General features: G+C 37.4%; 6 protein-coding genes and 3 long non-coding RNA genes across 9 annotated transcripts; 5 read left to right on the top strand and 4 right to left on the bottom strand.

Moving 5' to 3' along the window:
• Positions 1 to 27,835: 27,835 nt before the first annotated feature.
• LOC141649558 (uncharacterized) lies at positions 27,836 to 29,239 on the top strand. Its single transcript, XM_074458244.1, has 3 exons — positions 27,836 to 28,142; positions 28,251 to 28,606; positions 28,670 to 29,239. The coding sequence occupies exons 1-3, from the start codon at positions 27,836 to 27,838 to the stop codon at positions 29,237 to 29,239; spliced, it is 1,233 nt and encodes a 410-aa protein (XP_074314345.1).
• A 48,778-nt stretch (positions 29,240 to 78,017) lies between these two features.
• LOC141646244 (uncharacterized) lies at positions 78,018 to 80,229 on the top strand. The gene is made up of 3 exons (XR_012545456.1): positions 78,018 to 78,270; positions 79,204 to 79,256; positions 79,889 to 80,229. It is a non-coding gene; the product is annotated as an uncharacterized LOC141646244 (long non-coding RNA).
• Positions 80,230 to 81,667: 1,438 nt separating this feature from the next.
• LOC141649557 (protein FAR1-RELATED SEQUENCE 5-like) lies at positions 81,668 to 82,643 on the bottom strand. Its single transcript, XM_074458243.1, has 2 exons — positions 82,251 to 82,643; positions 81,668 to 82,132 (listed from the first exon to the last, which is right to left on the bottom strand). The coding sequence occupies exons 1-2, from the start codon at positions 82,641 to 82,643 to the stop codon at positions 81,668 to 81,670; spliced, it is 858 nt and encodes a 285-aa protein (XP_074314344.1).
• Positions 82,644 to 89,914: 7,271 nt separating this feature from the next.
• LOC141649556 (UDP-glycosyltransferase 91D2-like) lies at positions 89,915 to 91,905 on the top strand. Its single transcript, XM_074458242.1, has 2 exons — positions 89,915 to 89,955; positions 91,566 to 91,905. Exons 1-2 carry the CDS (start codon positions 89,915 to 89,917, stop codon positions 91,903 to 91,905), a joined length of 381 nt encoding a protein of 126 aa, XP_074314343.1.
• An 8,910-nt stretch (positions 91,906 to 100,815) lies between these two features.
• LOC141649554 (uncharacterized) lies at positions 100,816 to 102,486 on the bottom strand. The gene has a single exon (XM_074458241.1). The coding sequence runs from the start codon at positions 102,484 to 102,486 to the stop codon at positions 100,816 to 100,818; it is 1,671 nt and encodes a 556-aa protein (XP_074314342.1).
• A 557-nt stretch (positions 102,487 to 103,043) lies between these two features.
• On the bottom strand, positions 103,044 to 103,745 carry LOC141649553 (secreted RxLR effector protein 161-like). Its single transcript, XM_074458240.1, has one exon. The coding sequence runs from the start codon at positions 103,743 to 103,745 to the stop codon at positions 103,044 to 103,046; it is 702 nt and encodes a 233-aa protein (XP_074314341.1).
• A 14,394-nt stretch (positions 103,746 to 118,139) lies between these two features.
• LOC141646243 (uncharacterized) lies at positions 118,140 to 118,631 on the top strand. The gene is made up of 3 exons (XR_012545455.1): positions 118,140 to 118,227; positions 118,303 to 118,374; positions 118,537 to 118,631. It is a non-coding gene; the product is annotated as an uncharacterized LOC141646243 (long non-coding RNA).
• Positions 118,632 to 119,175: 544 nt separating this feature from the next.
• Positions 119,176 to 120,564, top strand: LOC141646242 (uncharacterized). Its single transcript, XR_012545454.1, has 3 exons — positions 119,176 to 119,260; positions 119,635 to 119,700; positions 120,429 to 120,564. It is a non-coding gene; the product is annotated as an uncharacterized LOC141646242 (long non-coding RNA).
• Positions 120,565 to 124,425: 3,861 nt separating this feature from the next.
• On the bottom strand, positions 124,426 to 124,827 carry LOC141649552 (protein FAR1-RELATED SEQUENCE 5-like). Its single transcript, XM_074458239.1, has one exon. It carries the CDS (start codon positions 124,825 to 124,827, stop codon positions 124,426 to 124,428), a length of 402 nt encoding a protein of 133 aa, XP_074314340.1.
• Positions 124,828 to 144,179: the final 19,352 nt, after the last annotated feature.

Raw genomic sequence — 144,179 nt, 5'->3', positions numbered from 1 at the left:
GAAAAAGATAAGGAGGAATGACAAAAGGGTGAAAGGGTACGATCTTGAAAAGAAAAGAAAGAAAAGCTTGAAAAGCAGCGAGGGACGCTCGTCCCGAAGGCAGGACGCTCGTCCTCAGGCTACTGTTTGGCGCTGATATGAAATACGAGCGGATTATGCAGGAAGACGCTCGTCCAGAAAAGGACGCCCGTCTTATCAGTTGGACGCTTGTCCTGTAAGACACCTGAAGAAAAATTTCGAGCTTGGCTAGAATCCGAGCGTATTCTGAAGAAGACGCTCGTCTCACTTCAGCCGCTCGTCCCAAGCTCAGTACGCTCGTCTTTTCTCCTTCCCAGCTGAAGCAGGATCCCTGGAATGAAATACGAGCGGATTTTTATTAAGACGCTCGGACCAAATGAAGCAAGACGCCCGTCCCGACCATAAAGACGCTCGGATTCCTTCTCTTACCTCGACTAATCCGCCCGAGCCCGACCCTAATTCGCTCGTCCCACCCCTCTTTTCTATAAAATGCCCCCACCATCCCTCATTTACTCATCTTATCTAAACATAATCCACTCATCTTCATCTCCAAACACTCCCTTCACAACAAAAACCAACCAAACCCTAACTTTCCCAAATCAAAAATGATGAACCTTAAGGGAAAAGCCAAGAAGCTTGTTGAAGCCGCTACCAAGAAACGCAAGGGCTCATCTTCTTAATCCCCTCAAGAAATGATGGTACCAAGAAGCTTCCATCCCGTGATAAGAGGAGGGGTGGAGCAACTTGAGTACTTTCCGGAGGTACTCTTCACATCCGATGACCACCGCGCCAAGTTCGTCAAGTTGCTAGGTAAGCATTACGAACCGACTCAGTTTATTGATACTAGGGTGTTAGAAATCCTAGGTATAAGGTACCAAACCGAAATGTTCTTTGACGGCTTGGGGATTGGGAAATTATTCCATGCCCATGAAGAGACGTACCTTAGCCTTACCTTGGAATTTTTGAGTAGCCTTCGTATTGTTTCGAACACAAGGAACAATGTTGGTATGGAGTTTCGGTTGTGCAACCTTGACCATAGCCTATCGCTTGACCAATTTGCTGAAACTTTTGGTCTTGTTTTACCAACAAACAACATCAACAAACCCTCCGACTTTGATGTGGACCTAGTATGGAAGGCTATTTCCGGAGAGATTTCATTCACCAAAAACAATGCTACACCTTTGCTATTCAACACCTGGTGATTCGGATCACCGAACATTTTGTAGCCGGCACCATTAATGGGAGATATGAGCAAGATAGGTGCACTCTCCTTGACTTGACATTCCTTAAGTCCTATCTAAATGTCCGGGGGACAAGGAGGTACAACTTCAATACCCCCCTTGAGATGCTTACGAGATTCTATGATTTCTCTCAAGGGAACTCCAAACTTAAAACCTTCGTGATGGAGGTCTAATTACTATCTTGGCAAACTACCTTTGTCCCGGGTTCAACACCCATTGGACTTATACACCTCTTGAGGGTAGTACTTTGATTGATGAGGACGTCGTCTTCAACCACCACCGGTGGTGTGACTACACTCAAAATGGGAGTGTAGAATGGTTCACGAAAGGGTGTTCCTCTATTGTTCTTTTGGGGTGGAATAAACCCGGTACCGACCCAAGGTTGAGCCCGTATTCGCCTAGGCCGAGCTGCCTTCTCGACATCCAAATCCACGCCAACCCCCCTAAAAGAGAAGAAGTACCCCGCCAACCTCCACAACCTCGTGGGATACCGGCAAGGCCCATTGTCCCGCCATCCTATGTTCCTATCCCACCATACCCTACTCCTCATACGCCATTCGCACCACAAATCCCCAATGCTCCGGATATGCATGACTTGATAAACCTTATGAAGAAGGTTGATCTCGGAGTACACGATGGGCGGGTCAATAATTACATGGCCCTTTATCCTCACTATCAAATGGCACAACAAGGGTATATCGACCCTAATGGCCCTCGACCATCTTGGGCTCAACCACATCTTTTGTTCCCTAATCAAGGGAACCAAGCCGGGAACTTTGATGGTCAAGGTGGAGGATACTCTGGTCAAGGAGGAGGGTATGACCAAGGAGGAAGTTCTAGTAGGTATGGCTACCACCAAGATGATGATGACGAGTGAGAGATGCCTACCTCACCACCTCCATTTGTATGATACTCTTCTCTCCCTCTCTGTTTTGTATAGTGCATTGCATTTAGTTTAGCCTTCACTTGCATTTGTATTATATTTCATATTGCATTTACATTTGTTAGTTCATATAGTATAATTTGCATTGTATTATATTCCATATGATTCATGTAAAATAACTGCATATAGATTAGAATACATAGTCACTAATGACCAATCCTATTCTTTTCTACACTAGAAATAGTGTTTAAATTGGTTTGGGGAGGTTTGATCATAGGTAACTTAAGCACTAAGCGTGCATCATATAATATAGTTTAGATTGCATTCATTTTTTATATATGTCATATAGAATTGCATTTAGTTAGAGCATGCATTCATTCATATCATTGCATTTATTCAAAAATTCAAAAAAAAAACATGTATTTCCTTTTTATTCCTACTCATAAAAATAAAGTGGGGGGGGGGGGATGGGAACTTATATTCCAAAAATGATAAAAAATTAATTTTTTTTGAAAAATACAAAAACATGTTCATTTCCTTTGTAGTGTAGTCTTGTATATATTGTGTTTGTTCATCCTTTTTCACATTGATCGACTATGCCACATCCGAGACATGAGGATATTGAAGATCGCATGGTATGATCTTTCCAATCTCCTTTTTCCTCTTTATGTTAATGACTATGTGGCTTTATTTTGATTGATGCGGTATAAACAATGTGAATTTAGGATTGCATTTAGTTTATATGTCATACTAGTTGGTAGAAGCATATGCATTAGGATGTATAAATGTTAGTTGCATCATGGCATGTAGTTGCATTTAGGAAAATTTTGTGAAAATGTCTATTTGGGAAGCTTGACAAGTGTATATAGGCCCTAATAGATGTTTTTCCTTCTTAAGACTTTGCTTGTTAGAATACTTGTAAAACACCCTAGGATGTGTCATGCTAGTATCCTTTGACCCATGGATTAAGACCTAGTCAAGAGTACCTTGTGGTGTGATAACTCCTTGGCTACCGTTTATTCCAAGGTGACTCTTGAAACCATGCAACCATCCATCATCCATATTCTACCACATTTTGTCATCAAAGGGAATGGGCACAAAAATTGTTCAAAATTTGAGTTCAAGAAATGACATGAAAAGTTGAAAAAGTATGCAAATTGCATCAAATGAAAAGAGGAGCAAAAATAGACTCCTAAAGCTTCAAATATAAGCACCCTCACTACAAATGGAGTGACTTTGAAATGTTCAAAAAGAAATGCAAAGAAAAGTTAAAATTGTCAAGTATTGAAATGCCAAACATCAGAAAGAAATGGCAAAAGAAAGTGTTCTCAAGTGTTATATGCCACAAGAAATTGGGGGGAAAAACAACAACAAAAGCAAACTCCCATGTGAAACTCAAGTTCTATTGATCCCTTTTCCATCGTATCCACTTTTGTGCATAGTAGAGAGGGGACGACCCTTCTTCTTGTCTAGGCAAGAAGGGGAATTCCGCGATCCTCCAGTGTTTCTAACACGATAGGGAGTCTATTCTTGACAAAAGCATTTAACGATTGAGGACAAAGGTACCCTAGCTTGACACAGCTTGGAGGTGATTTATTGGTATCCTTTTAGGCTTAGTAGTTTGAAGAAACCATATCTATGAAGGAGTGTGTACCCTTGAATTGCTTCCCCTTTAGATAATTTCCGCCACTTAGATGAGGAAAGTGGCTATTCTTTTGTAGATACATCCATTACTTGATTTTGTGTGCTTTAATGCTTGGATGTATCGCCATTTTGGCAAGCCCCACCTTGCCTTGCAAGAAGGCATCCTACCTCATGGTTGTCTTGTTGTGAGTTGAAGGAGCGGAGTGAGACCTGCTAACTGTCTCATATCGGTTGTATTAATAGGATAGGTTAAATAAAGGTCTAGTTTTAGTCACCTCTTTACTCGGGACGAGTAAAGGTTCGGTTTGGGGATATTTGATGTGACTCATATTTGCGCACATTTAGTCCCTAATTGAGCCCATTTTGCATACTAATATAACATTCCATAGCCATTTTGTCCGTCAAATGCTTTATATTTTGCTTTCTAGTGCATTTCATATGTTTTGTAAGAAATGAGACAATTAGGCGGAAATTCCCGTCTCTTGTGCTTATTTGGAAGGACATTGACGATCTTGGTAGAACGAGTGTAGAAGAAGAGGCAAGAACTAAAGACCAATGTTGCAAGAATAAGAAGTATGCGAGAGGAAGCATTCTGAACAACAATCCGGGCGTCCAAAGTAGGAAGCCGCTCGTCCAAGTACCCCAGAATCCGAGCGTCCCGACTTTCGGCCGCTCGTCCAACCTGCCTACAATCCGCTCGTCCCACCCCTGCATACGAGCGTCCCTCGGAGTCTTCATCAAAGATGCACATCTCTCCGAAATACTTGCATTTCCCTACTTAGAACTTAGAATTGTTAATTACTAATTTAGCCTTAGTTAACCTAATGAGGCACTACTATAAATACCCCATTTTGATGACAATCAAAGGGGGGCTTCCACATTAGAAAATCCTCTTAAAATAGATTAGGAGTAGATTAGAATAGATTACTCTTTAATCTTTCCACAAATCACACATTAATCTCTCCTTAATTATTGTTCAAGTTTGTTACTTTTGGGTAATTGAAGATTATTGGGTTATTGAAGGATTGACAACCCTTTATCAATCAATCAAGTTCTCTTCTTTTATTCTTTGCTTTATTATTTGGATCATATCGAGCTTGGTATAATTCCTTTACTCTTTACTCTTTATTGTTTATTTCCTTAAGCTCTTATCATGTTTATACTTGTTGTAATGATTGACACCATTAATGACATGTTTTCCATGATAATGAGTGAGTAGTTTCCTTTAGCTAGGATTAATGGGTAATTAAGGGAAACAAACATGGGGATTAATCATGCCTAATTTAATATGTTTTCATAATTAATTTGCTTGCTTGTTGTGATGTCAACCTATGCACATGTTATGTTTGATGAAATGCTAAGCCTATGAATCCTTGCAATTATAACCATCTCTTATCTATTCAACTTGACTTATAAGACATAAACCAACTCGAGTCTTGTTAGACCATGCATAGAAGTGATTAGGGGGAAAGTAAGTCGACTTGTAGGTGTTGTAAAATCTAATAGATTCGGCTCCGGGACCCAACTCTTCCTAAGAACCGTAAGACATAAACCAACTCGGTTCCTCTACAACATTAATTTCTTGCAACTTTGTGAACATGTTTGTATGGTTAACTCCCATGAATCCCCCTTGAACCCATGATATCCTAGCACTTTTAATCATTTGTTTAAATCCTTCCTTTTATTGCTTGTTTTACTTTATTGCTTGCATTAGTTTAGAACACAACTACAAATCCAAACAAATTATGACACTAGCATATATTGAGATAGATAGACTTAGAACCCAAAGCACACCGTTCCATGGATCGACCTCGACTTACCACTAACTAGTTGTTTGTTGAGTATTATAAATGTGTTTGATTGGATGTGTGACGACCAACTCTTGTCCGTCACCGACACATGCGACCGATCTGCACCTTAGCTGCAATTAACTGACATTCATTGATGACCCGACGATCCTAGTTTTCTCTCTCTCTTATTAATTCCTCTTATACTTAATCCTCTTTCCTTAATCTTGATTAGTTTAGTTCAAACAATTAAAACCCCACCTTGTGACCTCAGATAGACTAGAATTGACAAGTAGATAGTGACCGCCTTCCTGTGAAGATCGACCCTACTTACCACTGACTTCTGTTAGTGTACTTAGGTATTTATTTTTGTTACTGTAACGATGGTAGCAAATTTTGGTGCCATTGCCGAGAAGGCAACTACTTTATTTGCTTGTTTATTTTTGTCTGTCTTTAGTCTCAAGGGATTTATCCCTTGAGGTCGTTCTCATCTTTTTCTTTAGTGCTGATTTGATAGGTCCTACAGGACCTACCTAGATAGTTCTAGGTAAAATATCGTCAAAGGGAAGGCTTGAGTACCATTGACCTTCCACCTATGTTCCATTCTATGGCGTAGCAGGTTGTTTACTGTGGGAGATGTGGTGCTGCTGGGCACAATGCAGCTATTTGCTTTGCGAGAAATGACGAGGTCTATGCGTTCAAGCATCATAGACAAGCTAGTCAACCTTTTGCAATTGCGCCGCCACATCCACCTTATCAACGAGGCTATCACAAGCCTCCATTTGTTTGGCCACCGCAACAATAAGCTCCTCCTTCAGACAGACTAGAATTGACAAGTAGATAGAGACTGCCTCCCTGTGGAGATCGACCCTACTTACCACTGACTTCTATTAGTAGTACTTAGGTATTTATTTTTGGTACTGTAACGACGGTATCAAATTTTGGCGCCGTTGCGGGGGAGATTGCTGAACTGAAATCTTTGGTGAAGGCGCTTACACTCCAATTGCAGGAGCATGATAGATTTAATTACGCTCAAATTAATGAGCTCGAGTTTGAAATAGCTCAGTTAGCTGCTGAGACGAACTTTAGGCACGCAGAGAGTGGTCTTTCCCATGAAGGACCCGAGTTGCCTATCGATAATGATGATTTATATGACTCGGAGTATGACGGTATATCTGAAAACGAAGCTTCACTCGATGATTTTCGCACTGTACATTAACAAATGCTCGGTCGAACTGATTATAGTATTCGATCGAGTGATATGCCCGAGGAAGTGTTCGATCGAACAGAAAATACCACTCGATCGAACAACCATTATGAGGAAGACCTCGATCGAGCAATTCTTGATGTTCGATCGAGTAATATTCAGGAGGAAACCTCTCGATCGAGTTCTATCTTTGTTCGATCGAGTACTTTGGCTATGAAGAGAAATGAACCGTCATCTTGGTTCGTTTTGGATGACAATTTTGACGAAGACAATGGATACGGTGAATCCCTCATTTTCAAAGCCGAGCTGGATGCCTTGGAGGCTGCGATTTACGGGATAGAACCCACAAAGGAGGGAGATGAGAAGGAAGCTGAGTCAGTAATTGTTCCTAGCATGAAAGAGGTAATTTATTCTTTTGTCGATCACTCCGCCGTTAGGAGCGACCAACCTGAGGTAATTAACGATAATTATATTATTATTGGTATAAATAGTACACTACCTCATTTGACTTGTGCTTTATATTTTAATGCTCCACCCCTTCCCAGTTGGATAAATAATTTGATAATATTTCACCGTATTTGTCATCGAAAATTTGTTAGGCTGAGACGGTATTTTAGATTTCTTTCATATGCTCCTTCTTTATTTTGGTGCTACTTATGCTCTTGTGTAGCACATGCGCAGATTTATGATCTAATGCTAAGGGCTTTGAGTTACTTTGATCATGACTAACTGGAGCAGTTGAAGAAAGAAAAAAGGTCGAGCTGGGACTTTTCTGAAACTAGCGCTATCGGGAGGCAACCCGGAGTTTTTAATTTTTAGTTGCTTTTCAAACATTTTAGCTGTGTGTGTAATAATTGGTTTTTAAACCATAGACTGGGATAGTTTAGCTTGTTTTGTTAGTTTTGCGGGCTGTTTATTGCGTCTTAACAGGAGTCTATTGTGGATGGCTCGATCGAGTACTTTATCTACTCGATCGAACTACTTTGCTGCTGATTTTACTCGATCGAATACATCTTCCTCTCGATCGAGGGCCTGTCAAAGAGAATCTTTCGATCAGGAGCCCTACTTCCTCGATCTAACTGCTTAGGTGCCCAGTTCCCTCGATCGACCATTGTTCCATTTCGATCGAGTATTTTTGACTTGGATTCATTTCCAATGACGCTGTTCTGCAGCTGTTTGCGACCTCCCATGTTGCTGGCTGGTTTGGGGAGGTCCCTACTTCGCGTATTTTTGTGAGTTTTCCACATCTCCACTCTCTCCTTTTTTAGTTTGCATTTCCTTTCCCTTATTTTGGGTACAATGAGGGCATTGTACAGTTTGGTTTGGGGAGGTCATGCATCCATATCTGTGTCTGCATATTGTTTTTATTGCATTTCTGTTATCACGTTTAATTTCCGTATGCATTGTAGTTTATTAAAAAAAATCACGTTTAGTTTAGCATGTAGGTCGAGTCGGAACGGTAGATTTCAATGATGAAATTGCACTGCAATTGTCTTTTGCTTAAGCCTTGCATAAACTATTATTCTTTTAGCATTGTCTTATTGCATATCTGCGAGTTAATGTTGAAATTTAGCTGAACAAATAGACTTGACCTGAAAATTTTGGCAAGCTACTTATAATTTCTAAGATTTAGAGCCGTATAAACTGGTGTCATTTGTGACCGGTTTCATGTAGAATTGTTAGTAGTACTCCTTGCATAACATGTTCATTAATTTGCACGTATATGAAATTCAATTGCTTTTTGCCTGCATACATTCGGGTTAGTGGTTGGTGTCACATGCAGGGAGGTGCTTATATTTCCTTTTTCTTTCATCTTTACCCATTTAACTCTACATTAGCCAAATTTGCCCGTTGACCCTTAGCTACACCCAAATTTAGCCTGCCTTGTCAAGCTAGTTTAGATTGTTTTGTGGTATATATTTCATTGTGCCAAGTTTGGCTTGTATCTAATGATTTGGAGTTGGTAATTTATGGAGGAAGTAGGATGATACTTATGAAAAAAAAAAGAAGTTGAAAAATTTGAAAAAAGAATTGAAAAAAAAAGTAGAAAAAGAAAAGAAAAAGCCGTGAAGAAAAAAAAAGAGGAAAAAAAAAGGTTTGTTCGATGAGATGGTTTCACTCCTATGCTTTATCTATTGAGGAGTATGTTTAGTTCGGTTTGGTGAGTTTTTGTGCCAAATTCAAGGGCACTTGTGCTTAATTCTATAATTGAGTAAGAATCGGATGTTGTTATTTGGTTTTGTTTAGGTACTAGCTTGGCCGCCTATACCTCCACATTCCCATAAATGTTTCGCCTTTTCTTACCTATAACCTCACTTTCCCATAACTTTTGTAAGCCCTCGGCTGTGACGGACCTTGTTTGGTTGGAATGTATGTGTGGTAGTTAGAATTGTCTATCATTTTAGTTGCATGCATGTTTATGTCGGTCGTAGTTTAGGTGAGCGACTATTTTCTTCTTCTCTTACAACTCATATGCTTACCCTTTGCTTCATGAGAGAAGAGTGACCCGAGAGAGTCCATTATTAAAGGTCTTGCAAGGTCGACAGTTCAGCTTTATTATAAACATCTTATAACTCGTTTGCATTTGATTGTTTCGCTATAAGTGTTAGTTCGCTTGCATTAAATTGGTTTGAGTGGGCATTTGTAGCTAGCTCTGAGATTTCATATCCGTTCCTTAGTTTGCATTTAGTTTACTCGAGGACGAGTAAAGGTTCGGTTTGGGGAGATTTGATACGTGCATTTTATATAGTCTTTTTAGGCTTCTTTATGCACGTATTTCTATGCTATCCTCGTAGTTTTATGCTACGAAATGCCCCGAATATTCTACTTTGGTTTATTTTGCTTTATTTGCAGGAATGGACCTGAAATTGATGGAATCAAGCCTTTTATCGTCCGTTTAGCATGCATTTGGAGGATGAGTAGATTTGGAGCGGAAATACTGCTGTTATGGGATGCGTAAAGTCATTTCGGAAGCTAAATCACCAAGTCAAAGCTGAAATCAACGAAATAAGTAGCTGGTTGAGTCCAAGTCATTCGATCGAAAGCTTTTGTGGTCGATTGAGTAGTTTTGGATAGAAGAAGTCTTCGATCGAGTAATATTTATTTTCGATCGAAATGCGCATAATTGGAGTTCCTCGATCGAGTAGGTTTTCTACTCGATCGAGAGGTTTTGCCAGGAATCTGTTCGATCGAGTGATTCTAAATTGCTCGATCGAGTGGTTTTCTATTGGGCTCGGGCTTTTTCAGTCTTATTTCGTTTTTAGGTCAAATAATTTGTCTTTCCTATAAATAGGAAAGACGACAGACACTTTTAGAGGACCTGATACATTAATCTTTTCCCTTTTCTCTCTGTTGAACGCTGCCTTTCTTCCGGATATTATTTAGTAATTCTTTCTCTATTCTCTCTTTATTTTGCAATGTTATTTACTTCTTCATCTTCTGCTTTTATTATGTCTAGCTAATTTCCATGCTAGGATTTAGGGGAGTCAGTGAACTAATTTTAATTGCTAATTAGGTTACAAATCCTTTACTATCGTTATGTCTATATTGTTAATCATTGCCGTTAATTGTGACTAGCTATTTGAATCGATGCATTTAGCTTAATTAATTTTGGTAAACCTTAACCTAGACCGGAAGGTTGGAAGGGGTGAGACCCGCAGTGAACAATATGATGCTTTAGTGAGGGTGAAAGCTAAGCTAATAGTATTTTAGGGCGAATTGAGACCGGAAGGAGATATTCGTTGCCCCTTAGACCGACACATGCAACCGATCTGCACCTTAGCTGCAATTAACTGACATTCATTGATGACCTGACGATCCTAGTTTTCTCTCTCTCTTATTAATTCCTCTTATTTTTAATCCTCTTTCCTCAATCTTGATTAGTTTAGTTCAAACAATTAAAACCCCACCTTGTGACCTCAGACAGCCTAGAATTGACAAGTAGATAGTGACCGCCTCCCTGTGGAGATCGACCCTCTTTACCACTAACTTCTGTTAGTAGTACTTAGGTATTTATTTTTGGTACTGTAATGACGGTATCACCCGACAGAGTGTCCCATACAGTCTGCCTATGTGATCGACTAGTCATTCCTTATGACCCTATGGCACTTGAACTTGCCATCAATCGCATTACACTCTAGTCACTTGGAGACGTCACCTCATATAAGTGACTAGGGGCCAATACTATGTTAATCCAGTTCACTTAAATAAGGTTCAATATTGTCTCGACAACCTATTTGGAAAACAAAGTATTATAAGAAAAAAGTTTTGAATAAAACTCAAACGATGAATGTATTATCACATATGTAAAATTGATACTATTTCAATTACTACATAATCTATAATTCATACTTAATATTGTATACATCCATACATCTCAATTCAATTGAAATGGCATGACTTATCTTGCTAAGCCTATGCGAAGGCTTTGGTTAGTAAGTCTTAGCAACACATTGCATTTTCCCTAACCTTACTATGTACTTTTTCCCTTTGTTATGTATAATCTTTATTATAAAACTTTTAAGTACGTGTCTAAATACAATCTAGACATAGGCTTTTGAGCCTTGAATAGCTCCCACTGATCTCACAGTGAGTAGGGATAGGACCTTCGGTTATTGGAACGAACTACCACAGTTCCTCCAATTCATAAAATCGAATCCTTATATCATCCCTTCCTTCTTGTATATCTCATTACTGCAAGTGTACTTAATTTCCGTTGTGTATATCTCATTTGTTCAACTGCCTAGGATGTTTCTAGCAGATATCCTCCTTAAATAATATAGCTAAGACGGTTCTCTAACCATCCTTATGTGTTTAGAATATGGTATTTGTGTAACTCCGTGCATACAAATCCATTAATTATTTCTACACACTTATCCTCTCTTATCTATCACTATAGATTTGGATACTAAAGATATCTTGCATCTCTTCCTAGTCTCCCAATCACTTCTTCATGGAAGAGAGTATTGGCCCGTCATTCTCAATGAATAATATGTTATCTACATATGAGATATAGAAGACATATCATTAGTGCTTCTTGAGTACTAATGGATAGACTATGTGACTATATAGTGACTTTCACTTAAATTCAATTTATAAACTTTCGTCATACTCTAAGTATACAAATTATAAGAATGGCGATACATCTTAGCTTAATGAATTAATCCCGCAGCGAAAGCAAGTGGATTTAATTTCTACATGTTCAATACCTTTGAACTTGTCTAGACTCTTATCAATATAAGAATATTCATTTAACGCCAATATCCTCTTAGAACTATCTTTATAGGTTTGGATACATTAGAGATGTATTACTCCTCTCCTAAATCTTTCATCATTCATAATGATCAATATGTCCCTTACATATAAGACTGTTAACACCACATTACTCCCACTAAACTCCATGTATAAACAGAACTACTCGACAATTCGAGACATGTTTATCACATGATCAAAACATACAATTTAACTCCTTAACTTCTACTTAAAATTTATTCTTAAGTTTGTATTCTACCTTAGGATAGTCGCGATTTACAAAACTCATGCAAGATGATTTTAAAATCCAACCCTTTGCCACCAACCAACCAAGCTAAATAAACATTTTCATGTTTATGCTTGCTTCGGAATTTTGCGGAGTTGAAACTAGATAAAGCATCTTAATAAGTTACAGGTTTGTTATTTTCAAAAATAAAATGATTCTTGTCTACTTAGATTTCGAAGAAATATTGCTGATTTTGACCAAGAAGGAACATCTTCCCACGTCTTATTCTCAATTTGTGGCTGTTGAACATTTTCTCCCACTCTGTCTATAAGAAATGATCGTCTTTTATCTAATACACAGCATCACGAGCCACAAACCCTTTGTTCTCGTGATCATGTAGGAAGAGAGACCACATGTTCACTATCGAAACAAGCTATAATTTAAGTACCATGCCTAACCATATTACATATGAAATGTAGATGATTGCTTTAATTATGTTTTGTTTTAGTGGAATAAATAAATACTAGACAAATTGTGATAGAAACTACTTCCAACTTTATAGTAAAGATTCAATCATATCGTATAAGATTCTTTGTCACTTTCTAATATTATGAAGGTGAAGTTGTGATATCATTTCACAGTCTTTTTGGTGTATATAAAAGTCTTCACTTTATTGTTCCCTATTTTAACAAAGTACTAATACTTTGGTTTTATAATCTCTAGGTTTTGATACTTTTAAAAATTTATTGAACTTGTTCAAATAATCTCTCTTCTTACCTCATTAAGTGGATACCAAGTATCTACCTAGTTCGTTGGTAGAAGAGATGAAGAACTAATAACCTTTTCTGATTGAAATTTGTATTCGACCATACACTTCAAAGTGTAAATAGGGCGAATATCTTGCTCTATTCATAATCCTTCTCTAGAAAGAAGTCATGAATTAATCTTGCTTTGAATACAAGATCCGTACGCACCAAGAGATTCCCAATCAAATGGTTTGAGACACTAGTCAAAACTAGTTTCTAAAATGCAATTTTCAATCAAGAATTTAGAAATGATTGGGGTCACCAACTTGAGTCTTATATATATATATATATATATATATATATATATATATATATATGACATTTATTTATAGTTTGAATATAATTACCTTGATTTGTATGGTTTCACCATAAACTTAATCGTAGTATATAAGGGCACAACGCTTGTTTTAATTGCACAATAATGAAATCCTTTGCGTTATTCTACAAAAACTTGAATTATATTCTTATTTAGACTTAGTGTACATAATATCACAATTATTGAGGTACAATTCTAAATACAAAACTAAAATAAATACACTATAACACTTATATGGATGAAATGGCAACTAACCTAGTTCCATTCATGTAAATTTCTGAATTTATTCTTGCTAGTCGTCATACGGTTATTCAATGTTAGGATTCTAAGGATTTACAAAACCCTTGGATTGTGTTATGAACACATCCTCCTCTAAATACCCATTTAGAAAGGTGGTTTGGACATCCTTTTGCCATTTTTTTAATCATGAAATGTGGCAATTTTTAACATGATTAACAGACTAGTATCAAATACTCATGATGTGATAATTCACAAGAATGAAATGTCAATGTCATTGATATTCAAGAAGGAATATGTTGGAGTCACACGACCAACTTTCTTGATCTTTACTTATTTGGGGTTTGTATCTATTTTAGTGTCTAACACTTTCTCTTTCGAGCCTAGTTCTATCATTAACAATTAAGATAGGTACTTACTTCTTATTGCTCCCACTTGCTTCATGAATTTCTACTTGATGAAGACTTATATTCATATAAATTCCTAGTTTAATCCTTCATAAGGATGAACTCTTATTGTGGTATTTGGTCAATAAAAATTTCTAGCAAATCTATTTACCAATTTAACATTGTCATGTTCTTAACAACTTAAGTACTTAATGACAAGTGTTTATGTTGAGCAATAAGACTTTTTGAACCATGGATGCATAGAAGATATTATCAAAACATATTTTTTGACTAATCTTTACCTCTATTCATATTTCTTCACAAGAAATCATACATAGGTATGTTAGGAATCTAAGATGCTAATCTTATATGACATAGGACAACTTCTATGGAGTTCTATGGAATAGAACGATTCCTATGGAGCTAGTCTATTACCTATGATACAGTTCATTTGAGGATTTAGAAAGAGATTCTATTTGTCGTTAGTAATAGTGGTTTAGCGGAGACTCGTGTTACAATCAAATTGATATCATATATTAATAGGAGAAATAATAAAGAACAACATAAAACAACGAAATAGAGGGAAACGAAACATTCATCGCTAATATATTCAAACATTTTAGCATGTTTTAGCATTTATATAATGACTTCCACTCAATTATATAAATTATTCCGAGATCCAAATCCATATTAACTCTGGCACGGGAAACCGATACATCCCTCACTAATATAACTCGGTGGGTTAACTCTTTAACCGATTCTACAATTACACTACGCCAAATCGGACCATCAATAAGGAGCGTATCACAACGGTTTAATGCATTTTATAAAGACACTTAGATTACCATTTTCAAAATATTGGCGAAAACCTAGACCGCGCTAATAAGAATAACGGTTTCCGTCGAAAATCGTTCTTATTATAATGTGACAACGGTTGTTTAACAAGCCGTTATCGAAAACGTTTAACGGTTTCCATAAACTCGTTATATAATCACCCTTATCAACGGTTGTTAGACAACGTTACTAGTTTAAGAAAACGGCATTTCGAAATCCGTTACTAAATTAACACCAGCAACGGTTTTTGGTACCCGTTGTTATGTTATAGCTACGGGTTTCTTATAACCGTTATCATTTGCTATTATGATATAGCGGTTCCTCTGTACCCGTTGTCATTTATCATTTACGAGTGAAAAATAACCGCTATATACTTTTTTTAATGTAAAATATTCAACCGATGCATGTATGATAAATAATGAACCGTTGCATGCATTGTTTTGTTTGACCATTATCTATTATTCGTCCATTATTATATCCACACATGCATACATATTTTTCTATAAATATCACATCTAATGTGATCAATTAACCATATTCACCAATTCAAAGTTCAATTAATCATAACCTATAATTTAATTTAAAATATTACACTTCGATCACTATGTCGTCGTCGTCTTCTACACCCGCGGAATCACAATCAAATACGCGCTATGTCCATCCTATTACGTGTATTATACACAACCTTCCAATCAAATATGATGACAATGGTAAGGCTTTTTCGAGAAGTTTTACTTGGATGAGAGATATGCTTCGTCAAGGTGGTTATACGAACGTTAAAAAGGTCCACCCAGCTTGGACTAACGTTCATGGTTTTCTTGGTTACGCAATGATCGAGTTTGATGGTTTTGGGAAGAAGTTGGAATCTTTTCGTCAAGCGAGAAAACTCCACGCAAGATACGAGGATCATGATGCTGGGAAGAAAAATTATTATACGGATGATGTGTTACAAGCGCAATATTTATGGATTGCAACCGATTGTGACATTAATCTATTAAAAACATATCGGCACTATATTGACACTGTGCCTCGTTCATTGGAGGCAGAACAAGTGCCTCTTAATAATCCACAGATTGAATTCCCAATATTTATCGCAATCGCAGGGGAATTACAAGATGATTATGTTAATTAATTATTATTATTATTCTAATTAATGGTTTTAAAACCGCACGTCTTTTAATTTCTTGTTATGTATGTGTTTTTCTTGAATAATATATGCGTGGTAGTGTATTTTTTTTTCTAATTATTTATTGCAAGTTAACTAGGTTTAAAATATTTGTTAATAAGTCAACTTTTACATTAAATTAATTACCAACGGTTTTGAAAAAACTTATAAATGTGACTATAAATGTTAAAGCATCCTTTACTAACATTCATTAATGAAATCATAAAATTTAATCCCCATTACACAAATTTAAAACAACATGGCATTGAACCCTAATTTTATCAACAACGAAGAATGGGTTACACAAACGATTGAAGATGATGGGAAGGTTCTCACCGGGCTTACCGTCGATCAACCCCCATTAATCAAAGCATCTCTTGAACATCAACAGAATTATTGGATTCAGAGGCGTGAAGCAGTCCGGCTTGTCAACAAAGCCTCATCATCATCATCATCATCATCTTCATACCCTCGTCGGCCTGTTACTCGCAACTTGGCTGCAGCCAGAGATATGTTGAGTTGTACTCTTCCAACCTTATCTCTACATGCAAGTCGTGTCCTTGCATATATTCAATCTGTTATTGCAAAATATGAAGCCAATGACCCGGAAGTTAGCGGTATACCAGAGTGGCGTGATTGGTGGTAGATTGAGAAGCGCTTTTTACGCTTAACCGGGGTTGTTCCGGCTTATTATACATCTTTTGATTTCTGATAAATGCTGTAATGTAGTTGGTTTAAAATTAAATGAAATGATCATTTTGAAAGTGTTGAGTTATGCTTGTTTGATTTGCTTCTATTTTTTGAATTCCATAGATCACTCAGTAATCAAGATCCAGATCCAAAGTGTTGAGTTAACCTGCAACCGTTGTCAATTGGTTTATCAACAACGGTTCACCTACAACCGTTGTAAATTGGTTCATTAACAACGGTTAACCTACAACTACAACTATTGTAAATTTGTTCATTAACAATGGTTCACCTACAACCGTTGTCAATCGTGACATTCTAACTTCAACGTGCACCGTTAATTAATTGTTTGACCATACGACTCTATATAATAAGAAAATAAATAAATAAATGTAAGATATGACGATACGACTCATTATATTAAAAAATAATTAATTGTTTGACCATACGGTTTTTTTTAAGCCGTGTGCCAATGGCTAATATTTCTCATTATTCTTGATTTGACCAATGCACAGACGGTTCAGTTATTTTTTATTGAACCAAGGTACAAATATTGTGAGTTCATGGGTGCAGAGGGATCATAAGTTGTCAGAAGAAGCAGAAAATAAAAGATTAAGGTTAAAGGAACAATGTATGTTTATTAATTGCTCATTGAGTTGTATTTAGGAAACTAATTGAGGAAAGAAGTTACATTGGGTTGTGTATAATTTAGTCTTGAATTTCCATTTTCCCCCACTTGCTATCCCAGTTGCCTAATTGTGGAAAGAAGTTTGTACTAACTTAATACGGATTACCAAATATGGAAGATGCTTTTTTTTTGGCGGGAAAAACTTGACACAATGAAAAATAAATGACAACGGTTAGGCAACAACCGATGTAATATAATGAAAACAATTACGGGTTTATAGTCAGCCGTGATCATATTGCAAAATAAAGAATACATTTTTGCTTAACCCGTGTTTATTAGTTTCAATCAAACATTCAAACAACACACATGCAAACCTTCTCCTCGCTCACTTAAAACTCTCCAACACTGAGTTTCCCTAGAACCACTACTCTTCTCCGTCGCCGTTGTCTTTGCAGTCGTCGTCGCCGTTGCCATCCCCATTGGCTCTGCCGTCCCGTCCGTCATCGCTATACCGGGGCAGGCTTCTCCTCTTTGACGAAGTAATAATAAACCCTACTCCTTTGTCTCATTAACTTAATGTCTTTATTTTCTTAGTTGTGATATTATCCCTAATTATCTTAGGTTTATTATGTGTTAAACAACACCTATTATTTTAAGTATATTGTGTGTTAAACAAATCTATATTTTTAGGTATACTGTGTGATCATTTATTTGAGACGGTGCTCCTGCTATGTCGAATTCATGCTTAAAGTTAGTAGTTTGTTAATTTCTGGTTTAGATATGGGTGGAAAGCGGAAAAGAAATGATGGAAAAAGGTCAAACGAAGAAGATTCAAGTGATGAGAATAATTTGGAATCGGATATTGGGTGAAGGACCCATATGGTTTCTCTGGAAGTAATAGATAGAGGGATACCTAATAAAATTGAATGGGATAAATCACTGGAGCTACCAGATGGTATCTTTGCTTCAAAATTTGCGACTTGGATTCGTTGTTGTGTAAGAGAGTATGTGCCTCTCGGTTTACTGCGTATCGATCAGTTGAGTAAAGACAAGGAGGAAAAGCTATGAGGGAGAATAAAGTATGTATATACAATAATAAATGCAGTGACATGAAATTATCTTAGTATTCGATATGTGCTATTAGCCGAAATTAACCAAATATGCTCACCATATATGCAGGCAGCTTACACTGTCCCCCAAGAATATGATGGTTAACTAAAAAAATATAGGGGATCCCTTCAGAGCATGGAAGTTAAAGGTTGCTCAGAACCACTTGTTCGACAAGAAGACCGGGGCGATAAACAAGAAACCACCAACGAAGAAGTATCGGCATGTCAGCCAGCAAGATTGGTATGACTTTATTGCTTATAGGCAGTCTGACAAGTTTAAGGTAATTTATCTGTGACTCATTGGGATCACTTTATTAGTAATCACTTAGTAAGTAATGAAATATGCTTACGTTACTCGATACAATTCATTTTATGAAGACTATGAGTAGGCAGAACCAAGAGAACATTTCAAATAAAGAGAGCGTCTTTCATGGCTCCAGAGGTGGTTATAGATTGATTAAGAAGAAGCTTGGAACTGTCAATCATCACGACACTTGGGTGGCCGGTCATACTCCTAAGAATGGAAAGTTAGAAACTTCATATGATAAGGCCATCAAAGAGAAAATTGTAAGTTTGAATAAATATGTCACTCCTACCACTGGTGGTCGGTTATATAATTGTGAGTTTAAATAAAATTTAGTTGCATAATGGTTTTTTGTGTATGTAAAGGATCTGTGAGAAGGAGGTACATGAAGAAAAATGGAAGCCTGAAGGACGCGATGACATTCTTGCTAGGGCAATCGGCAAAGCAGAACATCCAGGTCGTGTGAGAGGGGTATCGACGCATGTTGGTATCACTAAGTATTTTGGGAAAAATACTCGAAGGACAATGAGTGGTGATGATAGGGTATATAAATATTGTATTTTATTCAACATAGTATATATATATATATATAATATGCTGAAATTATACTAATTTTAATCATATTCATTTCCACTACACAGCTACAAACAATGGCTAGGTTGATACTCAGAATGGTGGAAACGGGAGATAAGCCATCTGAAGAAGAGTTGGTTATGGTTCGGCAAGTCATAAAGGAAGCAGGGGAGAAGAAGAAAAAGGTGGGCATGCGAAGTGAGAAAGACATGACAAAGGATCAAGATGGTGTAGTTGTAGAGGAAGCCATGAAGGCAGAGGAGAAGGAGGTGGAGGTTGGAGCCGAAGACACGTTCTTATCATCTCCAATTCCGGCTTTTGACGAGGTATTAGCTACTACGACTAGTTTATAATTGCTGTATATATACTAATTAACTAAATTTATTATTTAAAGTAGTGCATATATATATACTAATTAATTAAAAATGTGAAGGTCGTTTGAAAGAAGCCTTGTGTTCTTTACTACAAAATCCCTACAGTGGCATCAGGCAGAATTGTTGTTGCTAGGGGAGTTGAGGTTGAAGGCAATCAAGGCATTGCCCTCCGTGAGGGATGGAGGGAAGTGGAAGTGACCGAGTTATATCTAGAGAAGTATGGTACTCTAATAGTACCATGTAGTGAAAATTGGGTTTTGCAAGATGTCGTGGGTTCTATTGTGCAATGGCCTGAAGCATTCATTACTGTTGACATCTCCGGGGTAGTTAAGCTAAAGCGAACGCATTTTATATAATGAAGGCCTTTAAATTTATTAGGGTAACCTTATGTAACATATAGTAAGTATTTAAATTTTTACATTTTCAGGAGTTACACGAAGCCATTATGGCTGAAATTAGGACTACTACGTCAACACCCAAAATCACTGATTCGACTGCCTCTCCACCCCAAATTCAAGAGGTAGTAATAATTTGAAAAATAGATTGTGAGTTTTTCCTTTTTTTTTTTTGGTTATTTAAATTATATATGACATCTCGTGTATATATATATTTTTTTTCTAAATTGTAGACCGGGGTTAAATCTACTCTTGCTGCACACAACGTTGGTGTTCCTCTTAAACCTAGATATCAGATTGATGATTATAAGCAAAAATTGAATACTCCAACGTTCTAAGCTTTTCACCAGCTGGCTGAAAGGAAGCTAGCTGTCTGGGAAGTACTCATGATTGATATCGGATAGGATGTTATGGGTTTCGGTACAACTATTTATATGGATGGGGAATCACTGTGTCAATTTCTTGACCTTGACGAGTTAGATGCTATGCACATTGTAATTTGGATGAAGTAAGTTTTTTAATTAAAACTTGGCATTTGGTTTTACAAATAGTGATGTTTATTTAAATCATCCATGAAAATATTTTTCGTTCCATTTGACGTAATAGGTACCTGTGTACACACATGGCTGAGGGGAACTATGTTTTTCATGACTACGGATTCGTGTCACCTAAATTGTTCTCTCATAAGTCCTTTGGATACACATACAGAGAGTACAACGATAGAATTGCTGAACGGTTGATGACGCCCAAAAGCCTATGGTTTGCTCCATACAATGAGAATCGGTATGTATAGTACTTTATTATAATGAATCACGACTCTATTCATTTATTAACACGCTTACATACATGTATATGAACTAACAGTTTAATTTTCAATATTTCATAGCAAGCATTGGCGGCTAACGGTAATCAGTGTGAAAGAAGGCATAGTGTACTGGATTGACTCTTGCGGACATACTCCCACTGAGAAATTTGTAAAGGTGATGACTGAGTAAGTTTACAACCTTACATTATAATGTCAATTGTTATTGTATGACCTTTAAAGACTAGGCTCCTTTTAATGTCCCATCAGTATTACTGAGCCAAATGCTAATTATAATTTCCTGTATACATTTATGAATTATTGTGTTTCAAACAATTGGAGTATCAAGTCCAACTTTTGTCACGATAAAAGTAAGTGTATTCTTAATAATTACTCCTATCATTTAATTTATGTTTATGCGAGAGGCTGTCTAATTTAGCTTATTTGTATGTGATTTATATAATAGTCTCCTCTGCAACGAGACAGCTTACAATGCGCCTTTTTCTGTTGTCGGTCCATGTGGGAGATTATCAACCGAAAGTATATCAACATAGAGTCACCGGTTAGTGTGTTTTAATAACTATTTCAAACGTAACTTGGGTTTAATTCTGTGTAATATTTCACTTATTCTGTCTATTTTGATTAAGTATATTTTGATTTGTAGTTCCCACCTTCAATCAACAACAAAGACCCAACCTATTCGAAGGAAGACATCGCCGACATGAGAAATAAGTGGGCCACTTATTTTCTTTCATTAGCGGATGGTCAATAGTCTGCTCATTATGTATGTGTGTATATAGAGCCATGTGTAATTAGTTTTGGTTACCTTGTTTATAATATTTTGATGCTTTGGGTTGAATTGATCAACTGTAATATTCGATATGGCAGATTGAAATTTTGCAATGCGCAAATTTCTTTGAAATGTTTGTTTTGCGAGCGGAACCTGCTACTTCAAAAATTAGAATTTCAGCAGGTGCTGGAACCTGCTAAAACAATTTTTTTAAAAAATATTTATAAATTCGATTACGGGTACAAATAAAACCATGGTCAATAAATCTATTGGAAACGGTCGCATTTAAATAGAAACTCCTTGACATATTCATCCATAATATAACGGTCTAATAATCACAAACCATTGTCGAATTCATGACATTTAAAATGGATTAATAAGCATAAACCGTTGTCATATTTACTATTTTACAACGGTTGTGTATCAGTAAAACCGTTGTCATAGGTTTCCGTAGAGCATTCAAACTAATACTACCACGGTTTCAATATTATAGACAACGGTTTTTGAACCGTTCTTAATATTGTATTACGGTTATCTGAACCCGTTATTTACATTTCATAACGGGTCCGCCTTTTTAACAACTGTGGTCACGAAAAAACAACGGTCAATGTAATAACGGTCCGTATTTTGTATTACAACGGTATATGACCTTATCTAACCGTTGTTGCACCGATTATTTGGCGTAGTGTTAGAACTCTCGGTCGATGAAATTACGTTAAAGTCATCTCTAGCCTCGGAATATAAGACTAGTCTTCATGTCCCGTTGAGACCAACCAAATTTCGCATGTAATAACTTTTTATTACCCCACTTACCTGATGAAAAATGAAAGTACCCCCGGAAACGAAATCTACCCCGAATGTCAAAGGGATTCATGGGTCCTACTATTTGGAAATGCTAATCTCAATTTTAAATTTGTGTGAGGTCTTGTCGATTTATTAGCTATCATCTTTGAGTGAACTATGTTGATAAATACTTGATAATTAATATAATTGACAATAGTCGATAAAACGATAAAGTATGCATATGAAGTTATGGCGATTTGGCAATACATGCAAACATATAAAGTAAGCAAATAAAGTAAAGTAAATTTCCTAGTATGGCCTTTCCTAAAATAGAAAATCTTATAATCTATTACATATTCGGAAACCAACTTCAAGTGACACACCTCTAGACTTGGCAAATCGGGTCAACGGGTCGGGTTCGGGTCAGGCCAATTCGGGTCGGGTCATTTCGGGTTTCTAAAATATTCGGGTAAGTTCGGGTCGGGTCGGATCATTTCGGGTTTACGGGTCTGTTTCGGGTTTGTTGGTCGCGTTGTTTTGGGTCAAGCGGATCGGGTCATTTCGGGTCGGGTCATTTTCGGGTCAATGATTAAGAAGGAAAAAGGCATTTCAAGTCTTTTGGGGCCAATTAAAGATATGTTTTGTCGGGTCATTTTCGGGTTGGGTAGTTTCGGTTCGGGTCATTTCGAGTCGGGTTAATACGGGTCTATTAAAGCTCGGGTCATTTTCGGGTCGGGTTAATTCGGGTTTCGGGTGTCATTCGGCTGCGGCAGTTCGGGTTAATTTGGGGTCAGACTTTTCGGGTCGGGTTGATTTTGCCAGGTCTACACACCTCCCAAGGAAACACCGTCTTGTTCGGAACTCCTTTCCGAATGGCTCCGTCTTTAGGAAACTCCGGAATTACAAAATAATAATAAAAAATATATAGCTATTCCTATTATACATTTGTAATAAAAAATTTAACTCTATTAAATTACAAGACGGTGATGCAATATCACATTAAAATTACAACGGAATCGATATTCCATTTCATTACGGGTAATAACAATTAAAAAAACTAAGGCCATACTAAGATAAAATTACATAATTCAAAATTACATAAATTAATATATGACATTCATCAATGAAATATGCAGCATTATAATATGTATATAACATGCCAAATTATGTGCCAAATCGCCCTATTTAAACTTATATCGTATATATAAACCGGTTTTATGGATATTCGTGATTTTTAACTTATTAAATCACAAAATAATACTAAAATATAATTTTAGTCCTAGTTAATCACCCTAATATCTTATGACTCAAAAATTAGTCATTACTCAATTTTTGACAATAATTCAACTTGATTTAACATTTATGCTCATAATAGACCTTAAAATCATAACCTTTTATGAAATAAATTCAAATTAAATTACAATAATTTCAAAATTTTTGAAAATTCTGAAATAATTCCATGACACTCATAATATCAAAAATCAAGGTTAAAAGTTTCGAATTTATTTTGAGAAAAAAATAGGTGTTATTTATCGGTTTTATCAAATAAAACATCTAAAGCATATGAAAATTAATCTAATCAATGTTCTAACTTTAGATCTGATATGTAGGATAAAACTGAAACTTAAAATAATTTTCTCATGCCATGTAATTCATTTTAGCTATTTTTTCTAAAATAGTCACTATTTATGTTATTTTTACACTAAAAAATTCATAAATCATGAAAAATGAATCAAGTTCATCTAAAATTTTACACACAGTGATTAAAATGTGCATATGACAACATATTAAAATTTCATGGCCTGTTTCGAAGTTTAACTAATTTTAACCATTTTACCTCCATTTATTTCATTTTTATCTCATAAAAATTATAAATCATGCAAAACAAATCAAATTTATACGAAATTTTACATACGAAAAGTAAAATATGCATGTGAGGTCATATAAAAAATTTAAGGTCAGAAACAAAGTTTAACTATTTTTAGCATTTAAACACCATTTTATACATGAAAATGTAATAAAATTACTAAAAATGTCAAGGTATGGAGGCCATGACTTGAAATGCCTTTTTCCTTCTTAATCATTGACCCGAAAATGACTTGAAATACCTTTTTCCTTCTTAATCACTAATATAAAAGAAAAACAAAAAAACCTAGAGAGAGAGAGAGAATGAACGACTAATTACTGTGCCGCCATTGAATTTACCGCCTATGGCTAGAAAACTAGCCGACAGCGACAGCGAGACTTGAATCTGAGAGGGAGGAGTATCCCTGCTAAAACTAAGGATGATACTACGTTAGTAGAGGAAGCAGAAAGTATGGAAAAAAAGTAATCCTAATGCCGTATTCACAGGACTGGATGTTGATGATGAAGGCAAAACCAAAAAGATCCATGATATTGTAGGCATCCCAGAATTGGTTGTAGAGACGGACGAGGAGGGAGAAACAGAAGAGGAGATAGAGGAAAGTGAAGAGGAGGAGGAATATGTGAGAGACAGTTTGGAACAGGGGATAGAAAACCTTGAACAAGACAAGGAAACAGAGACTGAGGAAACTGAGAACAATGAATGTGATAAGAAAGCAGAGCAAGGTGAAATGTTGCAGATTCAAATTGAGGATGTTGAAGAAGAAATAGAGTACTGGAAGCAGGCTGTGGTGTGCTTTATCTTAGGCGCTAATCCGCCATGGGAGATTGTGGAAGGTTTTATAAGGAGAATCTGGACGAAATTTAACATTGATAAAATTTCCTTCATGCCAAATGGGATATTTTTGGTTAGGTTTAAAACCTTGGAGATGAAAGAAAAAGTTCTTAGTTCAGGGAATTACCTATTTGACAATAAACCCATGATTGTTAAGTCATGGGAGAAGGACATGGAGATGAATAAGGACAATGTGAAATCAGTGCCCGCCTGGATTAAGATCCATAAATTGCCTCTCAAATTATGGGGCAAGGGTCTTCCTAAGATTACTAATTTAGAAGGCAAATATGTCAAATGCAATGTGGCTACAGAGGAAAGAACAAGACTAGGGTATGCTAGGGTTATGGTGGAGCTGCAGGTGGATCAACAGTTGCCATATAGCATATCTTTTACAGATGAAAATGGAGGAGTGGTTCAAGTGGAAATTGAGTATGAATGGAAACCTGTAAAGTGTAAGAAATGTCAAGGTATAGGTCATGAAATGGAGAACTGTAGGAAGGGGGAACTTAAGAAACCAAGCCAGCAACCTGTTAAGAAGGTATGGAAGCCAGTTCAGAAAGTAATTGTCCCTGAAAGGGCACCAGTAAAACCAGCTGTCCAGGAAACTACTCAGGTGGATGGGAGAGCTGTTGTGGGTTTCCATACTCCAATAAAGAGGCTGGTTAAGATGAGTAGCTGTGAGAGGGCAAAAGAGGGCTATAGTAATGAGACTTTTGGAGCTTACTCCTATAAGGAGGTTGATGCCTCTCCTCCTAAGAGGAACAGTGCTGAAATTGGTAATGCTTCAAAAACTATTTTATCTAATGGATAGGATAGGCTTTTGGAACATTAGAGGGATGAATAGAGTAGGAAAACAAAGAGAAATTAATAATTTTTTGCAAGCTAATAATATAGGATTATTTGGTTTACTTGAAACAAAAATAAAGAATAAGGCTTTTCATAAGGCTTCATGTAGTTTTTCTAATTGGTGCATCACTACTAATTATGGATATCATTCTGGAGGACGCATTTGGGTACTTTGGAAGCCAAGTTGTTTTAGGGTACATGTGCTGGAATATAATGCTCAATATGTACACATGAAAGTTGATTCTTTGGTAGATAGGAGGAGCTTCTGGTTAACCATGGTGTATGCTTTTAATGGAAATCATGAGAGAGAACCTCTGTGGGACAACTTGAGAAAGACTGCGAATTTGGTAGCTGGTCCATAGGCAATTGCAGGAGACTTTAACTGTGTGATGAATGCCTTAGAGAGAGTGGGAGGAAATACACCAACTGGTGAAATGGAACCATTTAGAAGATGTGTTGCTGACTGTGGGGTGGTGGATATTGCTGCAGTAGAGGCCTTGTATACCTGGAATAATAAGCAGAAACCTGAGGAAAGAATATATAGCAGGATTGATAGATTCTGAGTCAATCAAGATTGGTGTGACAGATTTACTGATATTTATGCACATTTCCTGCCTGAGGGATTATTGGATCATACACCATGCCTTTTAAAGAGCACAAATCAGAGTCAGGGCAAGAGAAGTTTCAAATATTACAACATGTGGGGTGGTTCAAAGAAGTTTATTCCTTTGGTGAGGGAGCACTGGGATTTTGGCTTCACTGGCACTCCAATGTTCAGACTGGCAAAAAATTTGAAGAATATGAAAGCTGTACTTAAGGAGTTGAATAAGGAGTGCTTCAGTGATATTGAGAATGCAGCTACTATCCTACAGAAACAGGTGGAGAGGTTGCAAGAAGTGATAAATAGAGATCCTACTAATTTGCAAAACATTACAGAAGAGTATGAAGCTTCTCTTAAGCTGCAGGAGTTATCTAAGGCAAGGGAAAGCTTTCTTTCTAAAAAATCTAAGCATCAGTGTATTAAGGATGGGGATGCTAACAGTTCTTACTCAGGAGCAAATTCAGAAGGCATTTATTGACTACTATCAAATTCTGCTAGGATCAAGTAAAGAAACAAAGAAGATTCATAGGAGAATTATTGCCCAAGGCACTGTTTGCAATGATGACCACTGATATAGCCTGAGGAAACCTATAACTGGGGAGGAAATTAAGGAGGCTCTATTTAGTATTCATGATATAAAGTCTCCTGGTCCAGATGGTTACACTAGCAAGTTTTTTAAAGATGCTTGGGGGGAGATAGGAGGGGATGTCATAAGAGCGATTCAAGATTTCTTCCAAAGATAGGCGCTCCTCAAACAACTTAATTCCACAAATATTACACTTATTCCCAAGTGTGACAGGCCAAAGAGTGTGCTCCAATTCCGGCCTATTGCTTGTTGCAATGTTGTGTATAAGGTCATATCAAAACTAATATGTTCCAGGCTTGCTGAAGTGCTGCCACATATTGTTGGACAGAATCAGGGACCTTTCATACAGCAGAGAAGCATCCAGGAGAATATACTAATCTGCCAAGATCTGATCAGGTTATATGAAAGGCCTCATGCTTCTGCAAGGTGTATGTTCAAAATAGACTTGCAGAAGGCCTATGATACAGTGGAATGGTGTTTTGTTAAGAATCTTTTGGAAGAGCTAAATTTTCCTCCTGATTTCAAGGCTATGTTAATGCAATGCATAACTACAACCACATTCTCACTCTCTATAAATGGTGAAATGTTTGGCTACTTCCAGGGGAAGAGGGGCTTAAGATAGGGGGATCCTCTCTCCCCCCCTGATCTTTACATTATGTATGGATTATCTGACTCGTACCCTGCAATATGCTACATCAAAGTATGAATTTAAATTCCACCCTCTGTGCAAGAAGCAAAGACTTACTAGTCTTATGTTTGCTGATGATGTCATGCTGTTCAGTAAAGGGGATGCCACCTCTATAATGCTTTTGTTACAGTCATTTTCTACTTTCTCTAATGCTACTGGACTGCAAGTTAGTGCCTCAAAGTCTAGTGCTTATTTCAGAAATGTGCCTGGGCAATTAAAGTCCGAGATTCTACAGATATCAGGATTCAGTGAAGGGAGCATCCCATTCAAACATCTTGGTATGCCAATACAGACTACAAGACTCAAAAAGTAAGACTGTGAATGCCTTGTGGATAAAATATGTGCTCGGATACATGGCTATGGTGCAAGGAAATTCTCCTATGCAGGAAGGTTAGTAATAGTGAAGAGTGTGCTTAATTCTTTACATTCTTACTGGGCATCTATGTTTATCATTCCCAAAGGAATCATCAAGAGAATTGAGGCAGTTTGTAGAAATTTCCTCTGGGATAACTCTGTAGATTATAGAAGGACTCCTCTTGTGGGATGGGACACCATTTGTAGACCTAAAGATGAAGGAGGATTGGGGCTTAAGGATCAGGAAACCTGGAATAAGGCCATGGTAGAAAGGTTGGTTGACTGGGTATCTATGCAAAGAGACTCAATTTGGGTACATTGGGTGCAAAGTAACTATCTTAAGGGTCAGGAGTGGATGGAATACAAGCCTAGTACAAATTCTAGTTGGGTATGGAGGAGAATTTGCAGGGTTAAGGATGAAATGAGGGCTGGTTATGTCAATGGCCAGTAGAATGTTCAACCAGGAGGTTTTACTCCAGCTGGTTGTTATGCCTGGTTTAAAGGGACTACGCCAAGAGTTCACTGGGTTAAGGCAGTCTGGAATGGGTGGGCTTTACCTAAGCACCAATTCTTGGGATGGCTGGTTGCTCACGAGGCTTTGAATACAGCTGCTAAATTAGCCAGATTTGGGGTGGATATTGAGGACAAATGTTCTCTGTGTGGTCTAGTCTCTGAAACCATTGAGCATTTATTTTGTGATTGCTTATATAGTAGAAGAGTTGTAAGGGAATTGAACAAGAAAACTGCTTGGGTATTTCCTGTCAGGGATGTTATGACCTGGTGTGTGCATAGGACAGGAACAGTGCTTCAGAGAGGAATACAAATTGCTATGATGTTGGGCCTTTTGTACCAGGTATGGCAACAGAGAAACAAAGGCAGAACCGAGAATGTTTTGATTTGTCCAGAAGTTGTGGCAGGTAAAATATTGGAGGAGATGAGATCAAGAGTTCGAACCCGAGAGAGAACAACTTTGACAAGTGCAGAAAGAGATTGGCTTATTAGAATGCGTCTTATAGAATGATATCTTGTTTCATGTGTATGATCACCATATAACCACATGTAATTAACATTTTTATAATTTATATAATTTCTCACATTTCACCAAAAAAAAAAAAAAAATACTAAAAATCTTTAAAATGAGCCAAAAATTATCAAAATGACCTAAATACAATTTAGGACCAGAATACTTAGCATGCAAAATAATTTCATGGCTTAATCATATAAATCACAAATTTCAAGTTTTAATTTAATCGGAAAAACTAAGCCGATTATGCATGCAACAACCAAAGCTCACTAATACCACTTGAAATGATTCATTAACCCAATTAAACTGGGGGGAGGGGTGAGGTGCATCCCACTTAACCACTATATTAGCATCACTAAGTTCTCCATCAACCTTAAAAAGGTCAACCACATCCCCCACGAAAGGATTTTCAAAGGGGTCTAAGGTCTCGGGTAAAACCTCATCATTTTCATTATATTCGGGCCAAACATCGTCCATGGTGAGTGTGTTATCTACTACAAGGCCAATGTCATCAACATGAGTCTCTAAATTTTCAATTGGAATGACATTAGGTGGACTTTTAGAAGAAAAAGTCGGACTAGCATCATCATCATCTAATAATTCAAAATCATTAGATTGAAAAGACTCAAATTGGGGAGGTAGAAAAGCAAAATGAGAAAAGATAGGCTCACGTGGTCTCGGTTTCTCGCGAGAATGTTTTCCCAAACGAGCATGTTACACTTTAATCTCCTCTTCGATGCGCCAATAATGGAATTGGCGTGCTAATTCCCGATATTCGGAAGCCATGAAATCTAAAAAATTCCAAAGTTCCGGCCCAATCACGTAGTAGAGACTCCCATTACTCAACTTTAGAGCCAATCTACGGGTCTCAGAATCTATGCCACCAAGCACAAAATGACCCAAGTAATCCCCATCAAGGACATGTCCAAGGGAGATGAGACCATCACAAAAGTAGTAGAATCGGTCAAGATAGTCAGGAAAAGGCTCATCTTAGAGTTGTGAGACGAATTCCTAATTCATTATGAAAGGGCAAGCTTTATTACCTACAAAATAGGCACTAAAACTCAAAGAAACCGTGAGAAGATGTTAAGGAACAAGTGTTCCTCGAGACAAAATAAAACAAGATAAAATTCAACAACTAATTAGAAAATAAAACCGTGCTCCCCGGCAACGGCGCCAAAATTTGATAGGCTATCGCACACCTATGCAAAAAATAAATACCCTAAACACAAATTAATGTAGTACGTACGGGTCGAATCCACAGAGAGACGGGAGTTATAAATTAGTTGTTATGGGGTGAAATTTATCAAGGTCGATTACGTTTGAATTGGTTTGTTGGTTGGTTTGATGATTTGCAAATATTAAGATGTAAACTATATGATAAAAGGAGTCTAGGGAAGTCGGGTCACACATGCAAATGATGTAAATGCTTAAATTGAACATAGAAGTTGATGAATCGTTGTTTAGGCTTAGAGACACCCACCTCACGATATTAGTGTCAACCATAGACCGGGTCCTAGAGAAACTCTCGTTTATGCCTAGGTCGTCCTACTACACATGCTTAGACTAATCCGATTCCGTGCCTCTCGACTTATAGAATGAATTAACAAACTTAATCAATAAATAAGGCCTTTAAACAAAGATTAAACGTGACGATACAAACATGTGATAGAAACAATGAAACGATATTATAACATCCTAGTTTATCATGTTACAAATACTTTTTATGCATGGCTCCCTTTATTCCTTAGACAAGGTAGACTACTCTAGGATAATGTAAATGTAAACTAAAGTAATGACAATTGAAATGATGAACATAATGAAAATAAGAATAGAATTACCTTGAAATGGAAACGGAAATGAAAATGGAATTGAAGAACAATGCAAATATAAATAACTTGATATGTAAATTGTATATAACTTGAATTAAAATTGTTTATAACAAAATGGAAACGCTAAAAGGAAATCTAATCTAACCTAAAATAAGAACTAAAATGAGAGTATAAAAGTGGTGTAGAAAGTATGTAAGAAGTGTCTAAGAAGTTTCGACCAAAGCTTCTATTTATAGGAGTGAAGGGAGTAACAGAAATAAGCTACAGGGGGGTAACCCCAATCGGGGCCGTGACTTTTCTCATTTTTCTCTAAAATTCCTCTTAACTTTGCACTTATTGTTGATGCGGAATCCGATGCTTGTTTCTTAATGCGTCCGTCTAAGGCATCCTAAGCATCATTTAGCATCCAATGCTTGATTATGGCTTGGGCTTTTACTTGTATTTCATTTCTTTACATATCCACCAACTAAGATTGGTTTCTTCTTGCTCGGGTTTCCAATTTTTTTCCCAAAATCCCCCTATGCTTCCCGAAACACCTTTGAATGATCAAGACTTGCTCTTATTAGCCTCGTGAACTCTTGTACTTGCTACTTTGACGGAAAAAAAGCTACTAAAAGCTTAATTTCCTACAAAACACAATGAAAAACAAGTAAACACAACTAGAATTCGGAATTAGCTCACAAACACTAACATTAGTGCAAATGACATGTAAAATAGAGTTAATATAGAGGGTTAAAATGTATATAAAATGGACCTATCACACCACCTGCAATCAAATCTCACACTGCCATCTGTATGAATAGAGAACCGAGATAATGTCCCTTTCTCTACTCCAGCTCTCTACTTCTCAATCTTAGGATCCAAAGCTTGTTTCCTGCGAATGTCATCATAAAGATCTGGCTCCACTGTCAAGTCCCTTTTAGCATTTCCTTTCTGTATCATATGTATCCCCATCTTCCCCACCTCATATCTCAACCTCATCAAAGACATGGCTGTGCATGGAGAGTGCACACTCTTCCTGCTCAGCGCATCAGCAACCACATTTGCCTTCCCTTCATCGTATATAATATCCATGCCATAGTCCCCTATCAGCTCCATCCACCTCCTCTGTCTCATGTTCATCTCCTTTTGAGTGAAGATTTACTTGAGACTCTTGTGATCCGAAAACACCTTAAAGGTCGCCCCATAAAGATAATGCCTCCAAATCTTGAGAGCAAACACAACTGCACCTAACTCTAGATAATGTGTTGGATAGTTCTCCTCATAAGACTTCAATTGCCTAGAAGCATAGGCAATTACTTTCTCGTTCTGCATCAACACACATCCCGAATCATTCTTTGAAGCATCTGTATATACTTCAAAATTCTCACACCCTTCAGGTAATGCTAAGACTGGAGCTGTGGTCAAATGCTTCTTTAATGTTTGGAACGCCGTCTCACAACTTTCATCCCAGCGAAAATTGTTCTCTTTCCTCATCAACGCTATCATAAGTCTGGCTATCTTAGAAACGTCTTTCACAAAACGACGGTAGTATCCTGCCAAACCCAAGAAACTCCTGATCTCTGCCACATTCTTCGGTGCTTCCCACGGAGTGACTGCCTCAATCTTTGCCGGATCCACAGCTACACCCTTCTTTGAAATCACATGCCCCAAAAAGGTAACCTCCTCAAGCCAAAACTCACACTTAGACAACTTTTCATATAGCTGATTGTCACGCAAAGTCTTCAACACCAACCTCAAGTGCTCCTCATGCTCCTCTTTAGTCTTAGAATAGACTAATATATCATCAATGAAGACCACCACAAACCGATCCAAAAACAGACTGAAAACCCGGTTTTTCAAATCCATAAACACTGCAGGTGCATTAGATAACCCAAACGGCATCACAACATACTCATAGTGACCATACCTCGATGTAAAAGTTGTCTTTGGTATGTCCTCATCCCGAATCTTCACATGATGGTAATCCGACCTCAAATCAATCTTAGAAAAGACTGCTGCCTCATTCAACTGATCAAAAAAATCATCTATCCTTGGCAAAGGATACTTATTCTTCATTGTAACCCTGTTCAGCTCTCTGTAGTCGATGCACAATCTCAAACTCCCATCTTTCTTTTTCACAAACAGAACTGGTGCTCCCCACGGTGATACACTAGGTCTAATGTATCCCTTATCAATCAAATCATCCAGCTGTTTCTTCAGTTCCTCCAACTCCTTAGGACCCATGCGGTACGAGGCCTTAGAGATTGGTCCCGTCCCTGGTTTCAGCTCCACACTGAAATCTATCTCCCTCTTTGGTGGTAAACCCGGTATCTCCCCCGGAAAGACATCTGGAAACTCTCCCACCACTGGTATCTGATCAACTGTCGAACGCACCATACTATGGTCTTTCACGTGGCGTAGGATTAAAAGACACCCCTTCCTCAGATAAGACTTCAATGTCACCACTACAATCACTTTGACTTTGGGTTTGACAACAAACCCACGATAAGACACACTAACTCCCTTAGGACCTCTCAAAGAGACTCTCTTTTGATGACAGTCTATTCTAGCTTTATACTTACCCAACCAATCCATGCCAACTATCATCTCAAAACCATCCATAGAAAACTCTAACAAGTCCACCGGTAGGTCAACCTGTCCAACTATCATAGACACACCCTTATACAACCTCCCACAAACAATAGACTCACCCGACGGTATAAAAACTTCCTCTTTTACAGACTCAAACTCCCTCAAACCCAAAAGCTTAGCATGACCCGACGATACAAAAGATTGTGACGCCCCCGAATCAAACAAAACAAAGGTAAAGACACCATTAACAAGAAAAGTACTCGTGATTACGTGAGCATCATCCTCAGCTGCTTTCTTCTCCATCATGAAAAGCTTGCCACTGGTCTTCTGTCCACCTCCCTGGACATTACTAGTAGAAGTAGACGGCTTAGCAGCCGACCCTTGGTTGTTGTTCGCTGTAGGTCTCTGATATGAATTACCGCCATTGCGGTTATCACCACTGTTGTTGTTCTGACCACCTTGATTGTTCCATGACCCAGCCGGTCTGTTACTAGCATAACTCTGAGACGGACCCTGAGAGAAACTACCCTGTGATGGTTTCTGGAAACCCCTGCCCATGGCACTGGTGCACTCATGTCTCTTGTGGCCCATACCGCCACAGTTAAAGCAAGAGATCCCCCAGCTGCTACTACTACCACCTCGGCCACACCCAAAAGAAGCTCCACCGCTGAACCTCGACCCTGAAGAGTAAGCCCTCGCCTGGTTATGGTTTTCCCTCTTATAACTAGATCGACCATCACCCTCGCTATCAGCCCTCCTCTTCTCAGAACCACTCTCCCTATTCTCCTTAGCCATCTCTACCAACCTCTCAGCTCTCTCGGCACGCTCATATACTTCCTTAACATCAGTAAGAACTCCTACAGGCAGCTTCTCCATGATCTTAGGTGTCAAACCCTTCTCAAACCTCAATGCTAAGTTCTCCTGACTTAGCCCCATATCCTCTACGTACGTAGACTTCTCATTGAACTTATGATAGTACTCGGCCACCGTCATATCCGGAGTCATTTTGAAATCATCAAACTCCTCTCTCAACTTAACACGGACATGTTCCGGCACAAACTCTCGACACATAGCTTTCTTTAACTCGCTCCAAGGTATAGTCGACATCCCATGTTTCAGATATAGGTCTAAAGCACTCTCCCTAACCTTATCCCACCATTCTTCGATCGCATCTCTCAAGTAGAACGCAGCTTGTTCCACTCTAAACTCCTCAGGGCAATGAACCACATTCAGAATATTCTCCATCTCTCTGTGCCAATTATCAAGCAAGATTGGCGCACCTGTACCCATGTACTCTTTTGGGTTAAAACGAGCGATATTGATATTCATTTTAGAAAAATCCACCCCAGCCTCTTTATCCTTCCCAAACTTCTTTAAAGCATCTGTAAGCGCGTCTTAATGATCTAGCATCTTAACTATCTCATTAATACTCATCATCTCAGCCCTAACATACAACACAGTTCTCTTTGGCGGCATCTTTGAACTATATAGAGAAAAGGTAAACATAAACATACATCCCACAACTCAAACACGTATATCACCTGAGCAAAACCTACTTAAATGAGCAACACAACCTACTTGATCGAGTTGAGGCCACTCGACCGAGTTGCCCACTTACTCGATCAAGTGCCTCGACTCCGGAACCTGACCAGAAAGCATCAAAAACCTCACTCGATCGAGCCCACTACTTGCTCGATCGAGTTGACCTCACTCGATCGAGTCCCCTTACTTACTCGATCGAGTGCCCAAAAACAGCACACTGTCCAGAAACGATATACACCCTAATCGATCGAGTCCCTCACCTACTCGATCGAGTGCCCCCCACTCGATCGAGTTATGCTGACTCGTATACTACCCGTATGCTCAACTCAACTACCTTCCAACCAACTATATATATATATGTGTGTGTGTGTGTGTGTGTGTGTGTGTGTGTGTGTGTGTGTGAAAATCGATAAACATACGAGTATGTGTAACAAACAACATCTTATTTCACATGTTTCTAATAAGCCACAATAGAAATCATCTATCATGCAATTCCGTTATTCAATCACTACAACATTACACACCTTTAGTGGCATTTATCTAACGGCAAAAAGTAGAAATGCCACCTTTATTATACTTATAATGGCATTTAATCTGACAAATGAAATAAACGTCGCTATAACCTAATTTTCGCTTGGCACATATACACTAAATCTTTGCCGCTCTCTTTAGTCATTACTCCTTCCAACAAAAACAAAAACTCTTAAATTAATTTTATCAATCCTTAAGACACATAAACCCTAACTTCATATTCTCGATCGGTGCTTTCGCCCTGCAGGTTTGCTCTTCTCTTCTTCCTTTTTCTTAATCATCAATCATATGCCATCTAATTTCCTAATTGATCTGAACTATTTTTTGTTGTTTTACTACACTTATTAATTTTTTTTGTCAAATTCTGATTCTGATCAATGGTAATTAGCCATGGCCAAGCACTTGATTGAATTTATTGCAATTGATTTTGAAGAAACGAGATTTTATTGCATGAATTTTTGGTGGGTTAAGGTGTTAAGCATGTATAGGGGTTTGGATTTTACATAATTTGTGAATTTGCTGGGTAATGAAAGAGGATTAAGAGCATGCATGGTAAGATTTGATCAAATTGAACTTGGTTTCGAAAAATGTCGTTGTATATAGGAAGGCAAAATATTTATCTGTATAAGAAATTGTTGGTTGTAGTGTTGTTTCACTTAGGATGCACCCTTAGTTTAGTAACATTAATTCATAAGAACATTAGTTAGTGTTAAGTTAATGTATCTTTGCTGTAATTTTGTCATGTTAGATCCCCTGTCAATTCTTTACTCCTTATGCTCTTAATCTGCATTTTCTATCACTATCGAACACCTGCATTTTGTATTACAACTTAAAAATCCCTCGTTCCTCACAATTCTCGCAAGTGAAACGATATACATAGGGTTTAATGATATTGCTTTCCTCATGTTCATTAATTAGCACATTTTTATAGGGGACTTTATATACAATTCACATCAGATTCTGCTAAACAAAATTGATAGAGCTATTGATAAGTTTGCCTTCTTTTGTGAAGAAGCAGAGAGCTATATATACTCCATCAATATGAATATTTAAATTCATATTATTTATGTATTCAAGATTAAAGGTGAATATTCTCTTATATTGTTCCTTTTGATTCAAATTCAGTTGTTTTGTTGCTCCAACAAATTCTTTGGACTTAAAATGTCGCCTTGTGAGCTATTGTTTTCTCTTCTCTAGATAAGTTATTTATTGTGTCAGTGAAGCTCTTTTGTGTCTTTAGTCAATTTACATCCATTGGAAAACACTCTCTCCGGCTCAATCATTTGTTTACCTTTGATTAATATACTCCTCACAAAAAATAAAAAAATCATACAAATGGTTGGGACAAATGGAGTAATTTATCATTCATTTGTTAACTGTTTTGCATTGTTGCTCCAACAATCAGTTATAGAGGTACTCCAACATTAATAAGTTATGGTACTGCCATTTTTGTCTTTTTTAGTACTGGCATTGCATACCAAGTAGCGAAAGGAATGTGTTAAGTTTCTCATCTTTTTGCCTCAAGTATAATTATTAAAGAGGCATAAATTCAATAATTGGTTTATAGTTTATAGTTAGTTATCTAATTTGTTCAGCTTAAACCTTGGTTAAAATGGACAGGAACGCAGTATTAAGAATAGACAAAGTCGTAAGTGCCAGGTTATGGCACACACTGCTGGATCAAAAAGTTTTGCGTGCGTCATTGAAGAACAGGTTTGTGATTTTTTCCTACGGTCATAGTTTATTAGCTTAGAGCTTATATGTTCATAATAGAGGTTATTTTTCACTTGAATTACTTTCTACCAGACTGTTGATGGAGTACCTCCATCCCGAGCTCATGTGTTCTTGGAGAGTCATAAGGATTGAAAGACTGAACCTTCTCCGATGGATGAAAAATCAAAGCAAGCGGTGGTGAGAACCATGTTGAACTCTTAATTTAATTTATGAATATGTTTGACTAGATAAGAATTTTGCTCTGATCAATGAGAAAATTTTGGTCTGATCATTGAAGTTGAACCTCCTTCAACAGAGTTGTAAACTTTTTTTTTGTTGTTTTTAGGAAATGATCAATGAGAAGCTAAATGATATGCCAAATAATAAGGAGGTCACAAATGGAGTTGTTGCTTAGGATGGAGATATATACTCTCAGGTGATCAATGAAATTATAGGCCCGGAGAGAAAAGGTCGAGTTCGTGGCCTAGGTAAAGGCCCATCGTCTCTTCCATCTACGACTTGCAACGCTAACCAAGAGGAATTTCACGGTGATCACATTTTATGTAACGAAAAAATCCAACTTTTGGAGTGTAAGCTCAAGAAGGTGACTGATAAATATGTCAAGATTCAAGAGGACATGTATCGGAGTGCAAAGAAAAATGCAAGAGGATATAACCATGCTAAAGATGGCCTTATTTGGTAGAGATATCCTTGGTCACAGTACATAGGAGTATTTGGTTTGGTTTCCTTTGCTGGCCAGGTCGGATTGATTATAGTAGAAGGATGTATGGCATTTTGGTTTTCACAAGGCACTGTTAAATGACCCGTTGTGCTGCAAACGAGATCAAGGCGGGAAGCTTTTGTGAATCTATAAATTCTCGCAATTTGGACTTTTGGATGATATAAGTTAGGCTGAGGTTATATTTTGATTAGGTGTTAAATCAATGATACTTATATAAGCCTTTTGTAATGGCAAATTTTATTTTCAATATTATATATGATATTTAATTTTATATGTTTTTGTCTTTTTTATGTACTTATTCTTATTTTATTTTATAAAATACAAATAGACAAAAAGCTTGAAATTAAATAAACAATGACACGTTTATCAATGAATTAAAATTTTTATTAAAAATAACGAAAAATAGTGAAGCTCTAAATTCATAAGAAGGGCTTAGGCGGCGTTTATATAGTTATTTACCAGCATATCCAATAAATGCCACTAGGACTTTTAGCGACATTGGATTTGGTGGCATTTAATCAAATGCTGCTATAAGTTTACGCGGCATTTACTTATGCCGCCAGAATATAAATTAAATGCCACTATAGATACATTCTGTTGTAGTGAATCAACACATATACTCATGTTACTCATCACCTTTCACCACAACATTCCCCAACCTCCACATGCATTCATCCACAAATTCACACAACACATATCTATATAGATATGCAACATACTTAGATAAACACATAACAATCCCAAGACACGCGCCATAGTGACCGGTTCAAAATTGTAGGGCGATATTGCGACTTTAGGACATCTCCCAAGTCTTTGCATTAGCTCATAACAACTCCTACCTGGGTTCATTTTATTTTAACTCCGTAAGTTCATTGGGTTCATTAGTTACAGATACCAAAATCGTCTCTCTGATACCACTTTGTAACACCCCCATACTCCAAGTGCCTTAACAAGATCACTTAAGGCATGGGATTGCTACCATCTCAGTTACCCGAGGTAATGTATATCAAATAGACAATAAAGAAACATACTTTAATGAATATATTTAAAGCCATACTAGTCCAAAACCAAAACCGTTAAAGAAAATACAACTGTTCCTCAAACTGTTAAACCAACTAAATAAAATGAATGTTTAAGATACAGAAGAAGACTTCTAGACATCTCGTGGCAACTCAACCCAGCTATCCCATGTGCATCATCTCATACCTGCTCAATAACTGCTTACCATCCCCGAATAGATCACCACAATTTTTCAAAACATTTAAACGGGGTCAGTTACCGATTACACAATAACAATACAAAAGATACAGTACACAATCATCCTGTAGATACCCGTATCCGTCGATATTGGAATTTATAGAGAACCCGACAAACACCCGATGATGATAGGACACATGTATTTATTAGTTGTCATTGTCATTATTTGGGTTCGTTTTACGATGTAGAATGAGCGTTGTCGACGGAGTATTTTATTAATTTAAATGATATTTAAATTAAAGCTTTTTTAAGGTGAATTCATTTTACTTTATTTTGAGTTTATTTTCTCAAGTTTATTTTATTGAAAATAAAATAAATAATTGATTTGGAAAATCATTTTATGAGTGTATTTGATTTGAAAAATCAATTATTTTAATGTGTTAATCGATTTGAAAAATCGAATTTGAAAATCGAAAACTCGTTTTAACCACACGTTTTGGAGCTCGATTATAGCTCGGTTTTTGAGCCCGTTTTCTTTACGAGTTGGCACGAATCTCGAGTACAACAACCCATCACTAAACCCACCACGAAACCCATCCAATTCCCGTCCCAAACACCCAATAAACAGCCCGCAAATAACAAGCAGCCCCCCCCCCTGTTTTGCGTGCTCAAACCCGAGCCCAAAACCCGCTCCAAACACCACTTAAACCCGTGCCCATTAATCCTACACCATACCCTAGTATCCTACCCATATTACCTTAGCTTAACCACCAAGAAAACCCCCCATACAAACCCTAAAAACCCCACGAATAGCTGATGGACAGCAGCTATGCGAAACAGGCCCGACTGCATGTTGCCCTACTTCTACCCTTCGAAACTCCTTATAAATACCCCCCTTCACCATACATTCAGTCCTCTAAGTTCTCCATACATACTACCGTCACTTAAAAGCTTTAAACTCCAGAAACAAATCCTAATTGCCTCTCAAAAACCCTCGACAAAACCGACATACAAAACTGAGAATCAGTTTGTGTGTCCTCTTTGGAACCCTTCGTTCAACCCTCAAACCTCCATTAAAATTCGAGTTTCTTGTTCTTAATTAACCACATAACATCCATCTACATCTTAGACAAAGATTCACGAGCCAAATTGACCTTGAGAGCACACGAATCCCCTCGAAAAACAGAGTGTCATACACTCTGTTTTCGCGGCTTTTCCTGTCTGTCCAGTTCTGTTTGTGCTCCTTTTTCGTGCCCTATAACTCAGAATGAGCGTGGTTTGTTTTAAGATATTTGTTATACTCTATTTCTAGTTTTCAAAACATCTTTTAAATATAATTTTCACCGTGAAACGAGTGAGAAATTGCAGTTTGAAAGTTGCTGTCCAGATTTGCAAAAAACGTGTTGTTTGCTTTGTTCCTTCGTCGACGACGCCCTCTCGAGATAAAATCTACGATCGATTACGACCCAAGACGGTGTCAACGATACATGTAGGTTGAGGGTGCATTAAATCCTCCTCTTCTCCCTTTTATTTCGTTTTCTTATGTTTATTTTTTATAGTCCGTTTTTACTTTGTTTATCGTTTTGTTTATCGCTTGATTTCGTTAACTATGAAACTAGTTTAGTTTGAGTACGAGGTAAAGTACCACCACGAACACCCGCGTTGACTTGAGATGGGAAAGAAATCCACCACATCGGTCGGTCATATCCCCCATCTCATTTACATATCCTCGTGTTCAAGGTAGGGCATTAATAAAACGAATCCTAACTTCGTTCCTCGCTTTTGACCCCTTGCTTGTTTCGTTCAATTCGACCTACCCTAGAACCCGTTGCATGTTAGTTCGACCCCTGTTTGTTAACATATGATTCGTTTAGACGACTTTAGATCGATTAAATAACCTAATTAGACATGTTAGGGTGCTTCGACACTAGCATTAAAATCGACCAACAATTCTATAACCTAATTGAATGCATCTCTCTTTTCACTTGATTTATCGCTAGCATAGGAGTGCATGATTAGCACCTTCCTATTAACACTCGATGAGTAAGCGTTAATCTTGTAATATTGTGACCTAGTTGGACCCTTTAGGCCGTGTAGAATACACATTCGCGTTCACATCTTCTCAATCGATCAACGTCGTTTCTAACTTGTTTTCTAACTCGTTTCGCAATCATTTGATCTAACTAATGAACCTAACCTAGGAACTAGGGTGGACGTGGCTTGGCCGTAAGGGTGGCCGTGCCTTTTGTCGTTCTTGCTTCGTTTTTTTAATATCATTTGTTCTTTGTTGTTTTTTAGCTTGTAATTTATAGTTTGTTCATCGAGTTGTAATTTTCAAGTTTGTTTTACTTTTATCGAGTCAAAACGTCTTCAAAAACCTTAGTCTTATTTGGTTAGATAGTTGTGCTCCAATTCATGTAGGAGCGTAGTAAATCGCATGTTGTTTAATGCGACATGGCCCGATTTATGCTAATGCATGCTTTGGTGTGTGACCCAATGTCTAATTCGATAAGATTAAGCGAAAGCACGCATTACGAGGAGTGACCCAAGGCCGTGAGTCATGTAAAACGTGGGCCACCCCTTTGTGCACGTTTTCCTAGGCCGAATGGCCATGTGTCGTGTATGGTGTCGTATATAGCAATTGTATTTAGATCGAGTTGTATCTCTAAATTCTCGTTGTGTCGGCATGAAATGCCCGGGTTGTAATAGGGTAGATCCCAACGGCTCCCCCATTCCCCCTAAGCCTTGTTTGCTTTGTTTTGTATGTTGTTAGATCAATCAACCCACATGCTAAATTACAACTTTGACAAAGTTAGTTTAGTTGCATCTAAATCGACATAGAAACTTCACATGTTAGGGTTTTAAAACGATGTTTGCATATCATATATCGCAAAGAGCTACGACCTTGTTTTAAATCCGATACTTGACTTAGTAGAGGCCGTTATCGACGGGCGGGGTTAGGTGTCCTTATGGGCTTCCTAACACGTACCCTCACCCCTTACTCAAGATCTATGGTTTGTGGATCCGTCTAAATACCATTGGATTACGAGAGTCATTCAAATCGAGTGATATAGGGTACAAGTCTTTATCTTTAATCACTCGTAGTCGTTTGGCTTTATGCTTTTCGACGAAAGGTGTAAAGTTGACTTGAACGGTTCCAAGTTCCCATAAAACTTGGTGGCGACTCTAATTTGTCTTAATTCGATTCGAAAGAATCTCGAGTCGATTATGCCTAGTGTGGATCCCGCGGACGCAGCTTCCCGCGGCGTTGTCCACGTTTGGCGACTCACTGGGGAAAAGAGGACTAGTTACACTTTGTTTCTAGGGTCTTTTCCTCCGAGGTGAAACTTGAAAAGAAAGTATTGGAAAGTAAAATATTACTCGTAGTACTACGATTCATGCATAAACCCTTAAGGACTTTCCCGGGCCGTCCCAGCGCTTCTTTGTGACGCGTGGGGGGCGACGTCCCACTATGCCAGGAACTTGCACATTGCCTGCTTCCGCTCCGCCTCGTCGTGGTTCTTGATGGTGGGGATGCTCTTCTAGGTACTCTACCTAAAGGCCCTTGCTCTATAAGACCCAAAAAGGATGGAGGGCATAGACATTCTTGTAGAAGACTTGCCGAGACTTAGAAATGTCTAGGAACATACATCCTTATAACATGAGAATGACAATGTGCAAGGTGAATTTCCCGAGTCTTTTCAAATTTTCCATATCGATTTCAAAACCGAACTTGTGAACAACTTACTTTCAAAATAGCATGGTTTTAAAAACGCGGAATGCTGCCCAAGTAGGACTAGATTTTTCGGCCCAAAATGAGCTTTTATAGCCGGCATGCTGCCCATTTTAAATCTAATTTTCAAATCGATTTTTTTCGTTTTTTTCAAATTCAATCCGAAATGTTTCTCGAACCTTAACCAAGCATGAAATGCGTCGAGTCATGTCCGGGTCCTGGCCGTGTTTGGCTAGGCGTGTTTCGTTCTAAGTATCTAGAACACGACCCTGTTGGGTCACCCAAGCTCACCTCTTGGGATTCGAGTCATGTTGGTCGACCAATTGGTCTAGGATAGTCCACAGAAACGTCCAAGCTAGGCCATTTAGGGCGTTTCACTTAAACCTATGGGCTATGTTAGTCCAATCACGGGTTTAGTCACACCGAGTCCAGTTTAGAATCGAGCTATGACAGCTTGAGTCATGTCGTTTTGTCGAGTCTAAAATGAATCGAGGTCTAAATCCAACCGTGAGTCGAACCTTTTGGTTAGTCAGTCTTAAGTCGAGTCTTTGTTTGAGTCAAGTTGGTGTCGTGTCCTTAAGTGTGCAGGGGCTCTTACATTTGAATATTGACTCAGTTCGGGGTTTTCTTGTAGAAAGGCCGCCAAAAACCCGACTTCAAGTAATGGAAGATGCTGTTAACAAACTCACTGAGGCCGTGAACCTCATGATGGCCAGAATGGATGTGATCGAATCCAAGCTGGGTGAAGATTCCTCTTCATCTACCCCACCTCTGACTGATCTGGAGAAACGGTTCAAGTTCATTGAGGACCGTCTGAAACTCTCCCAGGAGAAGAACATCCACTACGAAAATGCTAGGGCCTATGCCCCAGTTCAGGATAAGTTGCCCACAAACATGGTACTCACTGATATCCCAAAGTTTAAGGGCACAGAAGATCCGATCCACCATGTTAAGGCCTATAAGGGGTACTTAGCACTGAAGGGAGTACCTGCTGACATGCTCTCTGAAATTTTCGCTCAATCTCTGGATGAACACCCGAAGGCGGGGTTCTACAATCTGGACCTTAAGAACTTCCCCACTTTCGAAGATATTACGGTGGAGTTCTGCAAGCACTATGCTGATAATGTCGAGATTCAAACCAACATAAGAACATTGGGGGTGATGACACAGAAAGAAAAAGAAGGCTTTACTGAATTCCTTGCAAGATGGCGCACTGAAAGCGTGAAATTAGCCAAGAAGCCTGACGAAGTTGAAATGGTAGATAAGTTCGTAAAGAATCTACGACCTATTTACCGCAATGCTCTGAAATACCAGAATTTTGGCTCTTTCAAAGAATTGATAAGAATCGGGATAAAGGTAGAAGATGATGTCATAAGGGCAGAGGCTGAAAAGCCGAAAGGGTACCAAGGGGCCTCATCGTCTAAGGGCAAGGCCCCAGCAATGACCCATATTGATGAAGCCATCAATCTCTTAGAAGGGAAATCGAAGAAGTCGCAGCGCCAAACACCTAGGGCATTCACCGATATCGGATGCACTTATACATATGCTCTCCAAAGGCTCATAGCCCAAGGAAAGCTGAAGCCTATTGGTCCAACTCCGGACCCTCCCACTGAACAACAAGGTAAATGGTATAAACCAAATGCCTATTGTGCCTTTCATCAAGGGAAAGGCCATGATACTGAAAGGTGCTATCGACTGAAGCACGAAATCCAAGACATGATTGAGAATGGAACACTCCCAATCCCAACTGTTAAACCCAATAACATCACCAATCCATTTGGCGATCACGCCAACTTTGTTTTTGTCGAAGACAATGTCGATTATTCCCATCTTATCCGCCCATGTCACTTGAAAGGGGTGTTTATCGGGAAAATATTTGTGGATTGCTTTGAATTCTTGCCAAACCCAAAGAATGAAATTCAAGTCGGGAGTCTGGCTCTATAATGTACTCCTCTCGTTAACGAAGTTAATAAAAGACAATTCGGTTCACCAACCTTTATCACTGGCGTAGATCCTCAGAGGACTACCTCGGGATGGAGGCAGACCATCAAAGGGATCAAGAACCGAGCCGAGCATCTAAGCCGACAAAATTTGAACAAGGGAAAGCTCATGACCAGATTTGAAATTATGAGTCGGGATCTGTTTTTTTATCTTAGTCAAGTCGAGTCTAGAACTTTCTTTTCTTGAATTTGAGTCGTTTGTTCCGCGATGACCTAGGATGTGTCCTAGGAATCGTTCCTTCGAGTCTGTTAAGCATTTCTCATTCCAATAAAAAAGTTGCGCTTTTTCCAAATTTGCCTTGTTTTCAATCCTCAATCATTCTGAAAGCATGATAAAATGCACAGCACACTCAAAGGCATCCCTGGGGTAGAAATATGTCTTGTTTCAAAAGGTAAGGTACACTAGGATCCCGTGTTTGATTCCTTTACCTATTCCATGTCTGGTGGTACAAAACCTCCATCTGAACCAATGTTTGTGACAAGCTTTTAGATGATTCTATGACAAACCCGGACTAGCTCCTTGTTTCCCCTATCGATGATGGAAGGCAAGCCTTTTCCCCAACAAAATCATTCCATCTCGAAGAGAGAAGAGATCAACCCGTTCTAAGAATGAATTGTTAGTTCTAACCCAATTTAGTTGGCGAAGCCAAGTTTTCAAGGTGTATCCATTTCTGACTAGGAGAATGAGTAGAAGACCATTTTCAAAAAAAAAAAAAAAAAAAAAAAAAAAAAAAAAAAAAAAAGAAGAAAAAAAAGAAAAAAAAGAAGAAGAAGAAGAAGAAGAAGAAGAAGAAAAAGAAATGTCCAAATGTTGATCGAAGTTCAAAGGCGAAGCCAAAATGGTCAGGTAGTGCCATCAGCAGTCATCCATAACCCTTAAGTCCTTCCCGAGGCATTTATGAGGGAATAGTTAGGGATTCTAAGAATCAGTTAGCTTGTGTTAGTAAACCCAAGCCTTTAGGATCCAGACATGGAAATTTGAACCCATATCGATTTCCAACCCATTTGTACTCGGGTTTCATCAAATCTGAGACACCATTTCCAACCGCGTTATAAGCCATAGCCATTGGCCTTAGCACCACAAAACAAACCTTCAGAATGATGGTTTACCTTGCGAACCTATTTTTACCAAGCTCCACATCCCAAAGAACCACGACCTTTTGTACCAACCCTAGACACGGGATTTAACGATACCTTACAGGCTAGAATGGGATACGACATGATACCTTAGGTGAAACCTTCAAGTGTGTACACACAATCAAAATGCCACGTTTATGCACCTTGATCGAACTACGCCGGATTTGATTTCGCTCAACGCGAATACGTTGGCAGTCCTTCAGAATAAGGGATTCAATCCACTCATCAACCAAGTTGTCATCTTGTCGGTTTCTTACGGGTCTTAACCAAGTCCAAATGAAGCCACCTTTGTTTGAGTCGGTCTTAGCACTCGATGTAGGCTAGGATAAGGATATAGGTTCAGATGAGTAATGTCAAGTCTCGGAATGAGCTTTATCTAACGGTGTAGGCAAAGATGCTGAGTCAGATAGATGTGGGTTTGTGTTAGGAACAGAAAATATGAAAAACCCGCTGAAAAGAAAGAAGGCGTAGAAGAAAAATAGTAAAAGCCCGCTGAAAAGAAAGAAGGCGGTGGCAAGAAATGATGAAAACTCGCTGAAAAGAAAGGAGGCGAGATGAAGAGTGACAGAATGTTCCCGACAAAAGTCATGTGTGATGTCTAAGTGTTCTCATAAAATCAGTCTGTGTTTAGTGTCTGGGCGAAGCCAACGTTGTCGCTCAATGAGTTTAATCCACCTTGTCAATGCCAAGTGATCTTGATTCCCATGTGCCTTCGGGAGCACCCCATGCCATACGAAATCTTCGTCCCAAGTCCGACGACCTTGTGATTCCCGTTTGTCATCTTTTGGCGTCAGAATGGCCAATTTACATTTCTACCCTCAACAAGTCAATAATTGAATTAAAACCCGTGCATACTTACGGTTTTATTTTCCTTTTTGTTTTACGGTAGTGGGCTACGCCCACGTTGTTTACGGGTCATACGGAGTGTCTGAGTCGTATTTCATGCTCACCCATCAAGGTTCGATTTCAAAAAAATTCAAAATTTCAAAATTCCAAATACTTTTTGCGAATTGTGGATAGATGATCCAAGTAGTGGAATCCTTGTGGGTCGATGATCCAATCCTTCGAAATTCAAAAATTCAAAATTCAATTTTCGGGTCGATGACCCAATCATTAAACATTTTCAAATTCAATTTTCGGGTCGATGACCCAATCATTCAACATTTTCAAATTCAATTTTCGGGTCGATGACCCAATCATTCAAAATTTTCAAATTCAATTTTCGGGTCGATGACCTAATGATTCAAAATTTTCAAATTCAATTTTCGGGTCGATGACCCAATCATTCAAAATTTTCAAATTCAATTTTCGGGTCGATGACCCAAAGATTTTTCAAATGATCCAATTTCAAGATCGATGATCCAAATGTGCTTATGTGATGATTATTGCTAGTACGTTTTTGTGTTTCAAATATAGCAGGATATGCTTCAATTGGGGGCTCTAAAGTCTTCGACTTTAGAGCCATTGCAAATCAGGGCTCTGAAGCCGTTGGCTTCAGACCATTATCAGGATGTAAAGGATGATATCCACCAAGAATTCAATTCAATACAAGAGTATGAAATGGAAGAATTTCGTAGCTGAAAGCAAATGATGAAAGCGGCGACAACCTCCTTGGAAAGTCCCGTCTCATTCGGACAAGCGCCAGCAGATGATAAATTTTGGACAAATGTCGGAGATGATGAATTTTGGACATACGCCACAGATGATAAACTTTGGGCATGTGTCGCGAGCTTGCCGAACTACGACGCGGGTTTGATTCCGTCAGAAACGGATACGTAGGCGCCCGAGGATAAGGCTCAACCCACCATATATGCAATTTTATGGGTCGACGACCAATGATGACAATTTGACGCAATGAAGCAAGAGTTAATCCCCGACGAAGTTTCGGTATGATCTCTTCATATGGTCAAGAGCTTATATACGCAAGTCTAATGGACTATAAACGACCCGCAAATCCTCGGGTTGAGAGGGACTGGGGTATACTTTGACTTTCGCCTTGTCCAAGCTTCATCAAAGTGGGGCTCAGAGATACCCGTATCCGTCGATATTGGAATTTATAGAGAACCCGACAAACACCCGATGATGATAGGACACATGTATTTATTAGTTGTCATTGTCATTATTTGGGTTCGTTTTACGATGTAGAATGAGCGTTGTCGACGGAGTATTTTATTAATTTAAATGATATTTAAATTAAAGCTTTTTTAAGGTGAATTCATTTTACTTTATTTTGAGTTTATTTTCTCAAGTTTATTTTATTGAAAATAAAATAAATAATTGATTTGGAAAATCATTTTATGAGTGTATTTGATTTGAAAAATCATTTATTTTAATGTGTTAATCGATTTGAAAAATCGAATTTGAAAATCGAAAACTCGTTTTAACCACACGTTTTGGAGCTCGATTATAGCTCGGTTTTTGAGCCCGTTTTCTTTACGAGTTGGCACGAATCTCGAGTACAACAACCCATCACTAAAACCACCACGAAACCTATCCAATTCCCGTCCCAAACACCCAATAAACAGCCCGCAAATAACAAGCAGCCCCCCTGTTTTGCGTACTCAAACCCGAGCCCAAAACCCGCTCCAAACACCACTTAAACCCGTGCCCATTAATCCTACACCATACCCTAGTATCCTACCCATATTACCTTAGCTTAACCACCAAGCAAACCCCCCATACAAACCCTAAAAACCCCACGAATAGCTGATGGACAGCAGCTATGCGAAACAGGCCCGACTGCTTGTTGCCCTACTTCTACCCTTGGAAACTCCTTATAAATACCCCCCCTTCACCATACATTCAGTCCTCTAAGTTCTACATACATACTACCGTCACTTACAAGCTTTAAACTCCAGAAAAAAACCCTAATTGCCTCTCAAAAACGCTCGACAAAACCGACATACAAAACTGAGAATCAGTTTGTGTGTCCTCTTTGGAACCCTTCGTTCAACCCTCAAACCTCCATTAAAATTCGAGTTTCTTATTCCTAATTAACTACATAACATCCATCTACATCTTAGACAAAGATTCACGAGCCAAATTGACCTTGAGAGCACACGAATCCTCTCGAAAAACAGAGTGTCATACACTCTGTTTTCGCGGCTTTTCCTGTCTGTCCAGTTCTGTTTGTGCTCCTTTTTCGTGCCCAATAACTCAGAACGAGCGTGGTTTGTTTTAAGATATTTGTTCTACTCTCTTTCTAGTTTTCAAAACATCTTTTAAATTTAATTTTCACCGTGAACCGAGTGAGAAATTGCAGTTTGAAAGTTGCTGTCCAGATTTGCAAAAAACGTGTTGTTTGCTTTGTTCCTTCGTCGACGACGGCCTCTCGAGATAAAATCTACGATCGATTACGATCCAAGACGGTGTCAACAATACATGTAGGTTGAGGGTGCATCAAATCCTCCTCTTCTCCCTTTTATTTCGTTTTTTTATGTTTGTTTTTTATAGTCCGTTTTTACTTTGTTTATCGTTTTGTTTATCGCTTGATTTCGTTAGCTATGAAACTAGTTTAGTTTGAGTACGAGTTAATGTACCACCACGAACACCCGCGTTGACTTGAGATGGGAAAGAAATCCGCCACATAGGTCGGTCATATGCCCCATCTCATTTACATATCCTCGTGTTCAAGGTAGGGCATTAATAAAACGAATCCTAACTTCGTTCCTCGCTTTTGACCCCTTGCTTGTTTCGTTCAATTCGACCTACCCTAGGACCCGTTGTATGTTAGTTAGACCCTTGTTTGTTAACATATGATTCGTTTAGACGACTTTAGATCGATTAAATAACCTAATTAGACATGTTAGGGTGCTTCGACACAAGCATTAAAATCGACCAACAATTCTATAACCTAATTGAATGCATCTCTCTTTTCACTTGATTTATCGCTAGCATAGGAGTGCGTGATTAGCACCTTCCTATTAACACTCGATGAGTAAGCGTTAATCTTGTAATATTGTGACCTAGTTGGACCCTTTAGGCCGTGTAGAATACACATTCGCGGGACATCTTCTCAATCGATCAACGTCGTTTCTAACTTGTTTTCTAACTCGTTTCGCAATCATTTGATCTAACTAATGAACCTAACCTAGGAACTAGGGTGGACGTGGCTTGGCCGTGAGGGTGGCCGTGCCTTTTGTCGTTCTTGCTTCGTTTTTTTAATATCATTTGTTCTTTGTTGTTTTTTAGCTTGTAATTTATAGTTTGTTCATCGAGTTGTAATTTTCAAGTTTGTTTTACTTTTATCGAGTCAAAACGTCTTCAAAAACCTTAGTCTTATTTGGTTAGATAGTTGTGCTCCAATTCATGTAGGAGCGTAGTAAATCGCATGTTGTTTAATGCGACATGGCCCGATTTATGCTAATGCATGCTTTGGTGTGTGACCCAATGTCTAATTCGATAAGATTAAGCGAAAGCACGCATTACGAGGAGTGACCCAAGGCCGTGAGTCATGTAAACCGTGGGCCACCCCTTTATGCACGTTTTCCTAGGCCGAATGGCCATGTGTCGTGTATGGTGTCGTATATAGCAATTGTATTTAGATCGAGTTGTATCTCTAAATTCTCGTTGTGTCGGCATGAAATGCCCGGGTTGTAATAGGGTAGATCCCAACGGCTCCCCCATTCCCCCTAAGCCTTGTTTGCTTTGTTTTGTATGTTGTTAGATCAATCAACCCACATGCTAAATTACAACTTTGACAAAGTTAGTTTAGTTGCATCTAAATCGACATAGAAACTTCACATGTTAGGGTTTTAAAACGATGTTTGCATATCATATATCGCAGTAGCTACGACCTTGTTTTAAATCCGATACTTGACTTAGTAGAGGCCGTTATCGACGGGCGGGGTTAGGTGTCCTTATGGGCTTCCTAACACGTACCCTCACCCCTTACTCAAGATCTATGGTTTGTGGATCCGTCTAAATACCATTGGATTACGAGAGTCATTCAAATCGAGTGATATAGGGTACAAGTCTTTATCTTTAATCACTCGTAGTCGTTTGGCTTTATGCTTTTCGACGAAAGGTGTAAAGTTGACTTGAACGGTTCCAAGTTCCCATAAAACTTGGTGGCGACTCTAATTTGTCTTAATTCGATTCGAAAGAACCTCGAGTTGATTATGCCTAGTGTGGATCCCGCGGACGCAGTTCCCGAGGGCCGTGTCCACACATCCATTTCTCCACATAACTCCACACACCTGACTACACACTAAAGTATGTAGTCCTGCTAGAATACCCGTCGCAAGAATTATTCCACACCGCCAGTGGGGGACTGCGAGTACCACAGACAAACATTCACAACCAACTACATTATACCACAACTATTACCAATTCCAATATGATACAATTCAACAACAATGATCAACCATCTACAATACTATGTAAACAATAACCGAGTAGGGAAACTCTTCCTGGAATAGCAACCACAAGACCGTAACAGCAGCTAATCAGTAATGTTCCTCTACGAATCCTCCTTCTATAACACATATTCATATAGTTATCACCTAATCAACATAATACACCTAAAACCACCAAATCTACCCAATTAGGGCATTCAAAAAACTCAACGAAACATTATAAAAATTATACGAGAATCTTACCCTTGACGCGATGAACTCAACGGTGTAAAGAACAAGAGAATCCGACGAACCTAGCCCTTGGGATTTGCTAATAACGCGACGAAAGAGAACTACGTAGCTTCTTTTTTCTTTTGAAAGGTTTTAGAAAGGTGAAAAAGTGATTAAGAAAGATGACGGAATCCTTTTATACTAATCACGCGTTATTAACAAAGCCCGGCTAACATAACCCGTAAGACTCACTTACTCGATCGAGTAAGTCACTTACTCGATCGAGTGACCCTTACTTGATCGAGTGCCCAACATACACGATCGAGTACCCATCAGGTAGCCAACTGTTTCATATAAAAACATACTTACTCGACTGAGTAAGCCCCACTCGATAGAGTACCCATAGACATAGAAAACCATAGTATTATAGTGAAACCTAGACCTGATTTGTGAACTTTGTACCTTATTATGTGAAATATTGACTTGATTTTGTGAAACTTCATTTTGTGAAACCGGGATTTCATTTTGTGAAACCTAGACCTGATTTTGTGAAACCTAGACATGATTATGTGAACTCTAGACCTAATTTTGTGAAACCTGGACCTGATTTTGTGAAGCTAGGACTTAAATTGGTTAATTTCATAGTAAGAAATACATGTATAGGTCAATGTTTCATGTTTCACATGTACATAAAGTTACTAATGTTTTCATGTCTTTGTTACTTGTTGATTTATAATTTAATTTTGGTACGATATCATCTATTAGCTCAAAAGGTAGAGCATTGTGCTATTGCGCAAGGATTGGGTTTGAGACCCACATAGATGAACAAATATAAATATACGATTATTATATAATTACCATTGCCAATGTATGTCTAAAGTCACCTATTCAAGTCTTAGATTCACAAAATAAGGTCCAAGATTCACATAAACATGCACAGGGTTCACGCCTCACAAGCTGTAGCTTAAGAATTTGTTTGTTATATTTTAAAGAGATAGAGTAAAGTATTTGGGCTTTTGTGTGTGAGAAAATATTTGGGCCAAAAGAAAAGTTAGGAATGACCCTAAGTTTCCAGCACAATTAACTTTGAAAATCAGTCCATGAAGGAATATGGTGAGGCCGACCGCCTCGCCATAATTAATGGCCTCACCGGATCCAAATATATATATATATATATATATATATATATATATATATATATATATATATATATATATATATATATATATATATATATATATATATATATATATATATATATATATATATATATATATATATATATATATATATATATATAGAAGAAGGATCAAGTGAGTCCACCAAAAATCATTGAGTCCATAAGTCTTCTTTAGGACCATTGAAAAGATGAGATGAGAGGCTGAGATTAAGGGGGGAAAAGGAGGGATTAATGCTAAATGGAGGGAATTGATACTAATTAATCACTTTCCCTCACTACCATCACTAATCAACCTCCTAATTTCACTATATAAGCCTTCTTTTTCCACTCACTTATTTCTCCTATCACACAACTATCAACCCTCTCATCTCTCTAAAAACCAAATAAATAAATGAACTCAAAAACCACCAGCCACCTTCCACCATTCAAAAAAATAAATCACAAAAAAAATACCCTCTCACCTTCCACCACCCGACACCACCACCGACCACCCTCCATTCTTTTCCTCCACTACTGCGCTGCCACCAGCACCACGATCCACCCTCCACCATCAACACCACCCACTGCCGCCACTTCCTCCTTTCCATCACCATATATAACTGCCACCATTCAAGCACCACAACACCACGCCACCACCTACCAGCCGACAACAACACCCACGCCTCACCACCACCACCACAACCCGCTCTCCACCATCAACACCACGTCACCAACACCTCCATCCTTTCTCTTTTTTTTTTGTTTTTCAGAACTGCCACCAAACACCCACCTACGCCGCCATTCACCACCGCACATCACCACTCCTCTCTTTCTGCCGCACCGCCCACAACCACCATCAACGCCGCCACAACAACACACCTCCTTCCTCTCCAACGCCGCCACAACTCACAACCCGCACGCCAACCCGACCAGATCTGAAACAATGGGAGTGGTGCGGTGGTGTTTTTGTTGAAAGGAATGAGAGGAGAGGAAGGAGGTGTGTCAATGGGTGACAATGGTGTTTGTTGATTGAAAGATCGTTTATAAAAAAAATGGCAATGGTGTTTCTTTTGAAGGTGTCCCGCCAGTTGCCTATATTCGTCCTCGAATTTTTTTTTTTCAGATTTGTTTGAAGTTTTATTTAGATTTGTTTTTTTTTTAATCGAGTGATGTTAGTCCCACCCAAAAAAGTCTCGTCTTTTAAATCTCGTCTTGTTATTATATTGTTTTATTTCAGATCTTGTTTTAAAATTTAACTTTTCAGATTTCTTTGTCGTTTTTTAGACCTAGTATTGAGGTCGTTTTGGTGGTTGTTGCGGTGGAGGTTCAAAGGCGACGTGGTTGCGGGGGTATTTTACTAAAATTACATTCATTTTTCAGATTTACGCTCGTATTTTATTAAATCTACATTCGTAGATCTAATAAATATATAGTAGATTTTTGAGAAAAAAATCGTATTATCATAATTTTTATTCTTAGATCTAATAAATATATTTATTATACTCATATTTTTTAACATTTGCACTCGTATTTGTGTACATACACTCATATTTCTTTACATTTACACTCATATTTCTTTACAATTACACTCGTATTTCTTTACATTTACACTCATAATTTTTACATTTACACTCATATTTCTTTACATTTACACGCATTTTTCAGATTTACATTCATATTTTTTTTACATTTACACTCGTATTTCTTTACATTTACACTTATAATTTTTACATTTACACTCATATTTCTTTACATTTACACTCGTATATCTGTACATTTATACTCGTTAAATTTATATATATTTGCACTCATATATTTTCGTGGATATGAGTTGGTGGTGGAGGACGGCGTTGGCGGTGTTTGTTGGTAGTCGGACTAAAGTTTACTCGTAAAAGGACCAAAGTTACACTTATAAAGGCCAAATTTACACTCAAAGGACCAAATTTACACTCTAAAACCTTCAAATTTACACTTAAAATACTACATTTACACTCGTAAAACATCACATTTACACTCATAAAATGTTAAAATTATATAAATTCAAAATTTTCGCCACAAAAAATCAAATTTACACTCTTTAAATATTACATTTACACTCGCAAAACATCACATTTACACTTGTAAAATGTTAAAATTATATAAATTCAAAATTTCCGTCACAAAAAATTAAATTTACACTCTTAAAATATTACATTTACACTCGTAAAACATCACATTTACACTTGTAAAATGTTAAAATTATATAAATTCAAAATTTCTGTCACAAAAAAACAAATTTACACTCTTAAAATGTTACATTTACACTCGTAAAACATCACATTTACACTTGTAAAATGTTAAAATTATATAAATCCAAAATTTCCGTCACAAAAAATCTAATTTACACTCTTAAAATGTTACATTTACACTCGTAAAATATCAAATTTACACTTGTAAAATGTTAAAATTATATAAATTCAAAATTTCCGTCACAAAAAATCAAATTTACACTCTTAAAATGTTACATTTACACTCGTAAAACATCACATTTACACTTGTAAAATGTTAAAATTATAAAAATTCAAAATTTCCGTCACAAAAAATCAAATTTACACTCTTAAAATGTTATATTTACACTCGTAAAACATCACATTTATACTTGTAAAACTCATACAACATTACATTTACACTTCTGAAATCTGAAACTCAAAACTGATTAATTAGGGCTAGAGAGAGAAAGAAAAATTAATTAGTGTATAGAAATTTGATTAGTGGTAATTTTTTTTGGTAATTTTTAATCTCAACCACCCATCTCAATTCAACCATCCACATTTTTTTCCTTTTCTTTTAATAGCCTTTAATCAAATTTATCTCAACCATCCAATGAGTCCATCCAATGACCCTTAGAAGGACTATGGACTCAATTGGAAAGGAGGACTCATTAGAACTCCTCTATATATATATATATATATATATATATATATATATATATATATATATATATATATATATATATATATATATATATATATATAGAGAGAGAGAGAGAGAGAGAGAGATAAGATCTAATGAGTCCAACATGTGCCATTGAGTCCATAAGTCTCTCTAAGGGTCATTGGATGGCCCCAATGGATGGTTGAGATGAATTTGATTAAAGGCCATTAAAAAGAAAAGGAAAAAAAATGTGGATGGTTGGATTGAGATGGGTGGTTGAGATTGAAAATTACCAAAAAAAAATTACCACTAATCAAATTTCTATACACTAATTAATTTTTCTTTCTCTCTCTAGCCCCTAATTAATCAGTTTTGAGTTTCAGATTTCAAAAGTGTAAATGTAATGTTTTATGAGTTTTGCAAGTGTAAATGTGACGAAAATTTTGATTTTATATAATTTTAATATTTTACAAGTGTAAATGTGATGTTTTAAGAGTGTAAATGTAACATTTTAAGAGTGTAAATTTATTTTTTTGTGACGGAAATTTTGAATTTATATAATCTTAACATTTTACAAGTGTAAATGTGATGTTTTACGAGTGTAAATGTAACATTTTAAGAGTGTAAGTTTGATTTTTTGTGACGGAAATTTTGAATTTATATAATTTTAACATTTTACAAGTGTAAATGTAATGTTTTACGAGTGTAAATGTAACATTTTAAAAGTGTAAATTTGATTTTTTGTGACGGAAATTTTGAATTTATATAATTTTAACATTTTACAAGTGTAAATGTGATGTTTTACGAGTGTAAATGTAACATTTTTTTTGTGACGGAAATTTTGAATTTATATAATTTTAACATTTTACAAGTGTAAATGTGATGTTTTACGAGTGTAAATGTAACATTTTAAGAGTGTAAATTTGATTTTTTGTGACGGAAATTTTGAATTTATATAATTTTAACATTTTACAAGTGTAAATGTGATGTTTTACGAGTGTAAATGTAACATTTTAAGAGTGTAAATTTGATTTTTTGTGACGGAAATTTTGAATTTATATAACTTTAACATTTTACAAGTATAAATGTGATGTTATCCGAGTGTAAATGTAGTATTTTAAGTGTAAATTTGATTTTTTGTGACGGAAATTTTGAATTTATATAATTTTAACATTTTACAAGTGTAAATGTGATGTTTTCCGAGTGTAAATGTAGTATTTTAAGTGTAAATTTGAAGGTTTAAGAGTGTAAATTTGGTCCTTTGAGTGTGACTTTGGTCCTTTATAAGTGTAACTTTGGTCCTTTTACGATTAAAAGTTTAGTCCGACTCCCAACAAACACCACCAACGCCGTCCTCCACCACCAACTCATATCCACGAAAATATGAGTCCAAATATATATAAATTTAACGAGTGTAAATGTTCAGATATACGAGTGTAAATGTAAAGAAATAAGAGTGTAAATGTTAAGAAATATGAGTGTAAATGTACACAAATACAAGTGTAAATGTTAAGATTTATGAGTGTAAATGTAAAGAAATATGAGTGTAAATGTTAAAAAATAACGAGTGTAAATGTACAAATATACGAGTGTAAATGTAAAGAAATATGAGTGTAAATGTAAAGAAATACGAGTGTAATTGTAAAAAAAAATGAGTGTAAATCTGAAAAATGCGTGTAAATGTAAAGAAATACGAGTGTAAATGTAAAGAAATATGTAAGTGTAAATGTAAGGAAATATGAGTGCAAATGTAAAAAATATGTAAATGTAAGGAAATACAAGTGTAAATGTAAGTAAATACGAGTGTAAATGTAAAGAAATATGAGTGTAAATGTAAAGAAATATGAGTGTAAATGTAAAGAAATATGAGTGTAAATGTAAAGAAATATGGGTGTAACATTAAAAAAAAATATGAGTATCTATTTTATAGATCTAAGAATAAAAGTAGATCTAAAAATTTTTAAAAAACTTTTCGGATTTTAAAACTGAAAACGAAATCTGAAAACGATAAAACTGACAAAAACGATAAATCATTGAACACGTAAATATGAAAACAAAAACTGACCAAACAAAACCATAGAAAACAAAAAAATGAAAACAAAACCATTGACAACTGACCAAACAAAAACAAAGACTGACCAAACCAAAACCATGTTAACAAAATAATTGAAAACGTGAAACCATAAATCATGTTATCAAAACCATAAACCATTGAAAACATCTATACATCAACAGCAACAACGTCTACCACCAACCTTTTAAGTAAAAAAAAAAAGAAAATGAAACAACGCACACACTGGAATCAACTTCAAAAAGAAAAAAAAAAACATAAAAAACAAAAAACACAGATTTAGAAGAAGAGGTAGGTGACGGAAATCACTTTCAAAAAAGGTAAATACTCAGATTTCAGATCTGGAAGAGGAGGCAGGTGGTTGTGGGTGACGGTTGTGGGTGACGGAAATAGAGGAAGAGGCGCGGCAGAGGAAGAGAGGGTGGCGGTTGTGGGTGACGGAAATAGAAGGGAGGCGGCAGATCTGGTGAGAGGTAGGTGAGGAGGTGCTGTGTGAGGGCGGCAAAGGTGGTGGCAGTTCGTGGGTGGTGGTGTTGTTGGTAGTGGCGGCTGTCGTGGTGTTTGTGGTGGTGGAAAAGTAGGGGTCATTGTTTTTGGGTTGTGAGAATGGCGGCAATGGAGGAGGCGGCCGTCGTGGTGGTGCATGGATGGTGCGTGGTGGTGTTGTTGTTTGGTCGTGGGCGGGTGGGTGGGTGAGAGGGAAAGAATTTTTGGATTTTTTTGGTTTTCTGAAATTTTTTGTTTTTAGAGAGATGGGAATGATGATATTTGTGTGATAGGAGAGAGAAGTGGGTGGAAAAAGAAAGGTTATATAGTGAAATTAAGGGTTGATTAGTGAGGTAGTGAGAGAAAGTGTCTTACATTAGCATTAATCCCTTCTATTTGCACTAATCCCTTCCTTTTTTCCCTTCAATCTCAGCCCCTCATCCCATCTTTTCAATGGCCCTAAAGAGGACTTATGGACTCAATGGATTTTGGTGGACTCACTTGATCCTTTCTCTCTCTCTCTCTCTCTGAGAGAGAGAGAGAAAAAAAAAGAGAGAGGGGGGTGAATTTTTATGAGTCCACCATATGCCATTGAGTCCCTAAGTTCCTCTAAGGGCCATTGGATGAGAAAATGGATGGTTGAGATGGATGGTGAAGGGATGGATTAAGGACTATTAAAAAGAAAAGGAAAAAAATATGGATGGTTGGATTGAAATGGATGGTTGAGATTGAAATTAACAAAAAAATTATTTCACTAATCAAATTTTTATACACTAATTAATTTTTCTTTCTCTCTCTAGCCCCTAATTAATCAGTTTTGAGTTTCAGATTTCAGGAGTGTAAATGTAATGTTGTATTAGTTATGCAAGTGTAAATCTAACATTTCACGAGTGTAAATGTAACATTTTAAGAGTGTAAGTTTGATTTTTTGTGACGGAAATTTTGAATTTATATAATTTTAACATTTTACAAGTGTAAATTTGATGTTTTACGAGTGTAAATGTAACATTTTAAGAGTGTAAATTTGATTTTTTGTGACGGAAATTTTGAATTTATATAATTTTAACATTTTACAAGTGTAAATTTGATGTTTTACGAGTGTAAATGTAACATTTTAAGAGTGTAAATTTGATTTTTTATGACGGAAATTTTGAATTTATATAATTTTAACATTTTACAAGTGTAAATTTGATATTTTGCGAGTGTAAATGTAATATTTTAAGAGTGTAAATTTGGAGTGTAAATTTGATTTTTTGGTCCTTTAAGTGTAACTTTGGTCCTTTAAGAGTGCAACTTTTGTCCTTTAAGAGTGTAACTGTAGTCCGACCACCGACAAACACCACCACTGTCCTTCACCAGTCACCACCAACTCATACTCACAAAAAAGATCTATAGCAGATCTGGAAAAAAAAGAAGTGTAAATGTAAAGAAATACGAGTGTAAATGTAAACAAATACAAGTGTAACTGTAAAGAAATACGAGTGTAAATGTAAACAAATACGAGTGTAAATGTAAACAAATACGAGTGTAAGTGTAAAGAAATAAGAGTGTAAATTTAAACAAATATGAGTGTAAATGTAAAGAAATACGAGTGTAAATGTAAAGAAATACGAGTGTAAATTTAAATAAATATGAGTGTAAATTTAAAGAATGACGAGATCTGAAAAATGAAAAAGAAACCCAACAAAACCAGATCTGAAAAAAATATATAACAAGACGATTTTTATAAGACGATCGATTTGAAAAATTATAAAACAAACACCTACAACAAAACAAAACCCGACCTTTATTTATCATTAAAACACCACTTTTTCAAAAAAAAAAAAAAAAAAAAAACAAAACAAAAGTAAACGACAATAGAATGAACAGCTTGATCCACTTATACACCATTAATTAAAAAAAAATGATGGAGTTTTGGCATCATCATCAACAACGACAACAATAGCCACACACCATCAATTAAAAAATAAAACAATCGAAATCTGCAAAATAAAAACAAAATTAAAGAAGAAGAAAGGAGGCGGGTTGTGGTCAAATCTGGATGAAGTGGCGGCAGCGGGTGGTTGTCGGGTTGAGGTCGTGTGTGGTGGGTCATGGGATGTGGTGGTGGTGGTGACGGACAGGAGAGGTGCGGCAAGTTGAGGGAGGTCGGGTGGTGGTGAGGTGCCGAGAGGAAAGATCTGGAGGAGGTGGGGTAGTGTCGGAGGTGCGTGAGGGTGGCAGTGGGAGTGTGTGGCTCGGATCTGCGTGGTGGACGTCGGAGGTGTGTGAGGGTGGCCGGAGGTGCGTGAGATGAGAGTTTTTTTGGGGAGTAGGTACGTGGTGGTGGGGTAGGGTCGCGTGTGGTGTTTTTGGGTGGTTTGTGGTGGTGAGAAGGGTTGTCGGGTGGTGGCAGGTGAGCAGCGGATGGCGGCAGGTGGATCTGGTGGTTCTTGTTGACGGCGGTGTTGGAGAAGACGTGGGGTGTGGCTGGTGGTGTTGTGGTGGTTGAGTGGTGGCCGTGGTGGTCGGGTAGCGGAAATGGTGGGGGAAATAATTGAGTTTTGAATTATTTGGGTGAGATTTTTTATTTTTATTTTTGGATTTTGAGTTATTTGGGTTTTTAGAGAGACAAGAGTAATGAAATTTGTGAGATGAGAGAAGTGGATGTGAAAATAATTGATATATAGTGAATTAATTTTTAATTAGGTGGATTAGTGAGGTAGAGAGAGAGTGGGTCTTAAATTAGCATTAATCCCTCATTTTAGCCTTAATCCCCCACTTTTTCCCTTTAATCTCAGCCCTTCATCCCATCTTTTCAAGGGTCCTAAAGAGGACTTATGGACTCAATGTAAAAAGGTGGACTCACTAGAGAGAGAGAGACAAAAAAAAAAGAGAGAGAGAGAGAGGATCTTGTAAGTTTGGTTTCTTATAGTGAGTTTGTGCTTGCACTTTTATTATAGTGTTATTCTTAAGTTCTTATGTTTTTCTCTAATTTTCTCATTATGTTACATTTTTTTCTTTTTCATTTTGTACCAGATTTTGTTTTTTACTTTATTTTTTTTTTCTCTTTTTTTTTACCTCGTGTTATTGTGCTTTTTTTTTAACTTTGATTTTTTTACGACTTTGATTTTTTTTTCTCTTTTTTTTTGGTAGAATGTAAGAATTCTATTAATAAAATTGGGCTATTACACAACTAGTTTATCAACCAAACAACAAAATTATAGAGTGCAACATGCACCTCTAATCATCTTACTCTACTATCAATACATCAATTCCATACTAACATTTTTCTACTCTTGTTCATTCTTCCCATCCGACCTTGGACATCATGCTGAAACCGCCTCCAAACAACCTCCGGATGCCATACCACATGGTGAAAATTGAATGATTGCAAGCCCACCATACATGATAAATCAAAGCCAACAGTACCAGAGAAGTATACATCCTTCTATTCCTGGTTTGAGCCTGCCACCAGCTCATAACATTCCTCTCTGGAATGTCTAACCTACTCCACTCTTGAACCAACAGCAGAATCTTCTTACTATAGGGACAAGAGAAGAAGAGGTGATCATGATCTTCTGCTGCATCTATACATAGAGAACATCATATATCACTGCAAGTAAACATTTTGTTGAGCCTGTCCTTTGTCAATAGACGATTTTGAACATACTGTCAGCTGATAAACTGATGCTTAGGGATACCATCAGAATGCTACACTAGACTATACCAGTCCACATTAAGTTCCTCAGCTCCTAGCCACTTGTAGCCTTTAGCTACCGAGTATGTGCCATCTTTCTCTAACCAGTCATGATGAACATACCCAGGAAGAAGTCTATCTTTGACTCTGCAAATTCTTTTCCAAGCCCAGCTGGTGCCTTGAGGTGGTTTATAGTCAATCCAATGCATACCTTTTAAATAAGTGCAATGCACCCATTTAACCCAAAGGTGATATTTCTTGTCCATCAACCACCAAACATATTTAATTACCCACTGCTGCCACGTTCCATCTCCTTATGTCACAAACCCCCCAACCCCCCTGATCTTTTGGTAAACAAACTTGACTCCAAGACACCAGAGCAGTAGAGGAGGAATGAGGTTCTCCTTTCCATAAGAAACTTCTACATATGCTCTCTATCTTAGTCATGATACTGGTAGGAATAATTTTTCTCTTTTTTTTACCACGTGTTATTGTGATGTTATTGTGCTGTTATTGTTATTCTGGTGTTATTATGATATTATTCCGGTGTCACTTTAATTTTTTTACTACTTTTGATTTTTTTACTTTTCTTCTGCCACATGTTATTGTGCTGTTATTCTGGTGTTTTGTGATGTTATTCCGGTGTCACTTTGATTTTTTAAACTACTTTGTTTTTTTTTTCTCTTTTTTTGTACCATGTGTTATTGTGTTGTTATTGTGCTGTTATTGTTATTCTGGTGTTATTGTGATGTTATTCCTCACATGTTATTTTGCTGTTATTCTGGTGTTATTGTGATGTTATTCCGGTGTCACTTTGATTTTTTTTACTACTTTGATTTTTTTTACTCTTTTTTATCACGTGTAATTGTGCTGTTATTCTAGTGTTATTGTTATTCTTGTGTTATTGTGATGTTATTCCGGTGTCCCTTTGATTTTTTTTTACTACTTTGATTTTTTTACTTGTTTTTTTCTCGTGTTATTGTGCTGTTATTGTAGTATTATTGTGGTGTTATTGTACTCTTAATTTTTTATCTACTTGAGAAAAGCGAACAAAGATGCATCACAATGCATTGACCAAAAGCTTTTTTATCTACTTGAGAAAAACGAACAAAGACGCATCATAATTCATTTGATATTTGTCTAGTTCACTGAATGTTGTCGTAGAGACATTGTCATTTTGACCTCGACATATTTCAACCCATATTAGTGGTCCATAATCCATATGACCAAATCCATTTCACTCCCCCTGCTAACCATACGAAAATAATCGACCACCAACAACCAGCTCTGCTCCTTCCTGTATCAATCCGCTTGATCCTCATCGTGCACCTCCACGACGACAAACAGTAGCTTAGACGACCCTCAAACATCAGCATTAACCACGATGCCGAACCCGACTTTGTCATCATTAATTTAACCTGACAAAAACCAGCAAGCAAACGACTTCAATCCTCCATTACCTTTCAACTCCTTCTCAAGTCAACCACACGAACTCACCTTCTTTCTCGCTGCCACCCCGATGCGAATCAAATTCGACAACAAACACCAAGCAGGTCACCAATTCACCAACCCGCACTTATGTCACCACAACAGAAATCTAGGATAATAAGGTGAGCACAACCTTTTATGTCACCAACCACACGCATCAGCCGAGCCCCATCTGATGCACTTCTTACTCACATCTCTACCGCAATCCCGACCCTCAATCACGAGTTACGAGCATCACACCCAGGCCAGTATCAACGCATTACGAATGAAGGCAAAGGAGGAGAAGGAGGACGGTGGACATGGTGCTACGAATGTATCGTCTCTGCCGATAGTGATCGTATACTTGTAGGCTTACTTGTTTGATTGATTCAATCGCTCTTCTGTATCTTCATTCAACGATCGACATCATGATTTTTTTAAATGAAAAGAATTCGAGAGAAAGAATCGATGCTTTGATTTTTTTTTTGTTTCGTGATGTATGAATGATGAATCGCGATGTTCTTATCTTGATTTTTTTCTTTGTTTATTGATGTGAGAATCGCTATTCTGATATTGATTGATCCCGGAATTGTAGAAGAGACGAAGATGTTAGAAAGGGAAGGAGGGAGAGGATGGAGTTTATAAAATGACAGTGATATTAAATTTGGATCGCCATTGTTGGAATCTCGATAGGAGTTAGGTTTTATGGGGGAGAGGAGTAAACATATGAGTAAAATAGAGAAGACGCGTGTCTTTGTTTTTTTTTTTTCAGGTTGATTCTCAGCCGTGTATTTCTACTTATCCAATGGTCTAGATTTCCATGCACAAACTCACCATAAGAACTAAACTCACGATATATATATATATATATATATATATATATATATATATATATATATATATATATATATATATATATATATATAGAATCGGGTTCTTGTACGAACCAACTTACGGTACAAACCGTGCGAACCAATATTAATTAACTCCCAATCTTCCAACAGTAACACAAACACCCCCGATACATTTACTCAGTCACTAACACCTGAGTTTCGTCTCTTTCATCCACAACCGCCACCGCCACCGCCATTGCCACCAACCATCGGAGCTTCCAGACGACCGTCGCATGTCGTGCTCTGACCAAGAGTATCATTTCATCTCCAACTTTCGTCTACTTAATCTTCGTCTCTTCCACAATTCATCAACTTCCATAGTTACGGCTCCATTATAATCAAAGGTAAGCTTCAATTCACACTTGTATTTCTTATTTAGTTACCAATTTGTATTCGAAACACTCGGTTTTACTAAACAATTCCAATTATGAAAATTAGGGTTTCCTAAATTTTGATTTGAGCCCATTTTCCTGATTTTGATTTGATGATAGCTTAGTTTGTGCTTCCCGTGGTAGCTTTATTTGTCCTTTTCATGCTAGATACATTTATCTATGCTTGTACATATACAAATTTCGTTGCATTTGTGAATGCTCGCTCTAATTTTGCAACATACACAAATTTTGTTGCATTTATCTATGCTTGTACTCGCAGATTTTGATTTGATGCTAGCTTAGTTTCTGTCTTACAAGTTGCTGATAGAGTTTCCTCTAAATTGGTTTTTCTGGTTGAACAGAAATGAAGAAAAAGCGATACGTGATCCTAGTCCAAGTCTAAGCAAGACGAAGGGCTCTTCTGCTATGAAAAGAAAAAGAGATCATGCTTCCATTATGGTTCTACCTGAAGGTCGGTTTCTTAGCATTTCCATTTGCTGCTAGTCAGTCTTTACCATAACATGAAATCATAGCTGTGGCATGTTCCTTTATATATGAACAGCTTCGAATAAATTACAGCCGAGCAGTGCGAAAGCCCGTGCAAGTACAAGTAAGTCTACTCTAGTTCCAATATCATCATAAAGATCTCGTGCTCAGACTGATATTGCCATTGGGGAGGAAGACAGAAATGATGTTCCCGATGTATTTTTGAGGACCAGAATGTCACCAAAATTGTTGTTAACATTTATCAAGCAACATATGAGTGATAAACAAAAGTCAGATATCCAGTCAATGAGTTTTGGTGGCCTATTATTGATTAACACTGACATGGTACCCGGGTATTTATCTTATTGGTTGGTTTCCAACTTCAACACGTGTTCAACATCTCTTATGGATGAAAAACTTCTGATTACTGAAGAAGATATTCACCTAGCTACGGGTATTCCCATGGGTCCTACTGAAGTAGAAATAGCCAGCTTAAATGACCCGAATGAGGAGTTTTGGGACCTAAGAGGTGGTTGGTTGAAGCAGTTTAGTGATATAAACACAAAGGTAAAGACATCAGAACTATTTGATTTGATGATTACCCAAAAAGAAGGTGGAGATGACTTTAAAAGGAACTTCATAGTTTTTATAGTTTCAACTTTTTTAATGAGTGTTAAAGGTACTCATGCAAGCCTTTGAATTTTGAAGTGTCTTAAGGATCTTTCTTGTGTTCAATCTTTGAACTGGTGTGGGTTTACACTCAAGAACCTAATTAACAGTGTAGATTCTTGGAAACACACCAATTGTGACAAATCCAATTTTGGAGGTCCAGTCATGGTTCTGGTTTTTATCTATCTGGATAGAGTTAAATTCAAGTATGACACAATTCCACGAGTCTTCCCGACATTGACTTCATGGTCCAAAAATGCTATTTCAAAACGGATGAAAGATGAGCATCAGGCAGTGTTTGGGAGGGGAGTTGTTCAATCTCGTATAGTAAAGCCTAATATTGATGGAGAGAGCAATCCTAACCTATCACACACCACAGTTGGGCCTTTTGTCCAAGAGCCCATGGACCCACCTGCTGGGCCTTCTGATCAAGCACCTGAGACGATAGATAAGCTGAAGAAGGGAAGCTATATTGTTAAGAAGTTAGCGGAAGCTGCAAACGGGTTTGCTGTTGCTTATAATACATTCTTGGATGTCATGTCTGAAGCTAAAATAGAGCGGCCTGATTGTGATCTTGTGCGTCAGATGGCGTCCATGGCAGAAGCATTGGGTCAAGGCTATCAATCGTCTCAACCAAGCAAAGATGAAGTCAATCATGGAGCTAAAACGGCTTCTGTAAATGGAAATGGAATTGAAAATTATAGTGATGAATGCAAAATGGCTGGTGGGATTGAAGGTCTAGCTTCTGATCCAAGTAGTGAATTTGCTAAGCGCAAATTCTCAAGCGAAGACGAGTTATGGGCAGCCCTTGTGAAACTTGAAATTGCTTTGGGTAAACGCCTCGTTAGTGAAACCAAGGAGCCTGTAAGTAAGGTAATAAAGGAGACTCTAAGTGAGGTAACAAAAGAGACTGTAAGTGAGGTAAGAAAGGAGCCTTTAAGTGTACCTGCCACCTCAAAGATGTCTCCTCTTGTTTTAGTGGACTCGGAGTCTCAGGAACTTGAGCCACTGAACTTTGAGAAGCAAGCATCTACATCACGACGGTTTACACCACCTCCAAGGTTTACACCCCCTTATTTTCCGTCACCTCCTATTATTACGCCACCTTATTTTAAACTACTCCGTTCAGAGTCGCAACAAGGTGACTCTCCACAATCACCTCCATGTGAAAGATCACCACAATTGCCCCCTCTTGGATCACCTCTTTGTGTGTCACCTGTCTCTTCCTTACCACCAGAGCGAGAGCCAGTTATTCCTTCGTCTCCTGCATGTCCACCAGCTGAAATTCTGCCACATAAGAGGAGTAGAGTGCTTGTTGAGGTGTTTAGATCACCTTTTCTACAGAGGAATGTTAGTGTCGTGGGGGACTTGAATCAATCTGAAAAAGAAGTATTAGAGTATGTTTTTGGGGAGTCGTTTGATGACAGGTATGCATCTTGTAACTAGTCAGGTTAGATACTTTATTTTGATCTTGTACATACACTTCTACTAAATTTTCTATTTACCCTTGCAGTGAAATTCTTTTCGAAAACGCCATCCATTCACTTACTCGGGCAGATTTGAAGACTATACTCTTCGGTGAGAGATTGTCTGAGACGGTTACATGTATATGGTGTCACATGTTGAATCAGAGTGAAAAATCAAAATCACGTGAATCATTGTCAAGGTTCTATATGCCTCTCAGAATATGTGCCGTAAGTGTCATTTCAGTCTTTTACTTCTTATTCTTATTTCTTATGTTATTAAAATTATTCGTCTTGCATATAATTAGAGACTTCTCTAAATTTTTTCAGACTAGAAGAGATTTTGATGATTTTGCAGGAGCGGCTCTTGTGAGTCTTTATTAATGACTATGTTAATTATTGACATGTGATATTTGTTGTAGCTAAATATTATGACTTTTTTTCTATCTTCAGATTTTTGTTCCATACAACTACACGCAGCAATTTGTGTTTTGTTTTAAATTCCCCAAACAAAAGTTAGAAGTCTTACACCATATGGAGAAGCATTCCCTGGACTATGCGGATCATATTGAATATACAGTATGTGTTTCAATGTTATCAAATGTGTATGCAGTAATTAGTAATGTTAAGTGGCAATCAACACTGTTTTTCTAAATCTTGTATGGCAGAGGAAGTATGTGACTAAGTTCTTGAGAAAGAAAATGCCTACTATCGAGAATGTATATGGGCATACACTTGAGGAAGTTCCTAAATCAGTTATTGGTGTTGTTGATGAAGCTGATAGTGGGATTTACCTGCTCCCCTTATTAGAGACCTACAATGGTGATAAAAAAGATAATTCCAGTGATCAACATACTGTAAGTTCATTGCTAAAAGTGTTATATTAACTTTACCTGCAGATAAAGTGTTTAATACCAAATCCCAAGCTTGAATGACAAATTATTGGATGTTCTGTTGTATTTTGTAGAAGCAGCAGCTCAAAATTTTCGGTGCAAGGGTTTGCTACCAAATAGTAACTTTCACTGAAAATCGCTTCAAAGACAAAATTCTATTTGATGCCCATGCTCTCTGTTCACGTGTCAGGTAATAATACATATATATTGTATTACCTATACTAATTTTATACTTGACAGTTGTAATAGTTTTTTTTTTACTCTATGCTCATTTTATTCATTTGCATTTCAGTAAGAAAAAATTAAATAGAACACCGCCTCCATTTCCACACTGACGATGAGCTTCTCAATCTAGTTTTCAACAACCGCGGAAGTATACCGTAAGCTCTCAATTTACTATCATATTTTTATTTTTTTTACTACTGATTTTATTAACACCAATAATTTTATACATACACTGACATTGAACTTGAACCTGTCAGATACTTGTTTGAGATTCTAGTTAACACAGAGTGGATTAAAGTCAATCGAGAAGAATTAAGAACTTTCGGTAGGCGCAAATGGTTAATAGACATTGTAAGGACTCCTCATATTTATTCATAGTTTACTTTTGTTTAAGTTTAAGGGACCTAGGTTCATTTATCTCGACATTTTGTGTAACCTAGACATTTTCAAACTATATATATTTGTAGGTTATTGATGCAGTTGGAGTGATTTGGACATTGAATAAGCCAAATATTCTTTACTTGCCCGTAACAGTGAAGGTGATAAATCAGTGTGTCTTACAATGGCTGGGTGTTAAAGTTGACAGTAGTTAGTAGTATCTAACATAGCTTTTTCTGCAAAAAATGGCAGGGTGTTAAGGTTAATTCAGAAACAAAGAATTGCATTCGCTGCCCCTATCTTAAGATGCACTATATGCCTGATAATGGAAGCACTATTGATAAGGTAATCGGGTTTGCTAACAAATCACTGGTTATGAATTGTATATATTCAGTGTCATATGTTATGTGACATCCATTAATTTATGTTGCAGGTGTTTTGGACAATTGGTAATAAAGATGGTGATCATTGGTATGCTTTACTCTCTGATATGAAGAAAAGGGAAAATTATATATTAGATTCACTTAAGCTAAGAGCATCAACTACACAGCTTCGAGAGCGAAATGAATATGTGGAGGAGATTGTAAGTTTTTTCTTACTTAGCAGCTTTTTTAATTATTAGATTAACTTGCAGCGCTCTTGAGACCATTATCATGCCAGGTCTACAATGTTGCAAATGTTCTCGCCAAGCAACATGGGTATGGACACCTTAGTCAGATGGTCTTGTTTACAACTGTCAATTTCAATGTCCCTCAGTAAGACAATGTGTTAGTTTCCGACTACATTATTTTTTTCCATAGCAAAATTTATTCACATCACTATAAGATCTAATTTTATGTTTTTGCACAGGCATGACAGTGGATTGTTTGTTATTAAGTTCTTAGAAGCTATAACAACTGATGAGACTTTATTGAAAAACAAAAACCACTACAAGGTTTGAATTAAATTAATTCAATGTTATATCTTTTGTAACATTCTATATGAAATTGAAGCTAATCTATTTTTTTCCCTAGGATATGGATGCTTATCGACGGTATATTATGCTTGAACTTTTAAAATGGGACAAGAATACAGTAAAGGTAATTAGTGTACATATTTAATAGTCCTCATTTTAATTGACCTAGCCTCATAATATTATGGCACCCATTTAGACAATTTTCTTATGATTTGATTTTTATGCAGGTCTTCAAGTTAGGTTGAATTTCAAGGTTGCGTTTGATGAATATTAAAACAACAAATTCATGTCTTCACATGAGATGGACGAAAGAAATTTGTCAAAGCTTTGTTATAGTGTCTTTAATTTTTGATGTCTTTAATGTTGCGAAGTTTTCCTCCTCGTTTATGACTGGTTCATATGTTTGATGTCAACGTTTTTTAAATATGACTTGGTTGAAATATGACTTGGTTTTGGCCTTCTAGATGTGTCATATATGACTTCATTCCCAAACTAGTATTATGATTCCTTTGTATGTCCAATTAGAATGGCGCGCTTTTGGCCTGTACGCTTTGTAAAAACTTGTCAAAGTTATGTTGACAGAATTCCTTGTTTGGTTGAGGTCTCATTTTTTTCTTTCTTCATGAAATTTGAGCTTCTCCGAAAAAAAACATAGATGAAATTTTATTTTACCCGTAGCGCGCGGCCTAATCAAAACCCTAAACCCTTTCTCGTTCCACTTTAAGGCGAATTTTATGCACTAGATACGTCTTTAGCTACTAGGTACGTTCCGAAATAGTCTTAGGTTCATTTTAAATATATTGTAGGTACGTTTTGTCTAAATAACCCATTTCCGAAAACATGGGAAAGGGTTTAGGGTTGGATTAGGCGGTAGGCGGACCCGCGTTAGCGGCCCGCCTAATCCAACCCTAAACCCTTTCCCGTCCCAATTTAGGATACCCGCCCCCCGTTTAATCCCTTTTACGTACTAGGTACGTTTCGAAATAGTCTTAGGTTCGTTTTACATATATTATGGGTACGTTTCGTCTAAATAACCCATTCCCGATAACAAGGGAAAGGGTTTGGGGTTGGATTAGGCGGACCCGCGTTAGCGGTCAGCCTAATCCAACCCTAAACCCTTTCCCATCCCGTTTTAGGATAACCGGTTCGCTCGGAAAGGGGTTCACCCTTCCCCTTTTAGGGCTCAATTTATGGTTCCCTTTTCGATAACAAGGGAAAGGGTTTAGGGTTAGATTAGGCGGACCCACGTAATCCAACCCTAAACCCTTTCCCGTCCCGTTTTAGGATACCCGCCCTCCGTTTAATCCCTTTTACGTACTAGGTACGTTTCGAAATATTCTTAGGTTCGTTTTTCATATATTGTGGGTACGTTTCGTCTAAATAACTCATTCCCGATAACAAGGGAAAGGGTTTAGGGTTGGATTAGGCGGACCGCTAACGCGGGTCCGCCTAATCCAACCCTAAACCCTTTCCCGTCCCATTTTAGGATACCCGGACCCCTCGGAAAGGGATTTACCCTTCCCCTTTTAGGGCTCAGTTTACGGTTCCCGTTTCAATAACAATGGAAAGGGTTTAGGGTTGGATTAGGCGGACCCGCGTTAGCGGTCCGCCTATTCCAACCTCAAACCCTTTCCCGTCCCTTTTTAGGATACTCGGTCCCCTCGTAAAGGGGTTCGATGTTCCCCTAAAAATACTCGGTCCCCTCGTAAAGGGGTTCGATGTTCCCCTTTTAGGGCTCAGTTTACGGTTCCCGTTTCGATTACAAGGGAACGGATTTAGGGTTGGATTAGGCGGACCCGCGTTAGCGGTCCACCTAATCCAACCATAAACCCTTTCCCGTCCCGTTTTAGGATACCCGCGCCCCGTTTAATCCCTTTTACGTAATAGGTACGTTTCGAAATAGTCTTAGGTTCGTTTTACATATATTGTGGGTACGTTTCGTCTAAATAACCCATTCCCGTTAACAAGGGAAAGGGTTTTAGGTTGGATTAGGTGGACCCGCGTTAGCGGTCCGCCTAATCCAACCCAAAACCCTTTCCCGTCCCGTTTTAGGATACCCGCCCCCCATTTAATCCCTTTTACGTACAAGGTACATTTCAAAATAGTCTTAGGTTCGTTATACATATAATGTGGGTACGTTTCGTCTAAATAACCCATTCCCGAAAACAAGGGAAAGGGTTTAGGGTTGGATTAGGCGGACCCGCGTTAGCGGTCCGCCTAATCCAACCCAAAACCCTTTCCCGTCCCGTTTTAGGATACCCGCCCCCCATTTAATCCCTTTTACGTACAAGGTACATTTCGAAATAGTCTTAGGTTCGTTATACATATATTGTGGGTACGTTTCGTCTAAATAACCCATTCCCGAAAACAAGGGAAAGGGTTTAGGGTTGGATTAGGCGGACCCTCGTTAGTGGTCCCCCTTATCCTGTTGGGGCTGGTGTCCTCTACAGTTAGTGCAATGACATATAAACCTCTAAAAGGATCAAAGGGTATACTTTTGTATTATTATCAGTTGGTCCACGTTTATCAATAACGGTTGGCTTGCTAGATAAGTTTGACGTTATTGTCATACAGATGGCGGTGATCAACTGGTCCCTAAAAGTCACACCTATAGGATACGTTTGAGAGATGTGACGGTATGAAAATACAGTCATGTTGATGCCTAATTTGACTAAGCAGTTAGTCGGAGTTATTATTGACTAATAATTAGTCAAACGCGATGTTGAGATAATTATTTAATACGGATTAAATAATAATGGCTAAGACGAATTAAGCGGTTAATTCGTAAATTGAATATAAACGATTATATTTAATTGATGTATATTGAATTAATTATACAATATTGTCTTTGTCGGACAAGTATTAATATGTCGACTAATCCATGTTACTAGTCGATATTTTAATAACCGATAACCGATGACGATTTATAATAAAATCCCGTCATATACATTTTAGCATTTTGAGTCGGACCACGAGTTACAAATAAGGAGAAAGTGAAAGCCCACTCCCTCCCTTGTGATCTCGGTTTGGACGAAGCAACAAAAGGAGAGAGCCTCTCTCCTTTTGACCTAATGCTTTTCATTTTACACAAAATTAGGGTTTTGGAGCTCTCTTCTCTGAAATCCTAGATCTCTCATCGAAAAATCTCACAAAAGCTCTCTCAATATTGCAAGGCAATTAGAGAGCAATTCTAGCACAAGGGGCATAGTCTCAGACGGTCTTGGGTGCAACGATTAGGAGGAAATCTACATTGATTTCTGTTCACTAGGCCGAATTGCATAGGACCCGAGGTTGATTCTTGTTCTTTATCGTTTTCTCTTGTATTTTGTTTTATGACAATAATCACATGTTAAAGTTACGTTATAGTCCTAAAATTTAAGGGAATTTTACGGATATTTCCCTACATATCCAACCCTAAACCCTTTCCCGTCCAGTTTTAGGATACCCGTTCCCCTCAGAAAGGGGTTCACCCTTCCCCTTTTAGGGCTTAGTTTACGGTTCTCGTTTCGATAACAAGGGAAAGGGGTTTAGGGTTGGATTAGGCGGACCCGCGTTAGCGGTCCGCCTAATCCAACCCTAAACCTTTTCCCGTCCCGTTTTAGGATACTCGGTCTCCTCGGAAAGGGGTTCACTCTTCCCCTTTTAGGGCTCAATTTAAGGTTCCCGTTTCGATAACAAGGGAAAGGGTTTAGGGTTGAATTAGGCGGATCAGCGGTAGCGGTCCGCCTAATCCAACCCTAAACCTTTTCCCGTCCCGTTTTAGGATACACGCCCCCCGTTTAATCCCTTTTATATACTAGGTACGTTTCAAAATAGTCTTAGGTTCGTTTTACATTTATTGTGGGTACGTTTCGTCTAAATAACCCATTCCCGATAACAAGGGAAAGGGTTTAGGGTTAGATTAGGCGGACCGCGTTAGCGGTCCGCCTAATCTAACCTTAAACCCTTTCCCGTCCCGTTTTAGGATACCCGGTCCCCTCGGAATGGGGTTCACCCTTCCCCTTTTAGGGCTCAGTTTACAATTCCCGTTTCGATAACAAGGGAAAGGGTTTAGGGTTGGATTAGGCGGACCCGCGTTAGCGGTCCGCCTAATCCAACCCTAAACCCTTTCTAGACCCGTTTTAAGATACCCGGTCCCCTCGGAAAGGGGTTCACTCTTCCCCTCATAGGGCTTTGTTTACGGTTCCCGTTTCGATAACAAGGGGAAGGGTTTAGGGTTGGATTAGGCGGACCAGCGTAATCCAACCCTAAACCCTTTCCCGTCCCGTTTTAGGATACCCGTCCCCCGTTTAATCTCTTTTACGTACTAGGTACGTTTGGAAATAGTCTTAGGTTCGTTTTACATATATTGTGGGTACGTTTCGTGTAAATAACCCATTCCCGATAACAAGGGAAAGGGTTTAGTGTTGGATTAGGCGGACCCGCGTTAGCGGTCCACCTAATCCAACCCTAAACCCTTTCCCGTCCAGTTTTAGGATACCCTTTCCCCTCGGAAAGAGGTTCACCCTTCCCCTTTTAGGGCTCAGTTTACGGTTCCCGTTTCGATAACAAGAGAAAAGGTTTTAGGGTTGGATTAGGCGGACCCGCGTTATCGGTCCGTCTAATCCAACCCTAAACAATTTTCCGTCCCGTTTTAGGATACTCGGTCTCCTCGGAAAGGGGTTCACCCTTCCCCTTTTAGGGGTCAGTTTACGGTTCCCGTTTCGATAACAAGGGAAAGGGTTTAGGGTTGGATTAGGCGTACCCGCGGTAGCGTACCCGCGGTAGCGGGTCCGCCTAATCCAACCTTAAACCCCTTCCCGTCCCGTTTTAGGATACCCGCCCCCCGTTTAATCCCTTTTATGTACTAGGTACGTTTCGAAATAGTCTTAGGTTCGTTTTACATATATTGTGGGTACGTTTCATCTAAATAACCTATTCCCGATAACAAGGGAAATGGTTTAGGGTTGCATTAGACCGACCCGCGTTACCGGTCCGCCTAATCCAACCCCAAACCCTTTCCCGTCCCATTTTAGGATACCCGGTCCCCTCGGAAAGGGGTTCACCCTTCCCCTTTTAGGGCTCACTTTACGGTTCCCGTTTCGATAACATGGGAAAAGGTTTAGGGTTGGATTAGGCGGACCCGCGTTAACGGTCCGCCTAATCCAACCCTAAACCCTTTCCCGTCCCGTTTTAAAATACTCGGTCCCCTCAGAAAGGGGTTCACCCTTCCCCTTTTAGGGCTAAGTTTACGGTTCCCGTTTCGATAACAAGGGAAAGGGTTTAGGGTTGGATTCGGCGGACCTGCGTAATTCAACCCTAAACCCTTTCCCGTCAGGTTTTAGGATATCCGCCCCCAGTTTAATCCCTTTTACGTACTAGGTACGTTTCGAAATAGTCTTAGGTTCGTTTTACATATATTGTGGGTACGTTTCGTCTAAATAACCCATTCCCGATAACAAGGGAATTGGTTTAGGGTTGGATTAGGCGGATCCACGTTAGCGGTCCGCCTAATCCAACCCTAAACCCTTTCCCGTCCCGTTTTAGGATACCCGCCCCCCGTTTAATCCCTTTTACGTACTAGGTACGTTTCGAAATAGTCTTAGGATACCGGTCCCTCGGAAAGGGGTTCACCCTTCCCCTTTTAGTGTGTAATGTAGTTTTACCAATAGATTTATCTTTCGCACCAGACAAAATCAACCTAACCGTATAATACTCCGTATTTTGTAGTAATTCTAATCTCTTAACAAATTGATAATAGAGAGGATAATTAAAGCACCAATTCAATAATTAACTTGTTTGTAGAAACTCATCGTAGCGGGACTCCTGTCACAACTCAATAACTCATTATGGAGTTACAGATTAAAATTCTTTAGCAAATATTTATCAAAACTGTCGATCTTGCAGCTGTGAATTTTTATCAGAGTTCTTTTTAATTGAAATTAAACTTTTTACTATGGTTATTTAATCTTTCCCTAAACCCTTTTCCGTCCCATTTTAGGATACCCGTCCCCCGTTTAATCCCTTTTACGTACTAGGTACGTTTCGAAATAGTCTTAGGTTCGTTTTACATATATTGTGGGTACGTTTCGTCTAAATAACCCATTCCCGATAACAAGGGAAAGGGTTTAGGGTTGGATTAGGCGGACCCGCGTATCCAACCCTAAACCCTTTCCCGTTCCATTTTAGGATACCCGGTCCCCTCGGAAAGGGGTTCACCCTTCCCCTTTTAGGGCTCAGTTTACGGTTCCCGTTTCGATAACAAGGGAAAGGGTTTAGGGTTGGATTAGGCGGACCCGTGTTAGCGTTCCGCCTAATCCAACCCTAAATCCTTTCCCGTCCCGTTTTAAGATACTCGGTCCCCTCAGAAAGGGGTTCACCCTTCCCCTTTTAGGGCTCAGTTTACGGTTCCCGTTTCGATAACTAGGGAAAGGGTTTAGGGTTGGATTAGGCGGACCTGCGTAATCCAACCCTAAACCCTTTCCCGTCTCGTTTTAGGATACCCGCCCCACGTTTAATCCCTTTTACGTACTAGGTACGTTTCGAAATTGTCTTAGGTTCGTTTTACATATATTGTGGGTACGTTTCGTCTAAATAACTCATTCCCGATAACAAGGGAAAGGGTTTAGGGTTGGATTAGGCGGGCCTATGTTAGCGGTCCGTCTAATCCAACCCTAAACCCTTTGCCGTCCCGTTTTAGGATACCCGCCCCCCGTTTAATCCCTTTTACGTACTAGGTACGTTTCGAAATAGTCTTAGGATACCGGTCCCTCGGAAAGGGGTTCACTCTTCCTCTTTTAGTATGTAATGTAGTTTTACCAATAGATTTATCTTTCGCACTAGACAAAATCAACCTAACCGTATATAATATTCCGTATTTTGTAGTAATTCTAATATCTTAACAAATTGATAATATAGAGGATAATTAAAGCACCAATTCGTTAATTAACTTGTTTGTAGAAACTCATCGTAGCGGGACTCCTCTCACAACTCAATAACTCATTATGGAGTTACAGATTAAAATTCTTTAGCAAAAATTTATCAAAACTGTCGATCTTGCAGCTGTGAATTTTTATCAGAGTTCTTTTTAATTGAAATTAAGCTTTTTACTATGGTTATTTAATCTTTCCTTACACCTTTTCCCGTCCCGTTTTAGGATACTCGCCCCCCGTTTTATCCCATTTACGTACTAGGTACGTTTCGAAATAGTCTTAGGTTCATTTTACATATATTGTAAGTACGTTTTGTTTAATTAACCTATTTCCGATAACAAAGCAAAGGGTTTAGGGTTTAGGCGGACCCGCCTAAACCAACCCTAAACCCTTTCCCGTCCCGTTTAGGATACGCGCCCCACGTTTAATCCCTTTTACGTACTAGGTACGTTTCGAAATAGTCTTAGGTTCGTTTTATATATATTGTAGGTTTGTTTCGTCTAATTCCTTTTACGTACTATGTATGTTTCGAAATAGTCTTAGGTTCGTTTTATATATATTGTAGGTTCGTTTCGTCTAATGCCTTTTACGTACTAGTTACGTTTCGAAATAGTCTTAGGTTCGTTTTACAAATATTGTGGGTACGTTTCGTCTAAATAACCCAGGTACGTTAAGTAACGACTTTAAATTACCAACTCAAAAGCTGGCATCTTAAGCAATGGAACAATTTATCCACCGAAAATGAGAATACTGATTTAAATTGAAACATAACTAATAGACGTTACAACACACGTCAACAGCTAACATCAACAAAATACAATATCCATTCAAATTAAATCTTCCTCCTACATTTGGACAGTAACACTACAAAACTCGTTATGGACATCAGTCGATGGACATCGGATTATCTGGAAAACCGATGTACATAACATGCACATCGGTTGTTTGCAAAAAACTGATGTGCATATAATTATATGTACATCGGTTGCGTTAAAAAACACATGTCCATTATTTCTGATTTTAAAGGACATGTGATATTTAATAAAACTCATGTCTATATAAAAGTCATGGACATGAAACATTGCATTTAACCGATGTGCAACTAAATTGAAAATTATAAACGGCAAAAATATTTGCCTCACCGCATCACTTATAACATACATTCTTCCCCAAAAAATTTCCCTCACTCTCACTCCCGAACCCTAACCCCCAAAACCCAGTACTCACTCTCCCTCCCTCATTCATTCATTTCACAAAACCTCCCAATGCCGACGACGTGCTACTCCAACGCCGACGACCTGCACTCTTAACGGCGACGACTTGCTACCCCAACGACAACGACGCTTTGACCTGCTACATCTATTGTTTCTGTCTCCTTTCTCGCTCAACTCTTTCCCGTACCGCATCTCAGCTCTTTCCCGTCCCTTGTTCATAAACGCAGGTATTTTTATAATTACAAAGCTTTGAATCTTTCAATCGATTACATAATGAATTATTATTTTGACTAATTAAGTTAGAGTTTTGAAAGATGTTGATTATTTAGAGTTAGGTTTGGACAATTTTGATTATATTAGGTTTGAAGGTTGATTTCCAATGATGAACTTGTGTGTTGGATTAATTTTTACTTATGTGCAGTGCATATCAATGATTTGATTATAGGGTTAGATTTATTTCAGTTTCAAGTAAGAGATGTCTATTATGCGTTCTTATGCAGATTCAGACGATTTTCATTCATATAGCAGGGATTTGTTCTGCCCAAATTCGAACCTCAATGTTAGGTTCAAATTTAATGAATTTTTCGTATAGGTATCCAACTAATGTGCTTTCAAATTTAACTTGGTGCTTTGTGTTATTGGTATAGCAGGGATGTTGTATCTTCTATATATGTGTGTGATTAAAATAAGTTTACTTAGCTGATGAAGACAACTTAACTGGTAAATAACTTGTGCTTCTGTTCTTAAAGAGGATAATTCAGAGAAATAGTTATGTAGCAGTGAGATGAAGACAATTGCTTTCATTTCACTGTTGGTTAAATTCCTCAAAACCATGACTAGTATTTCAAATTAAGATATTCTATGATAATATAGGCTATTAGTGAATTATGAAGTGAGATGGTGAATTATGTTTGCCTTGTATTCTCAGTGATGAGTGATGATGAGAATCAATGGGCAGACTTCTTGGTAATTGTTGGTTTCCGCCTTCTGTGGTGATATGATTGTGTATGAATGCTCCAAAAGTTCATAGCTTGTCTGTTCATCCTTATTTCCTGTCACAAATTATGTTTGCCTTGTATTCTCTTCATTTCTGTATTCTTGAGGCTTTCAGACATCATATTTTCTTACCTTGTAAGGTCTATTTGATTCACCTTTGACAGATGCTCTTCTTAAGATGCTGTTGGAGTCGAGTTTGCCTGTAACTTCATTACTGGTAAGACTATCTATTATTCTGAATTAGGTTTTTGTCAGCCCCCATCCCCAAAGAAAAAATATATTTTTGAATTAGTTTTGCTACCTGAAGCAAAGCAATTTAATCTTGTATTCAGTTAACTCTTAACCTTTTGTACTGTTCGGGTTAGAGGAGTTTTCGCCAGACTTTGACTCAGTTGTACTATATATTTTTGAATTAGCTTTGCTACCCATTGTGTTGCCATCATTGTTGCTTGATAATTCTTGTGCCCTAGTCATTTTAGAAGATGCATCCCATAGAAGTAAACTATATCGAGTAATGGAAGAGAAGAGAAAAGAATGACATTATAGAGGAAGAATAAGAGAATAATGGATGCCAAGATCTTAGATAAATCAGAGATGCAAGAGAAGTATAATGCTTACATATATTGCCGTAAAATATAAAAACTGAGGTCTGAGACAAGTGAGATATAGGAGGGTAAAGGGATATAAGAAGGAAATCCAGAATATGAATTACCATGTCAATGACCCATGACATTTCCTGCAGCTCGTCATTTCTTTTCTTAATTTGAAAGAATTGTATTTGTGTAGTCGATACCATATAAGCTCTTCTGCAATTTACTAAGTAACTTATACTCATATTCCTATTTGCAGGAGTTTTTCAAATGGGACGAAGAATTTGATGGCGATGTACGGGATGGTTTTAATGAGCATGTCCAAAAGCGCCGCAAAGGATTTTTTAGCCATGCTGTAAAACAAATTGAGAAGAATGGAAAGAGAATTGAGAACAAGAACTTAGTTGCCGCAACATTTCTCCCCTTCATAACCCCGATGAGGATCTGTTTGGTGATAGCGGAGGTCCAACAAGTAGGTTAGAAGTTATTAGACCGTTAGTAAGTGTTTAGTTGTGTTGAACCTTCGATAAATAATTAGTTTGTAAACTTTGAAGTGTTGAATAGGTAAAATTGTTTGAATTTAACAGCATATATGGTATTTTATTTATTCTACATTGGCTTAGGATAACCGATTGATTGTATACAGATATTTTTTGTTGACTATGGAATCATTTTGCATTGTCATCATGTGTACGACTAATATGGGCAACAGCGTAATATTTTTTTTTTATAAAAAATAATAATTATAGACATCGGATTTTTGCAAAAAACTGATGTCCATTGATCAAATAGACATCGGTTTTCCTAAAAGTCCGATGTCCATCACAAGTTTTGTAGTAGTGAAAATACAATATCAAGGTCCCTAAGTAAGACAAACTAACTCAGAAGCTCGCATCTTAGGCAATGGAACAATTTATCCACCGAAAATGAGAATACTGATTCAAATTCAAACATAACTAATAGAGGTCACAACATACGCCAACAGCTAACATCAACAAAATACAATATCCATTCAAATTAAAGGTTCCTCCTACATTTGGACATTAACAAAATACAATATCTTGTGTAGTCGGCTGTTACACCCTTCTGCATACAATTGCTGCGCATCCCAATCCACAACTATTTAATTGACAATACCTACATCATCAAATCATGTAAAATATCATTAATACTTTTTATATATGCCCTCTTCTACTAATATGTAAATTTTAAAAAAACAAGCAAATAAAGTACCTGATTATGATTATGAGATTACTTGTTAGCAAGTTGACTCGGGCAATTCCTACTATCATGGCGTGCCATTTCCCCACAAGCACGACATTTTCTAAGAGGCTTAGCGTGCTCCTCCATTGGCTTTACTTTTTCAGAAGTCATCCTTCTACCAGATCCCTTATTTTTTGCTTGATTTGGAGGAAGAATGTGAGCTTTAGTATGAGCTTTTTGACTTCCCACCACTACTTGAAATCAACAACTTCTCATTGAAACTCTGAAGCAATTCGAGTAACTCTTTCTCCTTCTCCTCATCATCCTCCACAAGTGACACTGCAGTGAACACCCCTGACCATAATTCACTGATAGTGTTTTGTCTTGTGTCAATTGACGCACAATCAGCTTCTAAGGACGTCCCTACAACATTAAAGATAGGACGAAATGTTGCATAATTGCTCCATCTCGGCAATAGATATTCAGAAGGTATTTCATCAAACCCCTTATTATGCAACACCCATACACAATGTCTACAAAGTATCCCAAATCTCTGAAACCTCTTGCATGAACACACAAAAGTTTTCCCATCAACATCGACTTCATAGACATTCTTGCTCTCACGATCCATAACAAATAAACGCTCCACGTCACTTTCCTTCATACTTTTGTTGGCCTCATTACAAGAGTAGCATGCACCTTTCAACTCTTCTTGAAAATCATAAAACACAGGTGGTGTGTAAAATTCAGCACACTTCTTTTCTATAGAAAGGGGAGTTGACAAGATAGGAGAGGAGTTTTTAGAATCAGCAGTTAGCTTAGAATGCTTCCAGCGTTAAGCATCCATTGCTGACTGGAAGCGCATCCAAAACTGAACAAGTGATAGGTTGGGGTTTGTGAAGTTGCCGAAGAAACTATTCTCTGATTCTGACCTTGAAGTTGTCCTCAGAAGCCCACCCATATAAGTGTCCCGAAAATATGCACGAATCCATAATTTGTGGGCCTCAAACATGGATTTCAGCCACTCATTTCCAGTCAAATCAAGTTTTTCCATAATTGAACACCATCTCGACTCAAATTCAGTTGGCTCAATATCTTCATTCCAAACAACATAACTTATTTCTTTTAGAAAGTCTGTGTCTTTGTAAATGGTTGAACCAACTTTGTCAGACAATTTTTCCATGATATGCCACATATAGAATCTGTGTGTTGTGTTACCTGAAAACACATTTTTAACCCCAGCTTTAATACCCAGACATTGGTTAGTAATAAGAGTAGTAGGATAACACCCACCCATTGCCTTCATAAAATTGTCAAAAAGCCAGGCAAAAGACTCTTCATTCTCCCGCATTATCAAACCAGCCGCAAAAGTGACACATTTTTTTATGGTTGTCAACCCCCGTAAAAGAACAAAACACCATACGGTATTCATTAAAATCGAATGTGGTGTCAAAAGACACAGAATCACCAAAGAGTGCATAGTTCTTAATTGCAATTGGATCAGCCCAGAAAACCTTAGTGAGTCTTTTGTCCTCATCAACATTAAAATCAAAGTAAAATGAGGGACACCTAGCTCTTTTTTGCATGAAGCCCTCTATCAGCATATCCGCATCATATTCTTTGATGTATTTCTTTACATCCCTTGAAAAATTCTTAAAATCTTCTAAGGAAGCCCCTACGTTTTTATATCCCCTAACGTACTCTTTAAACATTCGAAATGTCTTCACAAGCCCCTGGTTAACACGTGAGTTATCCATTATCATTTTCTTATGCACAAGGTTGAGCTTCCTAAATGACTTTAAGTGAATCATTGTGGCTGGAGTTACCATTGCATGTGAGTGCACCTCGATAAATTCATACACCTCATACTCACCAGCAGGAAGTCTCTTAAACTTAATCCTGGCAGTACACCCAACTCTTGTATTGCCCTCCTCCTTTTTTGCCCACCATGCTTCCTATTACCTTCTTTGTTACACACACATCACTTATGTGTAGTAACTCCTTCAATGATTTTATTTGAATCCAATCTCGGACTAAAGCCACAAGCTTTGGCATATGCTTTGTAGAAATCCAAGCCTTGCTCCAAATTCTCAAATTTCATTCCAACAAATGGTTTAAGCTCTTCTGAACAATGAGGCACTCCGTGAATCTCACTACTAGCAACAACTTTCGGGCTATCTGGAACACTCAAATTAACAACAATTACTTATAAACTGTCGTCTTGCTTCACAATAACAAAATTCAATAAATAAAACTAAATGATTTACCTGGCACATTATTCACTAATGGCACATCATTCACTAATAATTGATCTGGACAATTAGTAAGCAATAATATATCTTCTTCTGGATTTGTTGAAATATCCATGTCATTAGTATCAGCAACTATAGCTGTAGAAACAACGAATGGCCAAATGAGCACTTATTCGCTAATAATTTTGAAAAATGATGATTGTCCTAGCTCTAACTAATGTAATTCAACAGCTAAAATTGTCACATGGGAAAGGGTATTAGGAAAAGTAATGAGGGAAAGTGTACGAAACAACAAAATTGCCAACATTGTCATACAAACAGGCAAACACCTAACTTTAACAATCAATCAAATAATCAATTGTTCAATTAACACAGCAAAAAAAATAAAATTTCGTACGTGTGATGTCTATTCATGAACCCAGTTCTTACACACAACCAATCTAAACCCAGGTGACCCTTTACAGTACAACAATCTAATATCAGGAGTAACATCAAATCCTCTACCAATTGCTTGAATTACATTACATAAAGTTGTTAATAATGCATCAGAATTTCCAGATTTTGTTAATGGGTTTTCCATTAATTAACAAGTTTTATCCAAATAAAGTTTTGATCTTTTTTAGGATTTGGGATTAGCAAAATTTAGTTTTTTGCTGAATTTTTGAGTTTTATTTGTGGGATTTGATTAAAAAAGTGTGGACTGTGAAAATGAAGGGAGATTTTGTCTAAAGTGTGAAGCTTTTGACTATAATAATAACCAACTTATCATGAACCCAGTTCTTACTCACTTAAGAACCATGAAACCCTAAAAGCGTTTGCGCTCCTCAAAGGTTGATAGGTTGAGTGAGATGCCTGATCAAATTGTTCGCAGTCGTATTTTGAAATATTCAATCAAATTTAATTCAATTCAACAATGAACAACATATAGTACACATCAGGGTTTACAAATCTCAAAATCATGCAACTACTCGATAAAGAATTGTTTGATGGATTCATACATTGATTCTTCGCAGTCGAATTCTAAAACATTCGATCAAATTCATTTCAATAATCAACAACATATAGATTAAACCTTAACCTAAAACAATAATCGCTCCAAATTCATCTTGAAATTGTTCAATTAAATCACAGAAAACATGATCAATTAAACATACATTAACCTTAACCTAAAGAATTTTTCAAGGAATTCACACAACGATTGTTCGCAGTTGTATTCGGAAACATTCGATCAAATTCAATTCAACTTATCAACAACATATCGCTTCAATTAAATCGCTCCGAATTGTTCAAATAACATCTCCTAGAACAACAATCGATCAAAAGTAAAGTTATAGCATACGATTGAAAACCCTAATGACAGGCGATCTTCAGGCGAAAAAAAGCTTGCTTGCAGCCATTAATTAGGGCTCTTTATTACGTTATTATGGCACGAAATTCAGCAAAGAAGTCTCTTAGTAATCAAAGATCAGCAACTAAACGTACTGTATCTGCAAAGAAACCTAGCAATGGCCATAATAATGGAAAAAAGAGAGGACCAGAGGAGGAGGAGGTTTTACGTACTAAGCCTATGCATGAGATTCATCTTTTGACTGGTTTATCTTTTGATGATGAAGAGGATCCAGTCCCAACCACAGCATGGGTTACTCAACGTGGAAAGAAGACGGAGGCTAAAAAGGATGATAGGGTTCCTATGACTGAAGAGAGCCCTATTGTGGAGACTGTTATTGAGGAGATGTTAGAATTTACGCCTGAGGATGTCAAAGAGGAGGTGGAGTACTGGAATCAGGCAGTATACTGTTTTGTTCTTGGTGCTAATCCTCCATGGGAAGTGTTAAATGGTTTTATCCATCGTATATGGAGCAAGTTTGGCATTGATAAGGTTTCATTTCTTCTTAATGGAGTTTTTTTGGTCAGATTAAAGGAAATGAAAGATAGAGATGCTATACTCACGGCTGGTTATCATATATTTGATAACAAGCCACTCATTGTCAAGCCATGGCAGGTTGATGTGGACCTCCTAAAGGAGGATGTAAAAGTGGTTCCTGCTTGGATAAGATTACATGGTCTGCCACTAAAATTTTGGGGCAAATGCCTCCCTTCCATTGCAGGACTAGTTGGCAAGTATATCAAAAAGGATGTAGCAACAGAGGACAAAACGAGGTTAGGGTTTGCTAGAACCATGGTGGAACTTACAGTGGGACAAAAATTCCCTAATTCTGTTAAATTTAAGGATGAGCAGGGCAAAATTGTTGTGATAAATGTGGAGTATGAGTGGAAGCCGACCATTTGCACTAAGTGTAAGGGTATGGGTCATGAAGAGAAGAATTGTAGGAGGGTGAGTCAGAAGGCAAAGCCTGTTCCAAGGGTGTGGAAGCCAATTTCAAAACCTGTTACTACTAACAGTAAGCTCTCTACAATTGAATACCCTGTGTTGACTGTAGCTAATGGTACTCCTGGGACACGAGTGACAACTTCCAAAAAGATATCACCTGTTCAGGAAAGCCTGACACCTCTGAATGTCAAGGATAACCCAACTCGGGAGGATTTGAACTATAAAGCTGGCACAAGTACCCCCACTGATCAAAATTCTCAGCAAGTGATGGTAGATGATATTGGTAACCCTCCTATCCAAACTGATAATAATGAATAACATTGGCTTTTGGAATGTTAGAGGCTTCAATAATGTAAATAAGCAACATATAGTCAAGAATTTCATTAATAGGCAGAATATTGGTTTGTTAGAAACAAAAATAAATGCTGGAAATGTGAGTAATATCTCTCATAATTTGTTTGATGGCTGGTGTGTTACTACTAACTGCCATACTCATAAGGGTGGTAGAGTTTGGATCATCCGGCAGCCAAGTCTCTTTGACATTTTAGTTCTGCAGTATAACCCTCAATTCATACATGCTAAGGTTACTGTGGTAGCTACTCAGCAGGTTTTCTATCTCTCTATGATTTATGCTTTCAATGATGGGAAAGAGAGAGTTGAGCTATGGAATTGGTTGAAATCCTTTGCTCTGCAATGCTCTGATCCTTGGGCTCTGGCTGGGGATTTTAATACTGTCATTAACCCTGATGAGAGGATGGGGGGACACACAAAGCAGGAGGATATGGAGGATTTTTTGGAGTGTCTAGGGCTTTGTGGAATGACTGATATACCTGCTACTGGTGCATTCTTTACCTGGAATAATAAGCAGGATGCTGAGCATAGAAAATACAGTAGGCTTGATAGATTCTTAATCAATAAGGAATGGGTGGAGAGAATACCAGATATGGCTGCACATTTTTACCCTGAGGGTCTTTTGGACCACACACCCTGTGTTGTGAGTAATCTGAAGCTGAATATAAGTAAAGCTAGAAGCTTTAAATACTTCAATATGTGGAGTAGTGCCACTAATTTTCTACCAACTGTGAAAGAAGTCTGGGACAGACCTGTGGTTGGGACAAAAATGTTCTGTTTGGCCAAAAAAATGAAGGAGTTGAAATACAAACTTAAGGCTCTTAATAATGAATGCTTCTCTGATATTGAAAATCAGACTAGCCAAGCTGCCCATTTGCTAGCTGATGTTCAGGCCCAGATTGCTAGTTCGGGGATGAATGAAGACCTCATTGCCAAGGAAATGAACCTCATGGATAATTTAAGGAAACTGACTAAAGCCAGGGATAGTTTCCTTCAACAGAAATCAAAAGTACAATGGATGGAAGAAGGAGATGCCAATACTGCTTATTTCCACTGTGCTATTAAGAAGAGATGCCTAAGAAATAGAGTGATTCAAATAGAAGACAAGGAAGGAAATCTATGCAAGGACACTGACACCATTCAAAATGCCTTCTTGAACTATTATGAGGATCTGCTTAGTAAGAGGAGTCCAACTGAGGAAGTCAAGCATGCTGTGTTGGCCAAGGGCAAATTGTGTAGTCCTGAGCATGCTGTAATCCTTACTAGTGCTGTCACTTATGAGGAGGTTCAACAGGTAGTCTTCTCTATTCCTAAGGACAAGGCCCCAGGGCTTGATGGATACTCCAGTGGTTTTTTCAGGGACACATGGGACTTGATTGGAAAGGATGTGTTTACAGCTGTTGTTGATTTCTTTACTACTGGTCAATTGCTTCAACAGGTCAATGCTACTAATATTACACTTATCCCTAAGTGTGATAGGCCAACATCTGTCAAACAATTTAGACCTATTGCTTGCTGTAATATGATATACAAAATTATATCCAAGCTTCTTTGCAACAGACTGGCTCTAGTTTTACCTGACCTTATTCATGACAATCAGGGTTCTTTTATTCAAGGCAGGTCTATCATTGAGAATGTGTTAATCTGTCAGGACATTGTGCATATGTATGCAAGAAATCATGTGTCTCCTAGATGCCTCTTCAAAATTGATCTTCAGAAAGCTTATGATACTGTGGAATGGGATTTTGTGGAACAACTGCTATCTGGTCTCCAATTCCCTCCTCATTTCACTAAGTTGATCATGGCTTGCATTACTTCTACCTCATTTACTCTGGTTCTTAATGGAAATAACTTTGGATATTTTAGTGGACAGAGAGGGCTTAGACAGGGTGACCCAATTTCCCCTCTCATATTCACAATTTGTATGGAGTATTTGACTAGATTTATTGGATTTGCTACAGAAATATGGCCATTTCATTATCATCCCATATGCAAGACTTTAAAGCTCTCTCACCTGATGTTTGCAGATGATCTACTCATGTTCTGCAAAGGGGATGGACCCTCTATAATCCTCCTTATGAAGGCTTTCACTTCTTTCTCTAATGCTTCTGGTTTGAAAATGAACAATACCAAGTCTGAAATGTTCTTCAATGGGATGAGGCCTGAGCTTAAAACTGATATCTTGAGAGCCACTGGATTTCAGGAGGGTACAATGCCCTTCAGGTACCTAGTGGTTCCAATACAACCTGGCAAAATAACCAAGAAGGATTGTAGCTGCTTAACAGAGAAAATTATCAGCAGGATTAGAGGATTAGGTGCCAAAAAACTCTCTTATGCCGGCAGAATTACTCTCATCAACTCAGTTCTAAATACACTCCACAGCTATTGGGCTACTATGTTTTTAATTCCTAAATCAGTAATCAGGAGAGTTGAAGCAATATGCAGAAACTATTTTTGGGATGGGAGCCCTGATTATCATAGAGTCCCTTTAGTAGCTTGGGATAGGGTTACTATGCCCAAGGATGCTGGTGGTCTTGGTGTAAAGAAAGTGGAGAATTGGAATTGGGCAGCTGTTGGTAAATTGGTGAATTGGGTGTATACCAAAGTTGATAGATTGTGGATAAGGTGGATCAGTAATGTTTATTTGAAAGAGCAAGACTGGCAGTCTTACTCTCCCCCTGCAGACTCTCCTTGGACTTGGAAAAATGTTTGCAAAGTCAAGGATAAACTGAAGGATGGATTTGGTGAGAACTGTAGGTTGCCTGATGAGAATGGTTATACACTCAAGAATGGTTATAAATGGCTATGTACTCAACAACCTAAGGTGGATTGGTGCTCTCTGGTATGAAACAGCTGGAACATTCCCAAGCACTCAATCATTACTTGGCTTATTATGCAGGAGGGACTAAATACCAAAGCTAAGCTATTTCAGTTTGGCTTCTGTGAGGACAACCTTTGTTTAATTTGTGGAGAACAACCTGAAACGATCACTCACCTGTTCTATGAGTGTCATTAAAGTTGCAGAATCAAGGCAGCTCTTGCTGTCTGGCTGGGGAGAGCTTTTCCTACTCTTATTGAGCTTCAGAATGGTAGGAAAGACAGTCTACAATGGAAGGCAATGGCTATGGTTTTCAATGTATATCTTTACACAATCTGGCATCAGAGAAACACCACAAGAATCCAACAGTCTATTGTGAGGCCTGAACTGTTAGCTGCTCAGATTGAGGAGATTGCAGGAAGAAGAGGGTGCAGTAAAGCTGGCCCTGGAATGTCTAACAGCACAAATGGGTGGTTAAGCTGCTTGTAATGCAATGAGCTTGGTTATCTGATTTTTTGTACGGTTTATTTGCTTTCTGAGCTTGCCGGGGTTTGAACCCATATCCTTGTATATGTAACTTGGTTCTTTGAAATAATATATATACTCACATTTCAGCTAAAAAAAAAACATCGATCAAATTCAATTCAATTCATCAATCAACAACATTTAAATCAACATCAACCTCAACCTAATAAGAAAAATTGTTTCAAATTCATCTTAATCAATCAAACAAATCAAACCTTATAAAATGCATAATCAATGCAAAAAGAGTGAAAGAATTCGTACCATCTACCATTTGGGAATCATCTTCATCATTTACGGTTTCAGTTACTGAGGCATGTTCTTGAGTACAAACATCTGCAATTAAAATCCCAATAGTATCTTAGTAAGTGCATCTAAAAATCTGCAATTAAAATGTTCATCGCACAACAAAATGAAGAATTCGTACCTGAAGTTGAAGAACAATTGGTTGAGACTGTTACCATCTTTGAAGAATTTAACCCAATTGAAACCCTAAAAAAACGATTTGAATTTTTCGGTTATTACAAACCCTAATTTATCAAACAATTTGAAATTTCTGCATAAAATTAACCTCTTAAACTACACTACAATCCATATATGTGCATTGATCTAAAATACCAAACCAATTAAATGTAAAATTTTCGATTAAATTATTTTATGAAAAAATAACAGTAATTGAAGCTAACCTTGTTGATGAATTAATGATGAGCTGAATGTTGTAAATCTAGAAGCTTGTTTCGTAGAGGATAGTGATGGTAGAAACTAGTTTAGCAAGAAGAGAATCGCGAGAGGTTGAAGAAGATAACCATGGAAGCTGTTTCTTCTTTTGTGGAAGAAGATAGAAACGCGTAAGAAGATAACAGTGTATAATGGGTTGGTTCGTACGGTTCGTACCGTAAGTTAGTTCGCACGGGATCCCGCCCTATATTTATATATATATATATATATATAGAGAGAGAGAGAGAGAGAGAGAGAGAGAGGCGGGATCTCGTGAGTTTGGTTCTTATGGTGAGTTATGAGTTTGAAAAATCTCAGCCATTGGATCAAGGGAACCAACGATTAAGATTAAACAAAAAATAAAATAAAATAAAGTCTGCAAAACCAGATGTCCTTCTCCCAAGCACAAATAAATTAACAATTGAAATCAAAATGAAACCCAAGACAAATTCATCTGTCTGAGATGATTAGATAGATTAAATCAATATAGAAAAGTTGATTAGATCGATGATTGAAAAAGAATTTCCTTTACCTTTGTTCATCCTTTATTTCACATGCTGATTAGATGTCGGAGAATGATGTCGGAGATGGCGGTGAATGATGTTGGAGATGGCGGTGAATGAAGACTTCACATCTCCGACGATCGCAATAAAGAATAGATCGATGAATGAAGACAAGTCTTTAAAGGATCGATGAATGTCATAAACAAATTGGCGGTTGATATCAATATATCAACTTTTGGTTGATATCTCAATACAAGAAGAAGCACAACCATAGTATTTGTCAGATTCTACCTTTTCTCCACTTGCTTAATAATCAATGGAATATTTTTATTTTTTGATTTGGAGATTGATAGCATGTTGTCCGCAAGAGAGGCGAATGAACATGATGCCAGTCGGAGATTGAAATCAGAATTTTTTGTACAGTTTGATGGCGTCACTTCTAATTCCAATGATCTTGTGACAGTAATTGGTGAGCTTTTACAAAACTAATCGTACCTGTGTGAGGATGAGTTCACTAAACAATAAAAATTCAGTACCTGCGAAGGAGGATGCTAGCCTATGATGAGCAATCAGAAGTTGCAGATCGACTCAGAATCAAGGTTTGACATTCATTCGCTGCTTCTCAATTTCATCGTTGTTTATTTAAAATAAACTTTTTTTCCTAATCAGCCTATTCTGCATCGTCACTCTGATTACAGGATATAATCATAAGAGGAGGTCGTAAATTCCTAGGTAATACACAGTCACTCTCCCCCTTACATTTTTCTCGTTTCCTTTTCAACTCCATTGTGTGATAATTGATTCTGATTCTTAATGCGATATGTCTCTATACTTCTCATCGAGACTCTACATGCCAATGACGAGGTATCATGGAGAGGCTGTTTATAGGATGGTACCATTATTTGATGGGCTGTCATTATTTTCTTTTTTCACAAAGCTTTTGTATAGTGTGAAATAGAGAGAACGTCATTGAGAAGCCTGTTACCAAGGGTTTGTATTCGCATGGTTTAGCTTAGCCGACAATTTTAAAATTATATTGCATTTAGTTTTAATTATAGCTGATCGTTGGTGCGTGAATTCGGCAGCAGGGTCGGAGAGCAGAAGGTAGCACAGTGGACATACCAGACGGGTTCCAGGAGCGTACCTAGGAAGCGGGCTGGTTTGGACTTAATGGGCTCCGCAAAGCAGGATACTAGCACATGATTCAGTAGGAGCATTTTGACGCACTGTGGTTGTAGTTCGGTGATTGAAGGGGTTCAGTTCGGAAGGCCACTGATAATGCTACCGTTTGCGTTGGATCAGGTGTTAAATGCCAAAATCCTGAAGGAGAAGCAGATTGGGGTCGTAATAGAGAAGGATGAAAATGATGGGTCGATTGATAGACGATCAGTAGCGGAGCTAGTGAGATTGGTAGTCGAGGATGAAGCCGGTAGTATATATAGAGAAGAGGTTGTGAAAATGAGTCGAATAGTTGCTGATATTGGCTTACAAACCCAGTATTTTGACAGATTGGAGGAGTTTCTGAGGAATAATGGGCCTGGGCCTGTTCATTTGTCCATCATCCAGGAACAAAATTAAGTTACTTGTCCATTGAGTGTCAAAAGAAAGTTATCATAATATGAGGTTACTTGTCGAGATTTTTTTTTAAAAAATAACAATAACACAATAATAATAGCACAATAATACTGGAGTAAGAACACGTAAAGAAAAAAAAAATAACAAAATGAGAATTTTTTTAAAAAAATAACAATAATACTAAAATAATACCAGAATAACAGCACAATAACACTGGAGTAACAACACGTAAAGAAAAACAAAGGTAACAAAATGTGAATTTTTTTTTAAAAAATAACAATAACACTACAATAATAGCAGAATCACCATAACACCAGAATAACAGCACAATAACATGTGGTAAAAAAGAGTAAAAAAAAATCAAAGTGACACCGGAATAACATCACAATAACACCAGAATAACAGCACAATAACATGTGGTAAAAAAAGGTAAAAAAATCAAAAGTATTTAAAAAAATCAAAGTGACACCGGAATAACATCACAATAACAGCAGAATAACAGTAGAATAACAGCACAATAACACGTGGTAAAAAATAAAATAAAAAATCAACGTCGTAAAAAAAATCAAAGTAACAACAGAATAACATCACAATAACAGCGGAATAACAATAACACGTGGTAAAAAAAAAAGAGAAAAAAAATCAAAGTCGTTAAAAAGATCAAAGTGGCACCGGAATAATATCACAATAACACCAGAATAACAGCACAATAACATGCGTAAAACATAAGTAAAAAAATCAAAGTAAAAAATCAAAGTGACACCGGAATAACATCACAATAACAGCAGAATAATAATACAATAACAGCGCAATACGTGGTAAAAAAAAAAGAAAAAAAAATCAAAGTAACAGCAGAATAACATCACAATAACAGCGGAATAACAATAACATGTGGTAAAAAAAAAGAGAACAAAAATCAAAGTCGTTAAAAAAATCAAAGTAAAAAAAGCACAATAACAGCATAATAACACGAGGTAAAAAAAATAAGAGTAAAAAAAATTTCAAGTAAAAAAAAAAATCTGGTACAAAACGAAGAAGAATAAAAGGTAACATAATGAGAAAATTAGAGAAAAACATAAGAGGAAAAAAAATCAAAGTTGTAAAAAAAAAGCATAATAACACGAGGTAAAAAAAGGAGATAAAAAAAATTAAAGTAAAAAAAAAAAAAGAGTAGCACTAGAAAAAGGAGAAAATAAGTAAATGACAGTGATTTTATATGACATGTAAGATTAGATCTTAACCATTCATCTCTAATATAATCTAGTGACTGAGATTTCCAAGTACAAACTCACAAGTCACCATAAAACCAAAACTCACAAGAACCTAACTATATATATATATATATATATATATATATATATATATATATATATAGAATTAGGATCACATGAATCCACCCTATGTTTTTGAGTCCGTGAGTCCAGCGAAACAATATCACAAGTTATACTAAACAATATCACGCGTCATATTAAACAATATCACTCTTGCTTTGAACCGTATTAAGCCCTCTGTTATTAACTTCTTTTCTCATACTTTTTCTTACACCCATCAGTGCTAGGGTCGGAGCTCCAACAAATACCATCATCCTCACGCACTTTCCCGCCGGTGAGTCAATTTTGGCGGCGTGTTCGTCGGATTATTGCATATTACTTCTTTTATATTTTTTTCCTCTCTTGTTCTCTTCTTTATATTCGCCTATTTCCTTCATCGCCGGAGATAAGACCCCTAATTTAACAGCGGCGGCGTTGTTCTTTGATGGAGGTTAATGGAAGAAGGATCGTTGATTGTATGTTAGTGAGGGGTGGTAGCGATGGTCGTGAGACGGACTTGTGCGCTGTGGTGGTGGTTGTTGTGGAGGTGAACGTGTGGTGGTGGGTGGTGGTTGTTGGGGAGGTGAAGGGGTGGTGGTGGGCCGTGGGTGGTTGCCGTCGACGATTAGTATCACTGACTATAGGTTTAAGCCTTCTTTTTATTGTTTTCGTTGTATATTTTGCGTGATATTGTTCAGTATAAGCAGCGATATTGTTTCGTGTAGTGTTTTGATATTCTTGTGTATAGGTTGTGATACATAACTGGACTCACGGGACTCAAATATTTAGGTGGACTCACCTGATCCTGCCCCTCTCTCTCTCTCTCTCTCTCTCTCTCTGTAACACCCCGTAATTTCGGACCGTTATTATATTGCGGAAGTAATTTATTAATCAAGTTGAATTTAATATTAATGTATTTGAAGTAATAATAATTCAATGAAATATAATTCTATTATATTTTGAAGTAAAGTATTTATTTTGATAGTTTCGAAATGTTTAAAAATAGTTTAAACCATGTAAAAACCTTTTATTTCGAAATAAGGGCATATCGGGGAAAATGGCAATTCTTGTGAAAATTGGGCAAACGATTTTGGAAATGGGTCATATGAGTACTCAATCTTCTTGTAATCTCGTGTTTAAGAACTTTGGCATTGTCGGAATTTGCATTTGACGAACGGTTCTAATTATCGTCGAAACGAGCCAAAACCGACTAATGAAATTCCGCCAAAAATCCCGCTCCTCTCCTTCTTTGGGCGGCACATCTCCTCTCCCTCCTTCCCATTGGATTTTTCTTTTCCAACTTCATTCTCCTAGGACATTCTAAAGTATTCTACACCTAAAACACCATTTTCCTACTTAAACCTAAGCTTTCTAAGCTAATTTTCATCATAATTAACTCATTTCTACTCCAAATTTCATAAGGATTACATATTTGGAATCCTCTCTTCATTTCCAACATCCTAGTATGTTTTAAATTCTATTGCCCTATATTTATTTTATCCACCATTTTTAGGGTTTTGATTATAGTGCTTATAATTGTGTTTTTATTGTTTATTTAGGTGAGGATTTAGAAGACGAGTTTGGAGACTCGTACATAGTTGAAGATAGTGGCTAGCTTGCATATTAGGGTTTGGTGTTCAAGGTGCTAATTGCTCATTCTTAGCTAAAGGTAACATATTTCGAGTTACTCGACGAATAAATGTCACATTCTTTGCTTTTTGTATGATTTTGTGAATGTTATTTGAGTGGTTTATTTCACATGAAAATATGGGTTAAATTCATGTCTTTTGTAAGTTTAAGTTCACATATTAGTATGGAAATGAAATGGGAATGATTAATTGATGCTTAAAACGATGTTAAAATGAACAAAAATGGAGAAACGGAGGGATTGGGGTGGCGGCCCGGTTGGCCGGCAGTTCCGTGCGAGCCCACAGCAGCAGCCACAGGTTGGCCCGGGTCGGCCCGTTGCTTGTTTTCGCGATTTTTCATGCGTTGTTCGTCGTTTCGGGTTTGTTAATGTTATATTTAGTATAAGTAACATATGGGTAATCTTTTGAAATGAATAATGTTAGTAGTAAATATAATGTTGATGGTAAAATCATGCTTATATTGGTAGTTTGCACATGTTAGGATAGGTTATGATATGAAATTGTAATGAAAATGCTTGAAATGAATTTTATAGCGATAATTGCAATGTTTGGATGATTTTGCCGAAAATCGAGCCCTTAGTCCCTTTGATCAATCGATGTCGATCAATTGTGTGATTGGTCACCACGATTGAACCCGTACTGTCGCAGGTCAGGGTTGCGGTAAAAATTCGGTTGGATGAAATTATTGTGTGAATTGGATAATTGGCCTTATTCTTGTTTTAGGCCATCTATTATGTTTTTATTTCACATGTGTTGTTGGTTGATTTGAATGGTTTCTTATATTGTAAAAACGGCCCTAGATTCCCTGAAACCTTTAATATTGTTAATATTGCTTGATATGGAACTGGTATTGAATACTTCTTGCAGGTTGGTTTCTCATTCTTACAATTTGGGTAATTGAATATATAAAGGTTATGAGTACCATTAATATTGAGGATTGTGTTGTTGGCCAGCTGCTTATACGTATGGTATTGTTGTGTTTGTCATAGATAGGTCTTTATAGTCTTTGACGAGTGTATGTTCACTGCTTAATAGCCTTTGTGTTCCTGACTTGGTGGGTTTATATCCAAGTTGGGGCATGACCTCGTTACTTATTTTGAGAGTAAGTGGTCAGCTTAAGTACTAGCCAACCCTTTGGTGGACTCCTTAGGGTACTCACATGGTTTTATAAAATTGTGGGTCTTGGGTGCGGTGGTGTGTATCCGCATGTCTAGGTCTCAAGCAGATTTAGGACTAGGGTTGTGTTGTGTCTTGGCCATGTTTTGATAGAACCTCTGAGCCAGGATACCGGTTCGATTACCTTCCCTACCTCGTGGTATAGACTCGAGTTACAGAGTGACTATTGACCGTGCTAAGAACTTATGCCTGTCTTTGATATATTGTCCTTTCTTGTATGGTGATTTTATGAATTGTAATAGGTGAGATGCAAGCCGGTTACAATTGATAAAGTTTGGATTATCTTGTTTGTTATATGTTTCACATGATAGAATAAATTGGTCGATTTAGTGTTCATATGTTAGAATACTCGATAATTAAATTATTTATGATGTTGTTTACATGTTACATTAAATATGACATTTCGTGGCTAGGAGGACTCGAAGTTACTCCCCACTGAATTGTGGCTTTCGTGTTTGTATAAAATGCGATTGACAGGTTGATGATGTTTAGATGGGGTACATGGACGAGCTAGCGAGCAAAAGAACCTTGGACCTAGTTTGGTTATATTTTGTAGTAAACCTTTAAACATATGGTTGTGTTATATTTTGGAGGGACATATGTCTCCCTCTTTTACTTTGGTTTGTATCACTTTATTCTCGCGACTTTAGCAATGTTATGTAAATTAGTTTGTTAGTATTTGCAGGTTTTGGCACTCTTCATTTGGAAATGTTTGTGAATGGTTTAGAAAAGTTTTTAAAATTACAGGTTTTATCTAGTTGAACCAATTACAAACATATCCTGTCAGTTTTTCTGTAGAATTTACGTGTTTATTTAACGCTAAAAATGAGGGTGTCACTCTCTCTCTCTCTCTCTCTCTCTATATATATATATATATATATATATATATATATATAGTCCACTCCCTTAGATGAGTCTTGAGTCCAAATAAAGGCCGTTGGATCTAATAGCATCAGACGCATCTGATTACGCCACATCACCCTACTAATTAGGTAATACTAACAAACAGCGAACCCGTCTCCTTTCTTCATTTCTTTTTCTCTTGTCTCGCACATCTCTATCTCTCTCAGTGTCTCTTTGATTACGTCTCTAAACGAAAGAAAGAACCCTAAAAAAATCTCATAATCGAATAGAGAATTTGATAATTCCATTAGTTCTCCTGAATCAAATCAACAAAATCACATCTAATCTTTTATTCATTATAATTCCTTTTCTTCCCGTCTTATTTTTCTTCAAGATTCAACACGAAATCGGGAAAATCGCGATCGAAAAACGAAGAAAATCTAACAAATGATGTGATATTATGTACTTGTTCCTATAAATAGGTACAATCGCCGATTTAATTCTCAATTTAATTTCATTCACTTAATTATGTTAAATTAAAGTGTTGATGCACTTAATTTTTTGTTCTATGGATTTAATCTGATTATTGTTAGTGTTTGTTTAATTATGTGTATTAATCTTTTCAGAGATCTCGTTTATGTAATTAGGGATTACTTGATGCTACTTTACTAAATAATGAATGTTATTGCGTTGAATAATTAGTGTTACTTCGAGTAATATTTGTTATTTGTCTGTGTAAATCAAGAAGCTTGACAAAAATATGCATTGCTACCAATTCATCGTTCACTTATGCAATCAAGGTAGGATTCTATTCATTATTTGCCTTTTTAATTGTTGCATTTAAGATGCATTCAAGAGCAGAGGACATTGCAAGAAATTGAGAACAAATGTGGTTGAAGATTTTCATTAATTGATTGTGTTGAAAAAGAGTAAATTACACAGTAGAGTATATGTACATGTGCTGTTGTTATGCTCTGAGTAATACACAAAGGATAATAACTAAAACTGAGTAGTCAAATCCTAGGATTAAGGATTAAGGTGGATCTCTATGTTTTGTCTTGGAATGTGCATCCGTCCTTTTTGATTTGTTGATGTCATTACTGCTTGCATCATCACTACCTTCTTTACACTCCCCCTCAAGATGAGAGTGGAGACCTGAGGAGACTCCCATCTTGGATAGAAGGTACTTGTGTTGGTACACATGACACGACTTTGTGAACACATCAGCTACTTGTTCCTTTGTGTTGACATAAGAAGTGGTCAGGAGGCCTTGTTGGATTTTCTCACGAATAAAATGACAGTCCACCTCAATGTGCTTGGTGCGTTCATGATACACAGGATTGGCAGCGATGGCTAAAGCAGCCTGGTTGTCACACTTGAGATGAGCTGGTCCCAGGTGTTTGAGACCAAGGTCCTGAAGTAATTGGAATAACCAGGTAACTTCACACGTGGTCATGGCCATGGCCCTATATTCAGCCTCAGCGGAAGAGCGTGACACAACTGTTTGTTTCTTGGATTTCCAAGATATAGGGGAATCACCTAGCAGAATGCAGAACCCAGTAGTAGAGCGTCTGCTGAAGGGACAAGAGGCCCAGTCTGAGTCACAGTAAGCTGTGAGTTGAGCTGCAGATGTGCTGGCAAATAAGACCCCTTGATGGGGTGCTGACTTTAGATACCTTAAGACTCTTCGAGCAGCTTGCATATGATCAGAGGTAGGAGATTGTAGAAACTGACTTAGGAGTTGAACTGAGAAAGCAATGTCTGGTCGAGAAATGGTCAGATATATTAATTTGCCAACCAATTGTCTATATGTGTCTGGATGAGGTAACAGAGTGCCCTTCCCAGGCTCAAGTTTGATGAGAGGGCAGACTGGGAGTTGGAGTGCCGTGGATTTATTTACTCCAAAAGTATTGAGCATGTCAAGAGTATACTTCTTCTGAGATATGAAAATACCAGCTGCACTTCTCTGAACCTCTAAACCAAGAAAATAGGAGAGCTCCCCCAAATCCTTCATATGGAAAAGAGAATTGAGATGCTGTTTCAAGGCCTGGATTTCAGAGGGACAATCACCAGCAATGACCATATCGTCTACATAAACAAGGACTGCTGTGGTGTGGCCATCATGTTGCTTGACAAAGAGAGAGTGGTCTGCATGGGATTGTTTGAAACCACAGCTCAGTAATGCTTGAGATAATTTGGAGAACCATTGTCGTGGAGCTTGTTTGAGTCCATACAAGGATTTCAGCAATTTGCAAACTGTGTTGGTTGTGAGATGAGTAGGAAGCTCCCCCTGACCAGTAAAGGTAAGAGCTCCATCTCGATAGCCTTGAGGCAGCTTCATATAAACATCTTCATTCAAGTCCCCATGTAAAAAGGCATTAGCCACATCCATTTGACAAGTGTCCCAGTTGAACATGGCTATGATGGCAAGTAAAGCTCGTACAGTGGACATCTTGGCCACAGGTGCAAATGTTTCATCATAGTCAACACCTTGCTTTTGTCTAAATCCTTGAACGACCAATCTTGCCTTGTGTCTTTCTATGGACCCATCTGGGTTGTACTTCATTTTGTAGATCCATTTACAACCTATTGCCTTTCTGCCCTTAGGTAACTCAGTGAGGATCCAAGTGTGGTTATCATGTAGAGCTTGTAGTTCCATGTTCATGGCATGTATCCATTTAGGATCCTGGGCAGCTTCAGTAGTATGTGAGGGGGTCTGCAGGATTGATGACAGAGACATGACCAGCAAAGGGTTTAGGAAGATGCAGTTGAGCTACATTGGCTATTGTAGTGGGGGCCAGAACAGGATTGGTGACAACATAGTCCTTGGTCCATTCAGGAGCTCGTCTGTCTCTGATGGGCCTGGAAGGTACAGGTGCAGGAGTGTGAATATCAGTGGTGTGATCTTGGTTCATGTCAGTCACAACAGGATCAGTACCTGGACCCATGGAAGAGGCAAGGTCCAAGAAAGATGATGATGGTGTGTCATCAGTTGGTAGTACTGCAGGTGTTGCAGGCATATCAGGGAGTAGGCCCTATGAGTCTGACTGGAGTGAAGGGATGTATTGACTGAACTTTGGGATTTTGCATGGAAAAACAGCTTCATAGAATTTGACATCCCATGAAACAAAGACAGTCTTGTTGGTGATGTCATATACCCTGTAGCCTTTCTGAGATAGAGGATAGCCAAGAAAAATGCAAGGGATCCCTCTTGGTTGGAACTTATCCTTGTCCCTGCTAGGATTGTGTACCATGGCCAAACACCCAAATACTCTCATCATGTGATAGTTTGGGGCTTTGGCAAACAGTGCCTCATAAGGTGTGATGTTATTGAGCAATGGTGTGGGCAATCTATTTATGATAAAAGCTGCAGTTAGGACACAGTCTCCCCAGAAAGTGAGTGGTAAGCCTGAACTGAATCTGATTGCTCTACTTATCTCCAATAAATGCATGTGTTTCCTCTCCACCACTCCATTTTGTTGGGGTCTATCAATGCAACTAGTTTGTTGCCATATACCCTTAGACAAAATGAATTTCTTACTGTCTCCCTCTGTAAGCTCTAAAGCATTGTCAGATCTGATCATTTTTATTGGTTTCCCAAACTGTTTTTTAACAAACTTATAAAAGTGCATGAGCAATGAGGCAACTTCAGACTTATGTTTCATTAGATAGACCCAAGTAGCCCTAGAACAGTCATCCACTAGAGTGAGGAAAAATTTGTGCTTTCCTCTAGTTTCCTTCCTGTATGGGCCCCAAACATCTATGTGAACCAAATCAAATAGGTTAGCAGCTTTCTCAGTTCTAGTAGGAAAGGGTAGTTTTGTTTGCTTGGCCATAGAGCAAGTGATGCATATCCTTGAACAGTTTAAAGTTGATGAATTTATAGTGGATATGAATTTCAGTTTGCTGTTACTAGCATGTCCCAACCTTAGATGTCACACATCACCATCCTTGTCATTAAAAGTAGGAAGAGCATTACATGATATGTCAGGTGCAGTACAAGAGTTGAAAAAAGTGCCACCTGATTTTTGTTCTTGACTACTGAGATTACCATCTAAATTAACATTACATAGATTAGCTAAGATGGGGTGGGATTTCCTGTCCTTATTTAGTAGATAATAGACACCCCTAATTTCTCTTCCAAGTCCCTTAATCGTCTTGGTGTGAGAGTCATGTATCACACACAGATTTGCATAAAAAACCACAGAATAATGTTCATCTCTGGTTAGTTTGTGGACAGATAAAAGGTTGTGTTTGAAGGTTGGTACAAACAACACATTCCTAAGGGTGATTCCATTGTCAAACCTATATGTGCCAATGTGAGAAACAGTATAAGTCTCTCCATTGGGTAGGTTTATTTTGGGTGTGTGCTTTAGTTTAACAGTTTTATCCAAGAGATTTAAGTCAGATACCATGTGATTGGATGCACCTGAGTCTATAATCCATTCAGGTGGTGAGTCTGAGACAAGATTGCAATTTAAGGAGGTCATACCTGCAAAGTTAACCTCCATTTCATCTTCTGTTTCAGGGTAGTGACTTGTTCCCTTGCCTTTGCTCATCAGTTGTTCAAACTGTTGTGCAGTCAGAGTGATGGTTCCACCTATGTCACCTTGACCTTCATCCATTAAGACATTTCCTGCCATCCTACCATGCTTGGCATAAGTGCTGGATTTCCCTTTGTTCTGTCCAGACCTGGGTTCTTTAGAGCTTGAGCTTTGATAGTTGCCCCTGAGCTTGTTGGACACAGACTTTTCTGGAAACCGTATGGACACAGGGTGATCCACAGGATAGCCAACCACTCTCCAGCATTTATCCCTTGGGTGGCCCTTCTTCTTGCACGCAGGGCAAGTGGATGCATCAACTGATGCTTTCTGAGGTGCTCTCTGATCAGCATAGAATGCCAGGTTGTCAGATTCCAATTTTTCAGTACTCATACTCTTAAAGTTCCTTCTTTGTGCCTCCTCCTGTTGGAATATAGCAGCTGCTTCTTCCACATTTGGTAGTGGACTCATCATCAGAATGTGACTCCTCATGGTAGTGTATGAGGGATTAAGTCCATTCAAGAACTGAAACAGTTTCCTCTCATTTTGTTCCTTGGTTTGAGCATCCAACCAGGCATTGATCTCAGTGGTGACCTGGGTGACTGGTGGCCAATCTGTCATGATTTCAATGTTCTGCCATAAGATTCTGAGCTCAGTGAAGTACTCACATATGGACTTGTCTCCCTGACTGAGATCCTCAAGCTCCTTGTTGAGCCTATACTTCCTTGCACCATTGCTCACAGAGAACTGAGTTTGAAGGTAGTCCCATATCTCTTTTGCTGTCCTAGTGTACATGACAGACCTCTTGATGGGTTGGTCAACATTGTGCATTATCCACGTGATGAGGAGACTGTTACATGTGTCCCAGGCAGCCTCTTTGAGTGGATCATTTGTAGGCCTCTTCACCACGCCAGTGAGGAACCCCAGCTTCCTTTTGGTATAAATGGCTATCTCCATTTGCCTTTTCCATTCCAAATAATTTTCAATGCCAGTGAGCTTGGTATCAACAACTACAGGATGGGTGCTCTCTGCAGGGTGCAGGTAAAGGGGATCAGTGGGTTCCATGGTAAAGATGGCAGTGGATGAGGTGGTTGTGGTGGCAGAGGCAGTGGTGGTTACAATGTTGTTGTTTGGGTTTGTCATTTGGTTGGAGTTGTTTGAGGTATGTTTGTGATAAAGAGGTTACAGCAGATGAAAGTTTGTGAGTTTGGTTGTGGAGTACACTACCTTTATATAGGCAATGAATTTAAACCTTGGTTGTTGGAGATCAATGAATGTTGCTCTTCTTGAATGGTTATCCGTCCCCTCATTCCTGAGGGCTCTGATACCATGTTGCATTTAAGATGCATTCAGGAGCAGAGGACATTGCAAGAAATTGAGAGCAAATGTGGTTGAAGATTTTCATTAATTGATTGTGTTGAAAAAGAGTAAATTACACAGTAGAGTATATGTACATGTGCTGTTGTTATGCTCTGAGTAATACACAAAGGATAATAACTAAAACTGAGTAGTCAAATCCTAGGATTAAGGATTAAGGTGGATCTCTATGTTTTGTCTTGGAATGTGCATCCGTCCTTTTTTACTTGCTGATGTCATTACTGCTTGCATCATCACTACCTTCTTTACACATCAGCTACTTGTTCCTTTGTGTTGACATAAGAAGTGGTCAGGAGGCCTTGTTGGATTTTCTCACGAATAAAATGACAGTCCACCTCAATGTGCTTGGTGCGTTCATGATACACAGGATTGGCAGCGATGGCTAAAGCAGCCTGGTTGTCACACTTGAGATGAGCTGGTCCCAGGTGTTTGAGACCAAGGTCCTGAAGTAATTGGAATAACCAGGTAACTTCACACGTGGTCATGGCCATGGCCCTATATTCAGCCTCAGCAGAAGAGCGTGACACAACTGTTTGTTTCTTGGATTTCCAAGATATAGGGGAATCACCTAGCATAATGCAGAACCTAGTAGTAGAGCGTCTGCTGAAGGGACAAGAGGCCCAGTCTGAGTCACAGTAAGCTGTGAGTTGAGCTGCAGATGTGCTGGCAAATAAGACCCCTTGATGGGGTGCTGACTTTAGATATCTTAAGACTCTTCGAGCAGCTTGCATATGATCAGAGGTAGGAGATTGTAGAAACTGACTTAGGAGTTGAACTGAGAAAGCAATGTCTGGTCGAGAAATGGTCAGATATATTAATTTGCCAACCAATTGTCTATATGTGTCTGGATGAGGTAACAGAGTGCCCTTCCCAGGCTCAAGTTTGATGAGAGGGCAGACTGGGAGTTGGAGTGCCGTGGATTTATTTACTCCAAAAGTATTGAGCATGTCAAGGGTATACTTCTTCTGAGATATGAAAATACCAGCTGCACTTCTTTGAACCTCTAAACCAAGAAAATAGGAGAGCTCCTCCAAATCCTTTTTAATTGATTTTCACCTTTCACTTTATGCTCGATCCCGAAGATATTTGTTATTTGTCTGTGTGTTCTTTTTAACGGTCTTAATCCTTAAAATTTTTCATTTGATTTCTGTATATGTCAATGATTTATGGTATATAAAGTCGATTTCATCATTCTGTTAATGTTTAGTTGTGGACAGTTATTTGTGGTTATTGCAACACAAATTAGCTCGTATTATAACATAGTATATTTTACTGTTGTTGTTATTGTAATAAGTGGTGTTGGTAACAAATTTTTTGATATTGTAACACAAATTAGCTATTATTGTAACACTTATTTGTGGTTATTGTAACACAATTATCATCTTGGTTGACTATAGTGATATGATGTATAACTATTATTGTAACACATATTAGCGCTTATTGTAACATATAATAGTGTAATTGTAACACATATCATCTGTAGCATATATTGAATTGTAGCGCATTTGTTTGAGATTGTAACACATGTAACAATCAAATGTATAGAATTTATTGGAATGGAGGGAGTACATATTACTTGTTATTACAAGACATTTTGTTTAGAGGACAACTTGGAGGCAGTTAATATGAAGGAGGTAGAATGGAGGAGTAGTTTTGATAGTATTGGTACAGGACGAGGGTTTGGGTCTACGGGTATTATCCCTGTTGCTGCTACTGCTTATACTGGTGGTAGGACTAGTGTTAGGGCTTTGAGGAATCCCGGGCTGTCCAATGTCGCCACTGATGCTGCCAGGTTTGCTATTGCTATGTGTTGATCTTTTTGCAATGTTATCTGACTGTCTTGATTTGAAAATTTTGCAATGTGATTGTGTTAATTGCTTATCGTAGTATGGTGATGGTGTAACATGCATATGCAAATTGGATTGCTATTTAAAAAGTATCTGACTGTCAATAAAACACCAGTCTTGCTTCTAATTTAAGAAGCTAACATACTAAGGTCCTGTTCTTTTGGACTTGAAGTCACTTAATTTAAGTTCACTTCAGATCCTATAAGTTCAGTTCAGTTCAGATCAGATCCTATAAGTTCAGTTCAGATACTAAGGCCCTGTTCTTTTGGACTTGAAGTCACTTAATTTAAGTTCACTTCAGATCCTATAAGTTCGATTCGATTGAATCGAGATCCTATAAGTTCGATTCGATTCGATTCGAGATCCTATAAATTCGATTCGATTCGAGATCCTATAATTTCGATTCGAGATCCTATAAGTTCGATTCGATTCGAGATCCTATAAGTTCAATTCAGATCCTATACGTCACTTAATTTAAGTTCGATTCGAGATCCTATAAGTTCGATTCGATTCGATCTTATAAGTTCAGTTCAGATCCTATAAGTTCAGTTAAGTTCAGATCCTATAAGTTCAGTTAAGTTCAGATCCTATAAGTTCAGTTCAGTTTAGTTCAATTCAGATCTTATAAGTTCAGTTCAGTTCAGATCCTATAAGTTTCAGTCAAAAAGAACAGGGCCTAAGTATTTGGAAGTTTTTGCTTAAAAAATGGGGTTGAAACCCAAACTATTTAACAAAATGGTGTCGGTTTCAAACTATTTACCAAAAATGGATCCACGTCATCATTCCCGAATTTTTCTGATTTTTTTTTCTGAAAAATTAAACAAGTCGCTGTCCTGGACAGCGGCAACTTGCTTGCCAAATTGAGATTCTTGACAAGCTACTTTCGTCCTTGCCGTTCTCCTTGTTCCGACCACCAAATGACTACCTACCACCACCATTCTCTTCTTCTCCCTTCCCTTATCGTAGGCACATCTTTGTTTGAGTTATCAGCCCAATAATTTGTGCTAAAAACAACCCACAATATCACAATATCTTTGTGCGACAATCGATTCATATTGTCTTAATGCTTATTTGTATCGTATGAACTCCTTTTTTTATGTAATTGAGGCCATTGGTAATGATGATCCGGAATGATTTAAACGAACTCTCTTGATATAACTTTCTAATACCAGCATATAAAATGTAACATCATAAAAATAGATGTTTAAATTAGTGAGAATGTATGCAAACCCGATGTAACTGGAAATCCTCCTCAAGCTTCTTATCCTTCATAACAGAATGCACATTCCCTTCTGAACAAAGAAAAGCTTCACTAAATTTATTATAGCATTCAAACTTTGGAAGGAGCATACTTACCAAAGTTCACTGGAAAAATAGCCACGACGCGAAAACGCTACTGTTTTGTTAATATCCAAAGATCACTGCAACTGCATTTATTGCAATTTGAGGTTATATTGATCAAATTTAGACCCTGACAGCACCTTCAGGACCAATCATAGTCATTTTATAGCAATGTTCAAGCCTCGTTCATATTAGACCTGTTACAGCACCTCGTCGCCTCATCCAACTTTAGCAAGAAACTTGAGACAATTGCTAATGCAGTTGTCGCTGTATAGATTTTGACGTATGATTGTTTTGGAAAATAGAATCGATTGTCGCGAAACCGAAATTGTTAGTGGACGGTGATATTGTGGGTTGTTTTTAGCACAAATTATTGGCCTGATAACTCAAACAAAGATGTGAGTACAGTAAGGGAAGTGAGAAGAAGAGAATGGTGGTGGTAGTTCGTCATTTGGTGGTCGGAACAAGGAGAATGGCGAGGACGAAAGTAGCTTGTCAAACACCTCAATATGGCAAGCAAGTTGTCGCTGTCCGCGACAGCGACTTGTTTAATTTTTCAGAAAAAAAATAAGAAAAATTCGGGAATGATGACGTGGACCCATTTTTGGTAAATAGTTTTAAACCGACACCATTTTGTTAAATAGTTTGGGTTTCAACTCCATTTAAGCAAAAACTTCAAGTATTTGTTTAAGGCTATTTAGCTCAATGGTAGAGCAATGTACAATCTAGTACAAAGATGTGGGTTCAAGTCCCACATAGCCTAATTCTTTGTTATTTATACTTTTACTTTATAAAATAAAATAGTTAGTGTTACTTTATCATAAAATTATTGTTACTACATAAAAAAAAAAAACTAATGTTACTTTTAAAATAACTAGGGTTATGAGATAGAAAAAATAGTGTAACCGGATTACTCATCATCCTTAGTTTTGCATGCTCGAGTATATGATGATGATTGCCGCTTTGCTCATCCTTATGCTATTGCATTGCTTGCGTCTCCAATTTTCAAATTAGTTAGGCTATATGGGACTCGAACCCATATCTTTGTGCAAAATTTGTACACCGCTCTTCCAATTGAGCTAATAGCCTTTAAAATGTTAATTATTGCTTGGGTAAAGAATGGATCAACCGAGGACAAAAACTTGACTCTTATCATATACTGCATGTCCTTTTAAGGGGATTTGAGACGAAAATCTAATATCTAGAACATAGGATTGCACATCAAAGGCTAAAACTTAAAATCATATTATAGTCAATATGGTAGGTTTCCTGCGGCAGACACCATCTTTACTTACCATGCATATAATCACATTGGTTATGATTAGCAGGTTGCCATGTAACAACATGTCTCTAACTTCAGGCACTGTAGCTTACAAAGACGCTTCTCTTTATATGTGAAGTTAGCTCTTTGCTCTCCCACTTTATTTGTTTATAAGCGTCAATTTTGTCCATTTCGTGCACAACATTGCAGTGTTGTTGAAAAAGGCTAGACAACGCTTTTAGGTTACTTGCTCATCATTAAGTAGAGTTGCAGAGTGATCAGTGGTGTACCATGATCCAAACACCTAGCTTAGGCCTGGTTACACCATTACTGACTGCGATAACAGAAAAAAAAAAATTCAAACTGAAATAAAAAAAAAACACTGTAATACCAGTACGCATATTATTCTCGCTTACCTCTTACTTAATTATGCCATCACATTGAATCACTGTCCAGTTGAAACAAATTAAAAGTAAGAAATATTGACTAGAAAAAAAATAAGTTAATAGAATGCTAACCTCTTTGTTAGCCCCTCATCCCAGTTAAACTGATTAAAACCATTAGTGATTGTTACACACGAAAGTGTCATTGTCAAAATCAGGTAATTAGGTAGCTACTCCAGTAGGATAGTAATAACAAATAGCCCTAAATCAATTGACAACCATCAGTGATGTCAACAATATAGGATCACTAATATTACTCCGTACAATGACAAAACTTAATGACTTAAGGGTAAAATTTAAGTCATGAGCCAACTCAATCGAAAAAATTAACCTAGAATTGAACTTTATATCAAAATCATAGTAACTCAACAAGAGAACTCTAGTAAATGACAAAATTACGTAGTGTTATTCCAAAGAATAACTAGTGTTACTTTTTAAAATAAGTAGTGTTACTTTTTAAAATAAGTAGTGTTACTCTTGAGAATAACTAGTGTTACCCAACGAAACAATCAGTGTTACTTCTTATAATAACTAGTGTTACGATAAAGAATAATTAGTGTTACTTTTTAAAATAAGCAATGTTATCCAATAAAACAACTTTTGTGACTTCTTATAATAACTAGTGTTACAATAAAGAATAATGAGTGTTACTTTTTAAAATAAGAAGTGATACCCAAAAAAACAACTAGTGTTACTTCTTATAAAAACTAGAATAATTAGTGTTACTTTTTAAAATAAACAGTGTTACCCAACCAAACAACTAGTGTTACTTATAATAACTAGTGTTACGAGAAAGAATAACCAGTGTTACTTTTTAAAATAAACAGTGTTACCCAACAAAACAACAAGTGATACTTCTTATAATAACTAGTGTTACGATAAAGAATAATTAGTGTTACTTCTTATAATAACTAGTGTTACTCTAAAGAAAACTTGTGCTATGATAAAGAATAATTAGTGTTACTTCTTATAATAATTAGTGGTATTAAAGAGTTGTGTTGTGAGTGTTTGGTGTGTTCATAGGTGAGTGAACCACTCATCACTGTAACACAGTTACATCATCATCATAACACATTTAAACTGTCATTATAACAAGATTAAGTCATTATTGATTGTAAAAAACTGTCATTGTAGCACAACTAAACCTTTAATGTAACACAGTTAAACCATTATTGTCACAAGTTACACACTCACACTCACACTGTTATAATAACACACTTATACCATCATAGTAACATAGTCATGGTCATTCCAACGAGCCCAATTTCTCTCCATTTCCTAAAAAGAAATGGAGAGGCAAGTTCCTATGAATGGTCCGAATCGTATTTTGGAACCATCTAACGGTTATAAATTTACGCATAAAAATAAAGGAGAAATGAGAATGAAGGGGTAATTATTATTTAAATAGATTGTGAGAGGAAATGGAGAGAAAGGAAATGGAGAGGATCCATTTCCCATTCCAACATGTTAACACAATTCCACTTATCCAATAGCAAAATTAAAATGTCGAGAGAAATATAAACTGCAATAATGAAGTCGATAACCCCTACAAATCATTGAATACAAGGCGAGTGAACGAAATTATAATCGCAGATCATATAATTTTATAGATTTATCGAAATAAAACATGAATTGATCAGAAAACCTGTAATTTCACACCTTATTTCATTTGATTTTGTGATAAATCGATCATTTTCTAGCATTCTTCCTTGAAACGTTGTTTTCTTGATCTTCTGTTGGAATTAATCGATCAAGCAGAACGATGAATAAAGCAAACTTGAATTGAAACTTTAAATTAGACTGAATCACAAGGAAATAGCTAAGAATTAAGCACAGTTGAATTAAAAATCAAATAACACAATTAATATCATCAAATACTTCGGAATGGAATAAAATCGTTTTTTAAAACAAATATGACCACAAAAATCGAAGATGATTGAGATACAGTTTTGTCTCTCTTATATTCTCTCTAACTTCTATATATATATATATATATATATATATATATATATATATATATATATATATATATATATATATAGAGCCAAGTTCAAATGAGTCCACATAAAATGGTGAGTCCACTAAGTCCTAATCCTAGCCATTGATCTTGTAAGATTGATGGTTGAGATTTTGGGATTTTAAGATGAAAACTTTAATGTTTTATAAATGAAACTTTAATTTATGAGTGTAACTTTAATTCTTTACAATTATAACTTTAATATTTAAGGTCATTTTATAAATAAAAATTTAAATTTTGTTATAAAATTTAATTTTAAATATATAAAATTGATTTTTGAGTGTAATTTTATTGTTATACGAGTGAAATTTTAATGGTAATTTTGAAACTTTAATTTTTTTAAACAATTTCTAATATAAAATTTTGAATTTATTTAATTTCATTGATTTATAAATGTAACTTTAATGTTTTACGAGTGAAACTTTAATGCTTAAAATTGAAACTTTAATTTTTTTTAGACAATTTTAATATAAAAATTTCAATTTAATTAATTTTACTGATTTATAAATTTTATGTAAATATTGTAATTTTATAAATGTAACTTTAATGTTTTATGATGGTAACTTTAATCATAATTTTTGAAACTTTATTTTTTTTAAGTATTGTAACTTTATACTAATATGAATTTATGTAATGTAATTTTAACCGTTTATGAAACTTTATTCTCTTAGAAATGTAATTTTAGTCCATATCATGTGAAACTTTAGTGCGTGTCAAGTAAAACTTTAGTCGATATCAGTGAAACTTTAGTCCATATCTTTGAAACTTTAGTCCACATGAGTGAAACCTTCATCAACAACAAACAGCCAACACCAACACCCCCACTTCCAGGCCCCAACCACCACGACCACCTTCCCGAACCACCACATCCAACCACCGCTTGAACACCACCCCCACGCTACCACCCCGGATCCGCCACCGCAAAAAAAAAAAAAAAAAAAAAAAACTAAATCTGAAAAAAAAAAATACCACTGCCATAACCCACGGCCACCACCACGGTCCACCAAATCTGAAAAAAAAAATGAGGCCTGGTTTTCCGCCGCCGCATAAAATGAACTCGAAAAAAAAAAACGAACTCTAAATCTGAAAAAATGTAAGAATATTACCACCTACCAAAAATGTGAAAAAAAAAAAAGAGAAAGGAGACAACTCCATTTTCAGATCTAGGAAGAAAAAGAAGAAAAAAAAAGAGAAAAAATAAGGGAATGCGCGGTACAAACAACCATTCGTTTTTCAAATTATAAAAAAAAAATATGCGGCGGGACCTCCACCAACTCCACACGACACACCACCACCACCACCACCACCATCAACAACAACAACAACTCCATTTTCAGATCTAGGAAGAAAAAGAAGAAAAAAAAAAGAGAAAAAATAAGGGAATGCGGCGGTACCAACCACCATTCGTTTTTCAGATTATAAAAAAAAAAAAAAATATGCGGAGGGAGGAGAGAAGTGGAGCGGCGGGAGGAGAAGCATGGTGGTGGTGGCAGCGGCGAGGGCGGTGGCGGTGGCGGCGACAAAGGCGGAATAGGAGAAGTGGTGATGAAACTTTAGAGTTTAGAGGGAGATAGAGAGAGTTTAGATAGAAGAAATGAAGAGTGGAAATGAAATAGGAGGTAGTGGGTGATTAGGGTTTGTTTGTATTTATATCTCATTTTTTTAATTTGTTTTAATCTTAACCCTTTATTTTTTTTTTTTGATCCAAAGGTTTAGAATGGGATTTATGGACTCATCTAAAGAAGGTGGACTCATTTGATCCTAATTATATATATATATATATATATATATATATATATATATATAGAAATAGGATCATGTGCGAACCTAAAGTTCGGTGCGAACTGTGCGAACTAAAAATCCCAACCCCTTACTCAATCAGATTTAGACACTCCCGTCATTTTCCTTTCTCCAACTAAAACTCACTCTCACTCTCTCTCATAACTAACGAGGACGGCGACGGATCTTCGTCTTCTCTGCGACGGTGACGGCTCTACGTCTGCTCTGCGACGGTGACGGCATATCTTTCTTCGATCCTTACTGTATGTTTCCCCCTTTTGCAACCCTAATTTTTCCCGATTTTCATTGTTCAACTGCAGTTGTGATTATTTTTCCCTTTTTCATTATTATAATAATGTTAAATTTTCATTTCACAAGCTATTAGTTGGTACAACTGTTCAATCCTTTATTCTTTGTGCATTTGTTGATACAATTTTAGTTCCGATTATTTTTCAAATCGATTATCCGGAACCTAGGTAGTGAAAGCCTGAGTTTATCTTGTCAAGCTACATAGAATCCTTTATGTTGTCGTATACACTCATTCGTTATGCTAGATACACCCTATTAACTTGTATATTTACTCAGATTTCATCTCATTCTCTGTATTTTTGTCTTAGGGTACGTAGATACATTTTGAAATGCTTTTAGAAACACACCTTTAATCGGCTATATACACTTTACTTTGTCATTGTTAGACATTGTTTACAATGTTGATTTTTGCCTTACTTTTCTTTTTCATTTGTTTTTTGTATTCTGTCTTCATTTGTGAGAAAATATTGGCCACCATGGACAATGTATTTTACCTTTGACTCAATGAACCAAAACCAAAAGCGTCGTCTATATACAAACCCCGCAATTTATTTGCTCACCCTAGATACAATCCTTCACATAGGTATATACACTCAATTCTCAAGCTAGATACACCCCCGTTAACTTTTGTTTGGGTTGCTAGATACGATTTGAAATGCTTCTAGAAACACACATTTAGGTGGCTATATACACTTTCTAGTCCATTTTTTATATTAAGTAAACACACACATTTTCGTAATTTTTTGTGTCACTAATAGTTCTATTTTCAGTTGTTTCATATCCAAGTATGGCAACTTGGTGCAATGGTTGTGTTGTCAATCTTCTTGATGAGGATCAACAGTCGTTTCGTGCCCTTTATGTCAGTGAGAAACAATCAGCTATGGGTTTCTGTTTTTCTCCGTTAAAGGACGTTATAGTGACTGGCCGTCACTATCAAGCATATGATTCTGTGTTTAATAATCAAGATCTTATGCATAAAATCTTCTCTAAAATTGATCTTCATGAAGATAAAGCACATATGGCGCTCGTATGTCAAAATTGGGCTCAATCAAGCTTTACGATACCCAAGTGCACCTGGTGTTAGCATGGCTTATTGGCTTACTGTAGACATAAATGATGTGAATGGTGTTCGCATTATTCGTAGGGGTCCTAGAATAGTCTTCCAAACATGCAAATGTTTCTTAACGGAGGATATGATTGCCAAATTCTTAGTGCATTTTCAGCAAGCAAAAAATCCATCTCGGTACTCATCTTACTTGTTCTTGATGATGTTGCACGCGCCAAAGTGAATGAGTCGTTGCATGCTTTAGCTGCTTCTAGTGAGGAACGAGATAGAGCCATTGGCATTGTTGCGGACTTACTAGTCACTCGTGACAACATATCCTTTCTTGATTTACCTTTGATGTTGTATATATAGCTCATGTGTTCCCACTTTTTGTAATTAGGGTTTTGCATGTTTAGGTTTTAATGTGGCCCTTTAGGTAGTCATCTACTTGTTTATTAATTATAATCGATGTCTTGTCAACCTTCTTAGTTTAACATTTTGGATAATATTAAATTTAATGTAATCCCTGTACTTTATTTTCAATATGGAATGGTTCACTTTTTCTATGAACTTGTTATGTATTTTCAAATGCAATGTTCTTTACTTATGAGTTTCATTGACTTTTACATCTGTTATACTTCCTTCTGTTGTTACAATTTTATTTTGTTACATTTTTTATGATACCCTGCCCCCCTACTTTTCTTTTTGTATTCTGCCGCTCTTAATTGTTTACATTTTGTTGATGTTGCTAGACACACACCTTCACCTAGCTAGATACACTTTCTCCCCTCTCTATTACTAACGAGTTCTGCTTTAGTTAATAACTAGGTACACAATCTTAAATCACCGCATTTGCATACACTTTTTTTAGACCTGCGCAGATACACACCCATAAGATAAAGTTGGCTAGATAACCTTTCTCTATTGATTTGTTTTAAGATACATACACTTTTTGAAGTCACTAGTTACACATCTTCCGGGGCCGCTACATACACTTTTTTTTTGCCACTAGATAGACTTACCTTAGTTAAGATACATGACTTTTGGCGATTACATACACTTTTCTAAACTTCTAGACACACATATTTAATTAGCTACATACACTGTTTGAATGTGCTAGCTACACACCCACAAGATAACGCAATATAATCTGGAGATAGATGATAAACTTGGCTAGATAGCTTTTACTCTGTTTATTTTTTTCAAGATATATATAATGTTTTGAGCTGCTAGTTACACGACTTTGGGCATTTACATACACTGTTTTTGATCTGATAGATATAGACCTTGAAGACAAAGTTGGCTAGATATCCTTTACCCTGTTGATCTGTTTTAAGATACATACACTTTGTTGAGTCACTAGTTACACATCTTGACTGCTACATACACTTTCTTAGTTACGAGATACACGACTTTTGGCGATTACATACACTTATCTAAACTGCTAGACACACATATTTGATCAGCTACATACATTGTCTTAATGTGCTAGACACACATATTTATCTTTTACCTTGTTTTATCTGTTTGGAGGTATATACACTTTGTTTTGAGTTGCTAGTTACACATCTTAGGGAAGCTACATATAAGGTAAAGAAAGTAGTTGTCGGGTTCACGACTTTGGGCATTCCCATACACTTTCCTACAACACTAATCTCTTGTTTTACATATACGAAAATGATGGATTTAACGATCCGCAATCATGGTGCGAGTACAAGCAAAGAACAAGCTATTACGAGGCAAAACTATGTAAGAAAACCAAGAAAAGGAAGAGAAATGATGATGATGGTGGTGGACATTGTTTTCTACGTACTCGTATGTCTCCTAAAATGCTGATGTCATTTATCAACAATGGTTTAAGTGAGAAACAAGTATCTGATATTAAAGACATGGGATTTGGTGGCCTTCTCACTCTCAAGACAGATATGGTGCCGGGTGCTCTTGGTCATTGGCTTGTTACCCGTTTTAATTACGCTTCTTGCTCTTATATGAAAGGTCGGTTTCATATAACGGATGAAGATATTCATTTGACAACCGGTATTCCAATCAGTGGAAATGAAGTTCAAATAGCTTCCTTAAATGATAAAGATAAGGATTTTCTTGAGTTGAAGAGTAGTTGGATGAAACAATTTGATAAAGAAGCGGGCACGTGGAGACTAAGGACATCCTTAGTCCGCTTATCACGCAAAAGGAGGGCGGGAGCGATTTAAAAGGAACTTCATTGTATTTGTTGTTTCTACTTTTCTTATGGGTGTAAAGGGGACCCTTGCAAGTCTTCGAGTCCTGAAATGTCTTAAGGATGTTTCATCTGTTCAAATGTTAAACTGGAGTGGGTTTACCGAGTTTTTTATTGAAAGTGTTGACTCGTGGAGAAGTTCGAAGAATGATTGGTTTGGAGGTCCCATCATGGTTTTTGTCTTTTGTTATTTAGATAGGGTGTCCTACAAGTTTTTCTCAGTTCCTCGTGTCTTCCCCACGCTAGCAAATTGGACAAAAGTTAAAATTTCAGAGAGGCTTAAGATTGAGATGCAAGATGGGTTTGGAACAGGAGCTGTTCTTCCTCGGATTGTCAAGGGTGTAGTTAAGGAGATAAGTTTCATTGTTCCATCAGCGATGCTGAGTATTCTAATCAAAGAAAAACAGAGTCTGTGATGAACTCAAGGCTTCCTCAAAGGTGGTCGATGATACTAAGCGGAAAATGCTATCAAGGTTACGCGAGAATCCGCAACTATTCTTGCAGATTCTTATGCAATGTTCACAAATTCTTTGGAAGCAACCAAAGTTGTTCACCCTGACTCTAAACTTTTACAACATCTAGCTTTAATGGATGAAGCTCTTGGTGCATGCTTGTCCTTCATCACAACCAACAGATGACACCGAAAAAGATAAAGAAAAGGAAGCGATTTCTAATGAAGATGAACATGACAAATGTCGAAATCTAATCCATGGTCTAAGCTAAATGGCAAGTCATTTGAATCAAAGATGAGTTGTGGGCAGTCTTGTTGTAAAATTAGAAACGCCTTGGGAAAACGAATTTGTTAATGTTCAAAGTAATGTTAACAAGAAAGCGAAATCTACTATCGGTTTACGCGATCGCAAGAGGAGTTGTGTGAACCGTTGAATATTGATAAAACAGCTAAAGCTTCAACTTTGTTCCGTCGATCACCAAGGTTTACACACCAGTCCCCTTCGTGTAAACTTCAAAGTTCAGAACCACATCAAGTTGTTGAGAAAAAGTTACATGAGGATGGTTTACACATTGCGACGAACATATGGAGAGTAATGTTCAAGAAATCAAAATCGCTTAACCTTTTCGATTCCAAGACTCCGGCTCCAGACTTGCCAAAGTCAACTTCTCCTATCCTTCGGACTCTCGATCACAAAAGGACTTGTTTGAACCGCTGAATTTTGAGAAAAGAGCAGAAGCTTCAACCTCAATCCGTCGATCACCAAGGTTTACACACCACTCCCCATCGCTTTTACACCACCTTCATTCAAACTACTAAGCTCGAAATCGAAGAAGATGTTAAAAATATGTGTGATGGTTTACACGTTGTAGATGAAAACGTTGTAAAGAAAGCAAAATCTGTTAACCTTGTGGATTCCATCATGGTGCGTCTGAAGAAAGCAGAATCTGTTCCATCCGAAAAATTGTCTAAGTCAACTTCTCCTATCCTTGTGGAATCTGAGTCACAAAAGGAGGAGTCTGAACCGTTGAATGTTGAGAAAATAGCACAAGCGGGAACCTCATTTCGTCGATCGCCAAGGCTTATACACGACTCCCCACCAGTGTTTACTCCTCCTGTGTGTCCATCACCTGATCCCTTGACCCCAACTGAATTCCCACTAGTTATTAGCTCAGAATCACAAGAAGATGTTTTGCAAAAGATCGTTGATGATGCTTTAAATATAAATGTAAATGTGGAGCCACTTGAAGTTGTACCACTTTTTCTTTGCCCCCGGATGAACCAACAAGGGCTAAGAGGGTTAGAGTTCGACAGAGCTTTTCGATCTCCTTTTCTTCAAAGAAGTATCAGACTTGACGGCAAGGTGAATAAAAATGAGAAAGAAGCATTGGACTATGTATTTTCAAATTTTCGATGACAGTTTGTACGGCACTTCAAATTTCTTGCTAGATACATTCCAAACAATTCTTCATTTCATATTTATAGTTAGGTAGATACAGTCATTACTTTTCTTAATTTATTTTCTCATTTCATTTTGATTGAACAATTATGTATGCAGTGAGATCCTGTTCAAAATTGGTACAGACATTTCAGTTACTCGAGCAAATTTGAAGATGCTAGTATCAGGTGATATAGTGCCTAAACAAGTGATACATGCCTGGTGTTGCGTTTTGAATAAATGTGAAACAATTAGAGCGCATACTTCACCTTCTAGGTTGTATCTCCCATTGTCTAGTGAAGTAAGTTCTCAAATTGATGACAATTTTACGGGGGCATCTTTGGTAAGTATTTACATTTGCTAACCTTCTTATATGGTTTTTGATATAGACATTTTTAAGAACAAATATTATACATTTGCAGATCTTTGTACCTATAGTTTCTGAGAAGCCATTTGCAATGTGTTTCAACTTCCTAACAAAGAAGTTGGAAATCTTGCATTTGATGAGGCCGGAGATGGTAAATTTTGCACCAAGTATTGAGCCTACGGTATCCACATTTCAGCCTACTTGTTTTGTTGATGCTATCATACGATATTAATATTAGTTGCATTTTTGAGAAATGTTTGAATTTATATGTCCTATGCAGAAAGACTTTGTTATTAGATGCTTGCTCAAGAAAATGCCGTCTATAGTGGTCATCCGTGACATGAAGCCAGAGGAGATTATTCTGAGGTCAAATCTTGGTAATGGAAGTGATTCAGGAATTTACCTCATGCGGTTGTTGGAGAAATACAAAGGAGAAAGAAGGACTTGTGTGTTGGGACTCCAAGATGTAAGCTGCTTTACAATGTTTTTCCCTATTTATTTACTTGTATGTATATGAGTAGTATAAATCAATGTTCCTTGTTTTGTAGAACAACCAAGTTAAGGTTTTTGGTACAAGGGCATGCTATGAGTTGTTGTCTTTTGCTGGTAATCAAGACTTCCAAAATCTAAGAAAGAATCCCAGAGGTGCCACCAAGGATACCCGTCAATGTCAGTTGTTAGACACAGAAATATTGGCTCGGGTAATCAATGCCCGCAAGGATAACAAGTAATTTCTAAACTTTTATTACATATTTGTTTGATTTTTGTTTTAGAAGTTGTGCTAATTGTATTGGTTTGTAGGTATTTGGATGAAATTATCGTGGCCACTGAATGGATGAATGTCTGCCGAAAAGCAATGAAAAGTTTGCAAAATCGTCAATGGATAAGGGATACGGTTAGTATATAAACATTTTTCATTTAATCGACCAGATAGGTGATCAAAATTTTGTAACAATATTTACATTTGTAGGTGATTGACATGTTTGGTGTGATGTGTACATATAATCGACCAGATATTGTGTACTTGCCTTCAACAGTGAGGGTATGTATCTAAGTAGTACATTTTGAATTTACTTTTTACTTTTCCCTTTTTTACTCCATTTTTGTGAGGAATAATATGTCATCTCAACTATATTCCAAAAGAAAAAACAGATGTCATATATTTGTTAGTATAGTTTATTAACTTATTTTTTTAATTTGTCAGTATGCTAAGCCACAATTAAAGGTTAACGAGGTAAACTTTGTTTGGTGCCCTCATCTTAAGATGCACTACACGCCAAAAGATGGAGCTACTATTGAGAAGGTAAAGTTACTAATGTCCAAACTGTGATAATATATGCATAAAATACTAATTACCATGCATATCCTAGTTACTTACCTATGTAAATCATTTTGCTTTTATGTAGGTTTTTTTAACAATCGGCAAAGATGGTAACCATTGGTTAGCTTGTGTGTCTGATCTCAAGGAGGAGAAGAACTACATTTTGGACTCTCTCAGGAAATATAAGAAAAATGATAAGAAAGTCAGTGGAGGAATATAATACTTATGTGGAGGATATTGTATGGTCGCCATTTTTTATTTTAATTCAGTCTAGAAGTCACAATCTAAGATATTCATACAAGTATTTTTGTTGATTGTTTGTTGTTCACAGATAGTAAATGTTGCAAATCAGATACCGAGCACCAATGGTTACAAGCGCATCAAGGCCATCAGTTTGTTTCCTACTGAAGTGAAGGATGTCCTCAAACCAAACATGTTAGTTTGTTATATATTTTTGTGTTATTTTTTGCTTAATGTTAATTATTTTAATATCATTTTCAATATCATATGTTGCTTGAATAGTTTTGACTGCGGAGTATATGTCATGAAGTTTCTGGAAGGTGCAATGTCCAATACAGATTTGTGGACGGACAAGAAACATTACAAAGTGAGTTTAATGGACTTGATAATTCATATATGTTTTATCTTAAATTTTCTGCCATTTTATCTTAAAATTCTGTCATTTCTGTCCTATGTTTTAAGAGATTCGACCAGCTTTACATTACCTGTTGTAGACGGACTGTAATGATACCCTAAATGCACCCATGCTAAACCGTTATGTGGGAAATGCACCCTGTCTTTTAGAAAAGCACATTAGCGTACATACACTCAGGGAAGAATTATGGGAACAACTTGAATATCCCTAGTCCAGTCAACAAAATCACTAACAATGAAGACTGCTTGCACCCTGGTGGAGGATATGTACTTCTTTCGGGCTGCCATTTTATCTTAATTTTCTGCCTTTTTTGTTTTGTTTTGCAGGACTTGATTGCTTATCGTCGACAAATTATGTTGCAGCTGATAAAATGGGAGAAAAACACTTCTCAGGTATCCTTTTTCTGTATTTTTATATGTTTGATTTGTCATCATAGGAGTCGTTCAGGTTGGTACAGTTTTTTAATTGCTAGATACACTCCTTCAGGTTGCTACATACACTTTTTTAAATGGCAGATACACTTTTTAAACTAAAAAAAAAATCAAAAACTTGAACAAGGGGTAGTTTAGTCATATTAGGTGCAGTAGCAGAATTAGGATTTCGTAGTCAATATTTTTTCATTGTTCAGAGAGATGATCTCCCATGATAGTCTCTCGTTTCGCGTTATGCTGCTTGTAAGTTATAAGTTTTAATTCCGTTAGTCTCTTTTGAAAGACGTATCACGTTTGAATTATTGTGTCGGAATGTCAGTAATTAATTTAATGGTCAACGAAAGGAAGAAACAGAGGAAGGAAAAGACTAAAACTTCAATCATGAGGTGATGAGAAAAAGAGGGAAGAGTGTGAACCTTGCGGTTTTTCTCGAGATGCCTCTTGTCGGCCCAAAGAATTGCGATTACGTTTTTTGAGTTGTAATCTTTATAAATTAAATATGAAGTTCCGTTAGTCTACTGAAAGACGTATCACTTTTTTCAGGTTGGCTACATTATGTTTTTTGAACCGCTAGATACACTCGTGAATATGGCTGCATACACTATAGTCTGTCACTACATACACCTTACACTTCCATAATCTGGCTTTAAAATAATTCAATGTCATGTCATTCTTTTTTTAATCTCCAGGCGATTTTTCACAATGGTTGATGATGAAGATTATTAGATTATTTCTTTTAATCAAGCCTCATTTCAAAGGATTCGGCATCAGTTCAAATTTTTATTTTTCTTGCAAGAGTGGTTGTACTTTGAAGAGGTTGATTAAGTCGGGGTGACTTTTGTCTAGTATTTCACATTTTTAGTTTCCTTGTCTTTGTTTGTATCTTTTCAAAGGAAATAACTTGGAACATCTGTGGTCAACTAGATACACTTCTTTAGACTGCTAGCTACACTTGTTCGTACTGCTAGATACACTCCTTCATTATTTTTAGAAAAGGATGTTCGATACAAACGCCATCTTTGTAGGAGAATTCAGAACTTTTTGTCCATTTTTCCATCTAAGAATATGAAAAATTTAAGACTAAATTTATATAAAAGAGATGATGTGTTTTGATGATGTGTTTTCCTAGTTTATATAAACAAGTATACAATGACGCATTGTGACCATACATTTTTTTTTCTGACCGTAGTTACATTCCACGAGTCCATAATAAAGAAAAAAAATGATTTGGTTGGAGTAATTTGATGTTCACGAGTTCATTGTGACCATACACTTTTCCTAAGCTAATTGAAATTACATTATTAGTATTAAATTATCATACTTGACATTTTTGATCAAGTATGATAATTTAATTACAGATAAACAAATAAAGGATAATGCTTACTATAATGCTTGACACTTAATAACAAATAAACAACACAAACTTTCATTGGGGATAATTTAATTACAGAAATTGCATAACATGCGACAAACAAAGGATAATTACTTATTACAGATCAAAATGTGGATTGTAGCCCATATTTGAAGTTATAAAATATAACCAACATTATAAAAAGTGCAGTACAAATTAATAATCCGGAAAGTAATTGCGGATTTCAAAACGAATATCACTGAAAACATCATTATCACCTTCAACCCAATCCACCGGGTCGTTTTCCCATGCAAGCGGAACTGTCCCGAACTCAAAGGAAGGCCCCTGAGCATACAAATATGCCACCAGTCCCAAATCATCTCTATTAGCAACCCATAAATATGGTCCTGACGGAGGTTTAACGTTTTCAAACCACCACCTCGAAGCTTCATTATTAGTAAAAGTGCGCTCCAGTTTGCGTGCTTGACGGAAGCATTCGCGCTCATCTCCCGCTCCAAACTCAATCATTGCATGTCCCTTGAACGACCCATTTGAAAAAATAGCCGGGTGGATAGCTTGAACTAAATTTAATCCAGCACCCCGAATAACTTCTACTAATCTGTCAAGATCATATGAGAGAGTTTCCTTTCCAAACCCATCTCTTGTGCTTGGCAAATTATAAAGAATACACATCACAGGTTTGACGTACGATATTTCGGAATGGCGTCCGAAACTTTCTATTTTATCATAGGATGCATTAGATTCATAGGATGCATCAGATTCATAGGATGCATCAGACATAATTAGGGGATGATTGAGTATGCAGTTATGGAAAGATATTTGGTGTAGTTTCAGTATAAGATTAAGTTTGAAGTTTTTTGAAACAAACACATGAAAACCTATTTATATAGAAATAATTAAAGCGATGCAATGCATCCGATGAATCGATGCATAGAAACGTTTGGTGCATTCTATGAATCGATGCAAAATAATCGATTCATAGGATGAATGTTTGGTGTGAACGAATTAAGTTTGAATTTTTTTGAACGAATGAATGTTTTTTTGAACGAATGAATGTTGTTTTATAAAGGTCAACCAAAAAGAATCCAAAAAGAAATAAACACACTCCGTACTATTTGTAGATATCAGAAGTTTGAGGATAAAGATGGAAGTAGTTTCATACTGTGCACACTTTCTTTTCACAAATTCTTACTTAAGACGGGCACTATCCGTCTTAAGTTGTAGACGGATACCATTTTGTGAGACAAAATGCGCAAATAGAGGATAGTGGGAGGCACATGGGGTGCCCCACTTGTCCCCCATATTCGTTTTGTGAGTGTAACTACCCGCCTTAAGATTCGACCCGTCTTAAGCAAGACCTACTCCTTTTTAAAATAAAGAACTTAATCTTCAATTTGTATTTATATTTTATTTTTAATTATGTGTGTCACACCTCGACTTTTGAGGGTACACAATAAAAGTTTGTATAATAATAGAGAAGCAAAGTGTTTGAACAGTAAACGTGAGACATTAGACAACGAAATAACACTTCGCAACTTGGGCAATTTCTAATATCATGATGCGTTAATTAAACATACTTCTTAGAAGTCTTTACTTAAATTTTGGCTTTTTCAATTTTTCTAATCCTTTTTTTTTTTTACTGCTAGTTTCACTTGTTCAGTTGGCTACATACACTTTGTTTGCCTCCTAGTTACACTCCTTCCGCAGCTACAAACACTCTAGTCAGGTCACCACCCCTATTTGAATACAATGTATACACTAACCCCCTCTATACTCCGTCAATCCATAAAAAAAAACAGTAAAAAAACAACTGCGTAAAAACGTACATAAAAAAAAAGTTGGAAGTTAATACAAAACCAATTTTTCCAAAAACTACATAAACCAAAAACCCATTGAAATCGGTTTTTTAAGTGAGTACATAACATTACAAAACATAACAGACTTTTTTGAGTGACATCTACAAATGCCACATATACCACAAACCCACTGAATTTAGTTTCAAGAAAGTCGACTCGGGCAATTTCTACTATCATGGTTACTCATTTCACCGCAAGCACGGCATTTTCTCAGAGGCTTTGCATTTTCCAAGACTGCCTTTTCCTTGTTTGATGTTATCCTCTTTCCCGATCCCTTATTCTTGCACTTCTCTGGTGGTAAAACAAGAATTTCCGGTTGGAATTTTTGACCCAAGAAGCATCTCAATCTCAACTTTCTTATCTTTTGACTTTCCCGACTTAATTGAAATAATCAACTTTTCATTGAAACTCCGGAGCAATTGAAATAGCGCATCGAATGTTCCTCACTATCCTCAACAAGTGAGACCGCACTAAATACCTCCGACCATAATTCACTTATATTGTTACTCGCGACTTTCGATTGACACACAATCGCCTAGTACAGTTTTTCCAACAACAATAGAAAGAGGGTGGGAAGTTGCGATTTGCTCCATCTCGATGCTAAATACTCTTTAGGTATATGATCAAACCCCATATCTTTCAACACCCATAAAATGTGCCTACAGAGTATCCCAATTCTTTCAAACATCTTACAAGAACAAGAGAACTTATTATCACTTAAATCAACTTTGTATTCCTTGTCTTTCTCACGATCAATTATTGAAATATTATCATTCGCACCACTTGCATTTGGTGATGGTAAATGGCCACAAGTATAACATGCTGCTTGGACTTCTACTTGGAAAATATAAAATATAATGATTGTGTAAAACTCGAAGTTTGCTTTTCTAAAAGGAGAGGGGTTGTCAATTTTGGATAACAATTCTTATCATCACCATTACCTTAGAATATTTCCATCTCTCGAGCATCCATTCTTTGTTTGGAAACGCATCCAAAACTCGACAAGTGTGACATGTGGGTTGGTGAAGTTTCCAGAGAAGCTATTTTCGGACTCGATCTTGATGTTGTGCGCAAAATCCCACCCAAATATGTGTCTCTAATGTAAGCATGAATCCAAAGAGCACGGTGCTTAAACATTTTCTTCAACCACTTGTTATCACAAAGCTCATATGAGGAAATTATCGAATTCCATTTCGATTCAAAATCTTCTGGAGTGATTTCTACATCCCAAACAACTGAGTTAATTTCCTTCAAAAAAGTTGTGTCTTGGGAAATCGATGGACCAACCTTGTCGTGCAACTTCTTCATTATATGCCACATACACAATCGGTGGCGTGTTTTGTCACCAAACACACCCTTAACAGCTTTTTTGACGCCTCTACATTGATCAGTTATTATAGTAATAGGATAGCGATCACCCATAGCCGTTACAAAATTTTGAAACAACCACGAAAATGATTACGCATTTTCGTTTCGTATCAAACCCGCTGCAAAAGTAATGCAACCCTTATGGTTATCAACACCCGTGAAAGGGACAAACACCATTTTATATTGGTTGAAGTTATAAGTGGCATCAACAGAAACAGCATCACCAAAAAGGGCATAATTTTTAATTGATATTGGATCTGCCCGAAAAAGCTTAGTTATTCTGCTTTGATCGTCCACATCAAAGTCAAAATAGAAAGATGGAGACATAGCTTTTTTCTGCATGAAGTTCTCTATTAACATCTGGGCATCATATTCTTTGATGTATTTCTTTACATCCCTTGAAAAATTTTTGAAATCTTGTAAAGAAGCACCCACATTTTTGTATCCCTTCACATACTTTTTTGAACATCCTAAATGTTTGCACAGGACCATGGTTTACATGAGCATTATCCATTATCATTTTTTTGTGAACCAAGTTTAAATCCCTACATGGTTTCAAATGTATCATAGTTGTTGGCGTATTCATAGCATGGGAGTGAACCTCAACAAAATCATAAATCTCGTATTCACCCGTTTGAATTCTTCTAAAACTAACCTTAGCCTGACAACCAATTCGCGTAAGGGTCCTCTTTCTTTTTGTACCCTTGTGATTACTTTTGCCTTGTTTATTACACACGCACCACTTGTGTGTAACTATCCCGTCAACTAATTTTGTTGAGTCTAATCTAGTAAGGAACCCACAAACCTTGGCATATTCCTCATAAAAATGTATGCCTTCTTCCAAAGTTGCAAATTTCATCCACAATGCTGGTTTTAATTCTGCAGAGCATCTTGGCAATCCCACTATTTGATTATCGAAATCAACTTCCGGGGTGGCTACAACATCAAAAAAAAAAAAAAAAAAAAAAAAAAAGGAAATGATTTTAATTTTATCTCATTACCACCTACACAAGCTTCTTAGACAATACATTACTTAATTAGAAACTACAATTTAATACCTGGTACATTAGTGACAAGCAATTGGTTTTCTTTTGAATTACTTGAAGACGCTTGCACATTAGTAACTTCTACAATGTCTCGCACGAAAATCAAAGAAAACAACCAATTCGAATCAAACATAATCCGAAAATCCTAGGTAGTGGAACACGTAATTTTAATTTGTCAAGTTACATACAATCGTCTACGTAGTTATATACACTCATTTGTGAAGCTATATACACTTTGCTACCTTTTGTGTTATTGCACTATTTTCATCCCATTCCCTCTATGCTATCTAAGGGTAGCTAGATACAGTTTTAATTCCTTCTACAAACACACCTTCGGTGGTCAGTATACACATTTTAGACCATAATTGATAGTCGTTGCTTACAAACAAACCCAGTACACGAAATCAACTACGACAGTTTATCCAAACAGAATCTCTAAATCCAAACAGTCCTTAATATCTAAGTCAATCAAAGTAATACCCCCTGCAAATTTACAATCATACATTTTTTAATATTGACAAAACACACCCTCACCTACCTAGATACACACACCAATGAAAGCAACTTATTTTTGGGTCACAATTAGCAAAGAATAATAAAATAATGGATCACGATAATTCCCTTCTTCAAATTATATGTAGACAACAAGATTTGAAGACACATTCATACATCTACATACATACACATCTTTAACTTGCTTTGGATACAAAGAACATGCAACAAAAGTTACCTATGACTTCGCCATTACCGAATCTTCTTCTTCAATTATTACCATCCAAATAAAAATTCGTTCTTGTTAGATTATTACCCAAATTAGATGGTTTTATCATCAAAAAAACTCTAATTTTTCGATCACAATAATTTTAATCAACTAATGAACCAACAAATCTAGAATCAAAACCACAAAATACCATCTTAAACCAAAAAACTAATCAAGTTAAATTTTTAAGCAAACCCTAAGTTTTTAAATTGGATTTGTTTCAAAATCTTAATTAAAACTTACCTTGAATTTGTATTCCGAGGTGCAATAATGGAGTTTGATTGATGGGCAGCAATGGTGTCGGAAAGAGAAACGAAGAAATCAAGATGAGAATTTGTTATCGCATTAATGGAGTTTGAAAGAGGAACGAAGAACCGAGAATTTAAATGCATATATAGGGGGTCAATTCGTTAAATGCAGTTCGCACCGAACTTTAGTTAAATCTGACCCCGACCATATATATATATATATATATATATATATATATATATATATATATATAGATTTAGGATCCGGTGAGAACGATCACTCGGTGAGAACAACTACTAATAAGTAATAACCATATAATTAAAGCCCAATAATAAAATTAATACAAAACCAAATATCTCCTCCCGTGATTCTTATCAATGATAGCCCACACATATCAATCAAACCCAACACCTCCGTCATTCTTATCGATCACCCAACCTATCGCCGGTCACCTCGCCGGAGTACAGGGCCATCGCCGGTCGCCCCTATTCCGCATCCCGCATCGTCCATATTCTCTGTATCCCAAATTTCTGACAATTAAAATATGGGTTGTGCATGCTTATCGGGGGTTTGAGATGTCGGAGATGCACTGGTTGATGCCGGCATTACCAGTTGTATGTGCGTGGTGATTGTGGAGGCGAGGGGTGGTTACGGATTGGGAACAAACATTCGGTGTAGGTACAATCCAAATCTGGAATTCAGAATCGGGAATTTTGTTGGTTGGTGATGTCAATGGCTGGAGTTGCATCGGCATTATGATTGTTCGGTGTGGCTCGCCGTCTTACTCGTTGTGGTCATCGGCGGCAGCAATCAAATGAAGACGAAATTAGATTTCAATACAGACTACCTAGAAAACGCAGGCGATGCCACACTGTTATTCCCATCTAGTCAATGTATCTACTCACAGATTTGATGCATTTAGCCACTATTTTAATGTATCTAACATAGATACACAAAATTAGTAATTAGATACATTAAAATTGGTTTGAGATACATGAATAAATAAACCAGATACACTAATTTCGCGGTAGTGGTAGTCATGGGATTAATTGTTGTTGGAGGTGGTGTGCGACGACAGGTGAGCGAGTCAGGTTATATAAATACGATCAATACGAAGAATATCTTGATCGTCAGCCATCCGTTTGAGGATATACTGTTAAGGTACCTGACCAACTGGTTTTGCGCACCATCAACATTTGCTAGAGTTCTCTCCATATCCTCGTCAATTCTGCTCACGACAGCAGTATTCGGATTATGATGCCATTCCAAGTAAAATGACCCATTTGGAAACAAACGCGTAATAATGAGATATCCGTGAAACATGAAAGATTAATAACCAGAAAAAATCAATGCTTGACTGTAATCTTAAGCATGTGTGAGTGAGTCGTACTGGAGAGCTAACAGTCGCGAGAGGTCAAAGGTACTGCCAGGGTTGTAGCTAGTTTGCCGGTGGTAGTGGCGGCGAATAGAACGACGACAGACCGACAGTGAGAACAACATATCAGAGCGACGATTACCTTCATAGCAATGACAGAGAACGTGGCAATAGTTGAAGAGACAGGGATGGGAGAGGTCGTCGGCGTTCTCTGGTGATGGTGGCTGCTAGTCGTCGTGGTCCCCGATCTTTAATGGTGATTGCTGTGGTCTGTGGACGAGGATGATTATGATTAGAGATGGGATTTGTTAGTTGTTAATAATTGTGTGGCGATTGATTTTGAAATGAAATGGCAATCACGTGACCTGTTGATTTAAGTTTATATAAATATTCGTTCTCACCGAATGTTCGTTCTGACCGGATCCTACCTCTATATATATATATATATATATCCCCTCATAATGAAATAAGATACAGTTTTGTCTCTCTTATATTTTCTCTAACTTTTCTCTACACTTCTCTCCTATATTTATTTCACAACATGATAGATGAGCTTTCATTGCAAAATATTAAACTCTTACCACTCTACTCAATCACTTCTCAATCTCGCCACCCTCATTCACTCCTTTCTTTTTTTTTTAATTTATTTTGCACTTATTCAAAATTCCTTCTTCTAGTATCTTTGAAGTTTCAATCCCTCTCTTAAATTCTTCTATATATAGTCAATAATTTTTAAAACCTTTCAAACAAAAATATCCAGTTTGATGATATTAATTTTTTTTATCAACTCAACAATTAGGAAAGTAGATGCATGTGGTTGTCTCGTTCGGTCACACTCGGCTGCACGGTTCATGATCAATATCCGTATTTTTTTTAGTTTTATATATCTAACATTATTAGGATACATTTTTCCAATTTTTATTTTTGTATGGATTGTTTTTAAATTTGACCAATAATTTAAAATTGTCGTGTCTGATTTATTTTTCAGTTTTAATCCTTTTGATTGATTTGTATGATTACATTTTATAATGTTTCATATAAAAAATTACCACAATACTTTTTTTTTTCTTTTTACGGATTATTAATCTTTTTCCGGTACACTAACTTGTTCATAAAATTACTCAAAAATTGTGGCTTTTAATATTGTAGTTTTTATAATAAATTTATTACGAAAAAAATATTAATTAGATATGTGATGACTGGTGACTGTTGTCGATTTTCTTAAAGGAATTACCATTTCTTTTTATGTAAATGAAATCTTCCATCTACTGAAAACGATATAATAAAACGATATTGTTAATATATTGCTATATTATTTTTTTAAAACTATTTTTAATGGTCAGATCTGCTGTTTAGATGGTCTATTATGTTCTTAAAATCATTTATAATTGGTAGCATAATTTAATGTTTCTTGAAAAAAAATTAAATGGTGATAAAAGAAGAGGAGAATAATTAAATACAGAGTACGCATAAATCCGCGGGGCATATCAACCAAGCCACGGGATTTGTTGTGCGCATGACAATAGTAGCCCTCGTTAGCTAGTATTTAGTTATTTACTGCATTTGATTTGACATCAATGATCCACTCATAGTCTCATATGCACTTTAGTTTATATTTATTTCAGTCATCCTTTTGATTCTCCTCAACAAGTTATCGGTTGTAGAAAACTATGTCTTAGGGTATCACAAATTGAGTTGAGATATGAGGTATCAAGCTACACTATTATAACAATGAAATATAAAGAAATGAAAGCAAAACAAGCAAATAAAGTGAGGGTTTGTAAACAATAGATTAAAGCACTAAGGTGTCATGGGTTCATAGGGGATTCATGGTGTTGATCATACAAACATATTTTCATAGTTGCAAGCAATTTATTGTTGTAGTGGAATCGAGTTAGTTTATATCTTACGATTCATAGGAAGATTTGGGTCTCGAAGCCGAGCCATCTAGATAGTACAACACCTACAAGTCGACTTACTTTCTTCCTATTCACTTCTATGCATGGTCTAACAAGACTCGAGTTAGTTTATATCTTACAAGTCTTGTTGAATAGATAAGAGATGTGCAAAATGCAAGGTTTCATAGTCTAACATTTTATCAAGCATAACATGTGCATAGGTTAACACTACAACAAGCAAGAAATCTTATGATAACATATTAGATTAAGTATGAATCTTTCCCCATGTTATAGTTTCCCTAATTCCCCATTAACCCTAACTTAGAGACTACTCACTCATGACTATAGCAAACATGCTAAGAAAGGTGTCAATCATATTAACAAAGTTAAACATGATAAATGAGTAAAGTAATAAACAAGCAAGAGTAAAAGGATTATACCAAATTCAGGATGATCCAAATAATAAGCAAAGAATAATAGAAGAATACTTGATTAATGATGAAGAGTTGTCAAGTCTTCAATAAACCCAAATAATCTGCAAATTACCCAAATAAAACTAAGAACACTTGAAGGATTAAAGAGAATTTGAGATTTGATTAATATTGAGATGAGTGATAACAACTTGATTAGTAATATCTAAACTAGATTAAAACTAAATTAGAACTTGATAAACTTGCTTAATTCTAAATTATAACTAGGTAAACTTGGTTCTTAATCACCTAACACAATGGGGTATTTATATTAAGTACAAGTATTAGGGTAACTAAGGGCTTCAATGACGATTAAGTCCCTAAGAAGATGATTAGTGCTTTGCAAGTCCTAGGGAGAGCCGCCCGGATTGTGGATTGAAGCAAACTCGCTCTGCCTAGTGATCCACTCGACCTGAGGTTGAGACGCTCAGATTGAGCCTTGAGATGCCCGACCTGGGCTCGGGACGCTTGGATCAATGCTTGAGGCGCCCGGATCGTTCAGCTTCTTCTTCTTCTTCTTCTTCTTCTTCTTCTTCTTCTTCTTCTTCTTCTTCTTCTTCTTCTTCTTCTTCTTCTTCTTCTTCTTCTTCTTCTTCTTCTTCTTCTTCTTTGACTACCCAAGGATCCGTGGGGATCGTGGGTAGGTCATGGGGCTCTTCATCATTGTCCGTTTCTACTTCATTTATTCACTTAGGCCTTTAGTAATGGTCTCCTATTTGATGCTTGGTCATTATATGCACTCCATTTAGCTCTACTTTGCTCCATAAGTGCAAGGTTGGCAATCCTCTCCTACCAAGGACACAAAACCTCAAAGAATATGCAAAGTAGGGAACTAAAGATAAGAAATGGCCCTAAATAGTACTAGAAAGTATAGGAACGAGGCTAGTTTGGGGACTAAATGTGCATAAATATGAGTCACATCAAATATCCCCAATCCAAACCTTTGCTCGTCCCGAGTAAAGAAGTGACTAAAACTATGACCTTTATTTAAATTATCCTAATAATATAGCCGATGTGAGACAATTAGCGGGTCTCACTCTGCCCCTTAAACTCACAACAAGACATCCATGAGGTAAGATGCCTTTTTGCAAGGCAAGGTGGGGCTTGCCAAAATGGCGATACATCCAAGCATTAAGCACACAACACAAATAATGGATGCATCTACAAAAAGAATAGCCACTTTCCTCATCTAACTGGCGAAAATCATCTAAAGGGGAAACAATCTAAGGGTACACATTCCATTGTAGATAACATTTCTCTAAGCTACTAAGTCCAAAAGGATACCATCAAATCACCTCCAAGTTGTGTCAAACTAGGGTACTTTTATCCTCAATCGCTAAATGATTTTGTCAAGAGTAGGGTCCTTATGGTGTTAGAAACACTGTAGGATCGCGGAATTCCCCTTCTTGCCTAGACAAGAAGAAGGGTCGTCCCCTCTCCACCATGCAACAAAGAAAGGATTCATCAATGGATAAAAGGGATTTTTATGATTTGATTTTCACAATGGTAGTTTCCTTTTGTTTTGTTTCCCCCCAATTTCTTGTGGTATTTGACTTTTGAGAACATTTCTTTGCCACTTTTGTTGTTTGGCAATTTTGATATTTGGCAATTTCTTTGCATTTTTTTTTTGAACATTTTCAAAGTAACCCCATTTTGTAGCAAGGGCACTTTTATTAAAGCTTAGGAGTCTATTTTTGCTCCTCTTTTCATTGATGCAAATTTTGTGCAGACTTTTTGACTTTCACTTTGGTACTTGAACTCAATTTGGAGATTTTGTGCCCATTCCCTTTTGTATTGGCAAAACATGATGATAGTAATGGAAGAACGGTTGTATGGCATCAAGGGTCACCTTGGAATAAACAGTAGCCAAGGAGTCGTCACACCACAAGGTACTCTTGACTAGGCCTTAGTCCATGGGTCAAAAGATATTAGTATGATACATCCTAGGGTGTTTTGAGGGTATTCTGGCAAACAAAGTCTCAAGGAGAAAAATTATCTACAAGGGCCTATATACACTTGCCAAGCTTCCCAACTAGACCTTTTCACAAAAATTTTCCTAAAATGCAACTATATGCCATGATGCAACTAACATATATACAACCTAATGCAAATGCTACTATCACTAGTATGCCATATAATCTAAATGCAACTCCTAGAATCACATTGGTTTGTACCGCATCAAACAAAAAGAAGCCACATAGTCATTAACATAGAGAAGAAAAAGGAGATTTGGAAAGATCATACCATGCGGTCTTCATATTCCTTATGCCTCGGATGTGGCGTAGTCGGTCCAATATAATAGGAGTGAACACAAACAAACAAATATATACAATATATGCATTTCTATACTACAAAAGGAAGAACATGTTTTTGGATTTTTGAAAAGTTTCAAATTTTTATCATTTTTGAAATTTTTGAGTTAGGAAAGTGTTAGGATTCCCCATCCCCACACTTAGAATGGAAATTGTCCCAAATGGACAAAATAATACGGAATTGTGAAAATGCAATGAAATGAATGATGCATGATTCCATACTAAATGCAAACTATATGTGAGATATGTACATGTGATAAATATATACAAAGGATGCAAACTAATCTATTGTACATGATGCATGCTTCTATTGTTCGGAGAGCTAATTTGAATTAACTCCCATTCCTTGTGATTGAACTTCCCCATACCGGACAAAACACTATTGATAGTGCAAAAAGAAAGGGAAGTTCATTCGCAAGGCATGAAATGCAATGCATGAATAAAGATTGTCATTCTGGATTCTTGTAGTGGGAGCAAAAAGATAAGCACCTCAATGTGGCCGAGGTGGGAGTCCTTTGAGTGGTGCTAGGACTCCAAACTCAAAACAACCAAGAGCCCAAAATGACTCTCAAAGTGATGCAAGTTAAATTTTATACAAGTCATGTAAAAACAAAACAAAAAGAGGGGTAGGAGACTCGCAATGGAATAGGTTGGTACTAGAATAAGTGATCAACCCCGCATTGTAGTGCCCTCCTTCATGCTTTGTCAACCATCAATTGTCACTCATCGTGACATCATCATCATCATCATCTACCTCCATTGAACCGGAGGTTTCACCATCATATTCTTCACTTGAACTTTTCTCTTCTTCCTCATCATCTTGGCAAGACCCACTACCTTCCCCGCTCTCATCATCAACTTCCTCCTCTCTCCTTGTATCCCTTTCTTCATCTTGAGAAGCATTAGAAACGAACGCTTTCCTATCCACCCAATCCGACAAAGAACTCGAAGGATCAAGGAGTCCTTGCCTAGCAAGATGGTAGAGGGGTGGATATTGGGCGTAATATGCATTCACCCGGTCATTGTGAGCTTCTCTATGCATGTGTTGCATTAGTTGGGTCAAGTAGTCATTGACCGCAATGGCACCATTAGCTTTGAATTCTTGGTAGGCAAAGGGATAAGGTGGTGTAACAATGAAGGATGAGTGTTCTTCTCTTGGTTTTTGTTGTTGTTTGATGATGGTCTCGGCTTGCTCGGAAACGGGGAAGAGCTAGTTGGTCCGGCGGGTGGAGATGCGACAAATCTTACTTGATAAGATAATGGACTTGGCATCCTTGATGAGACACTCATAGTTACGGTCCAAGTTATCGTGCTTGACCCATTGGAAATTTTGAATCATGTTGCTCATGTCAAGAAGGTGGCTTCCTTTAGCCGATTTATAGTGTTATCCTTCTTGAAATCCGGGTTAAAATGTCTTGCCAACCTCGTCATCAAACCTCCATTAACAATAAAGGTTGCACCCTCTTTCCCATTCTCAATTTCCAACCATCTTTTTATCAGTAGTTAAAGAATATTATAATCGCTCTTGGGTTTCCCACCAACATTCAAGAAAGACTCAAGGTAAACAAAGTCTAATTCCGTCAAGTGATTGGCTTCCTTCCTACTAATCAAAGTGGTTGCCACGAACTTGTGCCAATACCTTATACCCGGATGATGAATGTACAAGACATGACACTCTTTGAAAGTAGTGAACTTATGACCGGAGATAGCTAGCCAAATTGGTTTGGCATCAAATTAAAATGGTTTCATTTTGAACCGGTCATGGTCTGTAAGCCCAAATATTTCACCAAATTCACCTTTGAGCATCGTTCTAGTCTTATTTTCGAGACGGAATTTTACATATTCCCGAGTCTCAATCTTATACTCTCTCAAGGAGATAATGAACTCCAAAGTCAATGAGGGGTATGTCAATTCATTCATTTCAAAGAGGGTTGCTAACCCCATGGACTCGAAAAATGCCTTTGTTTGTTCAAGGACACCCAATTTTCTCAAAGCATCTTGACAAAGAATTTTGTAGTTAGAATCTTTTTCTTGGCAAGGGATTTGAATGCATTCCTATGCTTATCGGATAAGAAAGTTACCTCCGGATAGTTCTTCAATTGTTCCACTTCCGGGATAGAGTTAGTAGATTCTTCAATAGCATTGATGGTTGAAGTAGTAGCTTGCTCCCTTTGTACCAAGACCATTGCTTGGGATGCTAGAGCTTGCTGTCTTTTAGACAATGTTGGTGTTTTTGTTGCCTTGATTCCTCCCTTGGTCCTTGCGATTGCTTTCCTTCTTATATCAACACACCAAGTAAATGCTTGAATGCTTCTTTCTTCAAGTTTCAATTGAATGCCCAATCAATTTGGGGTTTTTCGAAATTTCACCAACGCTAGAGAAATTGATTGAATTTTTTGAAGAAATTGATGTTTGGATGGTCTTATGTTGATGAAGGAGTGATTTTTTTTTTGAGCAAGTTTGGACTTGATTTGGATGAATTTGGATGAGAGAATGTTGTTTTTGGATGAGGGTTTGAGGGTTCAACTGAGGGAAATAATGGGGTTTGTGTTTGAATGAAATGAAGAAGAGGGATTTTTGGACCGTGTTTTGTGATATAACAGGTCGGGACGGGTGGCTCAAGGGTAAGTCGGGCGGATTTTTGAGCAGTGGAAAATCCGTTTTCTGGGGGGCTTTGGAGACGGGCGTCTCGAGGTCAGGTCGGGCGGATTTTTGGTTTGCTCGCTCGACTTGAGCTGGAGACGGGCAGATTTGTACTCCACTGCAGATTTGACGATAGAGAACTCCTTCAGTCCCCATGACTTAAGGTGAGGTCGGGCGTCTTTGTTGGAATATGTGTCCTCCGACAATAATGCGATCAACTGTCGATCATGATGATCACATGTTTAAGTCTCATTTTTAAGAATACATGTGGGAAGTAATATTTTACAGTCAACTGGTCCACACATATCGGTAATGATTGGCTGACTAGAGTTTGACATTACTGTCGTACGACGGTGGTGATCAGTTGATCCCCTTAGGTCATACCTAAAGGGTAACACTCTTAACTGATTATTTAATTGATCGTATAATGATACGGGTTAATTAAATTACTTAAAATTGACGGACTATTTTGGAAGTAATATTTATGTATCTCATTGTAATTTGATTAAATAAGATACGGTCTAAGTAATCGAATTGTTTTATTGCTTAGATGAAATTATTGTTTACGGAAACAATTGAGACTGAATGAATAATTTGTTATAAATACAAAACGTTGTGATTTATAATTAGTAAACCGTTTTGGTACAAGTAATTATGAATTACTAAGTCGTTTTTGTACATGACGTATTTTTATTAATACGTTGATTTTTAATATGTTAAAAATACATGACAAATTCACATCACTAGTAACATGTGATAATTGACAAATGACAAAACATAAAATGGACCATCCATTTTATGTAAGTGCCGAAAAAATGGAGGGAATACAATGTTTAATTTGTGTTAATTATTTAAGTGGAAACAAAATGATTACTACACATTCTAGCCATGCACACCTAGTTGCTTTTGTGAAGAGCATCTTGGTCATGCATTGACCATTCCCCCCCCCCCCCCCTCATACCCGGTTTTCCTAGAGCAAGGCCAAGGGTTTTTGCTCTATATTTTTCCTAATATACACTACAACAAATGTGTAATACCCGTCCTTTTAGGGACCCTTTGACCGGTGTTGACTGACCTTGAGAGCGGGAATAGTCTTAGAAGTAAGTGCTGAAGTCATCTTGGGTTGCGTGTTAGGAGTGGTACTCGATAGAGTAGAGGCTACTCGATCGAGTAGCTAGGTTACTCGATCGAGTAGGGGGCTACTCGATCGAGTATGTTGGGTACTCGATCGAGTACCTAGTTTTCAGCGAGGGTTTTATATCGCGTTTTGTTAAATCCGCATATCACCTCCGCCACTTTCCTCCTATCTTTCAGTCGCCTCTTTCCCTTCCCTTCACCTCAAAACCTCCATGGAAACCTTTGTGAAGATCCTCGTGCCTTAGGAGAGCGTCTCTTGAGTCGGGTAGCGGTCTTTTGCTGAGTTTCTCCCTATAGGTATGTCATAATCATCATCCGTGTTCTTGTTCTTCATAGTTAGGGTTTGCTTGTTAGTAATCTAGAATTGTATCCTGGTTATAGGCGTTGCTTGGTCGCTGGACATGTTATCTGTCGGCATGGATGGGTTGCGGTGGCTTAAAGGTAGGTTCGCCTACTCAGTTTCTGTAGATGGTCTAGTGTGTCGGATGTTGTGGCTGTATTGTGTTTGGTTGTTTGATATAGTAATCGTATTGTCTTTGTGGTTGTGATCGTTGTTGATGGTTCGCGAGGCGTGGCCTCGGCTGAGTGGGGTCACTTGCGGGAGTGGCTTCACGCCTAGTCTCGCCTATACAGTGGAACCCGCCACGAAGGGATGTGCACATTAATGGACGGGGTTATCGCTCGATAGGATGAGCGGGGATTTGGTGGGTACGGCGGTCCCCCATCGGCGGGATCGTCGGTGGACGATCGATGTGAGAGGATGTTGGTTTGTTGTGATTGTATGTAAGACTGTTAGCATCGTATTGTGTTGATAGTTGTAGTCGTTATTCTTTGCGTCGTATCTCGATCGACCTTGTGTGGTTGTTTGTTTGTTATGTGTCCGCCGTGATCCCCTATGGTGAGCGGTCGGTCTTAGCAGTGTTGATGTTGTTGATAGGCCGGAGTCCAGGCGGGATGAGTCCTCACGAGATATGACGGTCTTAGTGAATAGTCTTTGAGTTGTACCTTTATATTGTATTTTGGTTTAAATCGCTTGTAATAAATCTTAATAGTTCTTTTATCGACATTTGAATATTGCTATCCTCGGGCAACCGAGATGGTAACGCCCTTATATCCTAAGGAAGGCCTAGTTAAGGCTCCTTTGAATATGGGGGTGTTACAAAGTGGTATCAGAGCAGGTACTTCGGGTGGTGGTGATGATGAGGTGATGTTTGAGCAGCAGCAGCAGCAGCAGGAGGAGTGATACTCCTTGTACTTGTCTTGGTTAGTGGTAGTTGGTTTTAGGTGTTGGTATCGTTGCTAGACTTTAGTAGTTATTTCGTTGAGACTTGATTTTTGGACTTGTATTATGGCCATAAGGCCGGATTTATTACTTACCTATGTTGCAGGATTGACTTTGGAGTCAGGAAATCATCTCGACCCAAGTTATGTGACGGCTATATATATATGTGTTAGTTTACGACAGGTTTTATAAAACACCTTGACCTGTAGGTACTCGACAGAGTACCTCGTACTCTATCGAATAGCTGCAGGAAGGAAGGAGGAAAAAGTTTCTGACCTGTAGGCCACTCGATCGAGTAGCCAAGACACTCGATCGAGTAGCATGGCACTCGATCAAGTATCGCTAGTTACTCGATTGAGTAGCACTGTTACAGGAGGTTTTCGAAAAATTTAAAATGTTCAATTGTTTTATAATTGCAAGTTTAATGTTTAATGAGGCTATTAGTGCGTAGTTACACCTTTGAACCATTAATTTTATATGTTGGAAGTCAAGTTTCGGTTTTATATACATCTTGATAACGATTAGTGAAGTGGTGACAGTTTCTTGTTGTTTTAACATTACAATATGTCATTTTACCATTTATTCATTGAAGTTACATTTCGTCATACGCTGAGCGTGCAATGTTAACGTGCTTTATCGTTGGTGACTAGTTGTCCCGGAGAGTTATGTATGATTTATAATTTAACGAGTTTAGGCTTAGCGAGTAATGTCTACAATAAATAATATGCTTTAACCCATGTCTTGAATTAGATAATAAGTACTATGCGTTGAAATTGGGTAGTGAACTTCGGGGACGAAGTTCCTTTTTAGAGGGGAAGAGTAATGTCGCGAAATAAAAAGGTTGTTTTTGAATAATGTTTTGCTTGTTCATAATGTTGTTGGTATTTTGTTTTGCTTTAATTACAAAAAAAAAAAAAAAAAAAATTTCTGAAGTATAACGAATTACTTTAGTTCTTTAAAGTGAATGTGGTTGTATGTTTCAAGAGACGATCATGAAGAAATAGTTATAGTGCGATGAATCGTATTTGAATCACGTTGCCAAGTAACATGGTGGCATTAGTTGTACCACATGAAAGTTAATATGAGACATGTTCTAGATTGATAGTTTGATAGTTATTCTTTGCATGTTGGGTGATCGTGAGTGGCGATTCGCATTGCGAGTCAAATGTTTTATATATATATATAGAATAACGGTTGACGGCGATAACGCTTGCATGATAGTGGTAAGAATCGATAGGTATAAGTGTGGACGGTGATGATGATGACATGGGGGGGATGGTATTTCCAAAAGGTAATGGTTTGACCGGGAAGCTTGGTGAGATCGTGTTGGTTCCGTGTCATGAGCGGGAGGGGTGAGTTGAACTTCGGGGAAGAAGTTCTTTTTAAGGGGGGAAGACTGTAATACCCGTCCTTTTAGGGACCCTTTGACCGGCGTTGACTGACCTTGAGAGCGGGAATAGTCTTAGAAGTAAGTGCTAAAGTCATCTTGGGTTGCGTGTTAGGAGTGGTACTCGATAGAGTAGAGGCTACTCGATCGAGTAGCTAGGTTACTCGATCGAGTAGGGGGCTACTCGATCGAGTATGTTGGGTACTCGATCGAGTACCTAGTTTTCAGCGAGGGTTTTATATCGCGTTTTGTTAAATCCGCATATCACCTCCGCCACTTTCCTCCTATCTTTCAGTCGCCTCTTTCCCTTCCCTTCACCTCAAAACCTCCATGGAAACCTTTGTGAAGATCCTTGTGCCTTAGGAGAGCGTCTCTTGAGTCGGGTAGCGGTCTTTTGCTGAGTTTCTCCCTATAGGTATGTCATAATCATCATCCGTGTTCTTGTTCTTCATAGTTAGGGTTTGCTTGTTAGTAATCTAGAATTGTATCCTGGTTATAGGCGTTGCTTGGTCGCTGGACATGTTATCTGTCGGCATGGATGGGTTGCGGTGGCTTAAAGGTAGGTTCGCCTACTCAGTTTCTGTAGATGGTCTAGTGTAATACTCCGTATTTATAAGTCTTGGGGTACTCTATCGAGTAGGCCTTACTCTGTCGAGTAAGGGTAAGTTGCAAAATAAAATAGTTTCTGACCTGTTGGGTACTCGATCGAGTAGCTGGGGTACTCGATCGAGTAAGGGGGTACTCGATCGAGTACCTTGGGTACTCGATCGAGTGTCCGGTTTTACGGGAGTTTTCTCGGGTTTTGTTAACTATGCGATTAAGGTATTTAAGTTCCGTCGTCATTGTTTTAAATCACTTTTACAAAACCTAAAACCCTGTTTAAGAGAGAAAGCAACCAGTCCATCTTCTTAATCGCATTCTTAGCAATTCCCGGAGTTCAGACGGTCAGTTCTTGTCGTTGTTCGTACCGTTGAGTTCCTTGCATCGAGGGTAAGATCTATGTACCCTTTTTATTGTATTTTCTTTGATTTGGTTAAACCCTAATTTAGGGATTTGGGGGTTTTTGTGTAGATTGTGATTCGGTAGTGTTTGTATGTTTGTATGATAGGAGGAGGTTTTGTAGGAGAGCCTTTTTGATACAGCTGTAGAGACCGTCTGATAATTATGCTTTCCAGGTAGGATTTCCTACTCAGTATTAGTCCCATAACGGGATATTGGTGATGTGCTGTAGTTAGTTATTTGATATGATGATTGTGATTGTGATTGTGATTGTGATTGGTTGTCTATGGTTCTCGAGATGCGTTCTCGGCTGAGTGGGGTCACTTGCGGGAGTGACTTCACGCCCTAGTTTCGCCCTTCGTGGAACCCGCCACGGAAGGGGATGTGCACATTAATGGACAGGGTTATCGCTCGGTATGATGAGCGGGGCTTAGGTGGGAACGATTGCGGTCCCCCATCGGGCGGGCTAGTCCGGTGGACGGTCGTCAGGATTGAGATGATGGGAATTGGTTGGTGGTGTGTGTGTGTGTGTGTTCAGTTGTTATCTACATTTATCTTATTATTGTTATCTATATTGATTGTGTGATTAGTACTGACCCCGTTTAAATGTTTTAAAAATCGTGGTGATCCATTCGGGGTGGTGAGCGATTGCTTGCGGTATATCTTGATACTGTGGGATCTAGTCGGGGATGGAGTCATCACATATCTGAGTCTTTAGTCTTCCGCTGTGTTTATTAGAACAGTTCCTTTCGGTTGGTTTATAGTTTGAGAACAGTTGTATTTTGCTTACAGTTGGTTTTGTAATGTAATCACTTAAACTTATTTAATAAAGTATGTTTCTTCATTGTCTTATGATTATCATGCCTCGGGTAACCGAGATGGTAGCATCCTTATACCTGAGTGGTCCCGGTAAGGCACTTGGAGTATGGGGTGTTACAAATGGTATCGAGAGACGATCCTGAAACCCGTAACCAATGAATCTAATGAATCTAGGGAGTCAATTAAAATGAACCCGGGGTAAAGGTTGTAGGAGCTAATGCAAAGACTTGGGAGACGTCCTAAAGTCGCGAACTCGCCCTACAATTTTGAACCGGTCACCATGGGATATGTGTCGGGATCGTTATGTGCTTATGGTGTCTTGTGTGTATTTATGTAGTAGTATGTTGTATGAATTGATGGATGAAAGATGATAATGACGTGAATTGTATGTTGGTTGATTGTAAAGCATGAAAGTATAATTATTGATACATGTAATTTGACATGTTATAATTACGTAAGGAAAAGTGTTTTGTCTATATATATATATAAAGCGATGTGTAAGTATACATGTTGTTGTTGTCGTGTTGAGTAAAAGTACGAAAGGTTAGGAGTATGAATTAAACATGTCTTTGGGTGAATATGTTGAACGTATATGGTGGGTAAATATGTGGTATGATGGATGAATTAGTGGAAAAAGATGAATCATCGTGGTATGATAACATGGTTCCTGGATTAAGCGGGTTATATAATGGAAGTTATTTTATAGTGTTGTTATGTTAGTAACATGGAATAGGATTTGTAATGTATGAGTATGATTTGTCTTACGAAAGGCTATAGAATAAAAGCATGTGGGTAGTGCATGATGAATGTTGTTGCGTTGTTTTCGAAAATAATAATATGTGATTGGGGCTACTGGTTTCATGAGTATTGGGTTGTTTTCGTTTAACTTGGTTGTTGTTTAAGTTGTTTGGAAGTAAAAATCAAATAATTATGTCGTCTGATTACAGCAAAGTTGTCTTTAAACTGTTATAACTTGATATGCGTAAATGATTTTAATGTGATTCCAATTGGAGGTGATAGCTTGTTCTTTTACGATTCTAACGATAGGTCACACACCCAAAACGACCAAGAAATGAGTGAGTTATGGCTGTTTTACGAAAACTGGACAGTGCTGAGAATTGGGGTACTCGATCGAGTATCCTTGGTACTCGATCGAGTAAGGGGGCACTCGATCGAGTACCTTAGCTACTCGATCGAGTAGCCCTGGTGATTTGTTTTACGTGCTTCTGATCTTCACCTACTCGATCGAGTAAGTCCCTTACTCGATCGAGTGGCTCTATTTCGATCTAGTGACCCCTATTTTGGGTCATATGTTTATCTTTTGACTTCGTTGCATATTATGTTTAATTCAAAGGCTGCTTCTTTATGCATTGTTTTACATGTATGTTGGTCTTGACGCGTAATTTACCCAATTTTGTGGTGTAAAGAGTGGCACCTATGATGAGTATGAGTTCGGTGGGGACGACATGATTTATATGTGTTGGGATTAGTAAGACTTAATTGAGGCATAGAGCATGTTGTGTGAGACGAGATGAGTGACATGATTGTATGTTGAGTAATGAAAATGTAAGTGAATGTGGGCAAGGCATGATGTAAGTTTAAGGAACGTGAGAATGAAAAGATTGAAAGAAAGGATGTGGATAGTAGCAACCTGAGATGTATAATAAATTATGGAGGGAGATGGTTAGAAATAGTGTTGAGTAAGAACATATGTAATGAAAGGTCGTTTGGAAATAGTGGTATATAGCGAACTTAATGGGACATGTCGCGACGTGGATTTGCGGTAGTAGTGAGTTTGGAAATTTGTGTTATCGAGAGACGAAACTACTGTGTGATTTCCTTGGGTAATTAACGGTATTAAATGAATTATGATTTCTAGAAATGTAAAAAGGGAGATGCAATTGTTTGAACATTAAACGTTGATTCTATGGATAGATTAGTGGCAAGTGTGAGTGATAGCATAATAAGAGAAGATCCATGGTAAGAAAGAGTGGGATGATGTCGGTAGAAAGTAATGGAATTTGAGTTTTGGAGCAACGAAGGGGTAACTGGGTTTCTAAAGAGTTAGCTAGAAGGAATAAGGAGTTGAACTATTAATTGGTATTATTGAGTGTAAAGAGAAAAGAAGGATAAAAGTAAGCTGAGGAAAATATTCACCGGAGTTATGTGATATGAAGGTAAGGAATCATCGAAATGTGTGATATTATCATGAGGATGTTAGTTAATGGTTATATGGGAGCTTCAGGATAACATGTTTAATAATGAGTTTCGAGAAATTAAGGAAAGTAAGAAGTTAGTAGAATATCTACATGATATGAGATTTTGGTGGAGAAATGGATGATGATTCAATTAAGGAAAATATTGGGAAGAATGTTGAGGTAATTTTGTTCATGGATTCGATGTTCGTTGTTTGGGATGTTAACCAAAGATAGAAAAGAAATCATGATGTTTAGAGATGAGTGAAGAGGTTTGATGTCCTGGACAAAGTGGTAGTGTTATGGTCTTTGACTAGTGGTTAAGGGTAAGGGTATATTAGAAAAGTGGCAATTCTAAAGAGGCCGATTTTGTAAAGACTGAATTGATAAAAGTATGGTTGTCAGGAAGTATAAGACATAGTCTTAGGAGGTGGTTTCTCATAATGAGTGTTAGCTTTGTATGGTTATGTATGGCGAAGGTCTTTGGTGATGCGAATGGAAGAAAGTGATGAGGGGCATGCGAGTTAAGCTCGGACAACAGGTAACCTTTGTTGAGTGGTAACTTACGTGGTCGGGATTGACTAGTTGGTTGTGATTACGGGTCTATGATATGTGTAAATGTTTGTGTGAGGTTCCGACCTCACAAGAAGTGGTATGGTGTGATAATTATAAAGTCATTTTTTATGAATGTTCTGTAATATATATGTTGGATACGGTAGTTTAATTGAATGATATCCAAAAAGGTAATAATTTGATTAATTTGACATGGCTAGTTATAATTTTATGTGTATTAATAACACATGTGTATTCCGTGAAATGGTAGAGATGATGTTCATGAGATGCTTATCATTTATTCATATAATATGTTGCGTTGTGATTGAGTAAAGTGGATTTGAGTAAGTTTTCTTGTCCAAAAGGTTATTTCCGAGTCGAAGATTTATGGAATTGTATGTAGTTGTGATGTCTATCGATGTGGTTGTGGTGCCTCGGGTGGTGATCCGGGCTCGATATTTAGTGTTGTGATGCGGGTATTTTCGCACTACGGTGTGGCTGTTGGTGGCGGTGTTGTGATGCCGTCACCGGTTGTGGTGGAGTAGGCGGGATGATTATGATACGAGTTTTCGAAAGTGCATACCAGATTATACATAGATTGTTGTTTTGTTTCTTTGTTGTTCTTTGTGAGTTTTGGTTGAACATGTAGACAGTTGTCTTGCTTATTGATGTTTTCTTTACCAGGTTAAGTTAAGAATGAGGTAGAGTATGATATGAAAT

The sequence above is a fragment of the Silene latifolia genome, chromosome 3, assembly GCF_048544455.1.
Source record: "Silene latifolia isolate original U9 population chromosome 3, ASM4854445v1, whole genome shotgun sequence".
Taxonomy (NCBI): domain Eukaryota; kingdom Viridiplantae; phylum Streptophyta; class Magnoliopsida; order Caryophyllales; family Caryophyllaceae; genus Silene; species Silene latifolia.
The sequence above is the reverse complement of the archived record's forward strand: the minus strand, read 5'-3'. Positions and strand labels throughout refer to the sequence as shown.

Excerpts from the sequence above, each read along its gene's own strand:
- LOC141649553 (XM_074458240.1), bottom strand. The coding sequence starts at position 103,745 with ATGCTCAATACTTTTGGAGTAAATAAATCCACGGCACTCCAACTCCCA.
- LOC141649554 (XM_074458241.1), bottom strand. The coding sequence starts at position 102,486 with ATGGAACCCACTGATCCCCTTTACCTGCACCCTGCAGAGAGCACCCAT.
- LOC141649557 (XM_074458243.1), bottom strand. The coding sequence starts at position 82,643 with ATGATTCACTTAAAGTCATTTAGGAAGCTCAACCTTGTGCATAAGAAA. Across the intron at positions 82,133-82,250 it reads ATTTTAATGAATACCGTATG|GCAATGGGTGGGTGTTATCC; the intron begins GTGTTTTGTTCT and ends AATTTTATGAAG.
- LOC141649558 (XM_074458244.1), top strand. The coding sequence starts at position 27,836 with ATGGATTATCTGACTCGTACCCTGCAATATGCTACATCAAAGTATGAA. Across the intron at positions 28,143-28,250 it reads CATCCCATTCAAACATCTTG|GAAGGTTAGTAATAGTGAAG; the intron begins GTATGCCAATAC and ends TCTCCTATGCAG. Across the intron at positions 28,607-28,669 it reads CTAGTACAAATTCTAGTTGG|AATGTTCAACCAGGAGGTTT; the intron begins GTATGGAGGAGA and ends AATGGCCAGTAG.
- LOC141649556 (XM_074458242.1), top strand. The coding sequence starts at position 89,915 with ATGGAAGCTGTTTCTTCTTTTGTGGAAGAAGATAGAAACGC. Across the intron at positions 89,956-91,565 it reads GTGGAAGAAGATAGAAACGC|TTCGGTGATTGAAGGGGTTC; the intron begins GTAAGAAGATAA and ends CTGTGGTTGTAG.
- LOC141649552 (XM_074458239.1), bottom strand. The coding sequence starts at position 124,827 with ATGGTCCTGTGCAAACATTTAGGATGTTCAAAAAAGTATGTGAAGGGA.